We start from the raw sequence: 144179 nt of genomic DNA, 5'->3' as shown, positions 1-144179 counted from the left end.
GTAAGATGAACAATAATGTACACTTCATGTAATTGCCTTCTTCTGAACTACCATGAATAACAGGAGTACAAAGAAAAATACTGTACATTTTTGAAACTACATACTCTGCAATTACGATGTTATCTAATGAATGCCTTACAGGTACAGCTCAGTAAATGAACATCCTATTTGTTTTTCAGGGAGACAAATGATTTTGTTTATTCCAGGGGGTTTTTGAATTGGTCGTGAAACTTAAAGGTGATTAGATGCTATGACAGACAGATAACAGTCCAAGGGTTTGCTTTGAAATCGTAGGGTCATAACCAATTCATTTAATAACAAGTTCCTAAATCTAGATGGAGTAAAATTATATAACTGTGAGCACTGGGAAGGTAATGGGTTATCTAACTCACTGCCTAAACTACAGTTGTTTTTAATATTTCAGATGAACCTCCTAAATTCTTTTTTTTGTTTTCCTGGTTATCACTGAGAAATATTTCTGAAATATTTATTTTTTAATCATTCCGCTTGCTGTTGTCTCAGGGGTTTTCAGAAAAATGTTGACAGTTTTCATTCATATTTGTGCTTCATATGAATATGGAATCATAGAATTGCCAAGGTCAGAAAAGCCCTCCAAGATCATCTAGTCAAGTTGTCCACCTTCCACCACTATTTTCCTACTAGACCATGTCCCTTAGTACAACATCAAAATGTTTTTTGAACACCTCCAGGGACGGTGACTTAGTTTCTATCTGATTTAGTTGGGAAAAATAGACAAATTTCCCAATGTGTAAGTGCTGCAGGACAATACTGGGTCAAAAAAGTTTGTTCCTTTTCTGCAAACTTTGCTTGTCCTCAAATTGTCATGAGTATAACAGCACTAGTACTGCAAATTTAACTTGAACATGTTAAAATAGGGGCAGCAGATGTGCTTCTGTCTTTTTAAAGTAAACACCTTGACAACAAGCTACTTGACAGTAATCAGCTCTTTTGTTATCTTATTACTTTCAAATTGGAAAAGATTTCATATTATTCACTAAGATGATGCAATGACATAAGCACTTTTAAATCTTTTGTGAGAAAGTCCTAATGATGTAGTTTGTTTTTCTTTAGTTGTCACAGGCAGGTTGGGTAAAGCTTTGACCTAAGCTTCTCTTCAATCTTCTGAAATTTAGAATTCGTGGATGTATAATTGTGATATTTCTAAATCAGTTATTTATGTTATTCTTAATAATAAATGTATCAAAGCATAGTTGAGGAAACTGCTAATTGTCTCCTACTCTTTAGAAAATATGGCTGTGAAGTGTATTCTTCATTCAGGAACTACCACCTGTGCTTTCAAAGCTTACCCTTTTGAAGGAGGGTGAGTTTGTTATGTGGAGGGACTGGCTAACATCTGAATGATAAGGAGATACCCAATTGACAGCTATTCCTTGTGGGGCCTGGTGCCCCATAGCGAACTACAGATCCTATCAGAGCCTTCCATGTTTTCCGCTCGTCTCTAAACAGACTGAGGGGTGTTGAGAAGCCACGTGGAGTCCTCCTCTCTGGGGTGAACACAGCAGCTCCACAGAGCAGGGGCTGAATAACAGATTTCTTGTGCAAGCTAAAACAACTTTTCTAGAGAAATGACTCATTGTTTTTACTCATTAGGGGGTGGAAAGCTGATTCACTACAGCAAGCCTTGTACAGTTGGCAGGGTAAGCAAAAACACAGGGGATGAAAAATATGGAAAAAATAGTGGAGCAGAAAGAATTAGTATCAAAAGGAGAGGAAAGAAGGAGCAGAACAATAAGAACTGTTGTAATAAAGCATCTAATTCATAAGCCTTCCAAAAAGTCCCTGAACAACTAGTAAAGCAGCAAGTAATAAACAGAATGGCCAGTAAGAGGACAAGTTTTCACACTGGTGCATTTAAAGGGCTCTTAATAAATAGTGGCCACCAACAACTGATGCATTGTTTCTCATCCCCAGGCTTCTAGTAAGAAACCCAAGAAATGTTCATTATGTGCTCTCTCTCTGCTCTAAATGTGGCTTTGTATCTGCTGAGGAGAAAGGTGATCCTCTCATGACAACAAAAAAGGGGCAAGCATCTTCGTGTTGGAAGTGTGTGTGTGTGTATATATATATAAAAAAAACTAAAAAAAAAACAATTAAAAAAAATTAAAAAAACCTTTCCAGGTATGTTAAGGGATTAAAAAAAAAAAAAACACAACCGCAAATACACAAAACAAATGTCATACTTCTGCAGGACAGCAACAAGGAATGGGAAGCTGTGACTGCAGAGGAACTGCTTCTTTTTAAATGTTTCTATTTCTGCTCTGTTGTGTTCTCCATGGGAGTTCATGAGCATCGGTTTCCCATATGCTTTTTACATGTTTGTGTTGCTTCTGCTAACTCTGCATCTCCAAATGAGGACAGTGGACAGTAGCAAGTCTGATCTAGAGTGCCCTGTGAGATTTCTTTTAATTAGTGCCTTTAATAACAGCTCACGGCGACAGTGTTGAGTATCAGACAAAGCTAAGAAATGTTGTACGAGTTCTGTTTGTAAGTGATCTTGTTCTAAATGCATGCTATCATTCTCTTATCATAGAATAGAACATCACGAGTCAGAAGGGATCCACAAGGACCACTGACTCTAACCCCTGGCTCCATACAGGATGATCCAAAATTCAAACCATATGTCTGAGAGCAGTGTCCAAATGCTCCTTCAACTCTGGCACTTGGTGCCATGCCCACTGCCCTTGGAAGCCTGTTCCAGGGCCCCAACACCCACTGGTAAAGAATCTTTTTTAACTCCCAACCTGAATTTAGAATCATACGTGTTACTTTTTATGGCAAATTAAATTGTCTTTCTCAGTTGTTTAGTGATTTCTCCTTGAGCTTGTGAAGCAGAGCAGCTCTCTCAGGTACGCCAGATCTCCTTATCTTACATAATTACTGCTCTATTTTGAGAATTTGGCAGTGAAGGCAAAATAGCATTTGAGTACCTCATAAATTCTAGTAGAACCTTTCAAAAGGGCAACTCAGTACTATCAGCTGATATTTAGTCATGCACTTCATTTCTTTCTGATAGTCATTCAATAACTAAGTTGCAGAGAACAGATTTAAATCTCGTTTTTAAGGCTGACAGATTATACAACAAAATAAACAGGACATTCCACTATAAGTTTATAGCTGACTTCCATAGTTTGTTAGCTGAGTGTTCAGCAACTTTTGCTATATTTTTCAGTAGCAAAATTGTGTTTACAACATGCATTTCAGAACTATTGATCCCAGGTCTTATAAAATGAAAACTAGCTGTTATCAGATCATTTCTAGAACTTCAATTTCCCTAACAAAAACTCATTACAATTATCACTTTTCTCATCCTTTACTTTGTAAGGCTAATTACCTTGAGGGTTATTACTTCATTTAAGATTTCTCAAAGAAAGTGAAAATCAAGGGGTAAGAATATTGGATAAGAACAATGCAGGGAATACCTTCCATTATTTCAGATAGTTGTCCTAATGTATTTGCAGTGACCAAGAACGAGAGAACCTATCATAGGTTATGAAGTTCTATGTGTTTTGGAGGCATCGGTCACTTTGAAATAACTTTGAGATAGTGGAGCTAAACTGATGCAACTATTTGGTGCCATCTATGGTGTAAGCAGGAAGTGTGCAGAGCTTTAATGGTGGTAATTTTATAATGACCTTAAGATGTTATTTTGAGTATCCATGTTAATATGCAATAACAGTTAAGTATCATTTGGGATCAAAAATCATAACAAATCACTATTATGGGCTGTTACAGAAGAAATCAGCCAGATCTGCTATATTTTGAGAAGAATATATATAGATGCTTTTATGTCCCTCACCATTGCAGTGAGCTTTTTTTATGTTACTGTTTAACACATGATTCAGGAACCCTCCTTCTTAGCTTGTCTTAAACAACAGATGTGATTTTTCCATTTTTTTCACAATTCTAATCTTACAAATACTTTGAAGTTATGCATAATTTCCTGTAATTCCTCCACTTTTGTCTTCTCCTGAATTAGCATACAATAATATTCTTATAATGATGGTCCAGAGATCCCAAAGAGGCAAGATCTGGAAAGACACATCAGAGTACATCCCTCTACCTCTTGCAGCAGGTCCATTAAATATGCATGGTACCATAGGCAGTATGGTCAGACTGGGAGTTCAAAATATGAGCTTTATTTCCATATATTTGTTTGAGGTGATACTGCAGAAAATAATAGCCCACTTTGTGTTTGCTTTAAAAAAAAAATAAACATTTCTCTCTAGAAACGTATTTTTATTTACTACTTGAAACATAAGAGCCCAGATATACATGGGGATGTATGAAACGGATGCTTTGAATGCTTTGGGTTTCAGGGTGTTTTTTTTTCTTTTTGTTTTTATTTTATTTTGTTGTTGTTGCTTTTTTTATTCAACTTTTTTTGTATATGTGTCTTCATTATAGATCTATAAGAATTGTTTGTGGTTTTTAGAAATCATCATTACTTCATTGCAACTCACTGATGCTTTACAAGAAAGTTTGAGCATGATTCCTTTTGGTTTATGTTTTGGTTGGGGTTTCTTTTGTTTGTTTGGGGAGGGGAGTGGCTTTTTTTTTTCTTTACATTTAGCCAGAGAGAGTGTCAGAGATGTCTGTAAATCCTACTACTGAATTTTTAGAAGGAATGCCTTAGAAATCTTCATCCTACAGGGTACTTGAATGGTGTAAATAGAACAGGTAGCTGAAGAAAAGTGTAGAGGGGAAAAAAAAAAAGGTTATGAACAAGAAATCCTAAAGAAAAACTGACAGTCAATTGTGTTCCCTATAGAACACTCTGTACTTCTAATTTCCCACATTTTTGTGCAGAATTCAGCAACAAGCCCTGAGTAGTACAAAGCACAGCAATGGGTGCTGAACTTCTGGTCCCAAAGCAGACTCAGCAAATGGGGGAAGGAAGTACAGTCTGCAAAGCTAGACTCAGCTCTCCTTGTTTTGAGGTTGCCACAAATAGGACATGAATGTTCTTTTGTTTGGCATTCAGAAATATTTCCAAAATATTTTTTCTTTAATCTATTTTAGGTAACGGTCCAACTTCAGTAATGCTATATGTTGCACTAGTGCGACCATAGGAGAAGAGCCTTTCTCCTTATCCCAGCTAAATTTCTTCTCCCTATTCTGAGATCCCGACAGTTTTTCTCTTCTTTGGGGTAAGCAAGAGATTTGGCAGGAAACACGACAAGACCATTTGTGAAGATGCTTCTTATGTTCTCCTTTTGTAGACAGTAGGAGAGAAACATGACACCTATTGTCCTCTATGGTATGAGTCTTCCAAAGGCTTAGACCAAAAATTCTGAGAAGGGGAAAAAAACAAAACCTAATACAGCAGCATTAGTAAGGCAGAGAAGTATGATGACCTTCATCTGTCCCAGCATCTTAAGCTCAGTTCTCCTTGCTTTTAGCCATGACTCCTGTCCTGCAGGAAGGTGACTCTTGTTCTTGGTTTCTGCCAGGTGGCCAGGCCTTGGGCCTACACCTACACCTCACTAAGTACACCCACCTTGTGAATTTTCATCCTGCATGTCTACAGTGTTTAGTTATAAATCTTTCTAGCAAAGTACAAGGAGTTCTGTCAGATTCAAGTATTGTGAAAATGCTCAAGATGAAGCTTGTTTGCAAGAATCTAACAAGCTTACTCCAAAGAAAATTTACAAATTTTTCACAAAGCATGCAGAAGGCATCCAGGACACTTCAGTTTTATAGCTCTGGGATGGTTGTGTGTTCTTTGTTCACAATGCACTTAATATTTGCCATACAAAAGAATTTATAATTTGTGGCCTAAAATAAACCTATTAACATGCAAAATATTTGTCTTCCAAAATGACGGTCATTGGAAGACTGTGCAGGCATTATTGCATTTTGACCCACTGATGAGAATGTTCTGTCAAGCTGAGGAGGGAGAGGCAAACCACATGCCTTTTCTTTCTTTTCTAATCTCAGGTGAACAGATTTGCATTATTGTTACACCCTTAGATGTTTTAATTTTCAAACCACTGCACCTGAAAGCTTAAATGACCTTTTTGTGATGGTGAGAAATTGACTTAGATGGCAGAATGATATAATTTAAGCAAAGTTCAAACCACATTGGCAGGCAAGTATACTTAAATTTAATCATCTGTGACAAAAAGAAAACAACAAAACAACTTGGCAGTCATGGCAACTTAAGGCAGCAAACTTGGTACTGTATACAATCAGGTACTTCTTTTTTTCCTGAACGTCTCCAAAGTGTATTTTAAAAGTCATAATACAGGATTGTAAGTCATTTATGCAGCTCTTTTTTTTATGGTTCCTTAATCGTTTAACATGTCGTTTACACAGAATTGCTTCTAAAGTAAATCTTTCCATGCCTGATTAGTGCACAAATTCCCATTCATGTTGGAACCTGATCCAGCTCTCTCAAATATTGGCAGAGGGACTCCTATCAAGTGTACAAGCTGAAGCTATCAATTATTCAGCAACTAAGCTGTAAACACAGTGTCTTTATGGAAGGATTGATCATTATCTCAGTCTGTAACATTGGTGCTAACACAAATGGATGCTGAGTCTTGTTGTAGGGCTCTGGTAAAGCACCAGCTCAGTAAAATACAGGAATTCCAAAATCCACATGACCCATGTCTTGGGTATGCTGGGCATTCAGACTGTGCCAGATAGGTCTGGCAAACAGAGTAAGTTACCTGTGAGTCCCAGCAGGTAGATGTTGGTGGCACAACTTCTGTTAGGGTAAGAATTTCAAGCAAGTACTTAGGCAGTCTTAGTTCCAGTCCTCTTAAGCTCTTGGTATTGAAGAATTACATCTTTTGTCACGCTGTTCCCTGCTTGATGCTTCTTGCATGACAACATTTAGTTGTTATTTCAATTTGGTCCATCTTTCAGTGATTTTATCAGATTTAAGCTCACTGCTGTTTAGTTTTCTCATCCTGTATCCTTCGTGGCTGTGGAATTCAAAAGCAGATTTTTTTCAGAAGTGCTTAACCTTAACCATATTTCTGTCCTCTCCAGTTTTAATAGTGTTTGGCATCATCATGCTCTTGAAAATCTTTCCAAGCTTGTTGTTTAAAATCTGCTTATTCATTGCAGGCTGAGATGCAGATTGGACCTGTCATGTATGCAGCGGAATGTCATCAATGACTCACACCTAGTTTGAAACAAGTGTGATTTTTAGAAAAGTCTTTGTAGTAATTGCTTTATAAACTCAGCAAAATACCAAGTCTGAGGAAAGGACTGAGGCTCTACTGCATATCTTGGGTGCTAACCTCAACTTTCCTTAAAATTGTAATCAAAAACAGCTGCAACTGCTCAGACTTCTGAAATCATGGATAAAACTCATGGCTTTCCTATTTTTGTCTTAGGTTTTTTCCCTGGCTGCCTTATCCTGCCACAAGTAATTCTTGCTCTATGCCTTTATTTTCATATCATGCTGGGGCTGACTGAGAGGTCTCCTAAGGAGTGTGCATTTTCTTTAGATAGCTATGTTAAGATGTTTGGGTTCAGACAATTATTTTCTTCCCTGCACTAATATCATTTCTCCCACTTCTTTTTCTAATTGTGGTAACTGCTCATTTGTGATAAACTGTTCAACGATAATAAAGTAGCTGTTCCCACTAGGCAAATTTCCCAATCTAATCTATAAGCAATTTTTTCAATCACTACAGGTGTTTGAGCAAATTCATTAACTCTCTACCTATTTGAATTTTGTAAACACTTACGCTGAAATAGATACATGCAGTCAGCTGCTGAGCCCAGTAGTAGAATGACAAGAACTTGAAAGATATGCTTGGTAGGGGGAGAGATGTCAACACGTGGGAGATATCTTGCACAATGCCGAGCATGAGGTATAAGGAGATGTTAATGAGTGCTGGTTTGAGGAAAGGAAATGTTGATGAGTTGTGATACTAGCATAGGGAAATCTTTAGCTTCTGTCCTGAGGAGCTGCTTTTTGTTTCTTGAAGTCTCAGGGTGTCTGTCTGTTAAGCAGCATCAAGAAAAGAGTCACTGCATGTTTGCTGTTACAAATTGGAAAGTGCTTTCGATCAGAAAGGGTTGCAGGAATATGAGCTTCTGTTTCTCCAATAAAAAGTGTGTGTTATCTGGTACCTTTTAAATGACCTCTGAAAGCCACTTGTCAATATTCAGTGTTCAAACCAGAGAGCCTGCAGGGCACAGTGCTGCTGCCATGCAATTGTGACAGATGCTGCTTTGTGATCCTTTAGCAGCACCATCCAATGCCACCCATACTTCAGGTGCTAGGTAAATGCTGAAGTCATTTCTGAGGATCCAAACCACTTCATTCCTTCTTTGGAAAAAAAAAAACGTCTGTGCTGCTGTTCTAAACATGTTTTAGTGACAGTGTTCCCTTTCTCCATCACTTTCCATGTCTTATCTCTAGAATAACATTCATTCATTTGCATGTCCCTTCTTTATTTGATCACTTTTAAATATTAAGCCCGTTATCTTGGCTCATAGTCATATTTAATGCACTTTTCTGTGATTTGTTCTGTTTTTGAACATATGTTTATTCTTGCTCATTTTTCCTGTGAAATCAGAATCTCTTCACATTCCACAATGTGCTCCCACATTCTTATGTTCATTACAACTTCAGAAAGTGATCCTAGAATGAAACAAAGTCTAGCAGACTCCACATAATACCTCTCTTATCAGTTGTGTTTGTTGGCTCCTTTTTGTTCTCTCTACTAATGCATGCTATTTTAAATGCTTTTTATTTGTCTGGGGGAGGTGTCTGTAATGCAAAGAAAGATCATCTGGATAGATTTTTGATAGCACGGCCTTTAATTCATAACTTGTCTCTAAAACTTTTCTAGTTGTGGAAATGGAACAAAAATTCATGTAGTTACACCTTTTTGTGCTGGGGAATTTCATGCTCTTGAAATTAGGAAGGAAAGAAGTCATTTGTCTTGCTCTTCTGCTGTGAATCAGTTGTTGATTTATAACCTCTCTCTTCTGCAAACTGTGCAGCTGGGGCCACTGCTGTTGTTTGGGATGAGTAGAATTAGAACATTCATAATTTGACACTCCTAGGCCCCAGAGATCCTAGGGAAACCTGCACTGCTTCTCAGCTCCCATCAGTCTTCTCTCTCCAGATGTCGGCTGTCTTCCTCAGATAGCCTCCTGCATGGAAAAGTATCTTCTGGATTGCTATTACATCTCTTTTTTCTTCATTCACCATGCTCCTAACAGACAAATATGAAAATGGATTATTTATGCTGTAAATCTGCAATTTACATTTCTTGTCTCTTCATCCACTCTTGTTTATTTCAGGATTGGCTCCTTATCAGCTACCTTCCTTCACTGCCTGCTGATTTGGGATTCAAGTCTCCACTTCAGTCTGTGTTTGTCAAGAAAACTCCTTTATACAGAACAGCAGAAGGCAAAATGTAGTACATGCAGGACCAAGACGCACACAACTGAGTCTGCCCTTCAAGGAGTCTGACTCCAAATTCCCTACTCGCTGATTTAAATGTTTTCTTTTTAGCCATCGTCTTTCCAGCCCTTAAATTGGTGAATTGCAACCTGGGAACATTAGGCATGTTTTCAAGTTCCAGTTATTATTAGTGTCATTTCTTGTTTGGTTTATACTCTATACAGCTTCTTTATTTCCTTTCTTTTTCCTTTTGTTTTGACATTTTGGGTTCTGTGTGTTTGCCAATGCTCTGTGGCTGTTTGGGCTCTGGTAATACTCCTGACTAAAAGTCTCATCATTTGTCTGTTGTACCTGTCATACTGTTGAATGCTCCATTCCTTCAGGTGCAATATTTAGTTTTACTGGCTCTTGAATCACATAGCACTGTCTCTGCTCATTGCAAAAATCTTTCAGGTGACGTGAAAGATTAATGCTATCTGTACTGCTTTTCTCCTATCCTGCAGCGTTGCCACAGTCTTTTGTACTTTTGTTTGTAAGTTATTGACGAAGAAGTTTTTTCTTTCGGCATCTGTCAGTTATTTCTCCTCTGTTATCATGATCCAAATGTGTAGGAAGTACTTGGCTGATCTGCTGTTGTCTTAAAGGTTTCTGCAACAGCCAGAATTTCTTTTAGTACCAAAAGGCGCATATCTGTGAGTAGCATTCTTCAAAATAGTGCATTTGATTTGCACTTACTGCCAGTGGATTAAGACAGTCTGCTGAAACTACGGCTGTGTTTATATTTTTTTAACAAGATGTTGGTTTTTTTCACATTTATCAACTTCTCGTGTAGTTTTTTGTCATACAGAATAAAAAAGGCACTAATGGTTTACAAAATCCCTGTTTGCTTCGTGATTTTAGAACACACACAGTGTCTGCAGCAAGTTCCTTCCGAAATAAAGGCTACACGTACAAACCTGGCTTTTGTGCTAGCCAAAGAGTAAGTAAACATAGAAATGACACCATTACAACTTAAGTGAGTTGCCAAACCAGGCTGCTGCTTCAAATGGGACAAGTTGATAGCCCCTCACTTCCTTAGGGTGGCTTAAGGTATCTGACAATATGTGATCTTGAGTAAGACTGCAATGGTAGATCAGATGGATGTATCAAAATGTAATAAAACAAACAAAAAATATTTCAGAGTCTGCATAGATCCTTAGTTGCTCCAGTTTGTTACAATGGCTAATTATACCCCTTCTCATCCTTTCTTCTTGGTTCAGTAGGTGGAGCTGTAACATCTGTTTAATTTATCCCTTGTTCAAAATGTACCAACGCGGGTGCACTGAGTAGTTAAACTTGGGTTTCCCAACACTGCATGTATTTATGCAGTTTATGTAAGTTGGCATTTTGCATCAGTTTGAAATTGCACATGATAAGGAACCTTGAGATCTGTGCTCAATCTGCTAGTTTGGAAAAGCAGTTGGTAGCTCTGTTTCTAATAGGAAATCTTTAGTTCTTGGATGGCTGTTTTCTACTGCTCAAATATGTTTAGGCTTGATTTTTTTGAATTTGTGACTTTGGGGAAAATATAGAATCTCTGCTATATTTTTTTCATATTTTACCAGTTTCCATTTTGAAACAGACTCTTGAGAGCAATCAGAAATTCATAAAATCATCTCATTAATCATTTCCAGTTTTGGAATTGCTGCAAATCCACTGACAATTGCTAGTTTTCTTGTTCACGGGTAGCTTGTACTTCATATGCCAATGTAAGCTTTCTAAGTAAATGAACACTATTACATAAATGGACATTTCTGATAACATTTGTGAAATGGCCCTTAAAATTCAGCACTAGTAGAAACCAAAAAGAAAGAAAAAGCATGATAATGAGACGAATTCACTCTTCAAAAGTTACAGCATCATTTGAGTATTGTCCCATCATCTTAAATCATTCTTAATTCTAAGAACCCTTTCCCATTTCAATTTTCTCTGAAAAGCTCTCTGTGTAAGCAATGAGAGTATCCAAATTAACTTTAAAGATCACAAAACTGCTACTCCTTTTTAGAGGAAGAGCTGTCTTGTAGTGATCTCTTGTATGCAAAATTATCTTAATGGTGTCTTCTTTCATCTAAGTATTCTCCCTTGAGCAGTTTGAGTGCTTTCTGATTCTCTCTGGTTGCAGCTAAACATTAAAAGCTGGTGTCAGAAACATCACAAATTTAGGCTTTGTCTCCTTTCAGCTCCAAGAGCTTCTTTGATAGGGAGCCACTGATATCATTTCACAACACAGGACGTAAACCAGCAGTTCCCAGCCTTTTTCTTTACTTTTCATTTTTTCCAGAGGAGTATTTGATGGCCATGACTTTCTCCTTTTCCGTTGCTGCCCATGGATGTCCTGTAATGCAACAGTTGAGCTGTTGCAATGAGCATCTCTAACCTCTGTTCCTCCATTGCTGCCTGCTCCTTTGGCATATGGTATTTCCCAGAGACGGGAATGTTTAACAGAGCAGGTCAGAGGAATGGAAAGAAAAGGGTTCCAGCATTCATGCCTCCCTTGGTTAACCTCTGTTGTCAACTCAACTTTAATATGCCCAGCTCTACTTTAATATAGTGTGTGTTCTGCTCAGCACTTTACATTGGCTGCGTCTCTTGGCTAACTTGTGTATTAGCTATGAAAAACCTATATAAACAAGGATGTGAAAAGAGACAGTCATTTATAAAATACATGCTTTTTCTTATTAGTTGTTGTACAAGTTTTTCCCTGACCTCTAACAACCTGCAGTCACATATTCATTTTTAGCATGAAATATAGCTGTCTCGTTCAGAAAATGTTATTACCAACACTAGTGTTATCCAAGAAATTTTATTTGTCTAATCAGCTGTGATGTCAGGTTGAGTTAAGAAACCCATTTGTATGAATCAAAGAGCAGCCTGTGGTGGTGGTGCATTTGTTCACAATGCTTGTTAGGTACGCACACTGGGTAGCTTGGATCCAGGCTATGCAGATTATGATTCCCTTCCCTCATGAAATTCAAAAAGCCATGAACGGTACTTTTGAAAATGGTATCTCAATGTTGAGAAGAAACTTTTGGTTTCTATATTGGCTTCAGATGGCAGATCATGTTTTCATAACTGTGTTTAGCAATGTTGCTAGCTAGTGCTCAGGTGGTGCTCTGTCAGAAAGTAAATGAATGAAAACTGTAGCAATACATTGTATGACCCTTAATGTATTAAGAAATGCTATCTGGTTTTAACTGTTTCAAGGGATGTGTAAAATTCACCCTTCATCTTGATCATCATTATAAAAGGCAAAAAAAAATAACCACCCCCTCTCCCAAATACAAATGTACTACTGGCTATATACTATAAAATTATAGCTAAGAAGCTAAATTTCTAAGTTTTCTAGAGCAGAGAATTGTGAAACTCTCATTCTGAGACTAAATAAATTACATTTTACTAATTACCTGGCCATCAACCATCTCGTCATCTGTGTAACTCCAAGTCTGCCATCCCATTCCATGCACTTCCCATTTGGTTTTGTCAAAAAGTTTCAGCAGTCAGCACATCGCTGTGAAGTTTGGGTTTGTTTAACAAGTATTTTTTGACTGTTGTAGGTTGCATTATTCTTTATTCTTCCTATGTGTCTATATCTGCAATCAAATTTTATTTTCTCATTAAAAGGGACTTATCATGAGCCATCTTGTAGTGCGAGTGGGGGGGTATACTGCTCAGCCCAATAAATCTCTGAACAATTTTTGCATGAACGATGCAACTCTGAGCATGAGCACTCTCAGTGCTGACGCTTCAAGCTCCTCCAGCCCTGAGATGCCCGGAGGTGGAAAAGCACTCAGTATCTCACAGATACCAAACTAATGATTTTTAAATCTAATGTTGCTGAGTTTCATGGCAATTATCAAATGAATATTTGTATTTCTTGTAAGGCTGTGTTTTATAATGCTCTAAGCTACGCTTTGTGCAGGCTGTCTAGGCAAACAAGCTGTAAAAGAAGCTAAGTGCCAATTAAAGTGCTGGCAAGAACGCTACTTGCATGAACTCCATGAGGCACTGTAGCGTGCATAATCTTGCTTAAAAAAAAATCTGAAATGTTGCCTTTCACTTCCAATATGATATAGCAACACCTGGTTTATAGGACCCAGGATATTCTATGGAAGATGAACAATGACATACTTTTGGATAAGTACCCAGTTTCTTTTCCATGTAATTGTTCCAAACCACGTTAAAAACAAACTGCATGAAAGGTTTTTGAAATGCATCCTGCTGGTAGTATTAGACAATAGAGAAAATCAACTGAACAGTTTGCTCTTAATTACATATTTGCTTTTAGGAAGTACTTAGCAGCTTCGGTATTGAATTCTATTAGTCCTCCAAGATCAGGCTGTAAGCAGAGTATATGACTATATTTCCCTAAGTTTACATATACTGCATTTTTTTGTATTTCCTTATGTTTAAATCTGTTGTACTGTAGAAAGAACAAATAAATGTTTTTTCTTCTTTACTTCTCCGCACAGTCTTTCTCTCTCCATGAACACAGGCACAAATTCTCTCCAGTTTCTCCAGGGGGTGATAACAGCAAGGCTCCTTCCCACTGGAAACATATACAATTTTGCTGGAGTAATAAAAACACCGAAGAGGAGAACCAGCAGCAGACACAGGTAAGTAAATTGCTAGCCATTGAACCTAAATTACTTTCTAAATTATTATTTTGACAGCGTGCACATTTTGTAGTGTTGGAAGGAACGTGTAGTCTTTAACTATGTTCCACTGTTTGCATTATTTCTACTTGTCAAATCCAGTGATTTTGTTTCTTTGTTTTTTTTTCCCATCTCACAGGAATGACTTTGATTTTATTTTCTTACCTCTGTGGAAAGCGAAGCAGTAAAATCTTTCAAGAGCCCTGTGTCTGGGTATCCTGCTGCTGCCTTCAGCCCCATCTCCTGAGCAGTAGGAGTGGTGGCTTCGCAGCCTTTTCAAGTTGTTCAGAATCGGTTTTCAGTGTGCAAATGTTATTTAGAAGCACAAAGACAGCTCTGAGAAAAGAAACAGTTTCTCATCAACATGGGACACAGCTCATATTCTCTTTTACATGAGGATGTAACTAGCTCTGTTTTACCTGATGTAAATGTAAATTGATTTTCCTCCTCGTTCCCGGGATGAAGTATCTTCCTCAAGCTGTGCTACTGAATGGTCAGAAAACACAGAAAGAATGTGTTAGGAGCTTGAAGAAGAAGGAAAAGAAAGTTGCAAAATATGAAAAGAATGGTTCCCCTATGGACAGAAAAAAAAAAGTGCCGTAGGATGGATGGATGCAATGCATACCTGTAATCAATTTCTAAAACACAGAGTGTCTTTACTGGAAATGTTAGAGGAAAATAACCCATTCCTGGGAAATCAAACCAAACTGATGTCAAAGCAGATGTTCTGAAGCATGTAGTTGAGCAAACTTAAGACAGCAAGGGTGTTGCACAGGAGGCTGCCATCAATCTGTAAGTGGTGTGTTTCTCTAGGGGAATATTCCACTGTTCCAACCCAGTTAGTATTTTCCTGTGCTGGTTTCTGCATGTAGCATTCTGTTGTTTCACTGCAGTTTTCTGTTAAAAACATTTGGGCTCATAACCCTTCCTCATGAGGATGTTGTTATCCACTTGGTGTATTCCTTTGGAAAGAGGGAAAGAAATGCAGAATTTGGATTGTTATCATTGGCCAGATTGCCTTCAGATCTAATTTGGGATATCACTGGGAATACTTCCAGAGAAAACCAGTATTCTGCTGTATTCGATAGGTGCTCTCTATAATTTTATCTCCTCAGCACAGTGTGGCTTTGTGATCTTTGGAACAATACTGGAAATGAAAGCTACCTTGGTTATCTATTTTAAAAAGTCTTCTCTTCAAGCAAAGTGGCTTGTCCATCATCATGATTGCAGTAGGAAGTACTTCTGCAGCTCACATACACCACATCAGCTGCCAGTGTTCAACAGTCCCTGACTTTTTGATGTCAGAAAGGAGGAGTTTATAAATGGATTGTGCTATTATTTTGTCTTTCACTTTTACAGCAATGACAATAACTGAACTCTAACCAAACAGAGTCTGACAATCACTATGAGACTGGAAGTATGATAAGTATAAAAAATATAAAGAAAAGTAACAGTATGTTCATTTTTCAACCAATAAACAAATAAATATAGCCAAAGAAACTCTCTCTGAAATAGGAAGAACAGAAATCAGGATGGATTTTTTATTTATAGCAATGGCCACGTGAACAGAACATGTGGAAAAACAAGAACCAAAGAAGGAGAAAAGGAGCCATGATGGTAAAAGGTATTTTTTTTTTTCATCACCTTAAACACAGAGTTGGTACTCTTGTTTGTGTTATTCCACATTGCAGCTTTTGCCCCTGCTAGCTCAGGGCTGGGCTCTGAAGGTTTTTCCTTTTTCTTGCCAGTGGTGTGTTTCAGGTTCTTGCCTTGCTCGTTGCTTTGAGTTCCATCTGGTTTTGCTTTGGTTTCTCTGGCACAGTGGGTGTGATGGGTGTGCCTTTAGAAGTAATGAGGCCAGCTCGTGAGAAGCAGGCTTGCATCCACACAATGTAGTCTGGTCCAGCGTTGCAATAATACAGCAATATGCAAGCCTTTACTACTTGGCATAGCTGAACAGGGCTTGTTTAGTGCTTGTTTTTTATGATTTGTTTTCTTTTCTCCTCTCTGGATGTCATTGCTAATCCATCAGCAAAGTAGAAGATGAGCACAGGGAGAGGACACAGGTCATAAACAGCACCAGGGGCAATTTCTGGAGACTTTTTGCATGCTGAGAATAAACAGTAACCGGATAGTTGGGGCTCTTGCTGTGCAGCTGTCCCTTTGTCTGGGAATGGATGTGGGAACAAAGATCAGTAAATGCCCCGACACTGCTTAAGAAGCATATTTTGTGTAGATGGATATTAGCAATTCAAAAGCTAAATTGAGATCTAAACAAGGTCATTTGCTTGTCAGAATGTTTTTGACATAGGCAGTGTTTAATTCAAGAAGCAGAAGGGCTGGGATAAACAAATGCAGTCCTAAATGGGCAGCTGGCTGCAGAGTGGTTTTGAAGCAGATTCATCCCAAAGGGCAGCCTGCTTGTACCCTCACCCACAACAGAAAGGCAAAGGCCAGCCCTTTCCAGGATGTTTTAGTAGTGGGGAATTCAAGCTGTTTCTGTTCCACTAGCAAGGAAAGAAAAAAGGAAAAGCAAATACAAGAGATGTTAATTTAAAATACAACATGCATATATGTGTATGCAGATTAGATGAGACCCTTGGTGTGTCCAAGTCAAAGCAATGTTTTAAAAACTGTAATCTACCTTTTTTGTAGAATTCCTTAATTCCAGTGTGTATTACAAAATATATGCAGTGTGAATAAAACCTGAGCTTCCCAATAATTCAGCAGTGAGAGTAATAAACAATCTTAGTATGAGTTTCTTATAAATAAAACATGATAGTCTGTTTTGTTTAGGGTCTTTAAGTCCTCAGTTCTGTGCTGGTGGCTGGAATAATTAGGTTTTGAAAGTAGAGACTTTTTTCAGTATGAACATGAATTTGTCACTTTGAAAGAGGAACTGTCCGCCATTTTGGAGATTTTTTTTCATAGTTTGAGCCTCTGACATGATCCAATACTGCTTCTTTCCCACTAGTTTCCTCAATGTACACTAACCCTCAACAGTGTGCTTTTGGGGAGAGGTTTTTGACTGCCTCAGGAGAGCTGCCATTTTTTTTTTAATTTATTTTGGGTTTGCTTGATAGCTTTCCCTTTTCTACCTTGGGCAGGGGTGGTGTTTCAAACTTTAAAGAAAATACTTCAAAGAGCATCAAATAGATCGGGTCTGAACTGATTCCCCCCCCTCTCTCTATAAAACTCCCCTATCTCTCTGTAAAAAGCTTTGTGACCAATTCCCTCCTGAAATATCATGGAAGCAGTGTTTGACAGATTTGTGTAGCTATAAAAGCTCTCAATTGCTGTTATTACACAGATCTCTGGAAATATATTGATAGGCTTAAGTCTCCATATTTCTGATTCCACCTGCTAAATACAGTCTCAGTCTATCTCTGTCTAACTACCTTTCTCTTTGTTGCCTGATTCATTCGTTAATTTGACTCTGGAAGGTAAAATAAATAAATAAAAATTAATATTGCTTTTTCCTCAGCACTAGCTGGCAAGGAAGAGTACAAGGAATAAAATACTTCCAGTGTCCAGTGTACGAATACTACTCATAAAAGCTCAAGTGGGGTATGTGCTCTCTTCTTTATTCATTTTTTCAAAATGGGAAGTCATCCAAGCATGAGCTGAAGCAGACAGTCTCCTGGATAACAAACCATAGGTTTGATTTTGAATAGTATTTGACACAACTTTCTTTCTCTCTTTCTCTGTGTTTCTTATTGCTAAAGTATTTAACTTAGAAGCGATTAGACATGAATGGACCTCTTGCTCAAGTTTGGGATCTTTGGGACTTTGAACTTTGCCTTTGTGGACAAGAATGAATCCAACATTCAAGGAGTTCTCTGGTGACTTCTTCACAGCTCTGAACATTGTTTAAGAGATGAGATGTCTGGGCCAAGCACATGTTGTAATGTCAGCAGCAGTTACGTGAGGTGGAGGAGAACAATGGGCTGCTCACCCTCTTAGTTTACCAGTGCTTGTAGGTGTGATGATACTGTTATTTTGTTTGGTGCTTAGTCATTCAGAAAACTAGTGATAGCTGCTGACTCACCTGGATGGTGTAAAAGGTAATTTGGCTCTGGTAAAGCATGAAGTTAAGAAGACCATGACTGTATATATTCTTGGAGGCACGCAGCTCTCCTGGTCAGATGTGAGGCTGCACATGAGGATGTTTCAAGAGAAGAAAGACTGGATCAGGGCATGGATCTATTCGTTCTTCTGCTGTCATGAGAGTGATGATGCCGAGGAGAGAATCCTTGCATTCCCACAAGTGTATGGACCCCTTAGGGCCCTAACACTGAAGGTTTTGGGAATGAGAGGGAATCATACAGATTGAATTTTTAGTCAGAAGGAATGTAATATTCTTGATTTCTCTTTTCTCAGCTTAGGAGTCTCTTGAAGTAATACTTATACGTTTGCTAACATGCTTTACACCTTGATTGCTCTTTATTCATTGTACATCTAAATTTCCTTTACACAGTGAATTCTGTGGAAGCTGGATGCTTTCTTTTTGTACCTTTAAATGTGGCTTTTCTCAGCTGAGTCTGCATTTTTTCAACTGACCAGGGACAAGCTGTTATAGTGCTGGGGCCTCCAGGCTGTGCTCCATCTCATTGTCCCACACGTGCACTTCTCCAGACCACATCCTGTGTCTGTATTTTTTAAGGCCCCTTGTACCATACCATACCTTTTATGGAGAAGCTCTCCATAAAACTGTGCATATATCATACCAACATGGGGGAGGGGGAGGGAAGAAAGAAAGAAAAAAAAAAAAAACTATTAGGCATAACCAACAGTTATAAGAAAAATTGTTAATATACCTAAGTTGGGAATTTGCCGGCATGTCAAGAGAACTGAGACAGAGCTTGACAGGCTGTGTTCCTGAATCCCTGGAAACTCAGCAGGAGGCCTGTGGCCTGTTCTAGCAATGTCAGGACAGTGTTTATTGGGCTGCAGCACTATGCTGTACCAGCTATGAAGTGGTATATGTTGTCTTCCTTTGTGAAGCGATTCCAGTTAGCAGCATCACTCTTGGAAACATTTTGGAACTGCTTCATACGGTTTTTCATATGTCATTTCTATGGCATCATATTTTCTTTCCTAGTAGGATTTGTGGTCCCAGTTCCTGACTTTTTAATGAGAGGGCTGCCAGCAGGATTCAGTCATCCCTGCTGCGGATGGGCAATCATCTCTTACACTTCATGTCACGGCCCTTCGTCTGTCCTGACTGTTATCTATTCTGGGATCAGGCAGTACCTTGGGGAATATGATAAAAAGCAAGCTCGTTTGTGATGGGCTATGCTGAAGGTTAGCTTAGGTTTTCAAAGGCAGCCATTTGCCTGAAGCCCTCTTACTATGTTAAATTAATACATATCGAGGAAAAATGCAGTTAGGCACAGAATGCAGAAGAAACAAAGAAATGTGGCACAAAGTTAAACATCAGGTCCCATGCCTACCATAATGTAATCACTTTGGTTTGCCTTCTCTGGGTTCACTCCTTGCTCTGTGATTTACATGGAGAGTTCAAACATATTCCTCCAGTGTAAAAACTAAGGAGCCTAGGGAAATTTGGCCTTGTGCAAAAAATCCCTGTGCCTGGGAAACCAGTAACCTTCCAATTAATCATTTGAATCTTTTTGATGTAGCAAAAGATTTAGCACTGAGTTAACACCTTCAGTGCTGCTACAGTAATCAATCACACTGAGTAAAAGGACATATAGAAAACAAAGGTTGAATGACTTCTGTGTGTGTTTGTGAGTTGTTCTATTATTGTGCAGTTCTATAATTATATATGTATGGGTGTAGCTGTAGAGAGTAAAATACGTAGCATCTTTTTGTGAACCACAGCTGGCAGCTACTTAGTATCTTTCATTATTTCGGTCTTGCGGCAGTAGATGTTTCTGCTCACCTCTAGCAAGCTTACAACAAACATTGATAGTATACTTCTACTGGTCCCAGTCTAATAGTGAAAATAGCTTTTGAGTAACCATGCTTTTCCAAACAAGTTCATGGTTTTAATTTCAGCCAAATTCTTCAGATAGCAAGTGTATGTGTGACTGAGAGCCTGACAGCAAGTGGTTCTCGACAAAATACTGATTCTGCGTGGGAAACATTGGAGAAATCCATGGATGGACATTTGGATGCAAAACTGTGTTGGGGGACCATATGCCGGTACCATTCTACTCCAAAAAGTAACTTTGTGAAAGAAATTTCAAAACAGCACCTTGTTTCTAATTGGTCTACATACCTGACAGGGAAAAGCTGTTGTCTCCAGGTAGACAGCTGTGCTCAGGCAGACTTGTCGCGTTAGTGCTTTGTTGTGGCTGTATGAATTTAGCACAGTCTTTATGAAAGTGTTCTTTAACCTGCCCTTAGTGCAATTAATAACTGGCCTTTTTTGTGGATCTGGTAAGCATTGTTAGCATACATCCAGGGCCTTTCTCTGAGAGCTGCATGCTTCCTAAAGTTATCATCTAAAGTTAGTAATACCTATTTTGTCATTCAGTGTTAACAGAAATGATACAGAGTACATTCAGAGAAGGAACTATTGTATAAGATAAAGCCTCTCTTATAGTCACTCTGGAGAATAACCCCATATGAGAACAGTTCCTTATTTTAAATTGTTAAAGATAGCTTCTTGCTAGGGAATGCAAGATGGTAATAGCACATTATATTCCTCTCTTGCTGCTTCTTTCTCTTGTATTGATTAGTCCTATGCTGTAGGTGTGATAGACCACGGGGCTCATCTTATATTCCTCTGGGTGCTTTGAAGAAATTACTACATTTGTCAAATAACAAAAAAGAATCACCTTAGACAATCGAGACACATCAAAAGCAACTTGAAAACCTGCAGTCCCAGGTCAGCTGTTACTTGAAGACTATCCAGCTGCCTTTTGAGTCATTTCTCATTTGTCTTTATACAAAGTTCTGTTGAGATCAGTCTGCGTTTGAGAACTACTCATAGGGATTTCTGTTGTTTTTCTGGGGGGCGGTGCTCCTTTCTTTCTTATCTCCTGGGAAAGGAAAAAAAAAAATAATAAAATGATTAAAGGGATTGGGTACTTGTTCCATGGCAGCTAAGGGACTTTCCTTGACTAGTTACAGATTCTTTGCTTGAAATTCCTTTATAAGTAATCAAAAAATCAAAACAACTAAAGTCTCAGAATTGGTCTGTTATTGAAATAAAATATTCTATTTGACTGTCAAAGCATTAAAAGTATGTGTTTAAAATATGAGAGTTTGTGAGCTTGTCTCAACTCAGTGTTTTCCAGGTAGGTATTAGGATTCTGGAATCAACTTCTGTACCTGCATATCCAAACATAAGGTAAGAGATAATAATGTTAAAATATATATAGTTTTGCTAAGCATTGACTTCTCTAAGAATGAAATAGTGATCTGTTTGAAAAATGTAGACCTTCCAACTCCTATACCTGGAATATAGAAACCACTATTTGCTACGAAGTTGTAAAGAGTTTTGGAGTTGTAGATTGTTAAGAAAAGGGTATATCAACTCGTAACAGGCAAGTTGTTTGGTAAATGCTCTTAAAAACTGTATCCCGTCATCCACTGAAATAGTGATCAGGTGTGCAAGGGTAAGACAGTCTTTCAGGATCTTGAGTCTAAACCCAAAATATGGTTTCCAAGGAGAAATCCTGCAACAGTAATTATTGTATTAGATCGAGGGGCAGGGGCTAAAGAAATATCTGCTGGTAAGAAAAATTTGCATTACAAAACTGTAATTCTGCACTTCTTTGGATGACAAAATGTTTTTTTTTTTTGTCAGAATTGAGCTTCTAATAGTGCGAACAAGGACATCTGCTTGTTTCTGCCGTATTTTTGGAACAGAAAATTACTATTTGGTCAAGTTATCACTTAATGATATATAATATTCTTTTCATCCTGATTTCCAATTCTGTCTTGTCCTGAATGAAAAAGAAATCATAAGACCTTCCATAAATAAATTTAATGGCTAATTTCCATCCTAACAATTGTAATTTTCCTTATTAAGTAGCTTTGCAGTAGTAGTAGTTCTAAAAATTACTTGGCATGTTCATTTTAGGTCATCTAATCCCATCTTTCTTCCACATCATGCTCTTCTTCAAATTATTCTACTGTTTTCCAAGAAAGGGCTTGATAGAGTTGTTATTAATGATCAGAAATTAAAACGGAATGCCTCACAAGTTGTAATTTCTATCCTTTGCTCTGTAGTCATAAAAGACAGGCAATGTTTCCATGATTTATTTGTTCTTATATCATCACAGATATGTTAAAATATTTTTTGTAATTCTCATAGAACCAATTTTCTACATCACATTTTGCCTAAAATGCAGTGGACATGATTTGCAGTTTACTCTGAGTGCGCAGTATGGCAGCCCACATACCCTGCTACCTCATCCCCAGCCCAGGCTGCCACCCCAATGAAACACTGGGGCACAAGAGCACTGTCTACAGTAATCTCCTTCTGAAAGCTAGACCCCTTCTACCTGAGAGTACCCAGACTGGCAAGGGCATCCTTTTCAATAGCCATATTTCAATGCTCAGGTGTTTTCCTGCTTTATCACTTTGGGCATCTGTAGTACTTGAAAACAATGACATTTTTATGGGATTTCTAAAATATCCGCTTTCTTTCCAGCTCTGTGATGAAGTGGGAATTAAGCAGCATGCCACTATTCCCTCACCATTGACAGGAGTTTCACATGGTAGGGCTTGATGTGTTCTCATAGTCATTTTCTGTCCCTTCTCTATTTCCTCTGTTAAACGTTGCTTCAGAAGATAAGCCTTCTCTTCTAAATCATAGTGTCCTCTCTGTTTTACTGTTAAATGCAGCTTAGGCTGGTCCTGTTTCTCCCTTTTTGTCTGTCTGCAGCTTCACAGTCAGTGTGTTTTATAGTTCTATAATAGCAGCTGTTTATCTGTTGCTTCGTTGGATTTTTTATTTCAATCACTACATTTTGGGGAATCTTGTTTTGTCTGGGATTTCACCAGTGTGTTCTGGGCAGTATCTTTTTAGTTTACTAAGGATTTCTGCCACAGTTTCTTCAGGAATCAGATGCTTGGACATATCAAATCTTGCAAAAGCCACCAGCCTGCAGAAGAATGGTCAGCAGTTATGTAGATTTTTTTTTTCCAAAACTGTTTTTAAAAGCAAAACTGAAATAACTTTAACTGAAAAAAAGGAAATCACACACATCTCTTGTAATGTCCTTTGTAAGTTTTGTAATCATCTTCCCCCTTCATCTTATCCAGTAATTTTGATCCCTTTTTGTTTCTTCTCTAGATGTTTACAAACAAGTTCCTTAACGTGAAACATCGAAGGTTTATATTTCTCTCTTTTCTAGAATAATTTTTCTCCCTATACAACTGAAAATTGACCAGAAATAACCAGCAAATTAACTTACAAATTAAGTTATTTGTGATTCACCACTTCTCATTTAATGTGACATACATAATTTCTCTTCTTAATATGATTTCCTTAGTGTTTCTTTTAGGAATGTTGTTTTTCAGCAACTTAAAGTAGGATTGCTTATGTCTTCATCTAGTTCTCTTTGGTTATTCCAAAGCTTTATTTATGCTTGTTTATCTTCTTTACATCTTCTTAGTCTTGGTAATTAATTGCCTGAAAACAGAACTTATTTTGCCCAATATTTGCAGTTCTTACTTAAGCCTGCTCTATTTATCCTAAGCTGTTATTTTTCCCAAGAGGAATACAAGACAAAGAATTGCAAAAATCTAGAGTTTAAAACATAGAAAATATATGAATTAGCTTACTGTTCATAAATGCACAAAAAAAAAATCATTAGTAACCATGCATGCATAGCTATCACAGAAATGCTGAAATTTTACTTTGAAATTGAATTGAATTGAATACCTGTGTGTGGCTGAATGACTAGCTTTCTCTTCTTGTAAAATCTTTCATTTGTCTAAACTATTGACTTTTCATCTGTAGGTGATCTCCATGAAGCTCCAAAACTGCCCCTGTAGAAAGACCACAGGCATTAGGAGTCATTTCTGCCCAACTGAAAAGCTTCCAGCCATAAGGCTTTTCCTTTTGTTCTTCAGACACTTTTTCTTATCCTCTATTCTACTGTACCTTCTGTTTCTTTGATTGAAATCCCTTGCCAAATGCTTTTGAACATCTAAATATACCTATATCTTCTGAATTTTCCTTTTATCTTGGTAGCATACATTCAAAGGACACTTGCAGGTAAGATGAATGACCAAACAAGTATGCAATAACACTTCAGTGGAATTTAGAAAAATGTACATGTTATTGTGGCAGCTTTACAGTGTCTATTTATACTACTTATAGTGCTGACTTTTCAAATGAAGTGTAGAGTTGTAGAATGGCTTAGGTTGGAAGGCACATTAAAGCTCTTCCAGCTCCAATCCCCTGCCATGGGCAGGGCTGCCCCTCACCAGCTGCCCAAGGCCACATCCGACCTCACCTTGAGTGCCTCCAGGGATGGAGCACCACAGCTTCTCTGGGCAGCCTGTGCCAGGGCCTCACCACTCTCTGAGTAAATAATTTCTTCTGAATATCTAACCTAAATTCCCCTCTTTTAATTTAAAACCATTCTTCCTTGTCCTATCACTGCCAAACAGTGTAAAAAGTTGGTTTCCTTCCTGCTTATAAGCTCCTTTGAAGTCTTGGAAGGCCACAAAGATGTTTTCCTGGAGGATTCTCTTTCTACAGGCTGATCATTATTCTCACTGGAGTTAGTTTGTTCAAAATTTTCTCTCAAACTCTATAGAATCTTTCAAGGATTTTGGATAACTTTTGCACATAAGTTGCCTAGCAAAAAATAATAAATGAATTCCTAACATTTTGTGATAGCACAATGCAGTAAAAGGATGCATAATATGTATTCAAAGTGAAGAACAAACCAGAGAAAGAATAGCACATTACTGAATTGATGCTAACTTTTTGCAGGTTGAGGAAGAATAAGTGTTTTCATATTTTTGAGAATTTGCATTTGTTTTCATGCACAAGCTTATCTATTTATAGGGCTTATTAAAATTTCATACAGAAAAAATTCAGCTGCCAGTAGCTGAAAACTGTTACGGAATTATTACATATGGCTTGTCCTATTCCTTTTCTCCCCTCAGCACTTCCTTACTTCTGAGCACAGAATACAAGTCAAGATAGGCGCTTTGGCTAAACCTCTTCATGAGTTTAGCTGCAGTGATTCAGTTTCATTTATGAATTCAATACAGCTGTTTATTCCATCAGGAAGGTCCCAACACAATTCTATGCTGAGTGACCACCTTTATAAAACTTATAATTCCTTGCATAAAGAATATTATGCATTATAATTTGTTCACAAAACATACTTCATACGTGTTGGAAATGTATGGTAAGTACCTTTTAAAGAAATACAAGGTGAGCTGTAATTTGAATCATGAAATAGTGTTTTCTATAATAATTTGTTATGCAGACTGCTCATTAAAATTGGCTGGATTGTTATTCCCCTATTTCAAATATTTTAATTTTTTTATAAAGAAATATAAATTTACATTCTGCTCATCCATCCGGTCTTCGGAAGAGACTGGTTAATACCAAACCTCAGGATTTTTGAAAATTAAAAAATTGTCTCTTCACACTCCCTGAGTTTCTTAAAACCAGAAAATATAGATTTTTCAGGTGTTAAGTCATGTCCATTAATACTTTCCTGAATTATCAACGAATGGTAAAAATGACGTGTATGCAGCCCCTATGTAGATGCTGGGGGATCTCTTATGATGTGACGTGAATGTGCCCAGGATCCATTATCTTAGAAATGGAATAAATGTCCATAGGTGAGGTGATCTTTTTCTCTACAGACGCATAAGGGTAGTCAGAAGTCATTTAGAAAAGAGCTTTGCAACTTATTTCCATTGTTTCTTTGTGTCCCTGCATCAGGGGGCATACTGAATCTGAACATTAACTTAAAATGTCAGGTGCTAGCCTTTTGAACAGTCATCCAGTGAGCCTTTACCATTTAATGACAGCCTAAATTTCAAGCATTTTTTTCAGAGACCTTGTTTGTTAGGACCACAGGAGGCAGGAGAGCCCATGGAACAAATGTGAGTATTATATTATTCACTTTCCTGCTTTCTGACAAACACAGACAAGACTGTGATAGAATAACAAATAGTCTGTGCACACAGTCGACTTTTGGCTTTTCGTCATACAAAATAGAAGTTTGCCCCAGAAAAAAAAGTCACGTTTATTTTATGGAGGAAATCTACATGCTTGGAAGCCCATCTACAGTTAGTGAGGAACTAGGAAAGGTCAAACTTTACACTTCTTGAGTTACACTATAAAGAATCAAACACAGGTGATTCTTGAATGGACTAACCAAAGCAGGAGAAGTGCCAGTGGCAGTAGCACTGGAAGCTTCCTTTCCTTAAGGAAAAAGAGAATGAACACAAAAGAGTGCAAACTGCTTTTGATTCATGACTTCTGCCATTTCTATGCCTAGATATCTGTAGGAAAACTAAAAGAGCTGAATTCAAGAAGCAGGCTTTAAAAGGATGTATTTCAGCAGAGACCTCCATCCCAGAAGAAAAGTGGATCAAATAAATTACAAACATGTTCTCTCATCTTTTTGGACCCCATGGAGCATTCCAATTTCCCTCCCTGTCATTTCCCTCTGTACATTAACTCTGTGTTTGTGTTTATTTCATACAGCAACACTTGCTCAAGAAAAGGTTTGTTACCTAGCAAAAGCTGATGAGAGGGGATACCATGGACTGAATCCTAGGATCATTGAATCATTAAGGTTGGAAAAGACCTCCAAGATCATACAGTCTAATTGTTCAACAACCAATGTTGTCCACATCTTGATTCCTTTAGACACACTACCATATAGGTTTCTCAAGGCAGGTATTGTTATCAGTATTTTTAAAAGGGTCCTTGTTCTACAAAACTTAGCCAAAATGCAGTTAAGGTGTATGTATTAAATTATTTTGTGTTTTCCTTTCTGACTGATAATTAATAACATGGAAAACTTTCAGGTTCTGAAACAGTTTTTAAATAAGTAAGGAATCAAAGACTTTTTGCCGAGAGATCTGCATTTGTGTGCAAGCTGAAACACAAGCTTTCCTTTTGTCATTTGTCAGCCAGAGGCATAGAATAGGTAACGTGGTGAAAAAATCTGTTCTGCTAAATACTATACAGGCAAGGCTCAAAAATGAGAATAAGAGCAGGCTAACGCGTGGCGCGACAGATACAAAAATGTGTGTGCACCATAAATGGCATTTGATTGTACAGGAAGGATCAGCACATTTAATGTTAAGCTGATTTGGCTAGGTTATAATGAATAAACAACAGTATTGCCTAGCAATCGGTGCCAACTTCCCTGGAATGATCTTCAAGTCTATCAGCAGGAAGTATATATGCTTTCCACTGTTGTTGCACGCCTGTTTTCATGCAGCTCTCTCTTTGATTCACATTTACTAGACGCCAAAATGCAAATGTATGTTTTGTGGTGGCTTTAACAATATCTAATATCTTTCTCTCAGACATGCAGAAGTTACCGTGTCTATTAAAAGTCATACTCATACGACCTTTACGCTGCTTTTTTGCTTTTTTTTTTTTAATTGTTAATATTCTGAACAAATTTTACTGCATCTCACTTAACAGTGAGATACAGTTCCTTTTGGATATGGATGCTAACTATATATTAAAATATTTTCACTTTGAAAATGGTGCAGCAGTTCAGAGAAAGATGATGCTCTATTTGACTGCCTTTGATGCTGACTGTGTGAAATACCAGGTTCAGGAGCATTTGTTTGGTACATATACTGCAGTTAGCAAGCTCTTTGGAAAGGACATTTAGAAGATGAACCATGAGTATTTCCAGTCATCTTATAGCTTGTGAATAATAATGAAGCTCACCTTCCCTGTTGGTAATTTCATTACAGTGATCAGATCAACTCAGAATTGATGCTTCTTAGATTTGGCAATTGCATCTTACGCTGGGATACTGCAGGTCATTCATGTGACAAGAGGACTAATCACATTGCTCCTGTGAAGGTTTGTTCATATCTATGTGTTTTGTTTTGTTTTTTTTTATTAGAATAGCTCCTAAGCTATTTTTTAGTTAGCTCACAGTACTTTGCTACAGGTTATTTTTCTAAACAAAAAAAGCAGCTTCTCTTGAATTACATTGTTCCCTCATTCCCTCAAGCATCAAAAAGACAGAACCATTTTTATTTCAGATGGTTGAAAATTCCACCCCTACATATATCAAACATTAAAGAAAATATAGAACTAAATAAATGGTTTTGCTCTGGACAGAGATCAGGCCTCTAGCACTTCAGATTTTATTTCTAAAAGAAAAAGATCAGAATGATAATGTACATACAATTGTGAAAATAACAGTGGTGTTATAGCTCGCATAATTCAACCTGCCCAGTGTTTCTGTGTTGTGCTAGAAGAAATAGAATGTCAGAAAGCAGTAAATAAAACCTCATGCTAATAGAAGTCTAAATTGTAAGAAACGATGTGAGTAATACATGCAGTTAATCTGACAGGGATAAAAACTTATTGGTACTGTCAGTCTTTGTGCTCCAGGATGTACATTGATCATTCAGAAAGGTCAGAAAAAAATCATCCCCTCACAGCCCATTCTTTCTCCTTTCACTTCAAGTTTGTTGAATATGAGCATATTGATTGTTTGCATCCTGGTTTATTTGCTTTTTCTCATTGTTGAATCCTGCTAGACATTAAATGAAATATTGGCTTAACTTGATAAAATAATTCCTGGCCATATTTGCAGCAAGCAGTAGTGAGTAATTTTGTGGTTACCTGTGAGCTGATTAGCATTGTATTTGTTTTCTGAATTCCAGAAAAAGAGGTATGTTAGATCTCAGTCTTTGGAAAATTAATCTGTCTTTAAGCTAAGTGCTATCATCAGGATAAAGGGTTCTCAGCCAATAAACTGATAACTGAAAACCTATTTTTTCCATGGTTTTTTTTTTTTGTTTTTTTTTTTTTACAAAACTACGAGCAGAATGTTGCAAAAGCAAATGGTGCCTTGAAGATAGAGACCACTTTCTGAAAGTAAGAATTAAAACCAAAGTGCTGGAACATTGAGCTATGTTCCCCAGAAATGCCAGCTGACAATGTACCTTGTTATTGCTATATGACAGCAGTAATTCATAGGACAATTGAATGGCATCTTTGTGATGTTGAATGGGCAGCAATTCCTCCCCATAATCCTACAAATCCATGGCACAAGCACAGTCCAGAAGGGTACAGAGAACATCTCTTCCAAGCTCCCGATGCATACTCTATGATGTACACTCGCATCTGAAACATCATAAAAAACTCAGGACCTTTTAGAAAAAGAACATAGTCTGCAGCATGACATAGAAAAGAACATCCAAGGAAATGATTACAGACTAGGAAGGGATTCAACATACATGTTGTTGAGCTAAACATGTCTCCAACCTATCTGTTCTCTATAGAATTTTGCAGGTATCTCTTTCCAGTCCAGAGGAAAATACTGCTCCATATTGTACATAACAACATATGGTAACAACCATACATGTTGTTACAATTGAAGTGAAAGACAGCAGCCCATAAATTCTGTGTGAGGAATTTCTATAAATTATCAAAACCTATATGAAAAGAAATCATTTCAAAACCAATCACAGAGGTAATCCTAAATCTTCTGTACTTAAACACCACTTTTAAAGCTGATAGTTTGCAATACTGTGCTACCATTGAGGAGTGAAAGCAGCTGTGTATAAATAGCACGAAAGGACAAGAGGGAATGGCTTCAAGTAGAGCCAGGGGAGATTCAGGTTGGATATTCAGAAAAAAAAAGTTGTCAGGTGCTGGAACAGGCTGCCCAGGGAGGTGGTAGAGTCACTGGAGGTGTTCAGGAAATGTCTAGGTATGGCACTTAAGGTCATGGTTTAGTAGGCAGTATTGGTGGTGGGTGGACAGTTGAGCTGCATGATCTTAGAGGTCTTTTCTGACCTTTATGATTTTATGATTCTAAATATGAACTTAAGTTTCTTTTAAATTATGATACAAGACCTTGATATAGTAGGATAAGTACTATGAATGGTCTTTAGCATGGATGGGCTTTAAGCGTCTTGAAGACAGTAAGATGCTTAACAGGGTGACTGAGCATTCTAAATCTCTGGCTTAGGATATCATTTGCCTTAATTACTTGTGGATCAGCTGTTTTAAAGCCCTGGATTGTTCTTGAAAACATCATGTTGGTGATGCAGTGAAAGTCAACCTATAAACCTGCTAGATAACTTCAATTAATACTTCCTTTCAGTCAATTATATTAACACAATCAACTTACAATTATATTAAAATATCTAAATAGCAGCTTTATCTTTCCTTCTCTCTTTTTCTTTCCATCTTTGGAAGGAAATTAAAAAAAAAAAAAATAAGAAGAAAAGAAAGTCCCACTCAAAGTATATAGGAGGTGAAGACATCTATTATGTATTTGCTTTTAGAAATAAAAATTTGATAGCCAAAGGCTGATTTTCAGAATTATAAAGAAATACAGGAAAAGTCACTTCCTGAAAACAGTGTAAATTGAACACTTTAGAATCAAGAAGATTAAATCATAAAAGGAAGATAAATTAAGAAAAAAAAGGCTTAGGAGGTATTAGATATTTAATATGACTTTGCTGTAGTGTTTCACTGCAGCAAATAATGAGCCTTTTAGAATACAGAGCATATACACATATTAAAAAAGTCTTAATGCTATACGTAATTGAAGAAAAGAAATCTCTACCAATCTATGAGATATCTGGTGGAGAAAGAGAAGAAGTTTCATATTAAGGAGCAGTTTCTATAATTGCAGTATGGATAGATAGCAGGCTTGCATTAAGAATTAGCAGCCAATTTAAGAGGAGAATTTTTATGAAGAATGGATTGAAAGTAAAATAATTTCTTTCCATTAAACTAAGTGTCTGTATAGTTTTGAGTGTTTATAACTCACAACTGTTTCTCATAAGGAACAGAAATCTGATGCTGAGCAAGTCCCTAAAGTGTGTGTCATTAATCAGAGCTTGAAACTAATCCATTTTGGGGTCTTCTTACAGGAAGCTATTTAGGCAGCAGTTCTTATCAAGATGAACTATAACTACGTTGCTTTTAGTTACATTGTATTCCATGTCCTGCAAATAAGGTCCTTACTATATGCAAATACTGTCATTTTTGGGAGGTAGAACGTGTGGCAGAACCATTATATAAGTTCATATTATCTAGCCTGAGATTACAGATCTTGCCAAGACATGTTGCAAATGAAGTTGACTTATTACTGTCTTTTCTCTGTAACACAGGGTCTGTGTTGCTGAAGTGTTTACAAAAGCTGAGTCTATACACACTACTTCTCGCTGCTTTCATTTTGTGAGAACATATTCTCATTTTACATTGAAATATTTATTTTACTGACTAAGAATTAACCATAATACAAGTTCTCCTCTTCCATATCATTTGATCCTAATCTGTCTTTGATTAATGCCTACGTAACATTCTGACTTTCCTATGAATGGTTATAAACTCCCTACAAGTGATAATGCTTTTTTGTTTTTTTTCTCAAGTTACTATGATACTCATTTTGAAACATTGCCTTTTCAAAATTACTGCATAATTATCTCCAGATATACTACTCACTATAATGGTTATTTTATTCTGATTCCTTGTACTTTTTTTTTGTTGTTGTTTGCCTTCACTGACAAAATTTGAGTTCAAATGCCTTATCAGTCCAGGGCTAACCAAAAGTTGAAGAATATTACTGAGGACATAGTCTAAATGCCTCTAGAACATTGGCATGCAAGGTGGGGACATCAGTTATCTCATTAGGAAGCCTGAAAGGTAACAGCTTTTTTTAGTGCCACCATCCTCAGTGTCACCTTTTGTTCTTTTGTAGGCACTGTGGTAGCATCAGGTATTCCTTCCTTGCACGCTGGAGGAGAGGGCAAAGCAGCATCTTGAGGAGTCTAGCAGCTTGTCTGGAGCTGTGTCTCACTGTCTGCAAGAGTAAAGAATCCTTTTAGTGACCTTTGCTGTTCTAAAACATCAGTGGTTCCACACTGTTACCTCTGGCTTTCCTCTGCCACAGTCAAGAATGACAAGAATGCAGCACTCCCATGGAGCCAGCTGTATTTTCAACCATCATACGCTCCCCCTGGCAGAAATGCCCTTGGGGCTTCCTCAGGCTGTGCTAAAGGAAGCAAATCCCTCCTCAGCAGTCTTGGCTGAGTGACAGGCTGGTCATTGCAGTAATTCAAGGAACATTCTTCTTGGAAAGCATACAGCTTTTCCTCTAGAACAGCATGGAGGTTTTTTTTAGCCATAGCTGTAGAAACTTACTGTGCAGATTGATATGGATGTGTGGATACATGCGGAGGTACCAGGCACCTACAGATATGATAAAGCATATGTAGTTTAAATGCTAACCCTTTTTGGCAGTGCTAGGGAACGGAGAGAGTTTTATAAGCTGCAAGAGACTGGGCAAGTACATATTCTCCTGAAGTCTCCCATCCCAAGCACCCCGTTCCTTCTCACATGAAGTCTGGAGCCAGACAGCAGAGGAAAGCAACTGCAGTGCTGTGCATGCTCCTTGCTCAGTAGCTGTAGTTGTTATGAGGCAGACTTTAAAAAGCTGATGGTTGATGGTCTGCAACATAAAAAGTCCAAGTCCTCAACCTCTGAAGTTCTTAACGGAACTACCTCTGCCAGAGAAAGAGTAGAGTTTGATTTGCTGTTTGAAATATTTGACTTGGAGATCAAAGCAAGTTTGGAGAGGAAGGGTAGAACTGACATTGCAATTAACCTGACTTTCTTTCAGCTCTCCATGTTTCCAACATGAATGTGCTAATCAAGTTCTAAATACCTGTATATCTCAAATATTTGAGGTTTGTCTTTCAGTGTTTTTCATTGGATCCTTCTGAAAAGTCTGTAAGTACATAGGCAGTTCGATATAAGGAGTGCCTGAGCCACAGCGCCATTCTTGTAAGCATACTTATACATATTTAAAGGAAATTCGGGCCTGGTTTAAAGGCTGTTCTGATCAACATTGGTGTGCAGGAAATTACAGTAAATGTTTTCATGGTTAAGCTGAAGCAACAATGTTCTTGCAAATCATTTAAAATGTGCTTACAGCTTCAATAAGGACATCTAGTCTGTTGCCCTATTGCTCATTGCATTGAACTGTTCCTGTTTAAGGACCCAGTCCAAACCGTACTGAAGTGCAAAGGGATCCTGTGTTTGGGTTTGCCTGGGTTTTGTAGAAACAAGATTCTTTGGACCCTGTTGTAACATTTCCCTATGGAACAGAATTTTTCAGAGGCTGAAGCTGTGGGTAAGTTATCACATGGAAGAAGATGTCAGGCTATTCTCCCTTCCCTCCCATATGATGAGCTGGAGTGAGGCCATTTTCAGTGTGTCCACGAGGATCTGGATCTCAAAGGAGCGGAGCAACTCACATCAGAGAAAGTGATCTCTAAGGTCAGAATAAATGCATACAGCAGTTCAGGTCTAAAGCTTATACTGTGCCTGAGCACAAGGGTTTGGATTTTGGGTGGTTCTATGTGAAGCTGGGAGTTGGATTTGATGATACTCGTGGGGCCTTTCCAACTCAAGATGTTTTATGATTCTCTATGTTTTAAACATACATATTTCTCACTCTTATAACTTGCTCAAAGAACAACTAGATGATCACAGCTAACAGAATACTTCCAGATTGTCAGTAAAAAATTAGATCAGCTGATCACTACTGCTTCATGTACATTTAATTACTTTTTAATTACGCTGTTCCGTGCTATAAAATGAACATAAGATTTAAATGCTTTGTATTCCTTAGCAGCTTATGTTGCCCCAAAGGAAAAGGAAGTCTGCAACTTGCCTTTGTTCATCTTTAACCCCACCTTCTTAGCTTAACTGTCTGCACAGTCTTTCTCTTACTTTTATGTTTCAAGACATAGACACTGGCATTCTGACAGAATAGAAGAAGGCAGTAATTTTCATTACTACTCTTCTCAATCTTTTTGTATATAAAAACTAGCCTGGTTCCTCTAAAGTTGCTGGATATCTGGCAATTCTACATATACTGAAATTCAGCTATTTACTTTGTCAAATGGAATAATGTAGGATAGGCTTGATGGATGGTTCATAGAATAGGCATTATTCCTGTTTCAGGTCTAGCTGTAATGTCTGATAACTGTGCTTTCCACCATGCTCACTTTTATGTGTTCAGACAGATAGTTCATTATTTTTAACACTTCTCGTTATGTCTGAATGGTGACAACAATTGCTACAGTATTGTTTTCTCTTTGTAGGATTGTGATGCTAAGAACTGGAGTAGGTTACATCTGTCTTGATCAATACTTTCCTTGGGATGCGTGATGTCACTTCGTTTTCTCATCTCTTCAGTCACCTGTGGGCATTGTCATTAGCTCTGTCAACATACTTCAGGGAAAAGGCATTGCTAAGGTTCATCTAAGCAGTCATGAGAACTTATTATAGCCACAAGTCAAACAAGAGTACTTAATGCTTGCTGTTCCTTCTGCTGTTCCATTTTTTCCTCAAATGCCAAGGACACCAACATGAATCTGGACTTCAGGGACTCACTGTTTAGTTCTCTTCTATATTTTTGGTTGTTTTGGTGCCTGCTTTAACTTAGAAGCTTGTCTGTCTCCTTCTGTGTGCTAATCTTTCCTGACTTTCCATGCCTTGCTTCTGTATTTCTAAACCTGAGATTAACTTTTTGTGGCTGGTCTGATTTGATCATAAGTGACAATTAGCCTGCCTTTATTGCAAAGTACATTGCAGTAATGCATACAGACCCATCATAGAAACTTTCCCAACATAGATCTTTCAAGGGTATCCTGGAAAGTGTCACTGATAAGTGACAGTGCACATGAATGGAAGAAAATCAATCCCAATCAGTCTGTGAAAAAGCCTCTACTATTTTCAAATGGCAGTTCCTACCTCCTCAGTAATAAAAAGACCTGTGACTGGCTCTGTTACAAATCCCACTTCTGAAATTTATGACAGTTCTCAAAGCATACTCTAAGATTAAACTCAGTATGATAAACCTAATGTCCAAGAGCTAGTGTGAAATTACCCACTCACTTTTCAGTAGGCAATAAAACAGGGCAGTTGAAGCAGTTATGGGCCATACATAAATGACAGGAAATTGTAGGATAGTGTAAACCTATTCCTCTAGTACAGGAACATTCAGTTTCTGTCTTCAATCTAGAGACTGCATCTGTCTGTTTTCTCTGCAAGACCAGTCTTGCTCCTGCTTCTTCCTGTTGGTCTTTCCATGTAGAAGGGCAGAGAGGTTGGCCAGCTGCTGCTGTGGGTTGTCAGATGGGAGGTTAGGATCTTTTTGTTCTTTCCGCTCTACCAGCCATTCTTAAGAGGATTCTTCTGCTCAAGCACTTCTTTTAAGCACCTACATATACGCATACAAAGTTATTTAGTCATTCTCGGGAAATAAACATATTCAAGATAATTACGATAAACACCTCACAGTAAGTTTACTCTCTTTCACCAATGTTGGTTAAATGCCTTATGTCTGTGCTTATATCTGTTTTCTATATTGTGGTGGGTTAAACTTAGATAAGAACTGAGTATCTACTAGCCAATCCCTCACACCCCCACACTCACTTCCCATGAGATGGAAAAGAGAATTGGAAGAGCTAAAGAGAAAAATGTGTGGGTCAAGATAAAAACTGTTTTGTAATCTGTTTCATAATAATGATGAGCTAGTGCCTGAAATTGTTTTGGACTGAAGTGGCAAACAACTAGCAAGGTAACATTTATAGCTTAGCAGTGCCCCCTGGGCCCATTAACATCTGTGGAATTTTTTCTGGTGAAAACAGAAGGAAAGACGAAGTAGGAACCAAATTGAACTTGATGAACAAACATCATTTAACTTTGCTTAGTTATATCCATGTCAACATGAGATGTGAAATAGTTTAACACACAGAAAAATTTATTCTAAGTGGCATTTTATAAATTTCAGATCGAATGCTTTAAGTTAAGACTGAAGACTTCGGTGTGAGAAGAGTTAAGAGACGGCTTTTCTTGACAACAGGGAGAAAAAAGCTTCAATTTGCATTCATGAGATCTTATTGCTTTTGAGTGAGTTTTTTGACAAAACTATTTACATAGCAGGACTCAAATCTTATTTTGCTAGTATTTCATGTGGAACAGCAATGAACCAATCTGAATTTCATCTGCCTATTAGAAGTTTTTTCAGCCGAAAGAAATATCTTGCTGAAGAACCTTTTGTTCTGCTTGCACTTTATGGAGAGCAAAATGACACTCCTCTGTAGTTGCTAATTATATTTTTTTAATTGTGACTACTGTTACTGGAGGCAGGCATGTTTAAAAGTTATTTTTACATAACAATTTCAAATAATTTAGCTGATGTTCTTGGTCAAGTCTTACAGCCTCATGATTATGATGCAGAAACACGTATTTGCTTGATGGGTGTGATGCTGCAGATGAAACAGGAAGCAACTTGCCAGACATCTTGGTACTTGGAATACCTGCAGCTATTGGCACAAAACAGTACCTGTTTTGCATAGTGTGGACTGTGCTCTATAAAAGAGAGAGACAGAACTGGGGATAATGATACCCTCAGGTTTCAGTGATGACATTTCACTGGAGAATAATATCTGATGTCTTGGATTTATGCTCTATTTTCGGTGACTTCGTAACTACTAAATGTATTTAATTGATCTCATATACAGACTAGATTGAAGGAAAAAAAAAAAAAAAACTGATTTCCAGAGCTGTTTAAGACTAGAGACTTATTTCTATCACCAGGCATGCTGGTAAATTGGGAGCATCTTCAACATATTTAATTTACAAAACATAAAATTAGATATTAGTATTATCTGAGGACTTCATGATCAGAAATATCTTGCTGAGAAATAATTTCCCACCTCCTCATCCCACAATCATCTATGTCATTCATTTCTGTTTGTAAGTTGATCAAGATCCGTTTTTTAGTGCAGCAGCCTCTCCTTTCGTCAAGAGAAATAGAATGCTTGCTAGCAACCTTTTCCTCAATTTGACTGTGAACTTAACTAAGTCTTATTTATTAAACTTTGCTTTCTATACCCACTGAAACTATTCTTTTAAATATTTAAATCATAATTCTACTTGATTCTTGTTGTGGTTTAACCTGGCCAGTGGCTCAATTTGCTCACTCCTCCCCTTCCCTGTGGGATGGGGGAGAGAATCGGAAAAAAAAAAATAGAATTCATAGGTTGACATAAAAGTATTTACTAAGATAGAGAAAAGAAAAAGGATCATAGTAATGACTGTATGTATGTATCTATGTATGTATGTATATGTGTGTGTGTGTGTGTGTATATATATTTATATATATATATATATATATAAATGTATATAACAAGTGATGCACAAGCAATTTCTGACCAGCTGCCAACTGATGCCCAGCTAGTGCCCCCCAGGAAGTGGAAGAGAGCGAGATGAACTCCTCCTCTTTAAAATTCCTTCCTCATGACGTCCTATGGTATGGAATATCCATTCGGTCAGTTTAAGTTGGCTGTCCTAATCCTGTTCCTTCCCAACTCCTTGGGCCCTTCACTGGTTCTGTACAACACTGCTTAGCAGCAACTATAAACATCAGTGTGTTATATACAATGGTTTTTCTCAAAGCACAGCATCATACAAAACACTCTGAAGAAAACAATTCCAAAAACTGCTGGTAAATGCTTTTACATGCATGGTTTTTTGTTTTTTGTTTTTTTGGTTTTTGGTGTTGTTGTTTTTGTTCTGGAAATGAGCAGCTTATTTACATTTCTCTTTATTTCCTGTTATTTCATTCATAAATATATGGATAATACAATAAATCTGACATTCTTGTTGAAAACAGAGTTTCAATTATTTTGAGAAATAAAACTTTAAAACCAGTGATTAATTACTTATTCCCTGAACAGCTATGATTTTTTCTTTCAAGACCCTCTGCTGCAAACAGTTCTCCCAATATAATAAAAGGAAAGGACTTCCTCAAGATTTCAGATCCCTTAAACATGTTAACTTAGCTTCAATTGTACATTTTAGCATTTAGTTAGACCAATATAATTCCTACTTTATGTTACTGTAGGAAAATATATTAAGTACTGTAGCTGTTTAACTCCAGCATGCCAAACACAACATGTAGTCTTGCAAAGCACGGAGCCACATCTGCTCTTATAAATTTATTGTCGTAAGACTCTCTAGGCTGGAGCTGTTGGATGCCTAACCCTGGGCTTGTCAGGATGGTTGCATGCACTGTAAAATTCAGCCAACTGTCTTGGCTTTGTTGGATGAATGAGTTTAAAATTTTGTGGATGCCTGCCACACAGAGGTAAGATAAATGAAAAAAAACACATCAGTAAGATTAATGTGGGTAGCAAAATATTGCTGTCTCACAATAAGGTGGTACGTGGACAAATATATTTTCTGCAGTAGTTCAATCATTTATCTTTATATAGTATGTTGGGCTGTTGCTGAGTGGTGTATTAATTTCTGCAGTTTACAGTATATGTTGAAAATGTGGGAATTGTTGCTTTTGCCATGTTCTCCTCATAAAAACTCAGTGAAAGGAAGCCCAGTGAATAAAACTTTATTTTTAGTAGAATTCTCAAAGTCATTTAATTTTTGTGGAGGAGGTGAGTCAAAAAAAAGCCTTTTCAGTACCCAAATTTTAGATATCTTACTGTAAAATATCCAACACTTTAAAAAATTGCAAAAACATCATACAGGCTCGTTCTTAAATGATTTAATCTGCTTCTTTTCTTCCTTATTTCTTTGCAAAGGTACCTATTCATCTATTACTTTTTTGATTCTGGGCTTGTAAAGTTAATTTAAGTTCTAGGGTTTCAATCCACCAAACAATTCTTATTTGCTCCTAAATAAAATTTAGAACGCTCATTCATTTGTCTTCCTAGTATAAAATTACCTATCTCCTGTTGGATGCAGGAATGTTTTCTGTTCAGCCCTGTCTGATATTATTGAACTCCAACTGACAAACAGCTAATTTAATCAATATTTTTCTGGCTTACACTATGCATATCACTCTGACCTACACAGCCAACCTGTCAGGGAGACTGTGCTTTCCCAAGCAACCTACATTCCTGATCCCAAATCAAAAGATTGTAAGTACCCAAGGTGCTTTCCCCTCAATCCTTTCAATTTCTTCCAGTCCTTTTGGAGGATGTACAACACCTCTTCCCATGAGGCATTAGTACTGTCATAGTTTGACAGGGCCAAGTTACAATTTGCATGCAAAAATAAGGCCAGTATGATCTCCCTAGTTTCAAGTTTTATTTGATGTTTATAGTGACAACTTTAAGATGTTAACTGAATGAAGGCAATGGGAAGTTATATCCAACTTTCTCTAAGTTGATTTTGTGCTCTGTTTATTTGTAGCACTTATTTGAGCCCACTTTTAGATGGGATGTAGTGACAGCACTCATGAGATCTTACCTGTGGATGTGGAGGAGGATGCTGGAAACAACAATCTCTCATTTAAGGTAAGCTTTTCTATGGTGAACATCTGAGTAACCGTGTTGTACTTATCTTGTGTGCTAGTGAATTTGGATCTTGATTTCCTTGAGACATGCTCTGATTTCAGTCACTGGTTCAAATCTTCCATAGAAATACAAACAAAGCTTAAGCACTGTGCAGAATATTCAGAACATAAGAAATATCTGATGAAGTTTTAACCTGTGTAGGATATGCCCTACACTTTCATTCTTATGCAGAGCTTCTCAGACAATGTGTAGTTAACCTAGAGTGTGCTCTTCTAAGGCTAGGCTTGAGCAAGTGTTGCAGCTTTGAGGACTTGGTTCCTCTCTGTTCTCACTAGGGAAATGCTATTCAGCTAATCAGCAGTCATTTTAATAAGGAGGGGAATTGAGAGATTTCTTCCTTCACAAGTTCAGTTCCCATTTTATGATATTATATAACTAATCCTGGTTTCAGCACTTCAGCAGGATGAAACTGGCAGGTATCTGTCTCCTTTCTTGTCACAGCACTGTAGTGTAATGCTGGTTTTAGCAGGGTGAAGCAAGGATTTTCATCTCTCACGACCACTTCCATCTCTCTCTGAAGCCACCCGTAGCTGCACCCTGCAGTTGTTCAGGACTGTTTGTCAAAAGAACGCTCCTTCTTCTGGACGCTGAATTGAATTAAGAACAAAGCTGCACGTACCTTGGATGAGAGAGGAAATCTTAGGTCTAGCAGTGAACTTGGCAGTCAGGGAACTGCATAAACTGAGTACCTTAAGGTTTTTGGCAGATGCTGATGTGAAAAAGGCATGAGAATTTGAAAGCATCTCTGCACCTTTACACTTTGAATTAAAACTAGACGCACTGTAGCTGTAGTTCTATGTAAACTCTCTTGGCAAGTGCTTTTTCACCTTTTACTGCATTTTAAATTTGGTTCATCATACGCTGTCTTCTACAGAGAGTGTAAAACTGAGTTACTTTACTACAGCTTCTGAGGCTGTAGTAAAAGGCATAGTTGTATGCCAAATTCTGAAGTTATTTTTCAGACCAATTGTCTCCTGAAGGAAAAAAAAAAAAAAAAAAAAAAAAAGAAATGTACTAAGCAATTGAGAGAATTAGGGCTATATTTCCATACTCCTGTTACTTCAGTTATTGAAACTGAGACGCATTTGGTCAGACTTAAAGTGGACATACTCCCAAAGTAATTTTCTGCTCTTCAGGGACAGCTAGATGATAAAGCATAGGATTAGACAGGCAAAACTTAATCAGGTTTCTTATTCAAGAAGAATCAACGTATGAAGATGTAGAGCCATGGAGAAGCTATCTTAGCAGAAAGGTGATATTTCTTTTTGAGTGAATAGAGGCGCTGTCAATTTCTGAGAGAAGAATAATTCCAAAATTAAAGAAATTTTGAAATCACTTAAAAAGCTTTTAATAACTTGAACAGAGGAAAAACTGTTACTCTGTGCTTCTTTGTTATTATTTGGTTCAGCAGATACAGTTTGGAAAAGTTTATGAACGTGCTATAACTGAACTGCCAGGTTTTAGTTCATGCATTAAACAGTTTCTTCAAACGTGTTATAAAAATGACACCACAGCTTTAACGTTATCATGTTTCTGAAACTGGGTAATTGTCCAATAAAATTGCCAGCAGTACCAGTAGTTTCTTAAGGTGACTCTTTTGCCATCATGGAGAAACACATTAAACTTAGCCTTTCAACGCTTTATGTGGGAAAGCATATCTGTCTTGATATCAGAACAGGCATCTGAAATGCCACCAGTGTCAGCCTTTACAGTCAGAATTTCTGCAAATTAAATTAAGTTTGTAAGAAGCTAACTTCCCTTATTCTGTGAGTTAAGTTGCACAATAACTGAATATGCAAGCACATAAGCTTGTAGTACAGTTGCCAGATGTTATAAGCATCTGTCTGTGATCTGGGTGCACTTCATTTATTGAATAGTATCCATAACTCGACTTGCATTTATCCTAGGGTATCTAATAATACAAGGACAGTTATTAAGCAATGTAGGCTAGGCAGTATGGATATTCTCTCTGAAAGATCCACTTCTTCCTTTCTTTACTGTCTCTTTCTTCAAATCTTTACCCCTTTGCTCCTCCGCTCTACATAGTGAGCTCCCAGCCATGCATGCAGCTAGTTATATGAGTATATATGCTGTACATTGCCTAGGGGAAGATCTTTCTTCTACACCTCTTCCAAAGACAGAATGAACAGACTGGGAGGGAACTGAGATATTAAGTGACTAAATCAGGTATCTGGATGCACTGTTTCTGATCCCAGCATATTTTTACTGCAGCTCTTCAGCTTCTTAATTGACATACAAGGAAGGATTTTTCTAAAATATGGCCTCTTTCTACCAGGGATATAAATTTAATTTAAAAAAAAAAAAAGTTTTCTGTCTTGTTGTCACTGTGTGGAAGACATGTTGATGGCACTAGATAGCACAGACACAAGGTGAAGTCACACCGAATAGCACTGAAAGAGTTGGCCTTTGGTCCAGCTTTTTAATTTTAAACACAGAAAATTATACACAATTGCTGCCAGATGGTTTAGTGTCATCTTATACAGCTGGCTGAAAAACAGAAATAATTCTCAAAAAATTGAGACATTTTCTACTACTTAACACTGTACTAAATTGGAAACTGCCCACTAAGTAAATTTTCTTTTAGCTTTTGGAATGGAATGACATGCACTGAAGTCTTTCAAGTGCAGTTTGTATGCAGGATTTCAGTCTCCCTCCATATGTTTTTTTTTTTTTTTTTTTTTTTCTTACTGAGCTAAAATAAGTTAAAGTTTTCCCCCTCCACAGGACATGGCTAGGTCATGCAGACCTCATGGTCAGCCTGAGGAAGGGAGTGCAGGCACCAAGTAACAACGAGGACAGAAGTGTGAGAAACTGTCCTGTGAACATGAATGTCAAAGAAGTTGGAGTGAAAAGAGATGCCCCAGGGGACAGATAAGTTCCACTGCAGCCTATGAGGGACACCATAGTATAGCAGGGGTTTCCCTGCAGCCTGCGGAGACATGCAGATATCCTCTCCTTTTCTACTTTATGGCTCATGGTAGAGAAGGTGGGCATGCCCTAAAGGAGAAGTAGCCCATGGAGAACCCATGCTGGTGCAGGTTTGTCTTGAGAGACTGCAGCCCACCGAGAGGACCTACAGCGAGGCAGGGGAAAGTGTGAAGAGGAAGCAGCTGCAAAGAGGAGTCATTGTGGTGTCAGCCTCTTCTCCCAAGTGACTAGCAATAGAATGAGAGGGAATGGCCTTAAGTTGTGCTGAGGAGGTTCAGGTTGGATATTAGGAAAACTTTCCTCTCAGAAAGAGGCATTGGCATGGGCTGCCCTGGGAGGCGGTGGAATCACCATCCCTGGAGGCGTTCAAGAGCTGTGTGGATGTGACACTGACGGACATGGTTAGTGGGCATGGTGGCAATGGGTTGGTGGTTGGACCGGGTGATCATAGAGGTCTTTTCCAACCTTAATGATTCTACGATTCTTTGCCTGCAGCCTTCCTCTCGTGCTTTGTGGAGCAGGACGAGGAGGAGTGGGGAATCAATGAAAGACTGAAGTTGAACCTGGGAAAATGAGTGATAGGGGAAGACATTTTTCTTTAGTTCTGTCTTTGTTCTCACCATCCTATTCCATTCTAATTGGCAGTAAATTATTTTAATTTTCTACAAATGAGTTTTATTTTGCTCGTGACAATAACTGGTAAGTGATTTCCCTGTCTTTGTCTAGACTCATGAGCTGTTTCATCTTATTTTCTCCCCATCCTGTTGAGGACAGGCAGTGAGAGAGCAGCTGGCTGTGAGTCAATCAACCCCTCCACCAGTAAATATATCACAGAATCACAGAATCACAGAATTGTAGGGGTTGGAAGGGACCTCTAGAGATCATCGAGACCAACCCCCCTGCCAAAGCAGGTTCCCTACACCAGGTCGCACAGGTAGGCGTCCAGGCGAGACTTGAATATCTCCAGAGAAGGAGACTCCACAACCTCCCTGGGCAGCCTGTTCCAGTGCTCTGTCACCCTCACCGTGAAGAAGTTCTTACGCACATTCGTGCGAAACTTCCTATGCTGCAGCTGATGTCCGTTTCCCCTCGTCCTGTCTCCACGTACCACTGAAAAGAGACTGGCCTCACCACTATGGCTGCCACACCTCAGATATTTATAAACCTGGATCAGATCCCCTCTCAGTCTTCTTTTCTCAAGGCTAAACAGACCCAGTTTACTTAGCCTTTCTTCATAGGGGAGATGCTCCAGGCCCTTCACCATCTTTGTGGCCCTCCGCTGGACTCTTTCCAAGAGATCCCTGTCTTTTTTGTACTGGGGAGCCCAGAACTGGACACAGTATTCCAGATGAGGCCTTACCAGGGCAGAGTAGAGGGGGAGGATCACCTCCCTCGACCTGCTGGACACGCTCTTCTTAATGCACCCCAGAATGCCATTGGCCTTTTTGGCCACGAGGGCACACTGCTGGCTCATGGCCAACCTGTCGTCCACCAGGACGCCCAGGTCCCTCTCTGCAGAGCTCCTCTCCAGCAGCTCATCCCCCAGCCTGTATTGGTGCATGCAATTATTCCTCCCTAGGTGTAAGACCCTACACTTGCTTGTGTTGAACCTCATCTGGTTTCTTACTGCCCAGCTCTCCAGCCTGTCCAGGTCTCGCTGAATGGCAGCACAGCCTTCAGGCGTGTCAGCCAATCCTCCCAACTTTGTATCATCAGCAAACTTGCTGAGGGTGGCCACTATCCCCTCATCAAGGTCATTGATGAAGATGTTGAACAAGACCGGACCCAGCACAGACCCCTGGGGGACACCACTGGTTACAGGTCTCCAGCCAGACTCTGCACCACCAACGACGACCCTCTGCGCTCTGCCAGTCAGCCAGTTCTCAACCCACCTCACTGTCCACTCGTCTATCCCACACTTCCTCAGCTTTGTTATAAGGATGTTGTGGGAGACAGTATCAAAGGCCTTTCTAAAATCAAGGTAGATTACATCTACCGCTCTTCCCCCATCCACCCAGCATGTGACAGCATCATAGAAGGCCACCAAGTTGGTCGAGCACGACCTCCCCTTGGTGAACCCATGCTGACTACTCCTGATAACCTCCTTTTCTCCCAGTTGTCTGGAGATGGTATCCAGCACAAGCTGTTCCATCACCTTTCCAGGGACGGAGGTGAGGCTGACAGGCCTATAATTACCCGGATCTTCCTTCTTGCCCTTTTTGAAGACCGGAGTGACGTTGGCTATCCTCCAGTCTTCAGGGACCTCCCCTGTTGTCCAAGACCTCTCAAAAATGATGGAGAGCGGTTCGGCAATGACCTCCGCCAGCTCCCTCAGCACACGTGGATGCACCCCATCAGGTCCCATGGACTTGTGGACCTTAGTACTGCCTAGGCGCTCACGCATGTCCTCTTTCCTGACTAAAGGGAAGTCTCCCATCCCCCAGACCCTCTCACTAACCTCCAGGGTGTGGGATTCCTGCAGGGGAGCCTTTTCACTGAAGACAGAAGTAAAGAAGGCATTCAGTATCTCTGCCTTCTCAGCATCCCCCGTTACGAGGACCCCCCCCTCACTTAGTAAGGGGCCCACATTCTCCCTAGTTTTCCTTTTGCTATTAACATACTTGAAGAAGCCTTTTTTATTATCCTTTATCACTTTAGCCAGATTCAATTCCAGACGGGCTTTAGCCTTCCTCGTTGCATCCCTGCAGGCCCTGACTACGTTCCTATATTCTTCCCAAGTGATCAGACCCTTTTTCCACATTTCATGGACCTTCTTCTTTCCTTTGAGCTTGCGCACGAGCTCCTTGCTCATCCACAAAGGTCTCCTGCCACCTTTTCCCGATTTCTTGTTCACAGGGACGCACCGATCCTGAGCTTGGAAGAAGAGCTGTTTAAATGCTGACCAGCTCTCAGAGGCCCCCTTACCTTCTAACACCCGAGCCCACGGGATAGCTCCAAGTAGGTCCCGGAAGAGATCGAAGTTGGCTCTCCTAAAGTCCAGGGTAGCAATCCTACTTATTGCTTTGCTTCTTCCGCTCAGGATCTTGAACTCCACCATCTCACGATCACTACAACCCAAACTGCCCCCTACCTTTACTTCCTTAACAAGTCCATCCCTGTTGGTGAAAATAAGGTCCAGTAACACCCCTCCCCGCGTCGGTTCCTCCACCACCTGCATCAGAAAGTTGTCTTCAACACACTGCAAGAACCGTCTGGACCGTGCGTGCCTGGCCATGTTGGTCATCCAGCAAATATCTGGATAATTGAAGTCCCCCATAAGCACCAGTGCCTGGGAACGTGACGCTACATCCAGTTGCTTTTGGAAGGCCTCATCAGCCTCCTCATCCTGATCAGGGGGCCTGTAGTACACCCCCACAACAGTGTCACCCTTACCAGCCTGCCCCTTGATTCTCACCCATAAGCTCTCCACTGCTACATCACTCTCCCCCAAGTGAATTTCAATACATTCTAGCTGCTCTCTCACATAAAGAGCAACTCCACCACCCCTATATGACTTTAGAGTATCTCCTGGTAATTCTAGTTTGGTAGATATGTATTCAGCTTGATTAGTTTTACTAGTTCAGATTACGTGTGTTTTGTGCCCAGTTGGTGTTTTACTGTGGACAAATATTTACCCACCTTCTAAAACTTCACAGATCTGTGATGAACTCAGAAGACACCACTGCAGGACCATTCAGGGAAGCTGCAGTTCAGTCTGCCCATTTGTAAGCTGCTTTTCTCTGGCTTCTAAATATTGCTAATTCAATTTAGAGAGGGAACAGCTTCCAAGTAGCTTTAAGGTGAAAGTTAATGATCAGATATTTTCATGCAAAGTTCGAATTGCTTGCCTATCAAGGCACAGAGATTTGTTTTGTGGGACCTTTTTATGTTTTGTACTATACTGTCTTGCAGCACCAGGAAAGTTTATACTACTATCTGAGGGCAGGTTTATGAGTTCTCCTGGCATTTTTTTCTCCAGTACTACAGAATAATTATTTTTAAATACTTCAATATCCCCTTTAAGGCATAGGAGGATAACTCAGCTGTGAAAATGCAGTTATTCTCCAGCTGATTGTAAAGAATTAGATTGCTCTTGTAGGCTTCTATATCCTCCTGAATTAATTGGTGTTTGATAATACTGCTTTCTCCTTTTCTATCTTTCCTCTCTCTGTTTCCTGTTCAGCTGTTGTTTCTTTTACAAATTTCTCTTGACTCTTTTCATGCACATACATTATTTATCTCCTGAATGTAATCCTTTTTCCTTATTTATATGAATAACCATTATTTATTTATTATTTCTCCCGAACCATTAAATAAGTTAGAATTATGCTATATACAGGTAAAATAAAAATATTATATGCAACTAACTTATATTCCAAGATGATGTGGTATTGTATAGGTATAATTATTCTTTGTGGATGCTTCTTGAAAAGGAATAGAGCGTTCTTTGATTTATATTCCTGAATTTAATAACATAAGTACATATAATACTTCAGAGTATTCTTAAATTGTGTGGAGGAGACAAAGGGTTATGCCTAATCAGAAAACCTGAGCTCAGCTTTAATTTTTGGCTATTGCCATAAAATACTGTGGCTATCTTTGAGTAAAACTTAAGCTTCAGGAGCTGTACCTTCTGTCTTAGATGAACTAGGTCAGCGTGGTGCTTTTTATGAACTTCCAGAGAATAAAGATTATTCCATTAAAATGTTGTTTTCCAGGCTCATGCAAGCAGTACTTTCTGACATAAATAGTCTACATGTTTCATTGTGATATGTTTTACAAGGATGAGATGCGATTTAATAAGTAAATGAACTTAGAAGACACAGAAATTTCTCCCCCTTTCTATCTTGTATTTGTGTGAAAAATAGTTTGGTAACATTTTCATACTTGCTGTTATGTCTTGAACATATGATTTGTAACGCAGGAGAATTTTTTACTGACATCCTGTATCTTCCTGTAAGTTTGTAGCATTTCTGTAGATATCGGTAGTCTCTAAGAAAATGGAAGTTCAGAATTAGTAAGGGAATTTCTAAAAATGACATCTTTTGGGTTGAAAATCATCTGAGATCTTTATTTCCACCTATACACCATGGCTCAGAGGAACCTACTTGATTTCACAAACTGAAAATGTGACCTTCACTTAAGTACTTTTCATGAAATTAAATCCATGTTTCCCTTCTTTCTTTTCAAATTTGTACTGCAAGCCTGAATCCAGTTTTTCAGAGATCAGAGTGCCAGTGGTTTTCTCTTAACAGTCAACACTAATATGCTGACATATTACATGATGATGAATATAGTTTAAAAAATGAAAAGAAGAAATCTGTAATGCATCAGCAATTTTGTCTGGAAACATTAATCTTTACTTTCTGAACGCTACCAGATTTCCTGTGTCTTTATTTTAATTGCATGCATTTATTGTGCACTTACATTCCTTTTCTAAAAGCACCAAACTTGTGCTTTCCCACTCACAGTGTGCAATTTCTTAGTTAAATGTAGATTTTCTGGTATGTATTTCTATCAGTTTTTCAGAGTGAAACGCAGAGAGTTCTCTTTGTCAGTACTCAGTGGAAAAAAAAACAACCCACTTGAATAAATGTTGTACTTACTGATACTTTTTCATATCTTAAAATTTGTTGAGGATTGCAACGGTTGGGAACTAACTTTAAGATTGTAATGATGTGAGACAACTTTGCAGCACATTTAGTGCTGCATAGCACAGTGGTGATGAAATTCCTCTAGAGAAATATAAAATATAAAATGCCAAAATATTTTCTCATGTCTTTCCTTTAAATTAAATTTCATGCTGTTTTTACTTTCCTGAATTGACTCTCAGGGTGTAATGCCAAATGCTGATCATAAGATAAAATTGTATCAATTTCTTCTTTATTTTCTTTGTCCTATCTTGTTAAGAGATCTTATTTTCAACTATCTGCGATCCTTCAGACAAAAAATCAGGGATAAGAAAACAAAACTTCACTTCCCAGCCTTTTCAGTCTGACACAATAACGAAAAAGCTGACATTTGACTGACACAAATTCTGAGAAAATTTTTTAGATAGAAATTTTTTAGATAAAGTTAGTTCTTGTAATCACCTGAGTCCATTCTGCTGTTGACAATACATGAAATACGGATGTATGTTACTAGATGTTCCTTCCTTGTCCTCTGCTATGGGTTATTAGCCATGATGGGTTGCTAGTTAGCAATTCTCCGCATTTGAATGTGTCTTTTAAGTAGTTCTCAGCAGGAATTTAATTTAGAATAGAACAGTGTAGTTCAGTTGAAAAGAATCTACAAAGATCATTGAGTCCAACTGCCTGAACTCTTCAAGGATCACCAAAAGGTAAAGCACATTAATGAGGGCATCATCCAAATGCATCTTGAATACTGACAAACGCGGGACATCAACCACCTCTCTAGGGCATCCAGTGCCTATCTGACCTCCCCTGGCTAAGCTCTGTGCCATTCCCACCCTGCCATCAGTTCCCAGAAGCAGAGCCAAGCACCGCATAGGGCCTGCATCCCCTCCTCAGTTTTTTTCATAGGGCAGCAAGGTCACCTCTCAGCCTCTTCTTCTCCAGATGGAGCAACCTGAGTGCCTGCAGCCTCTCCTTACAAGACATGCCTTCCAGCCCTAGTACAAGCTTTGTTGCACTCCTCTGGACAAATTTAAGGATCTTGATGCCTTTTTTTTTTTTGTGTACTATGGAGTCCAGAACTGAACACAATATTCAATGCACCAACACCAAATACAGTCGGAGAATTGCCTCTTTTTTTGACTTTTGACTTTCATTCAGTTAAAAAAAAAAAAGTGAAAATAACGTTGTCCTTAACTTGCAGCATCCACAAAGTAGAGTACGTTCATAAACCACAGCAAAACTGTAAATTGCAAACATAGTTGTTTCAGAAATATTTAGTAGCCTGAGGGAAAAGATGGCAGAGTTACTCAACTGCCTTCACAGAGTAAATGGCATTCAATTTCAAATATTTCTAGTTAGTAAGCAAAGGAAAAAGAAAAGTGGTGTGTCCTGGGCTTCTAAAGTTGGTTGAATGTCTGTGTACAAGTAGACATGGATCATTTGTAGCCTGGGGGACCTTGTCCTGGTATCCTGCTCCAGTTTCCCACTGAGTCTCTCAGTGCCCAGAAAGGCTCAGAGTGCTCAGAAGGAACACAATGTTTTGTGTGCTGTGAATCCCTTCTCACAGAGCACTAATCTCGATGTTTAGATAATCCCAGACTCTGCCCCTGCAAAGAGTGACACATTAAATGCATTTAGTGCTTTCAAATCAAGTAATGATTTATTTATTAGATGCAAGATTTCTTCTCAAGGATAGTGGTACTGAGCATATTACGTATGTTCAGTTTTCATTCATACAATCATTTTTTAAGCATTAATTAAACAATATTTATTGTGCTTTTAAAAGAGTGATAACTTTTATTGTTTGTTCTGCCTCTTTTTTTTCCCCATGAAGTGATGGGAATGGGATGAGTTTAGTTGTTTTCTGCATTGTTGTGTTTTGTTATGTTGTTTTTGGGGGGGGGGGGGGTTTGGAAAGATAAAGTGGTGTCAGTGTTGTATAAGAGTTTCAGAAGGACAATGATGTCACCTCAGTTCTTTATGTAAAGGGCTTAGGAGAATTAGAATATTAGTCGAGTAATCTCACAAACAATTTAGAGATAGTTTACAAAATTAATTTCAAGAGGTATCTATTAATGTTTACACTGATAACTAATAAAATAATTACATATAAGTAAAATAATTATAGATTAATTGCCATCTAGTCTTCTTTTTGGACTGTACTGTCACAACTCTTCTGATTTTGTTCTCTTTCTAGCTGGTATCAGTGACACTCAGTTTTGTCTCTGTACGCATGTCTTTGATAGCAGTCAAAGTCCCCCATGTGTTTTGTTTTGGCCATTTAGAGAACAGACATATTAACACAGTAATAAGTCAGAAATTTACATTTGTATTACTGTAAATTCAGAATTGCGTAATTTCACATAGGAGCATACTGAGAAGCTTGTGTGAAAAAAAAATGATGGGAAGATAAAAATGAAAACTATAAGGAAAAAATAACTGATATCAATGCTTTTATAATAAACATACAAATAAGAAATAAGAAATAAGCTGGGATTGCCTATCTTGCAGTCAGACATCCATCTAGGATAGAACCTTCTTCAGAAACATGTTATTTTTTTCCAAAATCATTTCTCTTCATTCCTTCAGCCTGAACACCAGCTGGATAAAGATAAGGCAATTAAATGTTCTCCGGTCCATGTCTGGAATATAAAAATAGCTGTACTTGCTAGTCAGCTCAGAAGTACTTCTGGCAATGACCAGAAGGATATTCCTGATGAACAGATTCTCCTCAGTCACCCTGTTTCTTGAAGCCTATGGCTGCTTAGTCCTATAACAAAGTCAATAAATGGGTTTCATGGACTTTTCTTTCACGTAGTTGTCTAATTGCCATTTGAACCCATAGCATTTTGTGGCAAGTGAAATTGTTATACTTTGTTCCACAGTAGAATTGTGCAAGCATTTGGGCTTTTAAGAGTAATCCTTTGCCAATTATTTTTTTTTTAAGAATTTTTCAAATAATTCTAGATAGGCTGCATTAAGGTCAAAGGAAAATAAGATATTTCAGTTCAGTGACCTGCAGGTTTTTTGATTACAGGTAAGTTTGTTGTCGCTGTAGCAATGGTATCTGATAAAAAATTCTAAATTATTCTGTTTTCCTACATCCATCAAGTGCAAGTTTCTTGTTCTTGTGAATTGCAGAAATTGGGGATGCGTATATATAACTCTTTGAGAGATTTACTGAAAATTTTCTGAGGTTTATGATGGGGTTAGAGCTTACTTTCTTGAAGCTTCACCATAAGAGATCTCATGATGTCTGTCATGATGTCATGTGTTTCATTGTCTGCAATTTTAGTTTTCAAATGCTTCATTGTATTTTCTCCTATATTTCATTGCGTCATGCATAAAAACCTCAAGATTAACAAGACACTTTATCAGAGATGCAACAGCATTTATTTTATAAACGGTATTAGTAATCTTGAATCTCTCCAATACATCGTGAAGGTCTAAGTGCATGGTGTACTCTGGCACAGTGCTGAGAGGTTATAGTTGACCTGTTTTTGGTTTTTTTTCTCCAGCTGTGTTCATGGAAAGCTACGCATATGGGACATATTTGATACAAGTGCTACTCCAGGAATAGCTTTCAGTGTGCAACTGTTGATGTTAAGGTCTTTCAAATGAGGAGATCTTAGGAATTAAATTCTGATTTTCAACCTGATGTGTATAAGCTCAACTTCTTCTTTCTAGGCTGTGTAGTTCTTTTATGGCACCCAATTCATTTTTTTCCATCCTTTCTTGTAAGGTTATACATTCTCTAAGTTCTGTCAGTGTCTTTGCTCTGTGTTTTCTTTCTTCTTCTGATTGCTTTTCTCTCTATTACATATACCTATATATCTACAGGGACCTACCTCAGAATTCCGCATCATTTTACTTCTGGACTTTGCTTGTTGGGTTGTACATATGAGGAAGTACAATAACCTGGATGTGCACAAGTAGAATGAGTTTGAGAAAATTGTGCTTTAACTAGAGAAGTCTGTTTTCCTCAGAGTGGAAACAAGGATATATTAAATTGCTAAAAAACATTGCCAACATAAACCTTCTATTCTGTATGCATAATCACTATAAATCACCAGCAAAGCTATTCCAACACAATGTGGCCTACAAGAACTCCTTTGAAAGCATCTTCTCCTATTTGCATTCAATTCTTATTGTATGCTTTTTTTTTCTTTTTTTTTTTTTAATTCTGGACTATTGTACTGCTGCTTCTAGTTTTTCGGCCATTTTGTTTTATTCCTTTTTTTTTAATTATGTCCTTTGCTAATAAGCATGCCTTGTTTGTTCATATGCTTATTTTGTTAAATATTAAAGTTCAATATTTAATTCTTTTTCTTATTCCTCAAATGCCTTATTTAGCAGAGCTTGATGATTGTTTTGAAGAGTTACTTAAAATGTGAATTTCTTTCATTTTAACTTTTGTTCTGTTAGAACAAACACAACAGATTTAGGAGATTCTTCCATGCCATATGTTTTCAAGACTGAGTTGGTTTAGTTTGATACTTACATTTATGCTGTCAGTTTTTAGAATTGTGTTTGAAAATGAAAATGTATAAGAATGACTGTAGAATTTTTTATTCAAGCCTTATATTGGGGGGGAAAAAAATCATGTATCACTTCTGGAAAAACTTTGCTGTTTTTTTTTACTTTGAATGTGCCTGTTATTTTTGCAGAAATGGAAGTCTGAGTTATATTTGAGTTTTAAAATGCTTTTTATTTTTGCTGTATAAGAAATTTATTAAGTATGCACTTGAAAAATTCTGTGTTGGCATTTTCAGTTTATAGAAATCTTAGATTTGATAACAGAGAAAAGAGTGAAGGCTGCTACTTCAAGCTACCTTTTCTTTGCCATTTTATCTTACATTAGTGTATCTCAAATCTTTGTTTCCATAAAGAATTATACAGATCTCAGTATACCAGATGACCAAGTGAGTGTGTATGAAGGCATGCAGACTACTTTTATGTTTTCCTTGAAACATACAGAGGCAGCTTGGCCCAGGTTCAATCATGCCACCCAACCAGTATCCCACATCTTGTCCCTTTTGTTGCCTGAAAACTGAGTTTGGTGGCTAACAGTAGCATTTAATTTCTTAGCAATTTTGAAATCAAATTTGTAAAAGATTTGCCTCTAGCAGCTGTTGTGTTGGCTATTCACAACTACACTAGCCTGACTCTTTTCCCAATGAAAATTGAGCTAATGCAGCCACATGCAGCTTCATGGATAGCTGGACTGTGTTCTCCTGCAAGGATTTCATATCCCTATGCAAAAAAAGCAGCCTTACACTCCCTCTACTGCAGGTCACCCTTCTCCGTCTCTACTCCATCAGTCTGTTTTCTGATGCAAACCAGTGTTTATGAGACCAGGCAATGTAAAGTTTAAATAATGTTATCTCCATTAATTTTATTAGTATTCAATTTTATGGCAAGCTTTTGTCTGGAGCAGTGGCAGTGGTGGAGAGGTTTTTAAGACAGCAGCGGCTTAAGCAAGATTCAGAGCTTGTAGAACTGCTTCCTGAAGAAGATGACATGATTTTTGTGCTTAGCGTACAAGAACTTTCAGTTTCTTCAGGTTATCCAAGTCAAATTATCTTGCAGTTTTGGCCTTTAAGGTAATAACTTATATTTGGATTGAGGTATATACAGTAGTATTAAAAATGAAAAGTCGGTTGCTATAAGGCAGCTGTCCAAGAAGTACCCAAAATATTATCCAAATATTGTAATAAGGATAGAAGAACTATCTGGGGAAGCTTTACTTAAGGGTAGTATTTGAAAATCACCAAAGCATAATTTATATGCTTTTTACTATGTAAAGACCTTTCAGCTCTTACAGATGCATGATCAGATCTCACAGCAAGACTTGGTCAACACTGTTGTCCTCTAATATAGTCAGTATATGGTCCTTTGTGCTCTTATTCCAGGAAAGAAAGGATGAGAAGAGAAACTGAGTGCAACCCATACAATCTACAGGTTAATAAGATGCTGTAGTTCCTATCAAGACTGCACAAGTTACTGTAAAGAGTTCCTTATCTTTGTAAATATAATCCCCAGAAGACTGAAAGGACATCTGGGCTGAGTGCTTAGTTAAAACCTAGGAAATTATTAAAACAAATGTTGAGAAACTACTCTCAAAATCTCTTTGTGTTGCTTACTTGATATAGACTTGATATACTCACTTCACATAGCTTAAGCATTACAGTTTCCAACAGCATAATGTGTCCTCATGTCCTCCTGAGGCTCTGCAGACTGACTGTGCACAAAGACTGTGATCAGCTAATAAAACCATGGTGCACTGAAACTGGGCGCTGGTAATCTTGCTAGGGTGCTATATTTACTTAGTCTATATTGGTAGCACTCTGTAAGAGGTTTAAAGTAGCTCTCAGATTCAGAGCTGGTGTTTGAATGATTGTTGTTGGGAAGCAAGAGTGAACGTTTGGATGAATAAATACTGAAAAAGGTTACTTGGTATGTTTGACACTATGGGTGCTTCTGGATCAGCCGATGACATTAATGCCATGGAAATTCACCACTGGTATACAAAATTTATGAAGGAGTGCCCATCTGGGCAACTTTGTTTGCATGAATTCAAGCACGTCTTGGATCTGCACGGACTTACTCCAGAAGCTAACAGCTATGTTGAACAAGTATTTCATACCTTTGACATGAATAAGGTAAGAATTCATTTTTAACTTCATGATTTTCTTATGCTGTACCACTTGATGCATTCAGGAACGTGTCTCACAGTGCTGGTAGTGCTGGCTATTCAGAGGTAATGGAAATGAATCAGAAGATTCAACAGAAAACTACCGACAAATAAATGTGAATGTCTGGCAGACCATTTTGAATGCTTTGCTCCAAGTATATTTTGGAAATAGCATATATTCTAATATATGCTGAATAGTTTCTCACCATTGAAAAATGGATTTTTATTGTTTTACATGTATTTCTGTAATTTGAAATTTATTTACATTAGTTTACTTGAAAAATATTTTCAGAGCATTAAGTTTTAGACTGGGTCACTCAGTGTTATTGCTTTAAGAATGTGCAACAGAGATGCAGTGGGATTTCTTCCATCACCAGATAAAATGTTTCTGTACTCTTTTTGAGCACCTTATATGGATTAGACTGGTATCGGTCAATCTACCTTTCTAGACACATTTGTCTAGTTTTAATCCCTCTTCCCAATTTTAACATCCCAAGTGAATCCAAGGGCTTCCAGCAGCTGTTGGTTGTGCTGTCGTAATTTGTTCTTCCAACTCAAAGTTCATCAGATTCCTTCTAGCCATGAGTCCCATCGATAAAATTGTGCCTTGTTATTCCTTTTTGAGCCAAAGTATCACTTTATTAAATACTACAAAAGAAGTGGAGAGTCATCTGTAACACCTACAGAAGTGTTTGTCCTTGACTAAAATTACGTTTAGGCTGAATTGTCAATAGTAAAACAACAATCAAAGTCAGCTTCCAGCTGAAAGAAAGGATGGGCCCATTATGGTGTGAAAGCTGATTACTACATAAATAAGCAAAAGCATTACTGTATCATAAAATTGAGCCCTGACCTTCAGTTACTTTCCAGAAAACCAGAATGTGAAATAAACACTTCTTCAAATCAGGTTTCTGTGAAGAAGATAGCATACCAGTGCAGGACCAACGAGAGGCATCAGGAAACTGGGCTCTTGGTATGGAGTAACTGAGTGAGAGATGGTGAGAAAAAAGCACCTTTTGGAATAGTTTTGCTCCAACAGATATGCTCATAAGAACTTGTCACTACTGTTGACATTGGTCCTTATCTTTGAAAATACCTGTTCTACACAGTAAACGGTGAAACCAGTACAGGCAGCAAGTAAGTTAGGTCACAAAATTTCAAGGGTACAGTTGCTCTTTACCACCTCATCCCATTCAGTTTCTCTAATATTTGTAGCCCTTATAATACTAAATATGATTGAAGCTGTAACAGTTTTCTTCGCTTGTTTATAATACTCATAGCATTGAGAATGTAGTTATATAAGATGATTGTTGTTTTTTACATACTTCAAGTATTAAAATCCAACAAATTACAGTTATGGGGAATAACTTTCCATATCTAGGTTGTTTCCATAAGAAAAAAACTATTTTGCCAAAGCAGCTAGCCACTCAGTATAAGGACAAGTCCATTTCCAAAGGAAGGCCAGAAAAACATTCCAAGGGATGGAACACCTTCCCTTTGACAGCAGGCTGAAAGAGCTGGGCTGTTCAGCCTGGAGAAGAGAAGGCTTTGGAAAGACCTAGTAGCAGCCTTTCAGTATCCATAGAGGAGTTATAAGAAAGAAGGTGACAGACTCCAATCCATAAAGAGGGACAGCTTTTTAAAAATAGGGATGTCTTTTAATTGATTGGTTGTTTTTTACAACTATAGATCACAGAATTTCCTTTCCCATCCAAGTAGCTTAGCATCAAGGAGTAGGAGTAGCTTGCTCAAGTTAACTGATGAATGTTAAGTTCCTTAAACTTGCCACATTATACACACATCAAAGTTTTATTGTTACCTGGTCCCATCTAGCAGTCTCTAATCCCCTGTTCTTGTCAATCCATACCTTTTTAATCACTTGGCATATTTCAATGAAATTTCAAAGAGTAGAAATTTCAATTAATTCAATCCTAAAATTGTTTTAAAATTGGCAGCTGGGTAGCAGGGACAACCCACAGTAATTGCCCCACTCATACAGAATTCTGCTTTTATTCATCATTCAAGGCAGCAGCTGGCAGGAAAAATAATCAGGCAGTTATTTTATTTTGCCTGATGAAAATACAGAGTGGAGCTGATGCACCAGGGTGAAGAGATACAGCAGGGAGTAGACAGAGTCTACATAAATGTAGGCTTTTGTTTTGCTCTTCCCAGAAGAGCCTGTTTAATTAATGTTCCATGTTAGACAGAAAAAGATGTTTCAATATTTTATCTATTTGGAAGTCTTCCCCCCATTTTGATGAAATTAAACAACAATTTGGCCTTTAGAACTTCATAAAATCCACTATAAAACTGCATATGCTAAGCTCTTAACTTCATTATTTAATAATGAGCTCCAGCTAAAGATCTGATCTTCATTTCCAGTTCTGCAAGATATTTTAACAGTCTGCCATTAGCTACTGTAATCCGAGGCAAAGATTTTATTGTATATTTTCTTAATTGAGCTGTTGCAGCAGAAAGCCAAGGAAAGGTTTCTTAGAAGGCAGGGTTGTCAGCACATATTTAGGATAGCCATACACCTGAGATTGTGCCATCTTTATCTTTTTGCAGTGGGGAATGTTACTAAAAATGTGACATCTACTCCCAGATAAAAGGCTGTCAAATTTTTCTCCTTAAGCAATCCATTTAGGTAATGTAGTAGCTTAAGGAAATGCATTAACTGAACTCCAATGCTTTCCAACAGTATAGCTACAAAAGATTCAGATGCACACGGCATCTAGATGAGCTGCAGCTTAGTCTTATTTTTCTCTTACATAAATTCTTGTGAGCATCTCAATAGAACCCTTTAGCAAATAAAATCCCCCTGTAATCTAGGGTGCATCAGGCCCAGTGCTGCCAGCTGGGCAAAGGAAAGAGTTGTCCTGCTCTGTTCTGTGCTGTACTGCCTCAACTCCCAGCACTGGGTGCAGCTTTGGGTGCCACAATGTGAGAAAGACATTAAACTTTGATAGAAAGTCTAAAGGAGGGCTGCAAAAGTGGAGAAGGGTTTGGAGGGCAAGGTGTATGAGGAATAGCTGATGTCTCTGGGTGTGTTCAGAGCAGAGCAGAGGAGCTGAGGGGAGGCCTGATGGCGGCTGCAGCTCTTCACAGGGAGTGGAGGGGCAGCACTGAGGTCTGCTCTGTGTGACAGCGACAGGGCCCGAGGGAACGGCATGGAGCTGTGTCAGGGGAGGGGCAGCTGGGGATTAGGGACAGGTTCTGCACCAGAGGGCGGTGGGCATGGAACGGGCTGCACAGGGTGTGAGCATGGCCCCAAGTGATGGAGTTCAAGAGGCATTTCGACACTGCTTTCAGACAGGGTTTGGATTTTGGGTTGCGCTGAGCGGAGCCAGGAGTTGAACTGAGTAATCTTGGTGGGGGCCCTTCCAGCTTGGGTGATTCTATGAGGACCAGGACCTTTCAATCCATGTGCCAGCGTTTCATAAGCTTCTCCTCTGGAATTCACACTGGATCTGTTTCGTTTGATGTGATTCTGTTGTAATGAATGTTTCCTGTGAAGTCATTCTACAAACTTCAGCCAATTTATATGATACAGTGACCTGCTGGCATACCAGCCATGTGAGAGTAATTCATAGGGATTATTTATGGTTTGTAATGAGCTTTCTCAGAAGTGGTATCCTCATGCTGTTTTTGATCATTCGACCATATTGACGCTTCCCTAACAGGAGTATGACTTATGTGCTATACAGTCGAAATGCATTTGTCTTTTGGATTCTGGTCTTAATGCAAAAATCCAGCTAAAGACTCCTTTCCTTGCTGAGCCAAAGGATCTTATTATAAAATGACTCAGCTCTTTGCACCTTAGGAGAACCACATTTCTCTGCCCTCCACTTCAGTGGAAAATCAGCCTACCTGATTTGGTCAGCAGAAACTGTTTACTTCTTAATGGAATAAAGAAGTATATATTTTGTCAGTTTGTGAAAGAAATTTCATATAAATCAAAGTTCTTGTGTCTCTTGTTTTGGCATTTAGAAATGCCAAAAGTTATTCATTATTGTTCAGACCGTCTTGCCTACTGTGATGCAATTATACTCCAAAGTTGTAAACTGCAGGGATGGTTTGTTTGTTTATTCTAAAATCTACATGTTATTTTTCTTCTGCCAGAAGACCAGATTTTGTTTATTACCATGATGGCAAAAATTACTTGCCAGATCTTTGATGTTATTTAATGCAAAAACAAATTTGGAATCTAATATCTTGCAGTATGTGTTTGACATTTAAGAATTGAGATTCCAAGCAAATAATGGACATCTGTGTACTGCAAACTTCTCTCTGAACCTGAAATTGCTGGAGGTAGTTTTATCAACTTCCATTTTCTGATTTAAATACTCTAGTTTATATCACTGCATTGTCTGAGATTGTGTGAACAGAACATGAATGTTAAATGGATTATGCAAATGAAGTAATTTGATTACACTTTCGTTATTTCTGCTGCTTCAGGATTTTATATATATAAGGGCATATTCCTAGTTTTTTTTACCTCAAGATTATGTGAGAAGTATTTAACTCATTCTTGGATTAGATAGGATCTAAGTCAAATTCAAAGCATGTACTTTAATTGGAGAGTCATGAAGAGTCTGCTTTCAATTAAAATGTTCCTCTCCTAATTTTCACTAGCACTGATTTATGTACTTTCATTCTCATGTGTGAATTTCACGAGTTTCCTTACTTAAATAACCTGATATCTCCTGTAAGAGATTTTCAGAATATTTGTTTCCAATGCCATGCTATCTTCCAGTATGTTCTGTATGGTCTTCAGTTGGATGAACGTGTTCTAGCGTACACTAGAGTCCCAATATATATTATTAGTATTTTGCAGGATTTGTTTTTCTCCTTGTTTTCCAAAGGGCTGAAAGAAAAGCCATCCAAACAAAGCACACAGCAGCACCATTTAGCTGCTTGTGAAGCATTCAAAAGTTATCACAGCCAGAGCATTTTTAGTGCAAAGTATTGAAAGTTTTGCAAGAGTACTAAGGCTGAAAACCTGAAGCAGCCTTGTACACAACACAAGCAAAAATCTCATGTTCTGTCTTCAAAACAGCCCCTGCAGATGCAGGCTGAGCCCTGGGAACTCACTGAGGTGTCAAGGTAGCTCTGGCAAGGGAGAAGTATATGCTTATTGACAAACCTGTCTGGCTCAGACGGATCACAGAGGATGATCCTATGGAGTTTCTATTTTTATCTAATCTAGATCTGCAGGGATCTTTGAGAGGTTTACGGTAGTTTTGCAGCTCCTAGATTGTGGTTCAGTTCTAGCTGGCAGCAAGCCAGGGCACACAGGAGCACTGTGCAAATATTAACAGTGTGGTGTGGATGGAGAAGAAGAGTGGACGATGTTATAGATGCCAAAGAATCAGCTGATGATTTTGCAGCAACAGAAAACAGTCAGTGGTTCAAGAGCTTTATGAACAATTGTCCTTCTGAATAACTTACTCTCCATGAATTTAAGGCAACACATGGTTTCTGTGATACAAAGCTTCGGACAAGCTGAAATCTTGAGCAAGTATTTCACATTTTTTACATGAACCAGGTAAGAAACTTTCTTGGACTATTTTCATCATGAAATGCATATGTTAATATGCACAGTAGAAGACTTTGGCCTAGAGATAACAAGTAAGAAGGGATAGACAACCGGGTTTTTTTTTTCTCATTAATTTCCAGTAGCTCTGAAGCACTGCTTAAATGGAGAAAACTTGATTTGTTGGATTCTTTCTTATGTCACTGAAGTTATTTAAGAGAAGAGCTCTTCAAAAATCTACCAAATAATGTTTGATTCTGATTGCAGATAGGACTGGCCTAGAGTCTGGAAATGATCAAATTCCTCCCTTTCACTGTTGAAATGTTGTGTGAATATTTTTGTTTTCATTCTTCTTTTTAAAAATTATTTTCCCCGCTGTTTCCAAAGTGAAATCTCTTCAGGCTTACTGAGCTGCATGTTTGGATCATTATGGTGAATCTAACTTTTTTTCTTTATTACCTATTATTATCTGTTTTTATTCTCATTTGGAAAGTTTGTGGAACAATAGTATGGAATATTTTTTTTCTGAGGAAGAAAACAAAGAAACACAAACAAACAAACAAAAAAGAAGAAGGAATGTGCAAGTCTGATCAAGGGAGGAAGATAAACTTGAATAATTCCATAAATCAGAATTTCCACGATGATGTTATTTCTTCTAAAAGAGACACTGAAAGAATCAAGATGTGTGGTGAAATAAAGTAGAATAAAAAACAGGATTAGACAAGAATAAGACAAGTTGATACCAGTCTTCCAGGAGGGGAAATAAGAAAACAGTTAAATATATATATTATATATATATATATATGTATATCAAAGGAACAAAAACAAGGTACACATTTAGAGAGAAATAACTGTTTGAAGAGTGGAAAGAATAAATAATGTCTAATCTCTTCTTGGTATATTAATTCAAAACCTTTGTGAAACAGAAATGCAGGTTACAGAGAAGGAGTATTGAAAAGATAGGTAAAATCTTAGTGACAGACTCATTCTTCACTAGAAACACAGATGACACTGGGACCAAAAAAAAAAAAAAAAAAGTGGGAATAAATGTGGTAGATTCCTAAGCCGCAGTGAGAGGAAAAAGAAGAGACCACGAATGGCAGGTTGGGGTTTCATGCTACAGAGCCCACTTTTCCCCAGGCTGAGGAGAGCACTTGGACAGGAAGCGCTCATCGCCAATTTACAACTCCTTTTTAGCAGTCGCAACAAACTACTGCATTGCTAACTGCAGCCACTAGGAGATGCAAGCTGCTCGGTGACTGCTAGGCTTGGGTAAGGCTTGAGACACCAAGGAGAACATCTCTGATCCAAGCAACAGTACTAATTAGAGAAGGCAACCTCTCCTTTTAATTAAATGTTTGCTGATGTCTCTCTGTATTGGCTATATTTTCCCTCATCTGAAATGCTTAACTCAGTGGATTTTTTTTTTTTATTTTTTTTGCTGGTGGGGAAAAAAATTAAGGATGCTTTAATAGATGAAGTTCTTCCAAATAGCTGTGCTGCGTAGGCAGATAAAAAGAAGCAGCAATGATTTAGAGTTGTTTAAAGAGCTATATGTAACATTATTAACCAGAAAGAATCAATTTGTCTAAGCCAAAATCCTTTATGAAAACAGCCTGTGGCATCAAAATATAATTGGGGTTGGAGTTAATTCAGAGATATAACCCATAATACAAAGATTTTTGGAACTCTTGAAAGAAGAATTTATTAACCTAAATTGAAAATGATTTTTTTTTAATAAACTAATGGCAGTTACAGGCAATTGGAAACTGAGTATTTAATTTTTTTTCTTTTTTTTTTCAAAATCAAGTTTGATTTTTTTTCCTCAGATTATTACCATATGACTGTTGAGGGATTTGTGGGATCTGTTTCTTCCGTTTGGAATCAGGACAATTCACACTGCTTTTTTGTCTTCAATCAGAAGTTACTAGTCCTAATAGCAGTTCCTTGATGCCCTCGCAACAAAGTACAGCCCAAGCTCTTGCCATTTTCTTTCAAGAAAATCAGTGAATTTGCAGTAGACTCAAAAAGAAACTCTTCCTGAACCTGTATGCAGATCTGCCTTAGGAGTATACCTCTATGGGCAACTAGAAACTTTGATGAAAATAAACAGCTTCATAAGGGGCTTCTTATTGTGTTAAGTACAAATGGGAAGAGTAGAATCATAGAATACTCTGCCAGAGTAGAATCATAGAATATCCCGAGGTGGAAGGTGCCCATGAGAATAGTTGAGTCCAACTCTTGGCCCCACACAGGACCACTCAAAATTCTGTACCCAAGTCACTGATGAAAACTTTAAAGACCACTGCCCTAAAAAATGGAACACCTTGGGAATCCTGCTAGTGACTGTCCACTAGCCTGATGTAACCTCTTATCTTTCAAATGAAAACAACTGCATTGCAAATGGTTCTGCACTAAGTATAAGATGTTATATCATTATGCACGGTCTGCTGATTATTTATAGACCTTGATGTGCTGTAGTGTGTAGCTAACCAGATCAGCAGAATTGTATCTCTAAGTGCCTAATTTAATGACAAAAAAAGCCTAGGCTAGACTACACACAAAGTAAGCAAATTGCTTATCTCATCAGCAGCACATGTATCATTGTGCTATTCTTATAATCTCCATGTCAGGAATAACCATAGTTATTGTAATAGTAGTATACAAAGGGATCAAACATAAAAGGCTTCTGTAAATGTACTTTTAAATGGTCACTGACTTCTGTTTCTGTTTTAAATTTACACACAATCCCAAGGAATTCATTGCATGTAGGCATATAATAGAAGGCATAGAATGAACTTTGTTAACTGACAAAGTTGTACCACTGCTTGATTGGCGTTTTCACTGAAAGAATAACCAAGTGACTACATCTATCCTTACATGCTTTGATGCATATACCATGGTTTGAAACCATAGGAAACAGTGAAAACCCTTCTTTTCCTTCTTTTCTGCTCCTGATGCCAAAGTTAGCAGGAATTTAATGAATCCTCTCCTCCCTAGAAGAGAGATTGGAGGTTATGTCCTGCTAGAAACTTGCTTCACTAGCAGAAAAGCTTTCTTGTTTAAGAAGGAGGTGAGCAAGAGATGAGGAGTAGCTATATGCATGTGCAGAGATGGCAGTGATGGAGAAAGGAGACAGGATGGAGAAAGGGAAATATGCTCCTAACTCAGCTAGAGGGATATGAGAATTTTTGCAATGTAGCCTTCCGTGGTGCTTTGTAGATAGCTCCTCTTTGCAACTGAAACAAGCAGTGACAGATGCCTTGTGACGGTAAACAGCAGCTGCGGGTGTCTATAGGCTCTCAGCAACAGTACAACATCATCTGATAGAAGCAAAGCACAAGGAGGAAAAGGAATGCAAGAAGAAAAAGAGGGGCAAAGTCCAGCAGCAAAGCCAAATCATGCAGAGAGAGAAATGGTGCTTTTCAGAACAAATGGCAGGTAAGAATTGTTGAGGAAGGAAAAGCATTGGTAAGAGCCTGAACGATGATGAATGCATCAAAAATCAAGAAGAAAAGACAAAAAGTGAATAGGCAAAGGTGACACAACTTTTAGATAGCAATCTGATTTTTATTCAAGTGCATTTAATGCTTGGCATTTGCTACTTCAAGCACTAGCAGCTGTCATTTTTTGTCTTACGCTTCATATAGGTAGTATTCAGTTCAATATATCGCAGTCTAATGATGCGTGACCTTGTTTCACAATGCAGGGATTTAGTATCTGCTCCTTACAATTGCAGTCACCACCACTTTCACAATACTCAAGTGAGAAAGAATGTCTTCTTTATTGTTTTTCTGCCACTTTTCTTATCAATGTTGTTCCTGATCACCCTGTTGTGAAGAGAAAAAGAAAAAAGAGAAGCAACCACTATTTTTAACCTACATCAAAGGAGCTACTTTTTTTTTTTTTAATAATTTGTAAAGAAATTCAAATAGCATCATCTCTTTCAAAACTGATGAGATTTAATACCATTTTCAGAGCAGGATTCATGAATCTATTTTTGTTTTGTTCTATCATGTTTGCCTACAGAGGCAATTTTCCTCTTTACCTACAGACTGTATTTTCTGTGTGCCTTGTGTTCTTTCAGCTTTGCAGCAGTCTGTTCTGGAGCCAGTAATCTTTATTATAGGACTGTCATTTTCAGTGCAAATACATGGTCTCCCTCTTACTGGTATGTACTTCTTTCTTAAATAGCAAAACATTGTACAAGCTCCAGAAAGCTTCTTGCCATCTTCAGTGTAGATTTTAATAGATATTGAAATTTTATTTTTGTCATTTAGCATCAGTTCATTTTGACACAGATTGGTTATTTGAAATTGCTTCATTGGACTTCCTATATATATATATAATGGTCTCTGTACCCATTGTTTCAGTGCTTTTGAGATGGCTTTGCCAAAATAGTTTCTTCAGTTCAATTCCTCATTGTTATGACATTTTTCTTTTTCTTTTTTCTTTTCTTTTTCTTTTTTTGTTTATAAAAGTAGAAATGTTCCATTGCCATTGGCTTCAGGAATAGGCAATTTCCATAGAATTTCTACTATCTCAGCTCACGCTTTGTGAGTTTATTAAATGCTATCAAACTATGCAGCAGGCTATAAATTTTTGCCTTTTTGTGCTCCATAAAACTCACTTCCTTTTTTTTTTTTTTTGTCAGGTGTAATATTAGCTTTTATATATTGCTCGAGTCCCTCACTCAGGGTGAAAGATGCTGTGAGAGTGAACTATAAATCAGATCTCTTTTTCTTCAGGCATTTTTGCTGTCTTTTACAAATATTTTAGTTATTGTTATTAAATGAAAACAGGTAATCCCGAAAACAAGTGTTAAAGTAAACTTGGAATGATTTTAAAGTAACATTTCCTTACACGTTTTTTATGAGAAAGTACAAAATCTGACAAAAGTCTGACTTCTAAGGCCCCATCTTTAAGTCAATGCAGAAGTCTTTCTCACGTGCCTCAGACATCATGGATATGCTTTCCTTAGATTTGTTTTGGTGTGAAAGGGTAAGAAATATGGGAGGGAGTGGAGAGGGATCAACTGGTGTGGGCAGCTCCCAAGTTCTCTTTGCCTAAGTGGGATCCAGGTTTTGGAGAAGGTGAAGTGAAGAGATGCAAGAAAGCTGCCATTGAATGAGAGAAGAGATGTAAGGGGAAGGACAATCCTTAACCTCATTTCATGAAGTTAGCAGCCTAAATCAGATCCCTGGTTCTATCTTTCTGTGGTGTTTGACACAGTGGTTGTCCACTGTTTTAAGTACAGGTTATGATGACTGAGGAAGAAAAAATGAGATTTTTGTCACTGTGCATAACCAAAAGGTTTGTCTGCTTATTTCCCTTCACCTCTCTTGTCCTTGCTTCCTTCTTCTTCCCCACCACTGCCCCACCTTACACTCATCTGCAGAAAGGCAGTGGATATAATCTATGATGTAAGCTAGGATGCTCTTCCTTCTGCAGAGAAGACCATGGTATGGATGGGATGGTATTATGTCCCCCTCCTTTTTTGCCTCAACTCAGGGAGTCCAGCTCCAATAAATGGTCTAAATCCTGTATGGACTCTCCTGCTCTCCCTTAGAACTGTGCATTCAGCCTGGGGCCCTTCCCTGCACCCCCTGACCCCACAAACTCAGCAGACACAGGACATGCTTACCTGGATGTGTCCCCACTCTCCCTCTGTCATTGGCATTGTGAAGAAGCTCTAGGAATCAGAGGTGGTCTCTGGTGAAAGGACTGCATTACCACCACCTAGTTTGGTGTATACGCACTGCTACTGAACCAACTTTGGCTGAAGTCAGGACAATGTTTGTCTTCCTGCTCAATCTTCATAAGTTCATGAGGACTTTCGAGGATTGTGCAGCTTTCTTACCCATACACCTCGCTATATAGTATATGATATTGAACTTCACAGTGTTCATGTGGAGAGAGCTTTAGTAAAACCCACTAAGATCAAATGGAATCTCTTTAAAAATAGGCCCAGTCCCATATTTTTGATTAATATTGATTGCTCTCTGGTCTCTTTCAGTTGGAGGGGGGTTTCTGTTTTTCAGCACCTCACAGGACTCTTTAACTTCACCATGTGATTGCAAATGAAAAGGATGAGTGGGAGTGCCTTGTTCCTACGTCTCTAACATCCTATAGTTTTACACTACTATTTATAGCTCTAGTAATGCCCCTGAGCTGCTCATCTCCCTGTATAGAAGCTAATCAGCAGAGAAGTATTATTGATACCCAACCCCTTCCCTGATCTTACAGAGGAAGAAATAATTCAGTTCCTGAAAACTGTAAAACAAAAAGCAGGACTACAACAAGGGACCTTTTATTTAATCAGCAGATTGAGCTAATTCTTGTAGAAGAAATTCATGTAAAATATTCCTCTTTTGTTCAAAATCTGTCACTATGCTGATGAACTGAAAGTTGTATTTTACTTGGGAATCATGCTTTGATGGAGCAAATATGGTGCAATTGCACACAGGTGCAAGAGATCACTAGTATATCCATGGTAAGAAGTGCTTCAAGGAAGAGTCCAAAAGACTGTGTTTAGAAAGGCTTAATACTCCTACAGTGGAGATGTAACAGTGAGCTGCCCACTTGCAGTCTCAACTTTTTCATCCTTATTTATGACATAAATTATAACTATTTCTTACAGCCAGTCCAGGATTAGACTTTTATGTGTTGCTAATTGTTCTTAGTCAACTGCTTTGAGAATCTCCCAGTTTTTCTAATATGTATATTTGTAGTTAGTGGGAGTTTGGATTTTCACAAACCATTATTTGAGTCTGGGCATCTAAACTTCTACTTTAACCACATTATGAAATCCCATCTTGTTTAGGACCAGGCATTAAAGGTAATCTCACATGGGTTCAAAGAGTCACTAAATAAAAAGAGAAGCTTAGCTGTAAGAGGTTTACTGTGGCCCTTTAAATGCGGTACTTGCCTGAGTTCTGGTCATGTGCAGGACTCTGAACCTGGGAGACACAACTGTGAATAGAGTGAAAGAGACATCTGCATAATAATATGGGTGCCAATGAATCTTTACCAGGTGATGGCCCTATCCCAGAGATGCACCATTATTACAGCAAATTTATGAGAGAGTGCCCATCTGGGCAACTTAGCCTGCATGAATTCAAGAAACTCCTTGATCTGCAAGGGCTGGATCCACAGGGAGATCTATACATTAAACGAGTGTTTGATATCTTTGATCTGAACCAGGTAAATCTTCTTTTCTTCTTTAATCGTACACTATTGCTTGTAAGTTGTAGCCTTCAGGCTTTTCTTTGTGCTCTGTTCAAAAAACTGCTTTTGTGGACAGGGTTGCTGCTGTGGTGTACCAGAAGCCAAGAGGTGGGGCTGTCCTTTGAGGACTTTGAGTAGAATTCTTGCTAGTACTTTTCCAGGAATACTTTAAAAATGTCAAGAAGCAATTCTACAAATGAGATGTAATTTGCAGTTCACTGGTTATTCTTCTATCCTCTGCTTATCCAATGCTTGTATGTGAGTATATAAAAATATTCATACGATCAAATACAAAGTTAATGAACTCCTTTTTCACAACAATATTAGACAAAGGGGAAAATATGATCTCTACTTAACCAGTGAAGCGCATCACAGAAAAACAAATTTGCCCGAAGTACTGTATTGAGTGTATGGCAACGAGGAAAATGTAATTAAGATAAGGAGATAATACACAGTGTGCAAATTACAAGACTTGATAGACTGAATGAAGAGGTAAAGCAAATTCTCTATAATTCCAATTTACTCTTCCAGCTACTGCAATAAGTGCTTGTGATTGCAGTTTGCTCTCCCTAATGTAGATGCTTGTTAGGGAACAGGCAATGTCAAAACTCTGTCCATCTGATATTTGTGTGTAGCACCTTTCATGAGGTGTAGGTGACCTTAGACTATGTTATTGTGAAGGAAGAAGTTAAAAGATATCTTAAACTGCCCAACTGGCAGGCAAGTGTGGGGTATTTTTTGGTCTGTCTTGAGAACTGCTTTATGCTGGTAAGTTCTCACCACAATGCTGCAATGTATCTACTTGCGCATGATCTGCAGATTTTTGAGACCTTAAGATTCTGGATTGATGTAGAAGTGCAAACAGTGAAATAAATATGCATTTCAGAGGGAGAATTTGCTCACATTTAGTTACCAGGGCAATGGCTGGACACAAAATGGCAACACCCTGCTAATGGTCACTTCTCTGTATGGTGTTTCAGAGTTTTGTCACCCTGCTCTGCAGACACTCATCACTCATACATGAAGCAGTAAGGCTACCAGACAGTGAAGTAACTTTTCCCATAAGAATTAATGAGCAGATGCAACCAGGCACTTAATGAATGTGTTTTAAACATAAAGGGACAGTACATATCACATGGCAGAAGGAGACAGGAGGAGCCGTGCTGGGACTGTTAGCTGCAGGACATGCTGTCTTTTTAACGTACCTTTCTGGATCTCTGTCCTGAAAGATATCAACTGCTTCATCTGTGTGACTGAACTTGCCTCTTTTACTGGGAACATTCTTGTTACTTCTTTCTGAACTTTACCTATCATTGTCTTTATCCTCATCTTTATCCACTGAAACAAGATCAGTCATGGGGAAAGAATGGAAAAATAGGATATTGGCCAGGAATTCAATATCTTAGAAAAATTACTTTGCTACCCATCGTATTACTAACCTTTGCACTTTTCAGGAATATATTCTTGTGAGACAGCAGAGTATGGCCATGTAGCCAATACAAGAGAGTATTTTCTGCTACTTTTTTTTTTTTTTCCCCTGTGTCTCTGTTCTGTAATGCTAGGAGTTAGAGTTGTAAGAATTATAACCTGAGCCCATGCCAACAGATTTGTTGTATTTTTATCTCTGTGCAGTATAATGATTGCCTTTCTGTTACAGCCTGAATTTCTGATTTTTTTTCTAATATTATAACAGTACTCTGTTTTTTTCAAGACTGATAACCACTATTTTTAAGGCATAGTTTTAGACATAGCAAATATCAATCAAATATTTTTCAAGTATGGGTCTACGATGGTTTTTATGTGGTGAGGCTGGAAATAAAGCAGCCTCTCAGAGCAGGAGAAAGGAGTGCTGTTATTGATAAAGTAAAATAAGTGGATCTCCTCATTCCACATATTCACTTTTTGTCCTTCACCTGTTATACAGCTTTTTTCGTCCACAGAGTATTCTGGTGGAAAAATAAGCTTTCATCCTGAAAAGTGCTTTTAGTTAAGAACAGATATGTGAAAAGTGAGTGGTAAATGGAAAGCTTACTGGCAGTATCGCACTGGGGTCTCTTGAATAGCAACTACAGTTCTACAAATAAGGGGTCATTATCTTTCTACAACATTATGTAGAACATTTAGACACTGCACAGTATTAAACAGATGACAATTTTTCATCTGCAAACCACCAAAGTTAATGCATGTGAGCAGTTGCATGAACAACACACATGGATTCAGAAATAATTTGATCATTTGGGCTTTTGCCCACATTCAGTTTCACTCAGAACTACAGAAATTTCTCAAGTTTGTAGGTCAAAATTTGATTTCCTGTGCTTTTCACTCTTGTCTGGTTGTTACTTTCTAATAAAGGGGTTGTTATCACAGTGAGCACTGGAGTATATAAAGTTTCTTGATATAAATGTTTTCCCTTTTCTTTCCTTTTATATAGCAGAGCTGTTTAGCTAGACAGCTAGCAAACTTGAACGTTCTCTCATATTTCGCCTAACTGACATTTATAGATACATGACCTGTTTTTTTCCCTTGTCTAACTTTTTGTGGCCAGACAATATCATGGTTTGCAAGTGGAGCTTTTATGATTTAAAACAGTCATGACTTCTATTGCTGAAGTTATTATATCATCTGTGGCCTGCTTTAAAGAAACTCATTTTGGAAAACTTAAGTCATTTAATCGAGTCCTACATTGTCAGAACAAAATATTTATTTCTCACTTCTATTTCAGGCTTCTGTTTTCATACAAATAGGAATCTCCTCAGAAAGCTGTGTTAAAGTGTTAGGCCTGAGGTTAATCTACAATTCCAATTATAGCAGCCTAATGCTTCTTGAGATAAGTTGGGGTCATCCATGCTTAGGGGTATTCCATTGTGAATATGATGGTCAAACACTCTTAAAAAGTCCATAGGCATTCTCATCTATTTCCTATATGCCCAGCTTAAAACTTCTAGCAAGCAAAGTGTGAAATATTAGTCTCATAGGAAGCCAGTGAGATTTGTGTGGAAATAAATAAAGTTTGTATTTTTGCATTGCATTTCACCTCCTTGCTAGCTTTAGTCCTTCAAGTTTTGGTCCATTACAGATATCTTTCTCCTTTTTAGGATTTTCATTTAAACAAAGAGTTGCCAGTAAATAAGGAAAAATATATTGCGGTACCACAGTAGTTTTGTTTTTTCACAACTCATATGTTAATACTTGTAAGCATTATTTATATCACAGCATTGGCAGTATAATAAATGGTGAGTTTATCTTTTGTCACAGCTAATCAATGGAAGTCTTCGAAAATAATGTTTTCGTTAAAATGTAAGTGCAAAAAAAGTTCATTTTTAAATGACATAGTTAATTATGCCATTTATGGGAAAAATGATCACAGTCTTCATTCTTAAGCTATTTGTAATAAAAATTGAAAAATCTACAACCAAAGACAAGTAGCAAATAAAAATAAGCTAAAATGCTCATTTTACTCTCTCTGCATCTCAGTTCAGGCATAACTGTCATGCAGCCCTGGTTTATGTAGCCTAGTGATGAATTTTAGAGAGGAAACAGTTATGCTTATTTAAAGTACTTAAGTAGTTGGCAAATATATTGATGTATGCTTGGTTTTCTGTGAGAATATATAACAGATTTCAGAGATTTCTGTATAATTCAAGATGATGTTACACCAGTGTTAAAGAAGAAAATATGCCTAGAAAAGAATTGTCTGCTATACTGATATTTCAGTGAAAGTGTTATTTTCTCTTAACCAGAATTATGGAGTAAAATCAGTAGTCATCACTGGTACTACTTAGCACTTATTCTAAAAAGCCTTCTCGCTTTAAATTAAAAAAACCCAGAGCATTGTCATCCACTTCTAATAATTTGAAGAAAGATGTGGAACTACTAAATTTAATGATCAAATATTGCAAGAATTGATTGATTGGGTTCTTGTGACCTGTGAAGGACATTTATATAGCCATTTATTGTATAAAACAGTATACAGAAAATGGGATGCTGCTATGTTAGTTCTCTTGTTGCTTATTTGGCATAAATTGTCCTGTTTCTTTGCAAAAAAAAAAAATCATAGAATCATTGAATATCCTGGGTAAAAAGGGACCCATAAGGATCATGGAGTCCAGCTCCTGGCTCCACACAGGACCGCCCAAAATTCAAACCTTCTATCTGAGAGCACTGTCCAACCACTTTCTGAATCCCAGCAGTCGTGGTGCCAAAATACAGTATAAAAAGTAAAGATTAATACGGTTTTGATTTGTAGCACCAGAGAAAAAGTATGCAAGTTCACCAATTTTCTGTTAACATTTTTTAAAGCGTTGAATGGTTCTCAACTGGGAATTGTAGCTGTATTTTTCCTAAACTTCTCATGCAGACATAAAGTTGGTAGATGCAGAAAGATGGACACTCCACATGAAAGAGTTTACAAAATCTTTAGCAAGATTTTTTGTTTCAGATATCAACAAATGATATCAATCTGGTTTGTGCTTTTTCATTTGAGATTTAAAGTAGACCTGTGATAAACTAGACCTTATCTGACATCATTATGCAGATTAGAACCAAGAAAAAAATAAAAGGAATCAATTTTAAATTCTAAAGAAGATTAAAGCAGATTATTTGATGTAGAACAGATAATAAGAAATGCAAAAATGTGTTACTTCAGTAGAATTTAGTTATGTGTCAAATAATGTATGTAGCAATGAAAACTAAATATAAAACCTTTTTTTCTTTCCCCCAAAGAACAAGAGTTTCTTTTCACCCCTCCTACTTTGCACAATGCTGACACATGTTGGGAGGCAGATTGCTATTTCTCATTTTCTCATCCAGCTCCTTCCCTACTGTACTTCTGTGCCTTTATTATTTTGATTTTCAGTGATTTTCAGGTAGACTTTTCATCATCTGATTTTGTGGTCTAATTATAAATAGATGTTATCTTCTCGGGCTGTGTTGGCATGAATTGGATTAGGCAAGTATCTATTCTTGGATATCATAGCAGAAGGAAATGCACATAATTTGAACATGAAATTCTGTGTGAAAGAAGAGGTGCAGCTCATATTTTTAAAAAAGCACACAAAGAAATATTTAATATTTTTCATACATGTTTTGGTGATTAATGTAACTAATTGACTTTGAGTTATTTTGTTTCTCCACTTTTCCCAAATTCTAATAACTATAAGAAACAGAAAAATATTTTCACTGATATGAAAATGTTGTCTGTTTGTTTGTTTTTACATGACCCAACCAACTATGCAAGAGTTACATATCATTACACAACAGCTGCCTTCCACGTTCATGTGAAAGCATAAAAATCTCTTGAGGAATTGCTGGTGAGCAATACTTCAAACATTACCTGAAACCTACATATTAACTGTTCCCATCTCCTATGAATTCAATTAGAATTACTCAGGGTATTTTTGCCAACTCTCCTTTGCTTGAAACTTTGTTTTCCAGTTGAACTTCATTTCCTGCACTGCCTTCGTCTAAGTGTCCCTAGGGTAAGTAAGGATTTGCCTACACTGTTGCATCCTCATCTCTGGAGATATTACCAAAGTTGATTCACGTTAGATATGATAGCTAATAGTTGGCAGTGGATCATAATCATAGGAATATTTTCTCAGACATTTTTTAATTCTAAGTCTTCAAATATTTACACAAATTTAAGTTCAGCTGCATGCATAATTTTAGGGATCTCTTCAGGCTGAAAAAATTCTCAGGGCAAGTAAATTTTTCCTATTTTACTCTAACCAAGCAGCTTAACCAAAGATGTAAGGCTGCAGCAGCAACAAATGTATTACACACTACAGTAAGTGATCAAGAGCCATATAGACTGGTACTGTTCTTGGCAAGACGCAGTACATTTCATGCTATTTATTTTTTCTACTTAAGATTCTTGTGTTGCCCTTGCACACATGGACAGTGCTATCACTTTGCTCAGAGAAATGATTCTTGCTTTTTCTGATTTTGAATCCTTCTTCATTCTCACAATTGCCTCTAATTAAGTCTGCACAACAGGAAATATTTTAAAAAACACTTTTCATGACAATCATAGCTGTCACATTGTAGAGTCTCCAATAAAACCTGTGTGTCAATCAGTTAATTAGCTTCTAAACAAAGGGCTAGATTAAAATAAGAACAGAGATGTATCTTAGCCAGAAATAGTCTTTCTGTCAGAAGTAACACATCTACAGCACTTACTTCAAAGTCTGCAGCTCTTACTTCTTGAAATATTTTAGCTTTTTGTAGTTGACATGTACATGTAGAAATCCATTTCACATTAGTTTTGGACACAATGCAATGAAAGCAACAAAACCAATAAAGCCAGACAGTTTGCTACGCCTTAATCTTGGAGTAATGTTGCATAAGTTTATTTCAAACATAAAGTAACTAGTCTGATTACTGTAAATAAGTATGAGATTATAGTTCACTGTGTTCAAAGTAGTGCAGTTATATTATTTTTATCACTGTGCTTAAGTGCCATTTAAAGATACTGTACCCTTATTTAAAAAAATTCATAGAATAGAAACAATGTTCTATAACTATTTAGTCTGGTTCCACTAAACACTACTCATTTATAGTCTGTCTTAAAGAATGTCTTTGTTCTACTTCTTAACTACCTCTAGAATTTTTTTTTAAATCTAGTTTTATATTGGTTCTGAAAAAGCAGTAGTATTCTTTTACTTTCTAAGAACTTTCAGACAATCATTGGTACAATTTCGCAACCCTAATTTTATTTTCTAGTGGTTTGTCACAGGACTTATTGCTGTAATAGTACTAACTTATGCTGTGATAGCGTGACATTACCAGCTTAAAGACTATTTTATCACTATTAGTAGAACCATCCCTTGCTTAATGTCATTATTTTTGAATTCTTAAATGAAGATTTGTTGGTATGAGTTCTGGTCAAGAAGTTTTAGGTCAGAGTAATTCCCCAGCAATGGCACTGCACCATCAACCATGGAAAAGCTGGTTCTTTAAGTGGAATCTTAAAGTGAGGTCTGTATCCAGTTCCTATTGGAGCACCTGGGATTCATGGGTTAAGTCAGCCCAGCCAGTAGGTCCTTTACAAAAGGAAATTATAGGGAAAGATTTAGAGCTGTCTTCTCTGCAGCTACTCAGCGACCAATATTATGCACAAAACTGAAGCAATTACGCTTCTGTAACAATGTATGTAGGGCTTCTCTGAAATTTTCATTTAAGTATAAACAAATTAGAATGTACTCTGCAGTCATTACTGGGTATATTACTACCATTACCACCAGCTAACACCGTAATTTTGTCACATTATATGAGCAGGCAATGAAGATTAACTTTGCACGGTTAATCATAATTACTTTTAAACACTGTTTGTTAAATTATTATATAGATAAAGAGAACAGTAATTTTAATGGGAAAGAGTTCATTAATCTGTATGTTTAAAAAAAAAAAATTAAGTTTTTTTCAAAAGGGCAGCCATCATTTATTTCTATTTATTGCCTTATTATTTATGAGTAGAGAATATGAAGGCTACTCCTAGTTTACATTTTGTTCTTTTTCCCCTTTATCATTTAAGCACTGCTTAAGCCCAAAAGTATGTGCAGTTGTGATTAACATATTCGTTGGTGAAAACAATGTCAGTGATCTGAGCTTTGGGAATAAGAATTGCAGAAAAAGTGCAACAGAAATCAGATGATCTGTTTTAACCAACCTGGTTACAAACTCAATTAGTGACACTAAATGTACATCTTTCTTGTGATAAAACATTATATATAATTTCTCATTTTTTATAGAAATAAGAAAAGCCTACGAGGTAAAGAAAGTAGAGCATTAACTTTTTCCTTCTTTGAGGTCCTTTATGTGATAATACAGAGCAGTTTAGAGAATAATAGGAAATGTGTTTAACTATTGGGAACCCTCTTGCATACAACCTTTGAGACTTTAATTCCTAAAATGTGATGCAGGAACACCTATGATTATTTGCCAAAGAGTGCATCTTTGCCACTAAAAAAAAAAGTATCCTTGCCCCTAGAAGGCATCTGTGTCCTCAGAGTTCTTTTTCTATAGATCTGTCTTGCTAGGGTTTGTCAAAAATCAAAAGTTTTCTTGAACTGTCAGCAAGAAATTTGCTGAAAAATAGAAGGCTTTGTGGTTATGGTTGTGTTTTTTAGTTTACTCTGTCTTAACTACAGCTTTGTTATATATTGAGGAAGATGCTCCTAAAAGCATGAGCAAAGGCTCAACATTAGGGGTGGAGAAAGCTGAATCATCTAAGAGGTGATGGCAGAGGGCTACGTCACTTGAGCACAAGATTTTTTTCTGCACAGCTCTCCTGGACACTGTCCTGCCACACTGTAAGCCTCAGCCCCATGCCTTGGTGACATCCCTGTCTCCCTCCTTGTTCAATAACCTTGAAAGAAAATAGTAAGTGATGGCAAGGGGTTGGGCAGATGGAGAGGAAGGAGAGATTTAAAAAATATATAATTGTTGGTCACCTTAGTGTTTTGGATTTCCACAAGTTTTGCCAGCAAACCTGAAAGCCTGGTATTTTCTAAGCCAGCAAGCAAAGAAGGCCTTCTTCATCTGAACAAGGCAGAACTTTGCATAACAGTTTGGTCAATATAGCCTGGCCTCTTTAAGTAACAGAGAGTATGCACCTATCACAAAATTGTGTAATGATTTGCCACTCCTAATTTCCTGCTTCTTCCTTCATCCTTATCTAACAGTCTTTGCATGTCATTTCCCCTCTGTCACTGTGACATATGTCAGCTTTGTTTACTTAGGAATCTGGTGATTCCAGCCACAGCCTGGCAGAGGTCTAGAGTCCTCTCCAAGCCCCAAACTCCAACATCAGACTCAGGGACATGTTCAAATTGGGGAAAATTAAATGGAGCAAAATGAATCCAACTTTACTTTTCTGAGAATGGAGAAATCAGTACTATGAAATGGAGGAGCGCACAGGATTAGCTATAAATTTCACACAAGTTATTCTGAGCTGTTGTAATCTGTTCTTTGACCTGTGCCAATATATACATAAGTGCTTCTCTCTGCATTATCAGGCTTAAGTAATAGTCTAAGAGGGGAGGGAAGGTAATAGTCTAAGGGGTGGGGAGGGTAGGTGGCTTAACATTCTAAGCCCTGGGCTTGAAATACCTGAACAGTCTATATTTGCATTCTTGCTAATCCAGATGAAGTCTGTTGAGCTATTTTCCTGCTGTCAGGTTGAGTTCTGTGCAGTTTAGAGATTTTTCAGTGGCAAAATTGAAGAAAGACCTCAATTTGTTTTTTATGTTATTATATAAGTCCTCAGTACTCTTAAGATGATGAATTTACAATTAGTAGAGTTTTACAGGAATAGAAACCACCCTTTTCTGTATGTGTAACTATTGTGTGCCACAGGAGATGGCTGGCTAACCCAGCAGCAATCTCAGTAGGGCTGCATCAACACTACCAGAAATCGATGTTCAAGAGCTACACAGCCAAAATGCCCAGATCTGGCTATTCTAGCCCACCCTTGAGTGACTGCACTGTTTTGCGTTGGCTGTGTATTCACAGCTTCCAAGTCAATTCTTTTTAATCTGCATTCAAATAATTTGAAGCTGTGAGAGCTTTTTTTAAGGATCTGTGAAGATTAGCTACACTATTCTAGGAATCAAAGCATAATGGCCTTTTCAGACTTCCAGGATTTGAGTACTAATTCTTGTTGCATAAGGCTGCCATTCTTTTACTGTCCTGCTTTTCCTTTACAGGCTGTCCTGACTGAATAAAAGTCAGCAGCGTCAATTGTACGTAAGCCAACATTCTGAACAAAAAACATCTCATAAAAAGTTAGTATTAAATTACTGTGTTCTCAGGAGACCCTGTAACTAATGAACAACCCCATTTTTCTACACCATTTTGCCTTTGTCTAGCTGTAGGTAAATCTTAGTGTGTTTGGCACAAAGGAAGATGTCACCTGTCATTTGCTACTTTCTGGCTAGGTTTTCAAAACAGTTATTCTCAAGCATGTAGAGAATACATAATAAACAAAAAAAAAAACCAGTTTTTTGATGGTAAATCCTCAGACCTTGCTACCATTCCTTTGAATATGTGGGCTGTATCATTGTGATTAGACTGATCTTGACTAAAGCGAACTAATTTCTGCTTAAAACCAATTTAGTTGTAAGTTCTTCACCTGAATATTTTTCTCTAGACTTTCCCAGCTCCAGCTCACATCGCTTCTAACCTCACCAATATTGGGGAACTGAGCTTAGACTCTTAAGCCTTTACTTGGTTTCTTTTTGTCTTCTTTCTCTGATCCTAACATCTCTGAACAGCTTTTGGTTGATCCAGGAGTTTGGCAACGCCAGAAGCTTCTGCTAGCAGAATCAAGGCACTCAGACTGTCATTTTTGCCTGCATGGATACTTGTTCTGAACTTAGCCTGATGCCTACATGCCTGCAGGTGTTCTAAAATGAAAGGGACAAATTCTGCTGTGTATAATCACTGAAATATGGTGGGATGATTCACATAACTGGCACAGCATCATTGAGGGCTATAAGCTTTTAGAAGGGATGGTGAGATTGGAGAGCTGGGGGAGTTGCCCTTTATGCTGAAGTGTGGATAGACTGTGAGGAGTTCCCACTGAGAAACAGTCAGGAGCAGGTAGAGAGTATGTGGGTTAAAATTAGGGATGAGACCAATAAAGCACATCTGGTGTTTGGGCTCTACTGCAGGCCACCTGATCAAGATGAACCTGTTGATGAGGCCTTTCTGCATCAGTTACAAAAAATTTCATGCTCACAGACTCTTATCCTGATGAGGGATTTCAACCACCCATAAATCCACTGGCAAGACAACGTGGCAAGCTGTAAGCAATCCAGGAGACTCAAGGAGTTCATTGATAACTTTCTAGTTCAAGTATTGGAAAGCCTGACCAGACATGTACTGTTGCTGGACTTGCTCACCAATGCAGAGAAGATTGTTAAAGATATTAAGATTGGAGGCAGCCTGGGTTGCAGCGACCATGCCCTTGTTGAGTTCATGATCTTGAGGAACCTGGGCCTGGCAAAGAGCAAACTTCCAGTTGTTTAAGGAATTGTTGGATGCAATCTCCCGGGAAGTTGTTCTTATAGACAAAGGAGTGGAACAAAGCTGACTACATTTTAAGGATGCCTTTCTGAGAGTACAAGAGCTCTCCGTCCCTCAGAATAAGAAAGCACGCAGGTGAGGCAGGAAACTGGCGTGGATAGGCAAGGATCTGCTGGTCAAACTGAGGGAAAAGAAGGGCAAGTACAGGCAATAGAAGCAAAGGCATGTCACCTGGGAAGAATACAGGAATGCTGACCAGATTTGCAGAGATAGGATTAGGAAAGCCAAAGGAGACATAGAAGTAGACTTGTTGAGGGATGTTTAAAACAACAGGAAGGGGTTTTATAGGTGCATAGCTTTTGGAGAGGGTCCAGAGGAGGTCATGAAGAGCAATCAACTCTCCCACACACCTCCATCAGTCCTCTGGTGTCCTAAAATGGCTTCACCAACACTAACTCTTTTAAATAAAAAATACTATGAATTAGCCCTTTGGAATAGCACAGTAAAAGATAAGAAGTATTTCTATCTTCCACTAGTAAACAGCTCTGTTTATTCTGTTATTTTAAACTTTTTATTATTATTTATTTTATTATTTTTATGATAGCCCTTTTCTACAGATTGAGTGACTTCCTAATAAGCAACAGATAATTAGCATGTCTACTGTGGACAGCATGAGGCTTTAGAGAACCCAAAGACACGTGAGGACATACCTCGTATATTGTGATTCGTTACAGAGCAGCAGATGGGTAAATCAGCACTGCAGTGTTCTTTTAATAACATCATAATACATTTATTGTACTATTTATTGTACTCATAGAGCTATAGGATGATCTTCATAGGTTACTGTTATGATTTTTCCATTATTTAATGCACTATTCTGAGGCTCCTGTATGCTACTATAAAAAGCATAATATTTCTTTTTATCTGAGAAAACTCTGCATGTCTAACAAGATTTCTACAGCTTTCAGATCACACAAGTATTTTCTTTTCTACCAACAATGTACGTTTATTGTGGATAAAAGAGAAACAGCACATTTCTTATCAGTGCCACTGTGCAGTGCTTCTAGTTCCATACTGTGCAGATAAACGTTGGGCTTCTTAGTGTTTCTATTCCTGGTGTTTTTGAGGTTAGCATGGTGTTGTTGCTAGTCTTTGTATGTCCACAACTCCATGTGACTGGGGCCTCTCTAAAAACCACATTGTCTCAGATATTTCAGAAGTATTTTGGTTTATTTGTTAGGTTTGGGTTGTTTTTGTTTTTTGTTTGTTTGTTTCTAACCTTTGTCTTTAGTCCCTTCCAGCTTGGGTCAGGATAAGTGACCCACTAGGCAAAAGTTTATCGCCCACCATATTAAGCTTACTGTTACATTTCCCACACTTCTGGTATTCTGTGGCTGGTCAGACCCACAGAATTGAAAGACATAAAAGAAAACAACAAAATACTGTTTTCCAAAACCCAAAATGAAATGTAAGGGAGAAAGAAAGTAAATGAGCCTGGCCATGAATATCTATCAAGCCTAAAATTAATCTGTAATTTAACTAAATAGTATGAAATTCTATAAAGGGACAGCAATGTGAAATACACCTAATCACATTCTTAGAAGAGCTATAAAATCCAGGGTTGGAAATATAATCAGTAAAGTAAAAGGAGACCTCAGTAAAGTATCTGATACAGTATTTCTTTGAAATAGTATTTCCAAAATTGGAATCCAATTTGGTGTTCCAGAAAGAACCAGAAAGTTTGTGGTACATACTGTGTCATTTTTTTGGTAAAGCATCTCTTTACCAAAAAGATGGGCCTAATCTTGCTTGAAAACTATATGCAGTTATTGTTAAATTTCATTTCAACCCATACTGTGGTTGAGAAATGCCTTTGTCTTTAGTGAATTTGCTGCAATTAAAATTAAAGTAAATACAGCAATAATGGCAGAACCTGCACAGAGAGTCTGTGAAGCAATGTTCAGCCTGCAAAAGTTATGCATGTGCAATATCTGTCTACATATACATTGACTCGGGTGTATTTGAAACTTGGGTACTACAGTGCCAAACCACCTTGCACAGAAATCAAAACAAGCAATACATGGCAATGGGTTGCAACACACCTTTCCAAAGCTTCTTTTCTTTTACTTTAATGCAGTTTGGAGGACAGACTAATGCCTGCTGATTGCAAAACCTCAGTATGCAAGATGTGTGTTGATGTAAGGCAATAAAAATAAGTAACATGTTAAACCTACTGCATATTCATCCAATCTTCTCAGCCACAAGCCATCTAAAGCTGATGACAGTCTTTCCAAGGTTTTCCAAGTGGTTGGATTCTGACCAATATAAAGATCACAAGATTAAATTTACCAGCTGCTAATTCTTTTTATATCCACATGGGAAACAGTTGGAGCTAGTAGTCTCCAAATTCAGCAACTGTTTCTTCCACTTTCACCAGATTTTTACAGAAACAGAGGAATCGTCACGGTAGCGTAGACCACTTGACCATGAAGTCCTGTCCTTGACAAGTTTCCTTCAGTACCATCAGAGAAGGAAGCGAAACATATGGAATTAAATCAATCTGAAATGCTTCTTCCCTTTGATTACCCCCCATGCTCACTATTCAGAAACTTGTTTATGACTTGAAGGCTTTATATCCCATGTGAAATTTATTGGTCAGAGAGACCTGATGCTTATTTGAATAAACTACAGTATCTATCACTCATGCTGGGTTATTGTTTGCCATATACAATATTTATTGCATGATTTCTCAGATTAATAACACCTGGAGAAGCTCTGTTGCTCTGGAAAACGTCCACATTTCTGCAGTACCCACATGAATATAAGCAGCTCCACAGTATACATCTCAACAGTATGAAGTTGGATATCCAAGACTCCCCTTTTTCTTATGTGAAAGTCTTTCACAAACCTGTTTTTTCGTCTTCTCAAACAATGTCAAAAACAACTGCTGTGATTTGCTTCCCCCACAGCTTTCCAGGGAGAACAAAACTGCCTGTGCTAATGCTCCTTCCTATAGTGCTTCCAGTTGAGCTCATCCTTTCTAAATGCCAGGGGAAATTTCTATGCTAAGGTGCTTTATAAATCAGCTTGCATTATAGTGAATTCGATGACCTGTTTCTGTGAATGCCAGAATGAGCAAAAAGCCAATGTTGTTAAACAGGTTTGGTTTTTTTTCGTCTCTCTCTCTCCTAGGATGGATTTATAGACTTCTTGGAGTTCATAGCGGCAATAAATTTGGTTATAAGAGGAAAAATTGACCAAAAATTGAAATGGTATTTTAAGCTATATGATGCTGATGGAAACGGATGTATTGACAAAAAAGAACTATTGAGCATATTCGCGGTAAGCAAATTATGACCTATAGCAATTGCATCTGGCATAGCATGTTGTCTCTGAAATAGTGGTTCCACATGTGTTGTATTTTACTAGCTGTAAAGCCAAAGTTCTTCTAGCTAGTGACACTCTGGTTACCAGCTTCTTCCTTACTGAAGTAAACAGTAGTGTTTTACTTTAAACCAGAGTTCTACAGCTGTATGCTGCTTTAGTGAAAGGGAAAAACTGTAGAAACAGTAAGAACATTGTTCTGATAAACTGTATCATAAGACAGGGTAGAATTGAAGTAGCATAATGAATAAAACAGATGTTTACAAGGGTTTGTGCCCTTTGTTGTGGAAAAATGGCTTCTCCAACTGAACTTTGTGCAGGAAACAATATAGGAGTCATCAAAACATTCCAATGTTTTAATTTTTTTTGACAGGCTTTTGGATTTGTTTACTGTAACTGCCATTACTCTTTTTTTTAATTAAATTGGAAAAAAATAATTTTGTCATTAAATCGTGAACGATTTCAATACAAATATTGTAGAAATTTTTGCAAAAAAATGGGTCAATTTCAAACCTATGAAAACAAAGCAGGGTAATTTTTTTCTGTAAAATGTTTTCCATATTTTTCAACTTGCTCTAGTGAATGACTCTTTTGCGCTTCAGTAGCTGCTTTCATCTAAAGAGTATTATAGTGTTCCTTGCAAATATGAAGATCAAGGTTCTGCTGCAGGGAACATAAAATCTAAATAGTTATTTAAAGTGATAATAAACAAACTCACTTTTGCCAAATTTTGTCTTACTGCTGGTGCCTGGCTAGGCACTTTCAAGAGCTACTGACCCAAATAAAAGGAGCCAGAGCCAGATTAGCCATGTGACCAAACAAATGAAATTGATGCATCCCTTTATGAAGAACAGTGTTCTAAAGGCAGAAGGAGAGTCTGCACAGCCCAGATTTCTTCTCTTTTAAGACTAATGTCATCTTTCTATTGTAGATATTCTCAATCATTTTTCATTTAAAGGCATTGATGCAACTGCCTTTGTCTTGTGCTTTATCTGAAAAGGGTATTAAAATCATTTTCATGTAAAGATTCTTTTTTTTGCTTAACTTGTTTTAAAACCATTCAAGTTTCCAGGAGTTTGCTTCTCTTTTGGAGTAAAAGAACTGAAACCTGCACGAGTCATTTTACTTAGGCTAGATTAAAATAGGTGGGCACTAAACAAAAATAAAAATGCAGGCTCACAGCCGCTAAGAGCTCTGCTTATACTGAGTATGAGTAAACAAAGGCTTATACAAAAAGATACATCAGATTTGAGACTCTAATTTAGACCAAAGAAGTCTAGTGAAAACTTCATTGGTCCCTACAGCTATACGAACTTTGGACCAGCAGATTGTTATTAGCCATCAAAATTCTGCCCAGACCACCTTGCACCCTGTCAGCACTCTTTTAACTGCCTCGTTAATTTATTTTATTATTTAGAGGGGTTCTATGGTATTCAGTGATTCAACTACATCAGGAATGACTGCTTTGCTCTCAGTGCTACCACAAAATTAACTATGACAGAGGTACAGCCTTATGAAGACTGCACTGGGGTCAGACTTATACCATGGTGTATATCTGAAGTACGAATGAGTAATACAAACAAGATAATGTTCCTATTTTTTGTAAAATTCTTGCCATTTCTGGGGACTCTGTACAAAGTATGGTAGACAGTGATGGTCAGGAATTCCATATCAGTGCTGAACTCATTTAACATTTTAATTAAACATGATGATTTCTAGAATAATATCAGGAATACCAAAAGAAATGACTGGTGTATTTGTTCTATACAGTACAGTTCATCTCGAAATGATTCAATTTTAAAAAATGTCTATAGTATGTCTGTTATAGAACATATATGTCTGTTTACATATATATTTTTATCTATTTTCCCAGTTATTTAATAAATAATTATTATATTGATTTTGAGTTCAGCTCTGTCAGTATGTGCTTGTTGCATCTGGACTGCCGTTTATTAACATATAGGCTTCTATTTTATTGACCAGAATAATCAACATTACGCAAAAGTGATTGACTCAGTGAATGGGACAGAATTTTGCAGTATTCATTTGTATCTTTATTCTTGGATACCTTTGCCATAGAAAAAGTAGAGGGGAGATTTCTTTTTTAAATTTCTTTGGAGGACAACTGAATTCTGCCAACTTCTAGGATTGCCACTCAAACTTTATTAGTGATTAGTAAGTTAAACATGTTTTAATAAAAGATAAACTTTGGCTTTCTCATCAAGTGCTTTCAGCTGTGAAAAATAATACTATATTTAAATCACACAGATCATAGGGCACTCCCTGAACACAGCAATCTCTCTAGGGTGAAAAAAAAAGTGCTGGTGTGGATTGAACAAGTGCATTGAACAACAGAAGCATCACATGCTTTCAGAAGACCTTCAGAGATATGTAAATGCAGTCTCTAATCTTCAGGCTGTGTGATGTTAATTAAATTTCCAATCCTCATTACTGAAGATTTACTTGAAATAGCAATTTATTTAGTGTTTTTGAACGGCTGTTGAACTAAAGAGCTGCATTCCAATTACTGCAGTTGCCAGTGTATTGTTTTCATGACTTGAAGGAAAAAAGTCTTTAAGAACTTTCTGCATTTCTGTCTCCAGGCTATCCAGGCTATTAATGGACAGACTAACATGACTGCCGAAGAATTCACTAACATGATATTTCAGAAGATAGATGTGAACAATGATGGTAAGAGTCTAGGTTTTCTTGGTATTGGCATTTACCACGCCATGAGGGAGTGCGGGATCAGAAAGGGAGCTGAGCATACAACTGAAGGACTGAAAACCTGTATCTATATTCTCTCAAATTTACAGTGAAATGTAAATCAACTGCCTCTATTAACTTAGCACAGGAATTGTGTCTAGTAGTAGCTAAAAAGTAGCTAAAGTGAAGGTCTTGCACTGTTCATCCAAAATGCCAGTCCTCTGGGTGCTCAGCAAAACCAACGTGATCAAAAATCTGCCTAACTGTGTGTCTTAACTTGCCTAAACTGAGTAAGAAAACCAAGATGCAAGGCTGCACATGCCATGTTCGAAAAGATTGGACAGAATACTCAGTGTCTCTTCAGAATCTGAATGTTAACATATGCTAAGACACATGCTATTGTTTCTTCTCAAGAGAGCTACATTAAGCCAATTGGACTTGTAGTTTGAAACTAAAGATTTAACTCACTGCTTTGGAGTTGTTTTTAACATAAGATGTGTCATGTGAATATGTTCCCTCCTATTTCTAACCAGGAAAATCATCCTTCAACTGGATCTACTAAAATCATTAACAAATTAGGAACACTAGGAAAGCATTGCTGAGCAAGATCAGATGCAGGCAGGATTTTAGGCTTTTATATTATTGTTCATTATTTGGGGGTCTTACTTTGTGTATTAAAGTTTCTTTTTAAGAAAGCTGTTTGCAATATATAATTAGAACATGAATAATGCTCTTGTGATGCATATGAATGATTGGTAGAGCATTTTTGCCTATCTACTGGAACCATTGTTTGGGTGAAGGCAAATAATAGACTTCAAACAACATAGTCAAATTCTAGAATCTAACCTCAATACTATGATTATTTTCACTTTGGCCTCTGTGTTGATATTTGTTCACTGCAAGTAATAGTTGTATCTGAGCTAGACAATTAGCTGAAAAAAGTAATTTGTATGTCTTACATTTTAGCAGTGAGATGTGAGAACATGAATTATTCAGAATCCTCTTCATAATGCCCCTATTTCAAGCTGCTTTCCATAGCTAGTTATTTTTAAATGGCTGCAAAGCAGCAGGATTAAACCAACCTGAGGAATAAGACAAAATTTTCCAAGTTTATCTTAAACTATGTTATCATCTTTTAGCTGCTTATTAAATATACATCTATATAAAATAAAAATAAAAATGTAAATTGACAAATAAGTTGTGATCGCCTTCATCACATTAAAATACAAGAAATAATCTCATGGCTGAGGGGAGCAATTCCTAAAACAAATCTCCTGATGGCTTTCCAATTTATTTTCATTATGTGAAGGAAATCTGAGCCTTATGACAGTCCCAGTGAGCCTGGGCATGCCAGTGTAACTTCTCACGCATAACTGCAGTGTTCTTTATACAACTGCATTCTGGTATTGTTATTTTGAAATACTAGACACTCCTCTTGCTGCAGCCTAGGTGCCAGGACTTGCATCAGAAGAGGTCCTTTCACTGTAATAGTGTGCATATGAACCTGCTTACAGTGCAGACAGCGCCACATAACTGAACAGCACTAAGTCATCCAGCTGTTTTCTCTTCTTCTGGCCTCTTGTAATTTATTATTTCAGTAAGAAATCATTCATTTTTATGATTTTAATAAAAACTTTATACATTCCCAGAGGAAAAAATCACTGTTCCTTTTAAACCAAGCTCGGTTTCCCCTCTCAAAGAAAAACAGCATCACTGGAATAACTTCTAAACGGAGAACTGTGTACACTCAAGTGTACCTTGCCAGCAGACACGTGTCTTGGACTGACCTTTGTGGTTTTGTTTGTCTTGAAACTTCCAAAGTATTACCTGATTCTAGCATGAACCCCAAAAAATCACTTTCTAAAAGAAAAATAAAAAAAACAAGACCATTTTAGTTGCTTAGGATAATTTCTCTAAGCAAACGACTTAATAGATTTTTTACTACATCTTATCCTGGCTCCAGATAATCCTAATAGTTAACACAGAGGCTATGCCTTGTAATCCTCAGCAAATCATGCCCTAGTCTCTGGTAAAGCCACCTATAAGATAAACTCCAGTTACCTTGGTAAGAATAGGTCTGTGCAGCTAAATTCAGTCTAAGCACTATGGTTGGCTTAGACTTTTGCAATAGCAGTCTTTGATCTGTTTTAGCAGAGAAAGGTGAGTCTGAATTCTGGAATTTGGTGCAAAACAGGAATGTATTAGAAAATATTCTTCCTGTATTTTCATATCAGCAGTGAAGAATAGAGAATATTTTTGAGGGATGCAACTCAGCTTGAATGGCCTTGTGTTGCATTGAGAATGATTGTTACAGTCCTTGGTTCCTAAAGAGCATCTGATTTTCTTTTAGGGGAACTGACTTTAGAAGAGTTTATCACTGGTGTGGAAAGAGACGAAGATCTAATGGAATTGATTACGAAAAGTTTTGACCTTTCCAATGTAATCAAAGTCATACAGAACGGCAGGCGGCACAGCATCTGAAGGATTCAGTGATGGATGTTGCATCTGTGTCATTGACTCAGGGAAGATAACATTTCCTACATTCAGAGAGCTTGATGTTGTCAAAACCAGCCCAGACAGTACTGACCCACCAGCTCTAAGAAAAATTCTCCCTTGGAATTTTCACTCTTGATTCCACATCTTTCCATTTCTTTATTCTGTCTCTCACTAATGACCTTGGCAGCTACAGAACACAAACTTTTGCCCATGTGTAATAGAAAAGATATTTGATGCAGTACAAATAATTTGTTTGGTTTCTGTGAACACCTCAGGGTAATCAATAAAACAATGATGATATTGTAAAATGCAGCCCTTCTAGAAGACACGGAATTAATATATTTACTATTTCAAGTGTAGGTTCATTAACCTACTATTTTAGTGTGGTGAGAGATAGGATTGGCTTCTATCTAGGTCCATTAAAAATAAAGCTAGTATGCATTAGCTTAACATTTGCTCTAATCAGCACTCAAAATAAGAGCAGATTCTTGGGGAAATACCTTAGTCAGCTCAGTATTCCAGAGATATGCATCCTCTTTAACAAGCCATCTACCACTCTTGATTTTATTACATCTGTAAATTAGAATAATGTGATGCTTTAATGCTTTTGGCAGGGTTCAGCTACTGTTCCTTCAAATTAACCTTTAGAGAAGCACTGGAATTAAATTTTGTTTACTTTGTAGAGTAAAATTAGAATTTCAAAGAATGGTTAAAACAAATGATTTTGTAGGCACTGGAACAAACATCATCTGGTTTCCAGAGATTTGTGTCCATTCACTTCTATATCCTTCTTTGCGAAACAATTCATTTTCACTGGGCTCTTTGCCATGGCTGCATGAGACAAAAGGTAAGAAGTATCATGACTAGTTCATACTGGTGGGACTGCTGGCTTCTGCCAAACAGACTGTTTAATAGCTGCATTCTTCCTGCCTTTCCTTGACAGGGAGTACAAATTATGGTACGTCTGTCCTGCCCAGATACTTGGGCGAAAGCTTTTAGCAATTTAGTCTCTTTGAGACTTCTACCTTCTTTCAAACTGGGTTGCAATCATCTCTGAATGTGGTAGTTCTTAGAAGTGTAGAGAAGAGATGTGTAGATGGCATGATCACAGATGCCTCATTTTCTTAGTAAACGGGGTTAAAAACAACTCAACCTTTCTTTTTAATAGACAAGAGTAATTCTGTGTTCTGAAATGTAATTGTATGGGTTGTCTAAAAAGTGAAAATTTCTAGTTCTGTCTGATTCTGGTGGGATAGATTCTTTCTCAAGTTTGCAACAAGATGTATCAAATCACTACAGTTATATCATAAGTACTCCTTGGCTGGCAGTGCCACAACACTAATACTACGTGCTCTCAGAATCATCAACTTAAGACAAAAATAATTAGTGCATGGATTGATGCAGGCTGAAATAAAACAGTTACTAAAACTTCCATATGAAAAAGCTTTTCATCTAAATTCACTACAAATCCATGTCCCTTTGCACAAGAAATATGCTCCATCATCTGCAATTATCTCAGGTTCTAGTTTGATCAATAAAATATACTAAAAGTATGCAACAAGCATCACTTGACATTATAAACAGTTCTGACATTATAATTCTGACATTTGAATCTTGTATATCTTTTTCAAAAAAAAAAATGATCTATGAGATTTCTGGTGGGGGTGAACTTTAAGTTCTTGTATTTATTCATTGTTGACATGTTAATATCTCACTGTCATTATCAGTTTTCTCACACCTAGGCTTCAAAAAATCACTTTTCTTAATATCCTTCTGTTACATTTAGATTCTGTGAGGGTGGTGTTCTTCAAAACAGGCTTTAAAATATTTTAAATACCGTTGTCCAGCTTAAGCAATTTGGGTGTGTGGTTAACAGCTCTGTTTTGGATTCTTCCTTTTAAACTAATGACTACTGATTTACTTAAACTAATTACTACTGTCTATGTATGTTGGATTTTTTTTTTTTTTTTTTAATAAATGGATTTTTAAAAGAATATTTGAATTTACCCTTTTTTTTCTGTGTAAATGTAACTACATGAAGTGAATTACCAATTCAAGAAGAGTGTTGTTTTGTATTAAAATTATCATTTGTAAGGAAATTCTTATTCTTTTGTTGTTGTTGTTAACCTAAATTTTAAAGGGGCATGTGACATTCTCACCTTCCATACTTCAATATAAAATAATTTAGAAGAAATCTGTGTAATTAAGGAAAAACGTATTTTGTTTAGTAAAGCATATCATATTTCAAAAAATATTCACATTCAGCAACTCCACATGTATTTGAGGGTCCTTGTAAGATTCCATCTAAACTTTTATTACTTAATTAACATGAAGTTCAACTGGCTGCTTTAGTATTATTTGATACACGGGTGCTGAAGATAAATCACACAATCACTGGGGGTGGAAGGAACCTCTAGAGACCATCTAGTTCAACAATCCATGTTAAAGCAGTTTCCTTTAGCAGGTCACACAGGAAAGCATCCAGGTTGGTTTTGAATATCTCCAGAGAAGCATGTTCCACAGCCTCCCTGGACATCCTGTGCCTGTGCTCTGTCACCCTAACAGTAAATAATTTTTTTCTTCACATACATATGGAACTTCTCAACTTCTGTTCCAGACCCTGGTTCTGTCACTGGGCAGTAGTGAAAAGATCTCGGTCCCATATTCTTGACTGTCATCTTTTAGATATTTCCAAGCATTGATAAGATACCTCTCAGTCTTCTTTTCTCCAAGCTGAACAGTCCCAGGTCTCTCAGCATTTACTCATCAGAGAGATGTTCCAGGCCCCTCATAAGCTTTGTTGCCTTCCGCTGGACTCTCTACAGTAGTTCCCTGACTTTTTTGAATTGATGAGCCCAGAACTGGACACAGATTTGGCCTCACAAGGGCAGAGTATAGAGGGGTAGGATCATCTCTCTCAACCTGCTGGCCATGCTCTTTTTAATGCATCCCAGAATACTGTTGGCCTTCTTGGCCACAAGGACATAAAACTCTTGGTCAATCTGTTATCCACCAAGACACCCAGGCCATTCTCCACAGAGCTCCTTTCCAGCAGGGCAGCCCCTAAGCAGTACTGATGCATGCATTAAACCTCCCCAGATGTAGGACTGTACACTTGCTTTTGTTGAGCCTCATCAAGTTCTTCTCTGCCTAATTGTGCATCCTGTCCAGGTCTCACTGAATTGCAGTTTTCTGGTGTGTCAGCCACTCCTCCCAGCTTTGTATCATCAGGAAGCTTGCAGAAGATGGTCTCTATCCCTTCATCCAAGTGGTTGATGAAGATATTGAACATTGCCAGACCCAGAACCCACCCCCAGGGAACACTGCTAGCTACAGAAACAAAGAAACAAACAAAAAAAACCATAGCATATGCTCTCCAGGAAGTGTCTTTGTCAACAAGACTGAGCAGATGCCAGCTGTGAGAGTCTGGAGAAGCTGGGCTGCCTCTATCATCATCACAGGGGGTTAGGTGTTAGTTAGGATAGATGTGCACTGAGAATGACTTTTTGTCACCATACTCATGTTCAAAAGAATTACAGGTTTCAAATTCACTCTGTGCAGCTGGGTGAGATTAGCCAATCAACAGAGTAATTGGTAGTTTCTCTTCTATTATGATCTCTTTTACTGTTAAGAAATCCTTTTGACTTTATGCTCTTTTAGTTGCATCCAAACAGTGAAAGGCAATTAGTGTGACAGTCCCCTCTTTCAAACAACTCATAATTGTCTTAACATTATCTCCTTTTCTCTTCTGGTAGCTCAATATGCTAGGAAAGAAAATAAGCACTTTTTCTTCTGAGAATCTGGGAATTCAAAGCCACGAGTACATTGCCTCATAGATATGAAATTGCTTAAGCATTAACAGGCATGATAAAACCTTAGGCCATAGCTGAGCATCCCTGACAAAGTGAAAGGAAAGCTTGCTGTGCTGTGGGAAAGATGTCATAGCTGCATTTACTTTTTTTGACCTTATATAAGATTAGCCATAACATACAGAGCATAACAGCTAAATATTCAGCAAAATGCTCAAACCTCGGGTTCCTTTGTCTTAGGACATACATCCACTTACTTGATGAAACTGGCTCAAGACCTACAGCATGGCTTGTAGGTCTTTTCCAACTTTGGTGATTCTATCAATCTATGAATCTGTGGAACGATTTCTAAAAGTCTCACAGTGTGACAGAAACCATTGAAGAAATTAAGGAGAAATTTTTAAATACGATTTTTAAAGCTTCAGCTAAAACAGTGAAACATGAAAAAAGATGTAGCCTTACACTTTACTTTTTTACATGCCTTTGTAAGAAAGCTATGGGAGAAAACACTTCAAGTGCATGATTTTAAACATGGCAAAATGTAGCTGACTTGAGTTTGACCGGAAGACAAACTTTTCTCCAATCCCTGCCCATGCTGTTTCCATCACTGGCATTCCTACAATAATAATGAGGCTTTGGTGAACACTTGCTTTGTTCTCCAGTGCTGACAACTTCTGTCTTAAGGATTAGGAAAAGAGATGCTATTCAGCTGGTACATGCAGCAAGCAAGAGCCCCTGTACTCCTACAGTCTGACTGGGACAGTCATTGAATGGCCTGGGTTGATAAGGACCTGAAATATCATCTAGTTTCAACCCCCCTGCCACAGGGAGGGAAACAAAGAACTTAAGGCTGCTATGTACAGAGTTGCTGCACTGTAATGAAATTCTAGCTTTTGAGTTGTTAAATCATGAAATTCTACTGCTTTTCATAAGGCCAGAAATCCTTCTCTAATTTAAAGCAGTACTACTCACAAAAACTGTACATGGAGCCACCACTGCATCCCACACAGACCAGTGGAGAGGCAGAGAGAGCAGAAGGGAGGGAGGCACAGAACATCCAAAAAGACCAGGGTGAAAAACAAGCAGAGGAGGAAAGCTGAAGAGGGAGAGAAGGTGGAGGACATGAAAGAGATGTCAGCTGTCATAACCTCTGTCCCATAAGGAACATGCCCTAGAGCAGGCATGTCCAATCTGTGGCCCATGGACAACATGCAGCATCACTAGTTCATAAACTTTTACCATTATGTGATTTTTAGTAATATTTTTCATGAGTCAATGATACACAGTCCTGGTGCAAACTACAGAGAGACAGAATGCTGTGGAGGAGAAGACAGCAAAATATTAACTCCAGCTCTGAGGCCTGCCCTATTCAATCTCATTGTAACCCATGAGTGAGACACATTTCAAATGCAGTGATTGCCAGTGATAACATTTCATTTTTCGAATCAAAAGGAAAATTTGTGCCAGAACTTGAAGATGAAAAATAGCTCACAGATTTAGCACTTTTGATGGATTTGACCATTCATTTAAATGAGTTAAACAGGCATCTTCAAGGTGAAAAATCAACTCGTCTGTGCTGTGTTTCAACTTATCTGTGCACTGGCTTCACAAAACAAGGCCAAATATCCCACCACTTTTATGTTTTTGTTGCCCTCTTTTTTTGGTGTTTTAATAAGAAATTTATTTTTAAAAAGAAGTTTTGTTACTTACATATATAAACTACTTTATATATTTTATATGCAAGCCAAGACAATTCCTCTTCACTCATACGGCCCAGGCAAGGCAAAAGGTTGGACACCCATGCTACAGAGAAAAAGCCAAATGTCAAAGTATGAAAAAGGATAAGAGAAAAAGGCTGTAAAACTATGCTCAGTGCAACTTTAAACAGAAGGTACATAGCATTTCGTCTGAGATTTGGCATTCCTTGCTGCTCTAATAGAATTTTTCCATCAATGCACCATTGAAAGAAGAGCCTAAAATAGGCTGTATATGCTGCCCCATACATACCAATCTCCTGCTGAAAGTGCAAACCAAAATTGCCTTCTGAGATAGCCTACTATTCAGAAAGAATCAAAATGGTAATGTCACAAATATGGAACTGAAACAGTTATGATATGCACGGTTTTTTCTACCCAAGCTATATTAATTAAGTATTATTTACACTTAATTTCTCAAATACCAGGGCAATTAACCACTCAAGATGTCTTCTGCTTCTTCAAAGAGGAGGTCCACAAGTCCAGCAAAACAAATTTACCTTTTTTTACTCCTCTCCAAATCATTTTAATTAGTTGTCCAAGTTATCAGTGTGCCAGCAGGTGTATTAGTTTAGGACAGAACAGAATTCTGCATTTTTTGAGAAACTGTTTATTTAGGAAACATTAATTCCTTTTCTCAGGTCACTGAACACCCTCTGAATGGCAACGATATGTAAACATTACTTTTCACAGCTGTGACTGTGCAACACATCTAAGGAGAAAATGTTTGGTATTCCATTCTTCTATCCCATGTGCTCTAGTTTTCTAGCTTTTTGAATATATGTAGTAATTACAGATCTCTTAAACTTTACCTTTCTTGGAAAACACTAAGCACACTTGAATGATAAATGAATGTGAACTTATGGACTCTTTGCAGTCCCATGCAAGTTGACAATCCCATTGACTGCAAATCTGAACAGAATTTCTTCACACTAACATCTAAAGAATATATTAAACTCTTGATTTATTCAGAATCTTATTGGCCTTTTATGCTACACAGTATTTCCTGCAAGGAAATAAATATTCTGAGAAGAATTTGAAAAAAGGAACGTATTAGCACCATGATCATCTTCCCGTTTAAAATAAAAACAATGAAATATTCATGAAAAGGACTGATATAGTTTTGAGTGCATCAAAAGAAACTAAACTGCCATTCAGCTTCAGGCATGACTTTTTGGTCTTAGCATTTGTCTACTTGTTCCTTCCATCTCTGTCTCCAAGTCAAATCAATAAAAATTATGTCTGGGGGCTTCTTTGTGTGCATGTGTGTGCATTGACAGTGTATCTCTGGCACACAGCTGTAATGGTTGCAGACTATATGGGAAGGATTGGTGAATTTCCTCTTTATTTAAATTACAAATTTCTGACAGTCTGTTTCTATTCTGCAGGATTTCAAAACCCCTCAAATTTAAAGCACATTCACTTTAAAGAGCTACTAATGTTTAGTGGAAAAGAAATCAAACGTTTATAATTAAATAAGTAGGTTTTTTTGTGTTGTTTTTTTTTAATATATATACATTTGTTTTTGCTTTGCTTCTTTACTATAATAAAGGTGCATATACCAAAAGAGGGTCTTGACCCAGTTTTTAATTAGGCCCACGTTCCCTCTGTCCTGTTCACCAGCTCAGCCTCTAATGGCAATGCCAGACAGTAATTAGCTTCTGGTAACAATCATAATAATTCAGTGATCTTCTAATTAATGAAGTAACTTCTGACAGTACATATCAAACAGCTCACAAAACACAAATCATAGTTTACAGCCAGAACCACCTACCTATTACTCTAAGTAGAGTTTTTCTTCGGTTTACCAAGGAAGTTTAGGCTTTTCTCTAGGACTACAAAGTGAACAGGGAAAACAAATCCCGTAAAAAAAACAACATTTTCAATGATCAGTCATTTTTTGTCAAAGTATCTAATCTGGTGAGAGTCCCAAGTTTTAAACTGACCTTCCCAAGACATCCAGTGGAAAGAAGTGTATCAGAATTACTGTCAAATGAAGTCGATAGGAATAAAAGGACAAAATAAGGGTGTAATGCTCCACCAAAAAAAAAAGAAAAAAAGCTAAAAAGTTATTTATTAATCTGCCAGAGTTAGTAAATGCCTCTGGAGAACACAATTGCAAACCTTAACTTGGTATTTTCTGGTGGTTTTTCACTGTTCTAGAAAACAGGTTTGTGTCCATTCATCTGCTCTGCCTCCTGTCCCAAAAAGTGCCAGACCCAAAGAGACAGGAGGAGGGGAACAGATAAAAATGACTTTCCAGCATCTGGGGATTAGCACTGTGCTAGAAGAAACTATTTCCTCATAGATCTGCTACTCCTGCTACTTATTTTGATTTCTGTTTTGCATTGACGTTCAAGGCACCCTAAGAAAATGAACTTGCCTGTTTACTGTCGAGGGATAATAAAGTATCTTTTCATACATATCTAAAACAGACACGTCTGAAAGTGTGAGCCGCAATGCAAGGAAGCCTTGTGACAGTATTTCTGCAGCAGGGCTCTGCTTATCCGATTGAAAGCAGTGCTTCACATGTTGGAATAATCTGCAGTAAAAATTCCCACAGATGGTCTTAGTCAGTATTTGCAGAGTTTATGAGATTAGTATTTGGCTACAGATTTATCTCCACATGTTTCTGTGATACTGAAAAGAGCACAAAGTTAGAGGAGATTGAGTGAACATGAACATTTCTTAAAGAACCCTGTTACAGTCAGAAAGATTAGTGCAGTGGAAAGGCAATACAGGAATGGAATAGCAAAAGGACAAACAGGAAAGGAATGCACGCCCATCTCTGAGGATCTAGGCTTGTGGGGAAAAACTCCCCAAGGGAGGAACCTCCAAACAGAGAGCCTTCTCCAGTGGCAGTCAGCCATTAAATGGGGTCTGAGAGGAGCAGCCAGGCTCCACCCCTTCCAATCACACAGCTGAATTGCCTTCACATGTACTCCCAGGGCTGAATGTCCTTTTCCAAAGTGATTAGACAGTGGTTCAGGCTGTAGTTTAATAGTTCCCATGCACTTCACTACTTCACCGTGTGAACCAAAGATCAAGCCAACTAGAGGGTGAGCCTTCCCTAATACAGGGGTCCAACACACCGTCACATCAGTAGAATGAGTACTTTTGTCTCTCTCGATGACTTGAGGTGTCCCATAGGCAGACGTAGCTTGGTAAGTGCCTTGATGGTGTATGCCTGGTTCATTCTCGGCTGCGTGTGAGGAAGGGGCTGGGCTGTACAGATCTTGCATGTTGTTTTGTGAGTCAACACAGGTTAATGATCCTTTAAGGAACTAAGAGATACCTCTAGAACATCCATTTTTGTCCACTTGTCAGATGTTAACTGGGAATACTACATAGCTAATAAAAATGGATCCAGGAAATTCCTAAAAGACCTTGATGATAACTTCCTGGTGCAGGTAGTAATGGAGCCAACCAGTAAAGACATCTTCCTAGATTTGGTACTTGTAAATAGAGAGGGTCAGACTGACCTTCTCTGTTAGGGGCTGGCTGACAGATCAGATAAAAAGTAAGTGGGTGGCCATCAAGATGGTAGCCTGTGACTAATGGGGTTCCCCAGGGCTCCATTTTAGGGCCAATTCTCTTTAATGTTTGCATCAATGGCTTGGATGCAGGACTTAAAGGTGTATTAAGTAAGTTTATGGATATAATTAATCTGGGAAGGGAGCAGCCCCACGGAAAGGGATTTGGGGGTTCCGGCTGATAGCAAGCTGAGTGAGTCAGCAGTGTGCCCTGGCAGCCAAAGGGGACAACAAACAAGTGGGTGCATCAGATCCAGCACTGCCAGCCAGGTGACAGAAGGTACCTAGCTTAGCCACTGCATCAAAACCCTTAACAACACAGCAGTATGCTCAAGGGCTCCAAGATCTGTAGAGGGAGTTTCAATGCCCTGTCCATCACTACCTTCCTTGCTAGTGTTACCGCTTCAGCTGTTGAAGCTGCTGAACTACTGCTGCCTCTGTTATGCTCATATCTCCCATTGTGCTCTTAAACCACATAATGCCTCTATATCCAGGCACTGCAATGGCACTTGCCATTCTGAAAACAACCTTACACTCTCTGCATACTGTAATTCTCTCAGGTAGCTGCAAATGTTCATGAACAATTTTTTAAGAAGGACACAGACACTTCCTTCTAGTGAAACTAATCTTTTCTAGCTGAGGAATAGCAATAATTTCATCTGATAAGTGATTAGGCACATATTGTTGAATCATGCAGACCAAATATTTATTTTTGACCAGTCCAAAAATACCTTGCTGGCTCACATTGGGTTGCCTAGCTCTTTGTTGAATGATTGCAAATGAGAAACAAATTCAAAAAACATCACAGCTTGTTTATGCATAATTTGTAAGCTCACAGTAGAAAACGCTATGTATCTCAGCTAAATCATTTGCAGTGAATAATTCTACTGTTTGGTACAAATGCAGAGCAATGAAACTTACAGAACATTATAGAAATACATCTTCCATCCTCGAGAGATGTGAGAATTTTAATTCCTGGCACTGAAGACAGGCTTGAATGAGAATATGATTAAACTTTTATAACTGCTTGGTGTTTTCTTGGCTCAATCAATATTCTTTTCAATAAGCCCTTGGCCTGTTTCTGAAGCACTGCCAATATTTGGTTTTCAGCAAATGTGGCTTTATTTTTCATTCCTGCTGATGTGATCAACACAGTGACATTGATGACAATGAGTACTGTGTTCAAACATTTTCAAACAATTCAATCTGCTCATGCAGGACAGAGAGTAGGTAGCCAAGCTGGTTGTATTTTACTGATCTTTCCCACAGATGAGTATGTTCTGATATCACCTTCAATGCATCTGAGTGTGATCATTCATCTCTGAAAGCCAGTTCCAATTGGGTCATGCAAAATTGTCATTTCCTTTCCTTCAAAGGAAGATTCAAAGGGATGCAACAGATAGTCATGCATTCTTCAGGAGGGCTGGCATAGTGGAGACAAACCCAAAGACTTCTATGCTGTTAGGTGTGAAAGAACTCAAGAGAACTATCTACACAAGTATTTAGATGCTAGACTAGAACAGAGTGTGCCTGCAGCCTACTGACTGATCTGCCAGCGCCACATGCATAACCATGGGCAAATAACTTAGCTCTTTGACTCAGGTTTTTTGTCTATTAAGCAAGGATAATAATTCTTACTATATGTTGTGAAATAACTTGAAATCTATGCAGTAGATGTGTAATGTGACTGTTGAATGGTGGCATTAATTCAGAACATTGGTGACACTCAGATCTTTGCCAACTCAGGCAGGAGCTACTTCTATAAGATGCTGGATAGTGAAGAGTTTGGAGAAATTGAGTAAAGTAGTGAAAGGGGCAAGAAGCACTCATCTCTCTTAAAGGACATTCCCATTTTTGGATTTTATTGTACTATCTTATTAGGTCTGATTCCTGAGCTTTGTGCCCTGATTTTTCAGTGATAAAAAGTGACTTTTGTTCTCATTTCTCCATTTCCACATTTGATGAAAAGAAGACTGACCATTTCAAGGTAATCGTTATCCTCGTAAGTGCTTGTTGCTCTACTCTTAGACAGTGGTTGAACTTCAGACCTATCTTTATAAATGAGTTTACGGACACAAGTATTTCAGCCATCAGAAGGCTTTAGAAGTAAGCAGGTAGTGTGAGTTGAGTCCTGCCAGCAGCCAAGCACCTTCAGGGCCACTTGTTCATTTCGGAGAAACGGGAGAATATAGGAAAGGAAAATGCAAGAAACATGGAGTCAAGATAAAGACAGTTGAGCAGGTGAAGGAAAGGGTTGGGGTTGGGGGTGGGCACCAGCAAAACAAGAGATTCAAAGTGATGCAAAGACAATAACTCTCTTCCTCCCACAAGCAAAGAGATACCCCACTAATCTCAAAAAAATGGCTACTCTGGATAAGCCCTCACCTTCTTCCTCTACCCCAGTTTTTACTGCTCAACATCATGTTATATGACATAGAATATCCATTCGGACAATTTGGATCACCTGTCCCTCTGTGTTCCCTCCCAGATTCTTGCCTGCCCCCAGTCTACTCTCATTTTTTAGAGGGGCAGAGTGGAGAAAAAAGAGAAAGCCTTGACACGATGCAAGTACTGTCAAACCATAGCCAAACTATTAATGTCTTGCCAACACTGTTTTAGTCACAAATCCAGAATCTAGCACTGTGGAGGCTTCTATGAGGAAGGTGAACTCTATCCCAGACAGACCCAGCACATCAGGAAAGAGATGAAAATAGTCAGAAGCTGCTAGAGCCAGAACAGCCAGAGTGATTAGGCTGAAGCAAAATAAATTACTCCCCCACAGAAATAAACATATTCTCAAACGACAGAAGGCAGTACACAGCCTTCAGAGAATGAGCAAAACAGCGAGGGCAGGCATAGATCCTCAATTCTCATCCAGCAGGCCTGTGTGCATTTTGGAGGAGCCTCCACCCAGTACTGTGGGAAGCAAAGTGGTTTTTGTTTCAATGGACAAAATTTTTGATGGCTTTCTGACAGTCAATTGCCATGGTTTATTTTGGATAGAGTTGTGAGTAAGGGGGATTAAAATACTGTGTTTGTCTTACCTCTGAGAGAGCATGGCTCCTCACAGGGCACTGCACCTGCCCTCTGCAGACAGAGGTACGCTGTGATTTCCTAGGATGCTCATGGTGCCTCTCGTGCTGGCAAACAGCTCTTTTCCATGCCTACAGCTATTCCTGGCTCCACCACTCTGTGGTTTTCCATAGCCTCTGAATGCCTGATTATATTCGCTGACTTCACACAAGCTGAGCTCTGCAAGGCTTTTTGGAAAAGAACAGTTATTTTATGTCTTCATATTTCCCTGTACAAAGAGAGCAGCACATTATCCTAAAGAAATATAGTAGAGAGAGAAGAGTTTACCCTTTAAATAGTCAATGTGCTGTTTTGGCTGTATCTAAAGATCAATGCTTACAGAGAATAGATGTGTAAATAGCTTTTACTATAGTTCTTCAGAGGTTGCTTTCAGAAAATGATATACTACTCCAGATGCCTAAATAGTAAAAGATATTGACTGACTGGAGAGAGTTCAGAGCAGAACAGTAAAAATGATCACTTAGCACAAATGTTTTGATTTATTAAAATAAAAGAGAGAGAAAAAGATTAAAAGGATAAAATACAGCTTGAAGCTGAGCTAACTGATGAGCTAGTGAGAACACAGCCCTTCAGAAATATATATCACTGATGTAAACACCATGAATAAAACAATTACATATGGCAGCGCACCACAGGGTAAGCAATGACACATTTGAAACAGTCCTACAAATTATTCTTCTATAATTCAAACAAATTAAAGGGGAGTTGAGGTTAAATCATCTGTCAACCATTTCTGTGCAGACCTACTCAACAGAATTGCAGAAGAGGTTGAGTTTGGACACAAAACAGGATGAGCTTCTAGCACTTCACAGAGACCAAATATATTTTTTCATGAAATGCTTGGCTTTCTGCAACATATTAAACAGCAATATTCTCTTTTACAGCAAGAAAAATAAAAAGAACAGCAATGTTTATTTAATCACAAGATTAAATGGATGCTGGCAGTCTTTACACTGTAGGAAATTTCCTGCTGATACCAGCATGCCTTTTACCTGTAGCAGAGCAAGAGTGAGAACCTATTTATAACAGCAAAGCCTCAGAAGTCTGGGTGCATACTGCGACTGCAGGACAGGACATTTTCACGTCTGTGCCAGTACTGTTCAAGATCCATGCCTCCTCATGGCACATAGCACAATTAAAACTTTACGGTCCAGACTCCCCCACTCAAATGTATACTGCAAGCCATTTCCCAATATTCATGATTTTATAACGATGTGTTCAGCATCCTTACTGGAATAGAACTTAAGACAAGGACGTTGTTATGCTAAGTGCTGTGTAAATGAAAGACAAATAGGTAGTCCCTATTAATTGATAATCTCAGTAATTAAGCAAGGCATAACAAGCAGAAGACATAAGAAAATACAGAGGAGCATTAAGAAAACATTTTCCATTTCCTGGACATTTGCTCTATCTCTTATAGAAGTCTTAACACACAAAGTTTTAGCATTATTGCTTTTCTTTTGCTTGTTTGCGGTTTAATACACTATCTTGCTTTGCAGTCTGTATAAACACCTCCTTCGGGCAAAAGCATTACCTAATATTTGTCAGCTTCGATTCTTAAGGTCATTTTTTTGCTACCATCTTATCAAATAAATCAGTTACAACATTTTGCATTCAACTGCTGAATGCCCGTTCACATTTTCTGACCTGAATGGTAAAAAAAAAGTTCTTTGCCATTGAGTATTTTTGTCTTTCTTGTAGTGTCACACGGATTCAAAGAAATCAACCTCTGGATAGACTGGCTGAATGACTAATCTTCTATCAGCAACTGAAATAAAAAGAACTTTCTCTTATTTTCTTAGGTTACCTCGATAAATTGGGGCTATTTTTATTATTTTTTAGTATAAAATTATGTATTAATGAATTACAAGACATGAGAACTCTAAAATCAGTGGCTCCCGAGAAAATTTCAGAAGAAACTAATTAATCTCATCCTTTGTATGTACTGTATTTCAACCTTTAATTATCAAAGCATGGCAATGGCAGCACAAAACCTCACAATGAATGCCATGACAACCCTAGACTCTAAAGTGAAGAACCAATGACTTTAAGATATGCTTTATTTTTCCACATGGATAATAATGAACTCAATCAAACTGGGAGGAACTGTCAATCTGTCTGAGAGTAGGAAGGCCCTACAGTGGAATTTGGACAGGCTGGATCACTGGACTGAGACAAATGGGATGAATTTCAATAAGAACAAGTGCCAAGTCCTGCACTTTGGGGGCAGCATGGGAAGACTTTGCAAAGGAAAGGGACTTGGGATTGTTGGCTGAACATAAGCTCAAGTGGCTAAGGGAGACTTGAGGTCTTATTTACTATATGACAAGTCATATAAAGCTTGTCCTGAGTACACACATATATATGGAGAGAGGGAGACTTATCTTTCTATTTATAAACTTCCTAGTAATATTCTGACTTAACCAAATATATGACTATGCTGGAAATATTATAGAATTTACTTTTCCAGTATCCAGGACAGTAAAAGTAATAATATTACTCCTCTTTTACCCAGGGGGAAGGAAAGATTAGAATGACTTGAGACAAATTATTGAGTGTCCTGTGGTTTTGGCAACTTAATTTGAGATGCATAGATTTGGGTTTATTCCTAGTAGATGCTTTAAAAAAAAAATCTAACAAAGTTTATATAAGCTTTTACACAGTCAAATCGTACTTTCAGTCAAAGGAAATAGCAACAAATCCACCCCTAGGGGGGTATCTGGCAAATAAATATAGTTAGGTGATCTCCAGAATGATTCTGAGTAGTAGTGATAAGTGTTGGGGAGCAATCTTGCTTGTTAGCTTCAAATCACCATACTTGTCCTTTCTCTTCTTGCTGCCCCCAGTCAGTGTTTCACCACTCTTCTGACTGGATTACTCACCACACAGATGGTTTAACCACTGAGCACAGAGGTTCGTGCAGTGATGACAGAAAAATTGCATCTTGCTGACTCCAGAAAAAGGGCAAAGCTTTACTGCAGAACTTGTGAGCTGTGGAAACTTCTCCACCATGAAACAGTAATAATGCAGAAAATTGATGTTTCTGTCGTTCTGGCATTTCAAAAATAAATTTATTGCAACGGAGCTCACAAATAGTAAGTAGATAAATATAAATCAACTGTAGATTATAAGCCATTATGAAAGATGCATCTATGTCTTGGCGTTGGCAAAATGGCAAACATTTTTTTAAAGGACAGTTCCAGGGCACTTGATGTGCTGAGAGTACATTTTTATTTTTAATCTTTATTTATAGGAAATAAATGGCTGCTTGAAGAGTACTGGACAGGAATGGGATGGCATCCAACAACTCCATAATGGTAGGAAGTTTACACTTTCAGTGATGCCAGTGACAACCCCTCCTCTGTGACCAAAGGGCCACGACCCTATGGACTGGCTGGAGAAAGGCTGGCAACGACAGGATTTGCAGTGGGCTTTTAGCAACCAGTTCTCCAGTATTCAGTTCTCTGGCTGTTGCTGCTGAATCAAGCAGAAAGGTGAATATTCTGTGTGGCTTTCTCTACAACCCCTTCCTGCCCTGTTCCCTTAGAGGCACTGCTGCCCTGGGGAGCCCTGAAAAAAGCTGGCTGAACAAAAAAATCTTCTTTTACAAGAAATGGCACTTAACATGTTTAAATATGAGGAACACCTGAGGTCCCTGGGTTAGTTCAGACCAGAGCAGAGGAGCTGAGGGGACATCTCATGGTGGCTTGTAGCCCCTCAGGAGGGGAGTGGAGGGGCAGCGCTGAGCTCTGCTCAGTGTGACAGCAACAGGGCCCAAGGGAATGGCATGGAGCTGCGTCAGGGGAGGGGCAGCTGGGAGTTAGGGACAGGTTCTGCATCAGAGGATGGTCCGGCCCTGGAACAGGCTCCCAGGGCAATGGTAACGGGCATTCACCAAACTAAGTGGTTGTTAAAGGAAGGGGAATGTCATCCAAAGGGAATTGGACAAGCTACCAATGTGGGCCCATTTGAACCTAAGGAGGTTCAACAGATCAAAGTATGCAGGGTGCTGCACCTCCCTTAGGGCAGTGTAGAAGAGAATTGGAGAGGAACTCATGGAGAGCAGCCCCTCGGAGAAAGACTTGGTTCTGGTTAACAAAAAAGCTGGACATGGGCCAGCAGCATGTGCTTGTGGCCCAGAGGTCCAACTGCATCGAAAGAGGGGTGGCCAGCAGAGTGAGGGAGGAGATTGTCCCCCTCTGCTCAGCCCTTGTGAGGCCCCATCTGGAGTACTGCGTCCAGATCTGGTACCCACAGGACAAGAAAGATGTAGAGCTATTTAAGTGGATCCAGAGGAGGGCCACAAAGATGATCAGAGGGCTGGAGCACTTCTACTGTGAAAACAGGCGGAGGGGGCTGGGCTTGTTCAGCCTGGAAAATAGAAGATTCAGGAGAGACCTCTTTGTAGCCTTCCAGCACTTCAAGGGAGCTTATAAGCAAGGTGGAAACTGACTTTTTACATTATCTGATAATGATAGAGCAAAGGGGGATGGTTTTTAACTAAAAGAGGGAAGACTTAGGTTGGATATTAGAGGGCAGTTTTTTACTATGAGAGTTGTGAGGGTGCTGGAACAGGCTGCCCAGAGAGGTTGTGGATGCCCTATCCCTTTAGGTGTTTGAGGCCAGGTTGGATGGGGCCCTGGGCAACCTGGTCTAGTATTAAATGCGGAGGTTTGTGGCCCTGCCTGTAGCGGGGGGGGGGGGTTGGAGATTCATGATCCTTGAGGTCCCTTCCAACCCAAGCCATTCTATGATTCTGTGTGATTCTGTGATAGGAATACATATCAACAAGCTTATGGAGGTCACTCTTGCTCCTGTTCACCTGAACACCATAATTGCATCTCCACCGTTAGGGGTACAAGATTTGACTATGGACACAAGAAGATAGCGAATTCAATCCGTCCACAAACAAGCGGCGTACGGAACGACACGGAAACTGCCGCCCCCATGGCCAACGGGAGCTCGCGCTATGGGACAGCCGCTATGAAAAACGCTGTTTTCTCGCAGCTCTCAGCCGCCGGCCCGGCGCCAGCCCCGTGTCCAATGGGAGGGTTTTGAGACGGACTGACTGCCTGAGTAACCAATCAGAGAGAAAAGAGCTGTGCACAGCGCACTGTGAATGGCTGCGACGTCTGGACTGACGTGAGCGGCATGCAATGGAAGGTTGGAAGCGGGGAGGGACGCGCGCAGTTTGAATCGGTGTGGGAGGGGCGGAGGCCGGCGGCCGTGGCAGCGGCAGCGGGGCGCGAGGGGCTGCGCTGCTCCGCGTCATGGCATTTGATCTGGACGAATGTTTGCGACGGAGCAAAACCCGCTTCCAGTCGTCCATCCTCAGCATCTTGGAACGGGTGAGAACCGCGCTGAGCGGTATGTGCGTCCCGACTGGCGACCGGCCTGCCTGCCAGGCCGCGTTCCAGTGGCAGTGGTGAGGCCCCACAGGCCGCGCTGCTGGCGGGTGGCAGCGGCTGGTTTCTCGTGGACGTCGCTGCGCTGTCACGAGCTCTGGCAGCTTCCCTCAGGGGGCTTCACCTCACAGCCATTTTGTGATAAAGATGCGGGGACTGCGCGCTTGGGTGCAGGCATGCGTGTGTTTACGCCGAGCGGCCAGCAGTCACGCAGCTGCTGTGGGTCACGTTCTGGGGACAGTGCTGGGTGCTGGCCTTAAAGTTGAGGCGGCTTGTGCCCTGCTGTCTTCATCTGGCCTCAGGCTGGGTGTTGTCATTCGTCGTGAGCTGCACATCTGTGCTTGCTGGCTAATTCCAGGCGACTCCTTGTAGCGTTTACCGCTTTAAGAACTCTTTGAATCCCTGCTTTTCCCGTTTCAGGTTTATATTTTGAAATTAAATGGCTCATGTACATGCTTAAAATACATGTGTTTTTTTTCCTTGGAATAGTGTTTCCAGATGCTGGCTTCTAACTTCCACCAGTAAAACAACACGCTGAGAGTTTCAGTCGAAGCAAAATTACGTAAATTATGTAAAATTATATAAACTATGTATAAAATTCCAACTAAATTTGTTTTTAATCATTTATCTATATTTAGGGGAGAAGAAATCATTGAGAGCAGCCCTGCAGAGAATGACTTGGGGGTCTCGATAGGTGAAAAGCTGGACATGAGCCAGCACTGTGCTCTTGTAGTCCAGAAGGCCAACAGTATCCTGGGCTGCATCAGAAGAGCGGTGGCCAGCAAGGAGAGGGAGGGGATTGTCGTCGTCCCCCGCTTTGCCCTTGTGAGGCCCCATCTGGAGTACTGTGTCCAGGCCTGGGGCCCCCAGCACAAAAAAGATTTGGAAGTGATGGAGACAGTCCAGAGCACTAAGCTGATCAGAGGGCTGAAGCACCTCTCCTATGAAGAAATGCTGAGTTGTTTAGCTTAAAGAAGAGAAGGCTCTGGGGAAATCTCATCAAGGCCTTCCAGTATTTAGAGGGAGATTATAAACAGGAGGGAAGTCAACTTTTTTACATGAGTAGATTATGATAGGACAAAGGAAAATGGTTTTAACCTAAAGGAAGGGAGATTTAGGTTAGATGTTAGGGGGAAATGTTCCACTCTCAGAGTGGTGAGGTGCTGGAACAGATTCCTCAGAGAGGCTGAGGATGCCCTATCCCTTTAGGTGTTCGAGGTCAATTTGGATGGGGCCCTGGGCAGCCTGGTCTGGTGATTGATCTAATGGTCCCTGCCTGTGGCAGTGGGATTGGAGTTAGATGATCTTTGATGTCCCTTCCAACCCAAGTCACTTTATGATTCTGTGTTTTATTCTAATATTTAATTATGTTTTTATTTAGTATAATTATCCTTTTGAGGATGACTTCGTTATTTCCATGGAAACCCTCACTTACGACACACCTGATGGTAAGAATTTCTTCCAGCTTCAATATTTTTATTTACATGCTGTGCATTTACACATAATGAAGTATGCAGCTGTTGGCAGTTACATAATGGAAGAGATTTCAACAAATTCTGGTTTTTGTCTATTCAGGAACTGCATTTCGCCTGTGAACGTTGCTATGAGTGTAGTAGTATCGGGAGGAGTGGCTTACATGCACTTTTTCAATTCCTTGCATACTCTGTTTTGGACAACAGGAAAACAGCAGTTAATATTTGAATGACTTGTCATGCCAGAATCAAAATGCTGAAGGCTAAAATAAAGTAGTAGAGGCAGTAGCAGGAAGTTGATAAGCATGATTGGGTTCTGTAGTTTCAGCTTTGCTTAGTATTCTTAAGGCTGCTCTAAGTTACACGTTTCTAGCGTGTCAGTTGTCAGGGTAGAACAGATAAGTAGTGTCATTTTCACTGAATGTTTGTGTACTTAGCATAAATCTATATCATGTTATGCCATGTCATATGTTGCATTGTTTCATTATAACTGTTAATCTGTTATAGAATGGCTAATACTTACAGAGAGGGGAAAGACCTGTAATTTAGTAGCATGGTTACTGAGGGGTGAAGCACTGCAGGATTTTATCCGTACTAAATTGTGGATTATAACGTGTAATTGACATGTCAGTTCTTGTAGAGAACAACGTAGGCATGAAGTGCTATCACGGCTTCAAGCTCACTGTAATGGATGCACTGAGTGCTCGCCAAAGCTGGGGGCAGAGTGAAGACTGCGTATACATACAGCACTGTAATATTCAGTCTTCAATTTGGTTATAGTTTTAATTCAGTAGCTTCTATGCACATGGTCTGTGATTATGGATTTCAGTACATAAAGCCTTTAGTATGGCTCTAAAAATCCTCAAATACCATGTAGTCTGCATGAACTAAATAAAACTTATTTACTGAAACAAACTAATGTGCTTTTTCATTGCATGCTTCATAGTAGATGGTTTGTTAATGCTCGTTGCTTTTAGCTTAGTGTTGTTAGACTAGTGGGATGGGGCTTTTTGGTTTTTTTTTAAAACCAACTTCTCAATTTTAACTTGAAATTACGTTGTTCACTTGTTTTGTTTTCCTATAAAATTTTGTTTCAACCATTGTGTTGAAGATTGTTCAGATTTGATCATTTTGTTACTACCACTCAATACAGATAAATAGTTTTATAAGAAATGCTGTGTTTGTATTAATGTTTCTTGTGATTTCTAGGACCAAAACAATGGGGAGATCTATCAAGCAAGGAGCTTAGAAAACTATTTAAGGTACCTAATAATATAGTCAATATTTCTGTCTCTCTTTCCTATGTATCTATAGGAATAGATTCTAATTTTGTTGTGCCACTTAATACATACAAGAGGCATCAATCAGTGACATCAATAACTACTTTAAAATAGATTTTTAGGATGGATTGGTTAAGAATATCACACGAGATGGATGGAAGTAGGTGACTATATATATTAGTAAAGCTGGAAAAGTGTTTTCTATTTATAGTGTTGTGGGCATGTTTTCTGTTTTATTCTAAGTAGAATTCTATTTTTATTCTAAGTAGAGATGTTATGCATACAGTCACTTCTTATTCTGTTTCCTGAACTGCTCCATAAGAGCATAAAAGAGCTTTGTCAAAAACTCAGCGTTTCTCACTAAATATAAAGAGCTGCCTTGCTGCCATGTTTTCTATGTTGCCTGTTTAAAAAAAAAAAAAAAGAAAAGAAAAAAAAGAAAAGCAAAGCAAAGCTGTGTAGTGTGCCTTACTACCTGACACAGAAGCTGTTCTGAGCCCCATAGTGCAAGGAGATGAGGGTGAAATTCAGTCTTGGAGTTTAAGAGTAGATTTAATGGAAAAAGAAATGTGGCTGTATTTCTCTTTTATGTGTATCACCTACTAAACATTGCAACAAGACAGTGTCTGCACAACTTTTCAGACTTAATCCATTAAGAGCTGTAAGAAGAATTCTATTTTGGCTCCTCATGTGTGCCAAGGTAACTGTGGTATATGTTCTTATAGTGATTTTAACAGTAAAAGTATGAAAGATCAGACATTTTTTACTGTGTATTTGTGGCTTTGCTGGAAAGGCCTTGCAGAAGCTGAAGGAAACTGAATGGTTATTTAGGAAGTGCCTACTTGAAAGAAAATGAGGACTTCAGTTGAAGCTACTTCAGTATTCTAAGATTCTTCTGACATTTCTTTTTCCTGTTTCTAATTGCAGCGTCATGTAAGAAGTCAAAGGACTGCAGGTAAAGTGCTTAAAATACAAACCCTGTTAAATTCTACAAAGTCAAGACTCTTTTGGATAAGTTGGCCTGTTGACCAAAAACCCATACTAATGCTTATGTTCATAAGGATTCTGAAACCCAGATGAAACATTTAAAATGAGTAAATAAATTCTGATTGACATTGCTATCATCACAACTTGATTAAAATAATGTCCTCTTATCAGTTATATAGACAGGCTTTTGTTGTATTGTTTAGCCTTGTCAGATGTTCACTGAATCTACAAATCCTACCCTGAGTTTGGTGTCCGTGTGGAGGAATTTGGAGTTTGCTAACTTTTTGAAAGGAACGATACAAGTAGACGTAGTCAAAAATACGTTAAAAGAAACTCACCAAGTTGCATGATGAGTAATCCAAAATTTAGCAGATTATTCTTTGAATGAATTAGGCTGCCTGCTGAAAATGTAGATATTTCTTTATGGATCAATCACAGAATCATAGAATCACCAAGGTTGGAAAAGATCCACAAGATCACCCAGTCCAACCATCCACTCATCACCAGTAGTTCTCACTAACCCACGTCTCACCTCATCACAACATCAAAACAATTAAGTACCACAAAGGAATTTAAATAAGATTGCACATGTTCTGTTGCTACTTAGTCTTCTGGTGTTCTACTTCTCCCTTCACATTTGTTCTTAAAAGGAGCTGTATGTTCCAATAAAGTAAAAGTTTTTTTTTACAGGGGTAAATGACAGGGGGATGTTATGGTGTATATAGTACAGAAACTTCTATGCTGGATATGTGAAGAGAAAACAAAACCCAATGTCTCTCTTTCTCTCCTCATAATTCTACGAAAAATGTGTCTGTACAAAGTTCAGGTTCATGTACCTTGAATCATTCTACAAAATTAAAATGTTGATCTGGGAAGCAAGGTTAATTATGGTATAATTTGAATACTTCAGAGTATTTACAGGAGTCAGTAGTGTCTGTGTGCTTCAGTTAGATGTGAGATGTAATAAAATAGAAATCCCTCATGATATTTGACATCAGTTTATCTGGAAACAAATACAGAAAAAGCAAGAGCAGTAAATTCTGCACCAAGCAGAAGCTTCTTTAATCTCCGTCTTGAGTAGGGTAAGCATGTTTGCTAAGTGCATATGTCATTTTCAGTCTTTAAGTCTGAGTGAGTCTGTCTCATCCACCCAGTCGTGAGAAGTCCTGCTATAGTCTTAGTATCAGCATTGTCTTTATTTGAAGATAAAGATCCTCTCTTTTAGGAAAGATCACGTTTCTGTTACTTGTGCAGTAAGAACATTAGGCAATAATTTTTATATATACGATATACAAACTTCATTGTAGCTTGTGGATACTTTTTCAAATCTAATGAGATGACAAGAGATTTAATGTGTGGGTTGTTTTTTTTTTTTACAGCTGTGTCAAGCAGTTTTCAGTAATTTTATTAACGACAGTATCTGGCTTAGAGGCTAATTATGAAATAAGCTTATGGAGAAGTAAGATTTGTGTGAAGATAACTGCTCCCCTAAGTGTGGATTTTATTTAAATTGGTCAGTTCAGTGCTAGTGTTCTAGTAGTTAATATAGAATAATACAGAAATTGAAATGTGAAAAGAGGAAATCCTGCTTCATGAGTTTTACTGAAATATGGAGTATCTTATACTCTATATTTTTTTCTACTACTTAAGAAAAAAATGGGGGAAAATAATAAAATAAAAGATTGCTAATGGACCTATCTGTAAATGAAGGCAGGCATGGCAGTTCTGGAAGGTTTCCTTGCAAGAAAAACAAAACAACAAAAAAAAAGAAACATTATGAACACACTGTAGAGTTTTCATGGAATTGCAGAATATCCCCAGCTGAAAAGGAACCTTAAGGATCACTGTCTCCAACTCCCAGCTCCACGCAGGACCATCCAAAATTGAAGCCCAGTGTCTGTGAGCACTGTCCGTACAGTTCTTGAACTCTGGCAGCTTGGGAGGTACTGCTAGTACTATTAAAGCATTAAACATATGCACAAGCAGAGGTGACCGACTGTCACCATCACAGAAATGTACCACCCAGCACCTCAGTGTGCTCACATACACTGTTTGGTCTTCAGCAAACATCAGTGAATGTCACAAATAGCTGACATTTGTTCTGCATGATGGAATTCAGTTCCACACCTTTGCTTCATACGCATTCCCATGTCAGATGCCATTGTGTCAGACTGCCCCACTGCTGCCATCTGTCACATGGCAACAACATGTAGCAGAAGGCTCAATCTTCTGCCATACCACCACCTGCCTCTGAAGTTGTGGGCTAATGTAATAACAAAGGAGGCATTACTTTTGGAGAAGCCATACTACTTTAATTTTGCATTACACAAGATCTTTTTGATTCTTTTTGATATAAAACTTACAGTTTTGCATGAATTAAACTGACTGTTTAATACGCAGCATTTAACGATTGAAACAGTAGTTGCATCAATATCATTAATGTTTTTTTAAATACATTGGTGTACATTAGTTTTTTCATATAAAAACAACACTGAAATTTGCCCTCCTATTACTTGAGCAGAATATAAGTTATATATTGAATGGTAAAACAGACTTTGTCTGCAAATTTGGAAAATGTGATTTTTTTCTCAACTTATGCAATGAAATATAGGAAAGAAGTTTCGGAGGATTTTGTAGCCTTGATTCTCTGAAATTTCCTTTGTCTTTTGCACTCATGGGATAAATGAGTGATGTAGTTAAGACTCTGGTATCTTCATAGAATGTGATTATCTACTCTTTCTCCTATGGGTGTACTGGAAAAAGACTGGAAAGGCTTATAGCAACCTCAATGAGTCCCTAGTGCAACTAGAAATCAGCTTCTTAGAAGTGGGGGATTTGGATTCCTTGGTTAAAAGTTGAATTTGTTTTGTTGTTTTTTGTGTGGTTGTTTTTTAATATCTAGAAGATCAGCAATGGGTCAGGATGACTGTTAAGGAAAAAGGGCATCTTTAGTTGCTTTAGCTAAACCTTTTTTTGGTTGGTTTTTCTTTTTGTCCATCTGTAGTATTCATACAGGATGCTTCACCCTTCTCAGTCAAGGCAGTTGTTTCTTCCAGTTATTAGACACTATTTTTGTTCTAAAAGTATATGAAGGATGGTATAGAAAAACAATTCTCACCTGCGCTTACAAGTATTGTTCTATAGTTAATAGGGAAAATAATTAGGACCTACCTTCTTTGGTTTCTTATGGCAAATGAATTTTCATTGTTCTTTACCTATTCGAGGAACAAAAGTGTTAATTTTATTTCCATGTTGGCTCTTAAAAACATCTTCTGAAGAAGATGGATGCTTTGTTTTCTTCCATTCTGTGCCATGCCACACTTCTATACTAATAATTAATTTTCCAGGGATTTGCAGTCTTGTTTCAAGAAACTTTGATAATCTGGCTGGTATACATTTCAATTCTAATAAAATAGTTGTACTCAAGTTGGATAGATTGCAGAAGCCAACCCTCTGATTGATCACAAGAGGATGCAAAATTTTGTGGTCTCCTCTAAAAAAAAAAGTGCTTCTGGTCATATTATTCTTTATCCTAACTCTATGATAGCAGCAGCCCACAGAGCTTTAGGTGACGACTGCAATAACAGGGAACAAAAAAGGAATGTGGTGTTATCTGGGAAAAGTTTTCATTCTGATTTAGTGATTTAAGAATAGTATGAAAAATGTCAGGGGGAAGTTCTTCACAGAGAGAGCAGTGAGGTGCTGGAACCTCGCTGGAGGCTGCCCAAAGAGGCTGTGGATGTTCCATCCCTGGAGGTGTTTAAGACCAGGCTGGATGAAGGCCCTGGGCAGCCTGGTCTAATATCAGATCTGGAGGTTGGCGGCCCTGCCTGTTGAAGGGGGGTTGGAACTTGATTCTATGATTCTGTTAAAGCACTATGGTTTGGTCAGTTTCATAACCAAGAATTTTTTCACTCACTTTCCCTTTCAGGGATTTTCTCCTCTGCCAGGATTAAAGGTGATAATGGAACAAATATATAACAGTCAAAGAAGCCAATAAATTGGGGCTTACAATGCAGTCAAGTGTTTTATTTATCATGAAAGACTGAGGCTTTAGCTAGTGATGATTTGAACTATCTGGCTACCTCTAGCAAAACCATTTGGAGAATTACTTGTAGAGTATCCAAAAATTGAGTTGGAAAATTTGCATTTGTTTTTTAATATTCTCAAGTCTCACTTGGCAATTCTAAAACTTGTCTTAATAGTAAGAAGAGAGAAAAGCATGCCACAAGAAAGCGACAATATTTGTTTCCTTACTGTGTTTGCTGGGATAACTAGAAATGTAGCAGGAAGGAAGTGGGAATGGTGTATGAATATGCTATCAGAGCAATGCTTTGAAAATATTCTACCTTCTGAAATTTTTAGCGTATGTCTTGAAGAACTGGCGGCAGACAAGTTATATTCACTCTTCTCTGTTTTCCTCAAAAGTTATTTATAAGCCTATAAATCACGTTTTTCAATTGGACTTGAAATGGAAATGTAATACACGTGGAAAGCTTTATTGTAGGAAACAATTTTCTGCAATGAAACATCTTTAGTCAGTGTTATTACACACAAAATATTTCCATGAAACTTGATTTTTGTTTCTGAGCAAAACTAAGTTTCATTTACTGTTTAAGATAAAACTGCAAGTGAAGAAAGTGATGCTGAGATAGTGTCAGTGAGAAGAAGATTTGAAGACATTCACTTCCAGGTAAAAATTTCTGCTAACATAATAAAATAATTTTGTGTTTAGTAGAAATTGAATTACTTCTATAGCTTGTATTTGCCTGAAGAGTTAATGCACTGTCAACAGAAGACTCTCTGCATTGTGCATCTTAATGCTTGTTTATAGTCAGTAGAGCAAATTAGAAGTTTGTATTGTTCTCCATGACATTATTTATTGAAATAATTATGATGTTTGAGTATTAGTACACCAGAGAAAACAATATGCTGCACAGAACAGGCAAATCTGATAAAAGCTGTTGTAGGTATGCAAAAGGAATAACCAGACGAATCACAAAGTAAAAACGCCTTTTAAATATGATTGTTCTTTTCAGACAGTCTAATATAAAGTGGGAACAGGATTTTAAAAAAGTAAACCTGAAATAATGACTAGTGTAACAAATGCAGAATAGAATCTAAGGTTGTTTTTTGCCAAAGCTATGCTACGAGTATCAGGTCTACCCAAACTAGTTATGAAGTAAAGTACAATACTAAAAAGTATTGTACTAAAGTACAATAAAGTGCAGTACTTCTTGTGTGTGAAGCCATTCGAATCCTGTGTTCTGCTTGCTCAGAAACAATTGCCAGAAAATTATTTACTTTTCTATTTTGTTTAGCAAAAGTTCTAGACATTGACTTGTATTTTCACTATTTAAAAAACACCTGTCATTTATCACCAAATCGCTCTGTAACTTATCACTGGAATTGTTCTGCTGGTTTTTATGGAGCTTTTAGGAAATTGGTTGGTTGGTTTGGTTTTTGTTGTTTTTTGTTTTGTTGTTGGGTGGGGGTTGAGTTGTTTTTTTTTTCAGTCAGTGGGTTCCTTGGATCAAAAAACTAGCTACTTATCTCTGTTTTGACATACAGTTCCTTCTTGAAACTTTTTTTTAATAAGTAAAACATACATTAAAACATACATTAAAAAAATAACTTTCATGATCATTAGAAATCCTCATCCGAATTGGAGTTGGAAATAAAACTAAGCAATAAATTTGTGCTTTCCTGTGTCAGTGACTTCTTTGTATTTAAATCCTTATTCTTTTTTTTTTCCCCTAAGAATCTGAATGTAGATGATGTGAAAACACAAGAGAAAGTACTGGTTCAAGTAGATGTGATAGTACAAGATGATGCAAGAAGAATTCCCAAATGGATTATGGTAACGTATTTCTCCTGCTCTGTTAAAAGCTATTTGCTATTAGAAAAATACAGTGATTCCGTAGCTATCTGTAGCACAGTGAATCTTAATATAACTTCTCTGCGGCTTGCTGCCTGTGTAAACCACAGTATCTCAAATCTTTGATGGCAATGATTATAAGAAACTTAGCAGACAATATCCAAATACTTCTTTGAATTCTATTCCTGCTTCTTTTTACTCTGATGTATGAATTGGTTTTCACTTCAGTAGATCTTATGAAACGCCTCAGTTTGAGGTTTTTAGGGGAAAAAGAACTAAGATTTTGAATTTAATTTATTTACAGTACATGCTCTAGCATCCATTTCTTACCATACATGCCAGAGATACATAGATTATCCATATAAATGTATATAACTTCAGAATTTATATGGGGACGTGTGTGTGTGTTAACATATGGATATATATATATCCACATATAAATTTTCGAATCTGGGAAAAAAGATTGAAATATACTGTGTGATGTAGAAGCTGCAAAGATTATAATAACTTCCCGAACTCTTAAGAAATCTTTCTGAAGTCTTAAACTAGACTTTTTCCTCGTTTTATAATTTCAGTGTATAGGACCTAGAATACTGAGGGGAGAGCAGAAGGAGTCATAAATAAAATGTTGGTGTTACTTTTAACATGCAAAAAATCCAGGATAAATTTAGGATTCATGTGTCTTTTTTACTTTGTTCATTTTTCAGCTAGAGCCTTCATCAAGTCATTTCACTTCACCATTAAGAGAACTGAAAGGTACAACTATATCATCTAGGTGTGGGTCAAATATGTTGGTTATTAAATATTACGAACTTCAACAGTAGTATGTTCAATTTAATGAAAGCGTGACTATTTTGTTACTGCATATATTTGATTCAAGGATTGGCTTTGGATGTGCTGGAAGTCACAGCAGTATTTTTCACTAGTACCATGTCCAGACTTGATCCTGGAAACTTTACATAGAATTTTGATATAAATGTTTCAAGCCTGAAGACTACAAAAAGCACGATTCTTATCGTGCTTTACCTCAAGGGCAGCTGCACTGGTACTGGTTAAACACAAAGATTTCAAGAAATACAGAAACATGTTAAAATCTGTAGGATGAGGCTGTGCCTCCTGGTCAGAAATTAGAGAGTGAAGCAGTCTGCCTCTACAACAAATGTATTTACTATCTATATATTAAGCTACTTTAAAGTTGTTTGGTGAGTTTTTTTTCTTTTCCCAATGCATTTCATTTCTGTCTTCTATAATCTGTTAAGTCAATGTCATTAAGCAAAATCTTTTAATTTCTCCTAACCAATGGTATGTTAATAATTCATTTAACTTGGCAAAGAAGCTCAATGATATAAGATAATATCTGTACCACATGCAATATTTTAAGTCATGTTACTGAAATGTCTTAATTGTTTTTTTTTCCTATTTTGAATAGGCAACCAAAGCAGTGTTTGCAGAAAGAAAGTAGAGTTGGCAAATGAATGTTCTTCTTCCAGCCCCTACCAGTTACAATTTTCTGGTGTTCCTATGTTACCAGATACAATAACTGTACCCAGGCATCAATATTTTCAAGAAATGAATGAAACTTGCTATAATAGTACATTGGAAGAATGTCAGTCTGCAGATGAAAGTTGTTCCTGGAGTAATGTAACACTTGCAGACTTGTATCCTAAAATGGTAGAGGTGCTGACAAAGCGTATTACAAGGGAAACTCAGAAAAAAGCATTTAAATACATGTTTGGACACTATAAGAACAAAAGAGGGCATGCTAGAAGACCAAAGCTCAGTATCACTGTAGAAAAAATAAGAAAATTCAGACCACTCAAATTGAAGAAAGCACTACTCAGCATATGCAGCAGTAGTACAGACATCCAGAATCAAACTTTTGGAAATAATATAAATGAGAATACCGGACCTTGTGATGATCAGTGTTTTATTAATAACTCATCTGGTCTGGTACCACTTTCATACAGTGACACAAATGAAATGGAAATGGACTGCTCTGATTCAAGTTTAGATTATCATTTGGTATTTAGAAAGGACCAAAAACTTTCTGAACAGAATGCTAATGCTTTGGCTAGAATGGGAGAGACTTTTCTAGCAGAAGATCAATTACAGACTACTAGCTCATTGAAAAGTTCAAAATATAAGAAAAGTGGGAACTTGACTTACAAACATTCTTTGGAACCACCTTTTAGAACATCTTCTACCAGTACAGGATCGGTGGCACTTCATCTGGCCAAAAAAACTCAAAAAAATGACTTTCCTTCTGACGATACATCAGGTTTTTGCTCATCTACGTGTAGTATTGTTAACAATAGTAATACTTCTACACCTATCAAAGACTATTATCGTGCATCAGGTACATCGCTTATAAATCCTGAACTAAAAATTTCTGAGAGGCAGAATTCTTTCCAACGCAGACACTCATTTTCCTCATTGTCTATGAAGCAGAGTCCTTCAGAGACACCCCAAAAATACGAAGATGCCTTTGAGAAACTCTACTACAAACTGCTTTCCAGAGGAAGCCAAAAGCCTTTGACATTGACAAAACCACTTTCAAACTCACAGAAGCTTGAAGAGAAAGGAGGAATAATGAAGAATACATTCGGTGATTCTGTGAGATCCAATACACAGTATGACATTGCATTTGAGAAGATTTATCAGCAGTTGTCTAGTGAGGTGGTTCCTAAAATTCCTGGTTTCCAAAGGGCTTCAAATTTAAGGAAATATGAAGGAATACAGATGTCAGAAACTGTAAATGCTCTTGTTAACTCACCTGTTCGATCTTTATATACAATTCCCAGAGTTAAGAGACTAGGAAATTTTCAAAATGATCTTCTTTCTTCACCAGTAAAGCGACTGAAAAATATACCTGAACATTTTTTTTCAACAAAATGTCAGCAGATTTCTCACAAGAGATATGGTGATCTTCAGACAGTTGACATGGATTCTGCTAGCCTACACAATGGCAGTAACACCAGATTTTTTAACAGTCACAGCTGTCATCATCAGGTATTTAAAGATCTTGTGAAAATGATTGTTTTGCCTATACTTGAAGAAACACTTAAAAAATTGACCAGTGTTGAAAGGACTTCAGGCTATTGACAGCATACTTCCAGCACTATTTGTTTGGTAATTTTGTGAACTTGAGGAGATTTGTTTGCTAAACAAATATTAGTAAGTTGTGTTAAGCCTCCTGTGGGGAACCTCACTGCTTAGTAACTTTGAAAGTTGTTTTAAAATCCTCACTAAAAGATTTTCTCATGTTTTTAGTACACCATGTCACTGGTTAAGATCATTTCAGACTGACCTTGCTGATTAACATATTGTCCTTCTGAAATGATTGTATTTTATTTACTACATACATGGATAAAATGAAATTAAGTTTTTTTGAGCTCTGCTGGAATTACCAAACTTGTTTTAAATCAAGACCTTATTGGCAAGCTCCTTGTTGCCTCTCTAAGGCAAATAGTGAAAAAATAACTTCAGTTTTTTTCCACTGACATAGTAGGTTGATGCTTTCTTTTCAGGACTCTGGGTTTCACGCTTCTTCAGATAAAACTTTTCTTGTTATTCCTGATGCTTCAGTGAAAGGTTAGTTTCAGAGGCTATATGAATTACTGATTTAGCAATTGCTTCTTTAAAGAGTATATCTATGGATTTCCTCTGTAAACACATATTTCTAGGTGACAGCTCTTCTTCCTCAGTAATAATTAGATATGCTTAAGTTTTACTTCAGTAAGTAAGGAATCTAAGTAGAAATCAGGGTTTTCTGAATTGCATGTTAATAGCAGTTTAAGAAGCTTTTTTGTAGGGGTTTTTCTACTGAAGTATTGCTTATTATTTAGTGGTTTTCTCTTTTTCTATACTGGTGGTGGTTTTTACTTCCTATGTGTAAATGTTCAGCAGAAAATTGATAGTTTATTAATAAGCACTTGAATAACCAAATGCTTTTGATTGGATTCTTCAGCTGTGCAAAAAATCTGCACTTGCATTGTTGCACGGCTGTTGTTACTTGTGTAGGTGAATTTAATTACTGATCTGAAGAAGGCAACTGTTGGTGATTCAGAACAATAGAATTTTATTCAAACTCTAGTCTGAAAAGCTGTATTAGTTTAAGATTCTAGATACTAATTTTATAGTTTTCTTCTAATAATCTGATTTTGGTTAAAACATGTTTATAACATAACCTGAACTTTTTTTCCTAGCTTAGTAAAAATCACCAGTATTTATTTTCTGTACTTTGTTTTTATTGATCTCTGGTCATCAAATAACTAATCAAAGTGTAAGGGAAAATGTTGTGGAAGATTTCATGAAATATTGTCAACTACAAAACAAAGAGAAAATGGTAAAAGAAATGAATTTGTTTGCATCAGTTTTGGGGTTGTTTTTTTTTGTTTTTGTTTGCATTGTTTTGTTTGGTTTTGTTTGCATTTTCATTACTGATTCATAAGCTTTACAAAGATTTTGAATATTCCCATCTGTCTTATTTTACTTTCCTCAAATTTTAACTCACTCTTTATCCATTCATTCCTCCTTCCCCCCTCCCCCCCGCCGGAATCATCTCTTTCTTCTGCTTTTATTTCTAATGGTCTTGATAAGCTAGTTTTTCAGAATGCTTATTCTTGAGTGTATTTGAGACTTACAAGTATCAGGTATAGCATGTTTTTGCAACTGGAATTTGCCACAACCTTTTTCATTAGAATATTTCCATATGGAAATTTGCTTATTGAAGTATATATATATTACTACCAGACCAGTATTTTAACCATATACTACAGTGTTTGTGTTACTCTGCATAGTTCTTATCCTTTTCATAATATTATTTTCATCACCAGAATTGGAGAATGCAGATGTCCACTCAAGTTGGCCTAGGACAGTGCCAAATTACAGTAGACCTGGAAATGCACTGAAACGCCGCCAAAAGTAAGTTCCTTTGGAGAAAAGAAATGTCAGAAATTCTTGCTGTTCTACTTTTATGTTAACGGTATGGAGGTTGTTGTTGCTTAAATTAGTACTTCGAAAATGAAAATGGCCATGGATTCTTGAGAGAGCTCAAACTAATCGAACCTGTAGATTTGAACATGAGGAGACAAGTGTCTGTGGACAAAACTAGCCAGAAGCCAACACAGAGAGTTAATGAAAACAAGATTGCCTGATTGAACAGCTACTCTAGTAGCTCATTTTGTGTTCATTATAGGGGGTACTTCTTATTTCAGCCATGATTAACTATAGAATATTTTTGACTCAGGCTATGTACTTGAGCTGACAAGTCTTCTCAGATCCTTAACTTCTGGAAAGTTCAGTGTATTATCATTCAAATAGACTGTCACTATTAGCGATAACAGTTTTCTCTGGAACAAGAAAACTTCTTTCAGAGCCCTGGTTACTGGCTTATGACATCTATTTTTCATAGAAAATATGAAGGCTCCTCAAGTTTCTGATCTCCTGGGTTTTTAATTATAGGCCAATTTAATAGGCACAGAATTAAAAAGCATTAGAAGTTCTCTAATAGTTTTGCTTCATTTTATAAAATAATTTTTAAATCTTTTGCCAGAAGGTCCCATTTGGCACCACAAAATTTGCTACCTTTCTGGTCTCAAAGCCAGTAAATACTTTCACTGTGCTTGAGATGATCCAATCGCTGATATAACATTTTTCTGACAATATGCAAATTCAAATTTCAAAGGAAGCCTGAATGTACTATTAAGCTCTTTGTATGGAAAACATAATCAGAAAGACAGTTCATTATTTAGCAATTAGTAATTGTTCAGAAGGAAAAGGTTTTTCTTTTCTTATTGCACACAAATAGAGAAGTTTCAGAAAGCATAGGAAATGAGAATGTCAGAGTGCTTTCTTGCAGAGCCATCTGCATTAGAATCTATTTTTTCATTCATTAATTGTGCAACTGCACATTTGCTGATTTGTAGCTAAACGAACTGTAAAGTAGCAAGATTCCCTAGGCCTGTGGTGTGAGACTCTTAGCCTTCTGTACTGGTAACAAACATCCCAGGAGTGAAACTCTTTAATGGCTTTGTAGCCAGTTGTGGAAGGGAAAGGACTGCCTTTATCTAGAAACTGATTATGAAAAAGACATTTCTGAAAAGAAAATGTGAATGTTTTCCTATAACTACATTGCTACACATCAGTGTAAACCAAATTCATTTAAAATAGATATTAAAAAGTTACTTCTTCAGCTGAACACACATATGAAGGCTGCAAGGAGTCGCACTGCTGTTCACAGTCAAGGTGTTCAGATATCTCGCTTTAGTGATTTGTTTGTTTCATTTTGTTCATTAAGTAGTCAGCAAATACAGTATTTTTATGTAACTTTCTTTGTTCTAAACAATTATTTTATATAGGGTATCCAGAAAACTAAGCTACACCGATGGAAAGGACCGAAATCCTGGCAATCCTTTAGACAACGTCCTGATCAAAAGTCACCAAGGAGCCTTTATGGCATACAGAGAAAACAACATTGTTTTATAGTTTTTATTTGTGGTTCGTTTGTTTTCTCAAAAATCACAGATGTATTAATACCACTTAAGTATTTTAAGGAAGAAATCCTTAATAGATAGGAACGTTACTGTTATATACAATTAATGTTGATTTATTCTTCCCTGTAACATAAATCTTCAGGAACTAACTCCAGCCACCTTCTTACAGTGCTCTTCATAATTCTTGGGCTTCGTCAGGTGTTGCAAGGAACCAGGTTTCCTTTCTACAAATTTATTTGAATTATATATTTAGCAGTATTTTAATATTAGAACGTGATTTGTATTATCTTTTTATCTGCTGATAAACTTTTATGATTCAATTTTGATTTTAATCTTGATTCTTAATTTACTAGTACTAAGACCTTAACAAACTCAGCGTCTGCTGAATTCTGCTCTATTTCTGTTGTGCAGACATGTCAATACAAAATAAACTAGGTTGTTATGTTCCTCTATGTCCTATCAAAATTCTACCTGACATACTGTATATTCTCAATAAATACATGTCCTGAAGAAATACCTGCTTGTACTGGAAATGCTGAGTCGTGGCTTAAAACAGTGATGGAGCACCTGGAAGGAAAGCATGGCAAAGCCAGGGAAGCTCAGGTGCATGTAGTGTACCCATGCAGCCAGAAGGGGTGGCTCCTGGCTCCACCCCTTCCCAGACCTCTTTTAGGGATTGGCAGTGGAGGAAAGGTTGTCTTATCCAGAGATCCTTGTGTCCCTGAGGCGTTCTGAAGGTAAGCAGTTTTTTTGTTTTTTTTTGTTTGTTTTGTTGTTGTTGTTGTTGTTGTTGTTTATTTCTGTGCCCACAGCTGTTGCATTTGTGCAAGTCCTTCCTTGCTGCAGCCTGGGACCTTGCTGTTCTGCTTTCTATTGCATTACACTGCTTTAAAAATTTTATTTCTGGAATAAATTCTCAGGAAAGGTATATCTATCTACAACAAATACATAAGAAAGATTTGGCAGGATCTCAAGGGTTTTTCTTATTGTGTTCTTTCTTAGCAAGGAGACAGTTCTAGTGGTATCAAATCAAGTATGCTGTGTTTTAACTGCGTTGCCCCATGTCAACTTTCTAAACTTCAGAAAAGGAGATAATTTATTTGACTGAACTTAATGTTGGGGTACATGCTCTTTGGTTTGGTTTTGATGTTGGTTTTTTGGTTTGTTTCTGCTTTTACACTGTTGCAGCACTTATAATTAAGATTTTGGTGACTTTGAGTGCTGTTGAATGGAATAAGGAAACAGCTTCAGTAAGGCCTACACTAGCATAAGATGACAGTCTTCAGTGAGTGATTTCCGCAATATGCACGCACACACAGTGTGTCTTACATCATTCCAGTGTTATGTTTTCTTCAACAATTTAAGATTGTCTTTTAGAAATGCTTTAGTAGCTCACTTTTGTTCTGGCTCCAGGTATAGATGAACAATAGGAAACATACTTTATGAACTACACTCTTCTTGGATTTGTTAAGGTAATTATTTCCTTTTATTTCTTGAGAAAGTAATTAGTATGAAATTCCATGTTATCTATTCTAAATGTAAATTGTAATTAGCTTTTTGGATGTATCTGGATATGTCTTTTGAACAGCAAGAGAATACAAGCTTATCCAGGTATGAAAGCAAATTTATTTAAAAAACAGAAATAGTTCATTCATCTATGGAAATTATTTGGAATCATAATGTAGTTCTTGAAAAACCTTAGGTGTTGGAAGATAAGCTTATCCCAGTTCCATTACTTTTTGTGTGTGTCAGTAGTGGTAAATAAGAGAGAGTTATGTAATTATTTTTGGAGTTTGATCCACCAACATCCAATTTATCTGTATTCTAGAAAGTATGATATCACCAAGAGTCTGTCATGATTGCTGGAGGATATCTGGTATAGGCCTATGAAAATTCAATGGTGCTACTTAATACTCTGCTATTATCTCTGTTCTTCCGTTCAAAGTCTTCTGCTACTGTATAATATGCTTCTCCAACATACTTTTAAGTGCTAAGCTTTCTGCTAGAAAGAGTTTTAACTGCTTCCTTCTGCTTCAAAATTATATATAATGCTATAAAAAGCAGGTTTTGTTACTGAGACTACACCTAATGTCTCCTTTCCTTATTTTGTTATAATTATGAGGGTAGCTCTGAAAGTAGTACTTCCTATTTTATCATGTGAGAGGCAGATGGTGGTGGTAGGGCAATACAGGTATCCTGCCAATATTCTCTTATATTTTGTTGTCATGCTACAGGTGGCGGCAGAGGGGCCATCTGACAAAATGGCATGTGACATGGAAGTCCATATGAAGTAAAGGCGTGTAATTCAGTTCCTCTATGTGAAAGACATTGCTCCTGTTGACTTTCATCAACTCTTACTGAATGCTCCTGGAACCAAACAGCGGATGTGAACACAGTGAGGCTGTGAGTGGTGTGTTTCAGCAGCGATGACAGCAGCAGTTGATCAGCTCTACTGGTGCAGATTTTTATGAGGGCAACATGCAGGCTCTTGTTTGTTGCTGGTGAAAATATATGGCTGATGGTGGTTGTTATACCAGAAAACTTTTGTAGCTGAGAATTTGCTCTATCAAACAGCATTATTGTGCTCTTTGTGTCTGTTGTAATTTCCATGGAAATAAGTAGGAGGCATTATTTTGGATTGACCTATGCGTATTGATTTGATTTCAGCTCAAGACAGCTAATAGTACTACTGAGCAGTGTGGTCTGCAGCGATTTGCTTTTTCCTTTTGATCTAGAAGAGGAGTTAAGACATAGCTTGTTTAAAGAGGTTTGTTAACTAAAATAAACATGGACCAGACTTATTTAACTTTTTTTTTTTTTTCCCCTTCATAGATACGTTACATCTAGGGACTGGCTCTTTGTACTATAGGTGGTTTGGTTTTTGTAACTGATTTAGAGCTACTGTCTCCTTAGAACCTTAGACACTGGCACTCTGAATGCCCTCTAGCATTTCAAGCTCCTTGGCACCATGCTGTGCATGGGTGTATTTACATGCTGTTGGGGTTTTTTTTTGTTTTGCTTTCTTTTTTTAAAGACAGAACTGTCCAAAACCTAGAGAGTAGGCATAGCACATCAACATGTGTAACTGTTTTTCTTCTGCTACTTACTGACTCCCAGAATGTACCACATAAAAGTAAATCCCTACTCTATAAGAGCTTACCGTCTGATGAGTTGAAAGTCTAAAGATGAATGTGTACATAGAATGTAAATTACATGGGGAAATAAGTAGTTCTTTCTACTTTTGTGAAGAAGTTTATTGACAAAGGCACTAGGAATTTAAATATAAAATAGAATATTAGAAAAATTCTCTGGCAAAGGCTGATGGTTAGAAATTATTTGCCAGTATCGTTACTTATTCTTGAGTACAAAAAAAGTCGTGTTATACAAAAAAGTGTTACATTAGTAGAGGAGTGAAGATTCGAGATGTATGCCAATATTGCTCACAAAAGGAAAGTGAGGATATCTAACAGGCTGCGTGAAGCCCAAGACAGCTAGTAGTTAGCCTCACTCCCCACCCCATCACATCATGGCAGTGGCTCTTCCCAACCAAGCAGTCCAAGCTGGTCCTTAGCACACCCCATCATTCAGCAGCAACGAAAACATTGGCCCAAGACAGTTTCTTATACTTAGTGCAGCCCAGGCCAGCTGAAAGGTTGGACACCCATGCTGTACACTATTCACCATAGGAAAATACACAATCTTGAATGCAGACCTATTTTTAATTGGGAAACCATCTGAACCCTTAAGCGTGCATGTGTGAAACACCATTTCTTTTCAAAAGTACTGTTAAAACCTATGTAGAAGAGTAGTCATACTCTGTGAGAGTTCTCTGGGCAACTTAGTGGATCTTCTAGGACTGTATGAAGGCTGATGGTTATTTTTAAACAAAGGATTAATTTTTACTTTACCAGGTAGAAGCTGGTATCTCTGTTCACAGCTCCCTTTCAAAATGTATTCAGAAGGAAAGTCTCTTTAAAAGGGCAGTATGAGCCTACAGCTATTTTTTGCTTAATCCATAGATGTGTTTTGAAGATGGTTTGGAATATTTTACTTAGCTGCTTCACACCATTGTTTGTAATTTAAGTTTGGTAGGGTATTGTCTCTAATCATTCACTGTTCCTCCAGAATGAATAAAGCAGATCTTGCTTTGATTTCGTACTTGGTTCATGAAGCCACTTCAGATGTTCTCTCCATTTGTCCTATGAATCAAACCCATTAATCTTATGGGATCGTCATGAATGGCTTCTACGTTTGCTGTATTTTCAGCAGCCAGTTGCTCACTGTTAAGGTAAATGCAAGCTTTGGAAGCTGTAATGGTAGATTTAGATAATCTTTCTTCTTCATCCTCTAATGGAGGGTCTTTCTTCCTCCTTGGTTTTCTGCGTTTTCCCTTGGTGCTGTGATCAAGTGAGGCGTAACACATCTGATCAACTGATTCCACCTGGAAGGAAGTTTACTTTATAATTAACATTCAGTAGTTATGTTTGCTTTAAAATTATATCTAACACGTCTACATGGTAATCATAGTAGGGGCTGAGGTTTACTTGAACTAGCTGTAAATTACGTTATTAAAAGCACAAATGATTAAGTTACAGCAGCACAGAAAACAGACTAACGTAACTTAATGATAATTAAGTTATGTTATATCCTTACAATTGTAAAGATATATTTGTATATATTGTAAGGCTCATATCCTTATAATTGTGGTAGAGAGGAAGCCCTCTTCCAGGTATCATTTCAAAGATTCTCTGTGGGAAATAAGAGCAGTTTATGTAATCGTTCCAAGGTCTTTGAGGTGCAGGGCATTGTTTGATCTGTTTTTCTTCACTCAAATTGATTTATTGGAATCCCATTATTAGTAACAACACTTTCCACAGACTTTGTGCAGAAAGAAGTAGTAACGGGTGACTCTTTTGAGCACTGTTGACACTGGAATTTTCATAGATGATTCTGTTTCTGTGAAGTTTATGAAAACAAATCTTTAAATAAAAAGGGAGAGACTGGGAATAATTCCTTATGAAATACCTAGAAAGCAACTCCAAAATTGATTTTGGGAATGCTTCAATTATAGACAGATTTCAGTTGAAACTTGTATGCTTTTAGATTTTCAAGTAACAACAAAATACAAATCAATAGAAAATCGGTTGTCTTTAACAAGTTAAGGAATATAGATTTTTATACTGGGCAGGAGAGAATCATTCAAATTTGTGATTATCATGTGATGCATGTCTAATTGAGCCTGATTTGCATGCTTGTGACTGAGCATTATTATGCCACATGGATGGAAATGATCTGTTTGTAATCTTTCTCCTCCCTTACTAATGACCCAGATTGAAAAAAATTCAAATATGCTTAAATTCCCTGATAATCTGAGACACTGAAGTATGGTAATTTTTGTGATGTGCAGCAGGAATATTTTTGATACTTACTGTCATGGAATAAATGCAAGAACTCTGTGACAGACCACATCACACTGATTCAGAAATCCAAAATTAAAAGTAAAGATACCTGTAGTTCGTTAACTGGCCTTTGAGGCTGGGACTTCATCTGCTCGTAACAACATTCCTCTGTAATTTACCAAAGCAGAAAAGTATTTCCATTACTAAGACACGCTACTCAGAATTAAAAGATCCAATTAACAAATCCCCTGTTACAGAAGTACCCCCTCACCCGCACCAGTTTACTACATTAGAAGTTTAACTTGTTTGGTAGTGACAGGTACTTCTTCTGTCTTCCTCTGCTTATAGAGAGGCAATTAGCTAAGAAATTCTGACACAACACTGAAGCAAAAAATGTTCTGTCCATGTGGGTGGATGGGAAGTTTCTCATTCCCTAACTGGAAGTTATTTGGAGCTGTTAGAACATCTTCGATTAAGAGTAACTTGACATACCTATGTATTTGTCAGTACAAACAACTTTTCAGCTTCAGAGCTATGCAGAGACTAGTAGGCTTTGAGTGACGTACCATCGACCTGTCTATATCCAGCTGCTGTTATATGATTTTACTGTCTCTAATATGGTATGGATTGCTGCTGCAGAAGATTCTTCGCTTTGGCCCAGTGAAGCACTCTGCCCACTCTCCAGCCACAGTGGGCTGTGCTTCAGCATTTCTGTTAACATGTTTCATTTGTGAATGGACAGCACTGAGAGCAGGAACGTGCTACTTTTTGCTAGCTTGTCTGGGGTCACTGACTTTGGGCAGAAGGCAGTTTGTGTCTTAGATTGCTTGGAAGTGTGTGTGCTAAGTGTGTTATTTTAAATGGGTGCAGCTTTACATATAGAAAAGCTGTTGGTTTTGATGTATTTGACTGAACAGTACTGTTTGGGTTGTTTAAAAAAAAGTCAAATTCTATACATGACCTCATCTTACAAATAGTGCAGTATGGTAATTCGATGTGGGCCCTAAGTAGGTATGAGTAAAGCATTTTTAAAAAGGGAAAGATTCTCAAGGCTGCTGAGAAACACAGAATATGTTGGCCAGTCTGCTTTTAATTCTGAATTTCTTATAGACACTGAATAGACAAGTGTTCTTAAAATGAAACTTACCTAAAATATCTTGACTGAGATTGCCATAAACTGGGTCATCTCCTGTGTAACAGTCATTATAGCTAGAATAGGGATAGAAAGATAATTTTAAATCGTTTCATAAACTTTATTTAGGACCCCACTATTCTACTCTTACCATTTCACATACACATAGCAGAAGACTGTATGTGACCTAAAAAACAAGGAGATGGTAACATCAGCTTCAAAGAAAGAAGAAAGGACACTTCCCATATTCTGAACTAAAACTGAACTAAAATTCTTATGTCGATGCACCTAGACAAGATCAAAGCAAAGTTTGACTTTGAGTATTTAATGGCATTCTGTGTTTTGCTACCTGGTGTTGTTTGAAGATGTTTTCTAACATGTTTGTAAAAATGAGGATTGTTAGAGAGCTTCACTGTCTGATCCTGCTGCATCCCTGTCCTGTGCCTTGTCGAGGATAAAGTAATGAAATATGCTACTTTATTTCAGTGGTATTTCTCAGCTGAGCAGGCAATAACAAACAAAGCAGAGGGACTTCCCAGTTTCCAGGGAGTATGTTAATGAGGATTGATTTTTGGAGGAGAGGCAGCAGCAGCACATTCAAGGGCTTAATATATTTGAGTTGAGATGAAATTCCTTCCGTCTCTGTTTTCCTCTTTAATATGGAGTAAATTCAACAAAATTGGTGACAGATGGGGAGCTGTCCAGCAGCTGGAATCAACGCAAACAAACTGCTTTATTGCTTTGGAATGTAATGTGTAAAAGAAATATAAATACAAATTATTGTTCCACAAGAATGAAATAACAGATCATAATTCCTCGTTGTTTTCTCAGTGTTCTCTTTACTATAGATTAATTGATTCCAAGCAGTAAATACTGCCTTAACACAGTATATCATGCTTCCTTCAGTCTTTAAGGTTACCATATTGGCATGCAGTTTTTTATTCTTGATGAAATGTCTGGAGGGCATCTCTTACATGAAAATTTTTCCCCTACCTTCTCTCTCTCTTTTTTTTTCTTTTCTTTTTTTTTTTTTTTTTTTTTTAAACAATCATTCTGCTCTCCAGTATCTCTAGGCAGGCCACATAAGATATTGGAGGGGTGGCACAGAGGAAAATTCAAAGATATCTATCATCATTTATTGCTTATTTTACTCTTCTCAGAAAAGGATTACTTATACAGCTTACCTTTGAGTGTTGTCTTCATTGTCTTTATACATTTTAGCTGGGAAAAAAAAAAAATTAAAAAGTGAAAAGATAATGAAATGTGCTCCTTAAGAACAATTCAGATAATTGTCTTAATTGATATGCTTTTGACTTCACTGTAGAGAGTGAAATTGAAAGCTGTGGCATCTAAGTACTTTCAGTTGTCCCCTGTTTCACTCAATTACTTTTGAATAATAATTTTAAAAGCTTGTGTTATGTTTCTGTGCTGTGCTACAGACTCTGTGTTACTTTACAGGAAGGTCTTCAATCTCTATTTTGTTAAGCATCATCAAATACAGTCCCTTCTCCCAGAAGTGTACTGTAACACATGGGATTAATTTCTTGTTCCCTCCTCCTTCTGCTTCTAACTCTTTGGTTGTTTTTGTTGTTTTTTTTTTTTCCTCTGCCTAGGGAGGCACATCATGTGTTTATATTAGAAGATGAAAGGTTCATTTGTTTTACTGGCAGTTCAGAGTTGCTCCTGTCTCTGAAAGAGAGAGATCTGCAGAGGAAGAAACCGAGGAAGAAAGATTTATTGCTAGAGCTTGATTAATAACTTAGGAATGCATGACTTTCTATCTTGTTCTCCAGAACTCCAGAATTTGCCATGGTAAAACTCTGATACCATGAATACTGTAGCATCAGCCAATCTGACTGCAACCTTGCTCAAGGTTAGTTTTGTAAACGGCTGTGATTTTTCATCAGATAAATATCTGCCTAGTAACACTAAAAGACAAAAAACGAAAAGGCAACACCCTCCTCCCTCTCCCAGAACACTCTGGGCTCTCTTTTAATAGCTTGTCAGCTATTCATCGTGAATTCTGCTTATAGGTTTAAGCCTCCTGCTTACCTAGATTATCTATGCATGTAAATATGTTTCAAGTGGTTCAGTCTACCTGTGTTTGCCTGCCCATCTATATGCATGCAGCACAAGGAGCAGATTTCCCAGTGTAAAGTCACTTTTCCTGAATGGGAATGGTGAGAATTGTACAGCTGATTGGTAGTACTGTCTTAGGCAGTTATGTGGAAAATCTTAGTTAATTTTTAACAAAAACAGAGCATGACTGTAGTCATCCTCTAACATAAATAAAACAAATTAGTTCCACGAACTAAACAAATTACTATTGTTATTGACATGTTGGATTAAGTGCTAGAATCCCATGATGAAAAGCAACTCAATTTTTTTTTTTTCCCAAATAAAGTGAGCACAAAATTTTTATATCTGAAATTCAAATAAGCTTGTAGGAATTTGAAGAGGATACAATTTTCTTAAATGTATTTTGTATCACTACAGCTACTCAATATCATTTTAAAATTAAAGTACATATGTTAAATCAGTTGCATCAAAAAATATTCTACAAAAGGGGAGTTATTCATCTTAAAAATACACTTTTAAAAATAAAACATTAGCCAGAAATAAGTTCTTCACCATATACACATGCTGTTGGTTTATCTTCAGGGGATGAATTTGGGTAGCTGCTTTTAGTAGTAAGTTAGGCAGCTAGTGATCATCCTGTAATGTTATCTGACTCTCCTAAATAATTGAACAGTTTCATCCTCACAACTAGAATCATTCTAGTCAAAAGATAACTGTAAGATTCAGAAAAGTAGTTTTGTTGGTTTGACATCTGTCAAAATCAATAGCATTCTCTGCAGATATTTTTAAGCTCTTAAATTCCATCCCTTACAGAGACAATCTTGCTTACCTTCTTGTTTCTTTTTCATATAGTGTGAAATATTCAGTATCAATGAAAAAATGAGAGCCAAACTTAGAAAGGCCAAAACTCCCCAGACAGAATAATGGCAGTCCATTCCTGTAACTGAAAGAAAATTGTTTTACAATACATGTCATCTAAAAATCACACTGTATTTTTTGTGGCTTGTTGATTTTTTAATTTTTTTTTCTTTTAACTCAAGCTTCTATATGTTTTTTGTTTTTTTTTTCACACTACAAGAACTATAGCTGTAAGAACTAAACAATTAATACCCAAACCAGCTGCTAAATAATAATAATAAAAAAAAAAATCTGTAAATTTTAACAGAGATGCTGTTTGACAGCAAATGAAAGATTGAGATACTGGTTTACTTGTAAAATGCAGTAAAAATCAGAAATTGACATAGAAAAAAACTCCTCATTTTAATGAATAGCTTTGAAATTTTTCTAATTTTCAGTAAGTTTTTGCTAAATGTTAGAGTTTATGAATGAAATTCAGAAAATGAATTCAGATAGAACTTCACTGGGAATTTCTCTCTGCAACAGATTTCAAAGATTGGTTGTGTGTTTTCTTGCATCTCCTATTAAAGCCACTTATCTTTACTTATATTCTTGCTCTCCTTCCTGAGAAAGCAAATGATGTAGCTAAGGATAAGCAGAAACTGGGAGCTGGACACCCCATGGACAACTGCAGAGAAAACCTTGAACAGCTCCTGAAGTACCTATAGCAGATGGTTCTGTTTCATTGAACAGAGGTTCTCCTTACGCTAAAACTGCCTCTTGCTGAAGTCCTGTTACAAACACAAAAAGGAACCCATACTCAGTAAATCTTATCTAGCTAATTCATCAATTAACGTAGCTCATATGAATTTTCCATCACAAAGCTTTTTGATGACAATAGACTAATTGTCATGGTCTGATGGCCAAAATGATCAGCATTGCTGCAAATGGCCTGTGAAACCTTTCTCTGACAGCGGACATACTAGCCAAGCAAAATGGTGAAACGAGCATGTATCTAAATACTTCACATTTCCTAGAGGCATGTTTCACGTTGTTCTAGATTTGGAATACTTGAAATAAATTCTGGACTTGATAAATAATAAATTCCACTAATAGTGCATGAAAAAGTGTAGCAGAAGCAGAGCAGTCAATGGGAGAGGTTAGATGATACCGTCAGAGTGATATTCAAGTATGTCCGTAACATTCCCGTTTGTTTTTGATGTAGCTGGATTCCATTAGGGTCTTAAGTTTTCATTTACTTCTTAAAGGAAAGCTGATGTAAAGGAGTGTGCATTCCCATGTTGTAGGCGAGAGCAATGTATTGGTCCTGCTGAAAATAGAAGGGATTGCTCTTTGGCTCACTGGCTCCAGCTCACCTTAGGCAGTGTTCTGGTTTTTGTTCCCTAATTATGCTGGTGTTGCAGAAGATATTTTAGTTTTCTTTTATTCCAATCCACAGATGTTCTTACAGCAATGAAGTAAGATAAATAATCCCATGTGGTGAAAAATCACGAGTCGTGTTGGCTAAGGTACAGCTTTTCTTCCTGCTCAGAACTCTTCTTAAAAGAACAAAACAGAACAAATAAGCTGTACCTTTCTGACAGATTGGTAGCTTTTCTTCATATGATCCTTCCAGTGGCCATTTGCCCTTCCTTTTAAACTAAATATTCAATTTTCCCTTGTTTCTTTTCTCCTACTGTAGTTCTCTCAAAGAAACTTGAGGGCTCTCCATGACTGCAGTAACACTTTTCCTGTTGAGAAACACTTTCTTGCAATGAGATACGGACATTTAAGACAAGACAACGCTGCACTGAAACAGCTACATATTCCCGTTTTCCAGAGGAAGAATTAAAAGGGATGTCTCACCTTGAGAAGATGTTATTACCTCAAAAACATCCAGTGCTTCAAACCTATTTACAATAGGTCTACAAAATTTGCATTCTATGCAACCTCTCCAAAACTACCGGTAGTCTATGTCAACGCCATGATCCTTATGGCTAGTGCAGTGCCTAAATATTTCCTCCTTCTCCTTCCCGTCTATCTTTTGTGACATGACTGTCTTTCAATTTTCTTATGCTCATTTCTTATTGCTTTTCCTAATAATCATTGTTCAACGAGCAAAAGCAATACTGTGGTCTGAGAGATTCCCTTCTCAGGTATGTATGATAGAAACTACTACCCTGTGATTCATTAGAATAAAAAGAGGAAGTAGATCCCTAACATAGAGCTTGGACCTGAGTTCTCAACTTCTTGATGATGGGTTGATGGTTGAACTAGATTACTTTAGTGATCTTTTCTAATGTTTATAGATTCTATGATACTTGGTATTGAAGGCTATACTTTATTTCTCTGTTTCAGGAATTCTGATTTTTCCTGGTGTTTCCAGAGTAGGAGAATTCTTAATTGAATTGAACGAGGGAATCAAATTTTAGAGGACAAGCAGGGTGTTTTTGACAGTTTAGCTTCTGAGTTAAATTGGAATTACTGACTGGAAAAAAAATAAAGGTTGGCAAAGTGTTATTTTTCTAGGACTTCAAAGTATTAAAGCAAAATAAAAGGCCTGAAATCTGAATTTCTAATAAAACGTACCAATTTTTTTAAATTTATGAACTATCGCTTTCTAATACATAGTTTAGAAAAATCCATGGGTTTGGGGAGAGACAGAAACAAAAATATAATTTATTCCTAGCTGAACATCAGATTATTTTAAAATTAATTTCCCAAAATTCTTATTCTGCTTGTATTTCAGTATAATGGACACAAACACATAAGTGACTTAAGTGTCTTCTCTTTGAATCTTTTTCTATTTTGGAATATGATCTATTTGTTTGCCAGACAACACTACTTCAAAAACAAAATCAGTTCTCAGTTACCCATGAAAGCATACTAAAGGCCTTGCTCTCACCCAAGAATGCCCCTCTGTGTGGTCTGAGCTTTTCCAGTGTCAGTTTGAAGTTAATTCTACTTTCCAAATAATAAATACAAGAGATTTTTCTTTTATATCTTAGCTTTATGCATATACAACCCTCAGCTCTTGTCCAACCGCTCTTTTACTACCTTTATATTTGTTGTTAGTATACTGGCTATTTACAATTGCATTATTTAAATATTTTGACAACAGCAGCAATAGAAGGAAAATTTGTGTGAAGAATAGTTTGTGTCCTTAGATAACTGTGCTGCTGTCTCTATATGTTATAATGGATACAGTCTGTGGCAGCAATTCATGCTGAAGGCAAAAAGACAACCCAAGTGTGGAAGGAGAACTTGAAATAAAAAGAAGTTTAACTGTAGCTTAGAGTATTCTGAAATAGTTTTATTCCATTATCTAATTTTAATTTGAATTAATCTATTGTCAAATACAGTAAAACCAGATGTATTGTTTTTAAATTGCATGTGTATTCTAAAGAACTCTTAGAATAGTGTTCAAGAATTTTTCACTCAAACTGAATTGTACGAAAGAAATTTTTTTGTATCTTTGAGGGGAAAAAAATCCTAAGAATTGAACTTACGGAATAGTACACTGATTTTAGGAGGGATGTGTTCAATTTCTATGGGAGTTTCATATGGTAGGCTTTCCTATCTCAGACAGACTAAGAATAGTAGGGTTTTTTTGTTTTTGTTTTTTTCCAGAAGAAATTGTACTGAATCTGTTCCTAGAGGAATATTCTCCACCAAGGAAGTTAAGAGTGCATTGGATAGGCAAAGATTTCATGAAAACAAATCTGATTTTAATTCAGAAAAGGCTGGGAGGTGTGTGTGGGCGGGACGGGGGGGGTATACTACATTTAATCTTCACAAAGACATCAATAATTTGAATACCTAAGACAAGAATCTCTACATTCTGGAAACATTCTTTTTCTGCTGTTCTTTCATTTCTAATACAGAAATAGAGTCAAACTTGGAGGTGTATCAGGTAGACCTTCTGCGTTAGATAATTCACTCTCTTTTAAGGAAATTTTTCTTTTTGGGGTTTTTAATATGGGGTTACTCGTACTGTCAGTATATCTTCTGCTGCTTTAAGCAAGTGATACTGTATTCAGTTAATAAAACACAGGCACAGAAAAGCCTTTCTAAGTATGTTGTTAATTGTAGTTTATTTAATTTTTAGATCTCTTGGCTGCTTTTTCTACCAACAGATACAAGATGTGGAAATAAATAAGCATTTGTTGGCTTGTGGTTTTTTTGTTGTTTTTTGTTTGTTTACAGAGTCTATTCTGCTGTAATTAGAGTGTGGATTAAAGGCAAAAAAGAAAAATTTTACCCTCGAATTATCTGATGATACCATTATGTGTTGTGCAGTTGACCCAAGAGAAGGAAAAGGTGTTATCTAGAGGGACCTGGACAGGCTTGAAAAGTGGGCCCGTGAGAATCTAATGATATTCAACATGGCCAAAGGTGTTGCACCTGAGTTCAGGCAATCCCAGGCATACTAGGAGAAGAACTTGGGGGTCCTGGTGCATGAAAAGCTGGACTTGAGCCAGCAGTGAGCACTTTAAGCCTGGAAGGACAACTATATCCTGAGCTGCATCAAAAGAGGGGTGGCCAGCAGAGTGAGGGAGGTAACTGTGCCCCTCTATTCTGCCCTCGTGAGGCCTCAGCTAGAGTACTGTGTCCAGGTCTGGGTCTCCCAGTACAGGAAGAATGTGAAGCTGTTGCAGCAGATCCAGAGTAGGACCATGAAGATGATCAGAGGGCTTGAGCACCTCTCTTATGAAGAAAGGCTGAGGGAGCTGGGCTTGTTTGGCTTGGTGAAGAGAAGGCTCCAGGGGAATCTTGTTGCATCCTTCTGGTCCTTAGAAAGAGTGCTTGTAAATAAGGTGAAGATTGAGTTTTTGTCTGGGCAGACACTGATAGGGCAAATGGGAATGATTTTAAACTAGAAGGAGGTTTAGATTAGATATTAGGAGGAAATTTTTCACTCACAGTGTAGTGAGGCACTGACAGGCTGTGCAGAGAAACTATGAATGCCCCATCCCTGTGGAGGCATTCAAGGCCAGGTTTGATGGGTCCTGGACAGTCTGAGCTGGTGGGTGGCAACCCTGCCTATGGCTGGGAGTTGGAACTGGATGAGCTTTAAGGTCCTTTCCAAGCCAAGCCGTTCTATGGTTCTATGACAAAAACCAAAAACAAAACACTCTAATCTTTCTAGGATTAATCTCTGCAATTCTGCAATTATTGCAACTTGAAGGAATGAGCATGGATCATTCTTTACTAATCATGTACTTACATTTTGGTGAAAGGAACTAGATTCTACAATTTGGGGCTAGAAATAAGTATTTATTTTTCTATATGTGTATGAATATGGAGCAGAAAATACTATGCTCTGTTCTGTCATTTTCTAATCTACTTTATTTAGGGAATTCATCAGAAAGGAACATACAATTTTTCTACTACACCTTCCTACTGAAGAGAAACTAGATAGGGAATATAGATAATTGTTGAGCAGGAGTTGCTTAACAACATGCCATCTATAGTGTCAATTCATAAACCTCCTTGTGTGAATGACTACTTGATCACTACGAAGTTTTAGAAGATAAGCTGGAGCATAAAATGGTTTGTTTCTCCTTTTCTGTAAAGTTTTCAACAATGAGACAAAATTAATTTTTCCTCTCTCCAATTAAATGATGAACTAAATAATATTCTGTACTAATGACCTCTAATAAAAAGAAACCTATTAAGAGTCTGATGAATATTAAATTAACATTAATAATGCTCCCATCTGTGTGAGCTTTTAAGACAGGATTAATTCACCGGAAAGGATTCCTTAAGCTGCAATTAATTAGTGCACAACTAATTGCTTTATAAGATATCAACTTCGTACTTCAGAAGGAAAGAAGCACACCATAAAATAAGAAATCCTCAGTTTAGTAAAGTTTTAGGCACAAAAATGATGCCAATGCTTAGTCCTCATCAACAAGCTTTTGTGCTTTTGTCCACTTTGCTGAAGATTAATGAAGGTTTAAGCAATTGATTGTGACTTGTCCTCAGCATTATATTATTATTAATAATTTGACTTCGGAATACTGGACTGTAGTCAACCAAAGTACATTTCTATCATTCTGTTGTTTTCAAATGTAGAGTACTAAAAGTACAAGACTTACCCTGGTTACGTTCTTGTAGGAATGCCCCGCACCTCTTTATCCAACAGGAAATCAACTTATGTTATGCTGGTAGACCTTGGATGCTGTTTTATATCAGACTTACGAGCACAAATCTATCTCTGGAGTTGCCGTCAGTCTCAAAGGGCTCTAGTCTTCTCTTCACCAGCTTTCTTACGAACAGGAAATGTAGCTCAGGCTTTTACAACTTCACTAGCAAACTGACAGTCTCCTTGATCATACGATTCTGAGAGGGAATAAAAAATTTATATGTGCGCTTGCATGGATTATCCACCCATCTTGCCACAGAAGAGTATGTATAGGACTATTTGTTCAATTCATATGATACAAGCCTACTTTTGTAGAACCCATACTGTCAGGAGTCTTGTTTTGCTTTTATGTTGGATTTCACAAAAGTATTTGGGTGCCTTGTTAAACTAAATTACAGAAATATTTTCCATAGGAATGCTATTTGACTCCTTCTACCTTAAGGTTTCGAAACCAAGTCTGGAAAGTCTTTTGCTGAGAGAGCCTACAGTTTTGCAAAAAATAAAAAGATGCAGTGGCATGATGTAGAAATTATACCATTGACAGCTTTTCTCCCACCGTTCTTTCAAGTCTGTGAATCAAAGGCAAGTTGTGGAGAGAGTAAATAAGCATGTAGCTTAGCATGAATGTTTGTTTTTAAACTTAATGAAACGTGCCTGTGTTTGGCTAGGGAAGCCATTTTATTCTCAGAATTGCAGTTGCTTCTTCCAGAGGAAGCCAGCTTGTACAGATGTTGAAGAGACTTTCTTTTAAATTCTAAGAGTTGGTGTGGTTTTGGTTTTTGCCTTTTTTTTTTTTTTTTTTTTTTTTTAAGAGCAGTTGATTTTATTTCCAATTATACATAATGTAGAAGTGGGAAGTGTTGCTTAAGAAGAAAGGTGAATCACCTGTCTATGTTTATCTTTTTAGAGTACATTTATTTAAACTGTTCTTAGCATAATCTAAGGAACAATGCAAGGCCATCCTCTTTGGGAAAGGCTCTTATAGGAGGAAATGTCCTTGGCAGTATATGTTTCTTTGGGATACTATTACTTTTAGTTATTATTTTTATATTAACTGCCTTAGATTAATGCTTAAGAAATAATTAACTGGTTGAGCATTCTTTGCAGGTGCGGATTACTCTTAATATGGTATACTATTTCATTTGAGTCTAAAGGCAAGAACAGCTCTTAACTACTCAGAGCTTTATCAGAATGAAGCACATTAATAATGAGAAATTATTCTAGAAATAATGAGCATTATTTTTGCGGTTGTAATTATCTTGATGAAAAATTGCATGAAAAATAACATTTTAAGCTGGTCATAGCTTTGGTGTTTACTAGCTACTAAATTCAGACATCCTACTCAAATATGGGTAGCATCAAAATTAAATATAGATACTATCTCAGTATTAAATGAAAAAGCATACGTACATCACATTTCATTGAAAAATGGGATTTAGGATGAGAGCTCCTCTCAATAAGTGATGCATGCTATGATCTGTAGTCTAAACTGAAGTTTTCAACATAGAAAAGATACAGTTCTGTGAAATGCTAATTGCAGCTGATATGTTTCAAAGTAAAAGGTATGTCATGAGCTTAGGGAAGGAGAAGGACTCAACTAGTTATAACAGCTAGATTTAATAATTCCATGTTGTAGGCTCAGTTGAACAGAAGAGTCCCGAAGCCACATGATGAGTATGAACCTCAAAATGAGGTCTCTAATGAAGGAAAAGAAGGATCTTGAATTGAGCGAGAAGATGGAGAATAGATAGTGGGGAAATACATATTGTGTTAATTGAGACAGCTACTTAGTTTCTCAGCCAGGAGTGTGAGAAGTAAATCTGAGATCTGCAGAGGATTCATAATGAATTGCTTATTAGCCTGAACAAGAAGATTATAAGGAATAAATTCCTTTGGAGATGATTATGGACATAATGGATAGGTGAATAGTGAAAATGCAACAGAGGATTTCTGTACGCCTGTGGTAGCACATTAAAAAAAATCTGTTCTCCAAGAGCAAATCATTGCTTCTGCAGCCAAAGATGCTGCTGAACAATAAAGTCTGTTGGATTAGGCATGAGTTTGATAAGCTCTTCTGGGCAGCCTGCAACACACTGCAAGTCCTCTTCAATAGCAAGAAACGTTCCACTGCAGGCTCTGAAATCTATAGTGAATATTTCTTCTTAATTCTCTTTCCTGTCTGTTATAGTTGTGCTAAGTTAAAAATCAGCAACCTCCTTAAAATGCAGTTATTCAGGACAGTAAAGGCAAGGACAAATTGTGCCTAATTTTAGAAAGGCATAACAAAGCAGTGCTGCTCTATCGCATGTACTGTGTACAAAGCTGTTTCCTCTGGTTTTGAAGTCCCTGAGCTAAGCTGCTGGGTGCATGTTCTGAAGAGGTATATTTTACTGCTGAACTACTTATGTGGTCATTTGCAAACATATGCTGCTGGTGTCTCCAAGATAAGAATAGTGTCAAATGGACTTTTGATTCGGTTGGGAATGGTTCTTGTTATATAAGTTCTCCAAAAGGGTAAACAGTACTATTAAATATCTATGTGCATAGGCATGTATGAAGGAGTAAGTCTGCGCTCAGCTGGAGTCAGATTAACAGTACAGTTTGGCAGAGGACTTGGATGGTCATGTGAAGCTGGCTGAGAGATCACTTGACAAAATAAAAAAAAAGCTTATGAAGTAGTATTTTCTTGGCAGTTTTAGGGAAAGGAGGCAGAAGAATCCTAAGGCAACTTAGTATTTAGAAGAGAGAAGATGAGTCTTAAATTGATTCTTATCTGAGTCTTTCTAAGCTTGATATTAGCAATATTGATATTGATGTTAGGAATAAAACAAATAAAAAAATAGAGTAAGTAGTATGTTACAGATCTGTATTTTTTTGCCCCTGAAAATCTGCTGTGCTATCTACATAATGGAATAGTTATTGGTTCTGGTAGTTCTTCTCTGTTAAGTACTCGTGTTCTAGGTAATGGTAGCTTGCACTTACCATGAAGTTCTTTAAACTTGTATGATCTGCATCCATGACACGTATGGAATTGAAAGGTTTCCGCACGTTTTTGAGGAGGACAATAAGTGGCAGCAGCTAACCATGTGGTAGACATCTATGATGGCTGCTCTGAAAGCATAGGCTCCTTTGTTATTATCTGGGCCCACAAAATCAGATGCAGATGTTGGTGGTGTGGCAGTCGATGTTAAACTTTCCCACGAATATTCCCTTAAATGTTGTTGCTGTGTGACAGATTACAGCAGAAGGGCAGTCTGACAGAATGGCATCTGACTTGGGAGTGCGTATGAAGCAAAGATGTGTCACTGAATTCTTCCATGTAGTAAAAACGGCACCCACTGACATTCATCAGTGCTTGCTGAATGTTTCTGGAGACCAAACAATGGATGTGATAACAGTGAGGTGGTGGGTGGTGTGTTTCAGCAGAGATGACAGCGATATGAAAGACAAGACATGTTCTAGACAGCCATGCACAACTGTCACACCACAAAATGAAGCGTATCACACAAATCAGCTCATCCACACAAATCAGCCAATGGTGACTGTTGAAAAATATGTTTTCGTAGCTGACAATTTGCTCTATCAAATAGTGTTATTGTGCTCTTTGTACCCCTTGTAATTTCCATGGAAATAAATAGAAAGTATTACTTTCAGAGTGACCTTCATATATCCACTTTCTAAGATGAGCTATCTGGCCACTGCTACAGGACATGGAGCTGAGACAGTGGCTGATTAAGGAAAAATTGCTAAGACCCAGAGGAGGTCAGCTGTCTTGCAGAAGCAAGGATCTTAAATATTTAAAGTGTTTTTCTGGTACTGGATGTCCTCTAGCAGGATGGAACTTTTACTGTGGCTGCAATCCATAACAGCTTCCAGCACTCTCTGACAAGATTGTGACATGCTGGGTGAATGGGGGAAGAGCGGCAGATGTAGTCTACCTTGATTTTAGAAAGGCCTTTGATACTGTCTCCCATGACATCCTTATAACAAAGCTGAGGAAGTGTGGGATAGACGAGTGGACAGTGAGGTGAGTTGAGAACTGGCTGACTGGCAGAGCGCAGAGGGTCGTCGTTGGTGGTGCAGAGTCTGGCTGGAGACCTGTAACCAGTGGTGTCCCCCAGGGGTCTGTGCTGGGTCCGGTCTTGTTCAACATCTTCATCAATGACCTTGATGAGGGGATAGTGGCCACCCTCAGCAAGTTTGCTGATGATACGAAGTTGGGAGGATTGGCTGACACGCCTGAAGGCTGTGCTGCCATTCAGCGAGACCTGGACAGGCTGGAGAGCTGGGCAGTAAGAAACCGGATGAGGTTCAACAAAAGCAAGTGTAGGGTCTTACACCTAGGGAGGAATAACTGCATGCACCAATACAGGCTGGGGGATGAGCTGCTGGAGAGGAGCTCTGCAGAGAGGGACCTGGGGGTCCTGGTGGACAACAGGTTGGCCATGAGCCAGCAGTGTGCCCTCGTGGCCAAAAAGGCCAATGGCATTCTGGGGTGCATTAAAAAGAGCGTGTCCAGCAGGTCGAGGGAGGTGATCCTCCCCCTCTACTCTGCCCTGGTAAGGCCTCATCTGGAGTACTGTGTCCAGTTCTGGGCTCCCCAGTACAAAAAAGACAGGGATCTCTTGGAAAGAGTCCAGCGGAGGGCCACAAAGATGGTGAAGGGCCTGGAGCATCTCCCCTATGAAGAAAGGCTAAGTGAACTGGGTCTGTTTAGCCTTGAGAAAAGACGACTGAGAGGGGACCTGATCCAGGTTTATAAATATCTGAGGAGTGGCGGCCATAGCGGTGAGGCCAGTCTCTTTTCAGTGGTACGTGGAGACAGGACGAGGGGAAACGGACATAAGCTGCAGCACAGGAAGTTTCGCACGAATGTGCACAAGAACTTCTTTACGGTGAGGGTGACAGAGCACTGGAACAGGCTGCCCAGGGGGGTTGTGGAGTCTCCTTCTCTGGAGATACTCAAGTCTCGCTTGGACGCCTACCTGTGCGACCTGGTGTAGGGAACCTGCTTTGGCAGGGGGGTTGGTCTCGATGATCTCTAGAGGTCCCTTCCAACCCCTACAATTCTGTGATTCTGTGACTGGAATTTTCTGTGTGTGACTGAAAATCTCTAGGGAAAAGTGTTTTCAGCCTCTGAAAAACCTGAAAGTCCTGTAAGAGTTTGCACGTCCCTTTTCCTTTTTTGTCAAGAAATCAAAAAGCCTTCCTTATTTTCAAGTGAGAAAGTCTTTGCTATCCCCAATTCTACGGACTGCCCTATCTGTTTCATAGAAAATGAGTACTAAAACAGAATATAAATTTTTCAAATGTAGTTGGAGAGGCAGTTGGCACAGGGTTCCAGTACATTTGACTTCATATATTTACATCTCTTATTTACTTATGAACTCGTTTAGTTCAGTACATTTTTGTGATATATTCATGCTGTCAGCAAGTGGTACTTTTTGAAGGCCTCAGAATGCACATTTATTCTAACTTGCTGAAAGTGAAATAAATTGCACAACTGACAATAGAATCAGGCCTCACACACTTACTTTCTCTATTACTACTCAAATTACAGGCTTTCTTTTAAAAACGTGTTGTGGTTTAACCCAGCAGGTAGCTCAGCACCACACAGTCGTTAGCTCACCCCCTCCCAGTGGCATGAACTCATGGGTTGAGATAAAAACTGTTTAATAAGACAGAAAAGAAAGAGGAAAAAAATATAATAGTGATAATGCATACATATATTTGTATATACCATACATGTATATATACCCAACATGTATATATACAAAACAGGTGGTGTGCTAGTGATTGCTCACCATCAACTGACTGATGCCCAGCCATTCCCAAATAGCAGCTATTTACCTCTTCAGCTCCCTGCTGTTTTTCAAGTTTCTCCACATGATGCCACATCGTAAGAAATATCCCTTTGGCCAGTTTAGGTCTTCTCTCCTAGTTCTATCCCCTCCCAGCTCCCTGTGCCCTCCAGACCCCTTGCAGGCAGGACAGTATGAAGAACAGAGGAACTGGAAAGTCCTTGGCTCTGCTCAACAGCAACTAAAACATCAGTGTGTTATCAACAGTGTTTTTTTCCTATAGCCAAAACGTAGCATCATACCAGACACTGTGAAGGGAAAAAACAAAAACTCTGTCCTGAGATAAAGTTGGAACAAAATGATGTCATTTTTTGGTGCTAAGTGGTGTTGTGGAAAACCCCTCTGCAAAGAGTGAAAGATACTGGTTGTAGTAAAAGTCTTGAAAAATGTAGGTAAAGGTCATTTACATCTTGTAGGCTTCTGTTTGAAGTTGGGCTACCATGAATCATCTCTGATTTTCTAGGGAAAGCAAATAACTATAGCAGAAATGCTTTGAGGGGAGCTCATGCTAAAGTGTCATCTACACTGTCTCTAATCTCATGAACACATCAAGGAAGTAGAACCGTTCTTTAAACCTTACTGTGTAGCTCTTTGCTTAGATTGCAGGTGCAGACCTGGTGCACCATCAGTTGTAACCAGAAATGAGCAGAAACGCTGGCATAAAGCTGCTGCTAGAAGAGAGAGAAGTCTTTCAAGCCAACCTCAAATGCTGCAAAGAGTGATTCTGACTAATGCAGTGGATCTTTGCACTTAGGATAAAATTAATTGGTGTCTTTTTTGCGTTGTAGACAACGTTGTGAATTTTGTGTTTTATCTTAAACCACTGCTAAGCACAGTGCTATCTCATTAATTGCCCTGAAATTATGGCTCTTATTACAAGCAGTATCGTGGATTTCCTGTGGGGAAACCACAGGTTATTTTTGCCTGAATGCTACAAAACCTTATTATCAAAGACACTAAAGAGGGATAGCAAGAGAAAACTTCCCTTATCTCGGTAATTCTGCGCTGTCAAAATTTCCATTGAAAGCTAACACTGCACACTTGTGCAGCTTTGGGTGGGGTTTTTTGTGTTGCATAATGTGAAATTGCTGAGCAGTTTCTGCACAGGACAAATCGAACAGACTGTTCAGGTCCCTTCATCCCAAACCTGCAGAAGCGCATCTTTTTCACTGAACTCAGTGGATTTTATTTTCTGCTCAGAAAGCTGCTTATTCTGAGAGAGATGTAATCTCTGACAGTGTTTCTTTCAAAAGCCATGAGAAAAAATGAATTTCCTAGTAAAGTTGATATAATCCACTTACTTGGATTTTTGTAATTCCCTTTTAACACACAACCTGTGTTAGGCCCTGTGATGCTCTGTGGCCATGCTCAGAGTTTGTGTTGACTGTTACCTGGGCTTTGGCCTAATCCCTCTTCTGGACACAGGAAAACTTCTGAGCTCTTCAAAAGCTGCCAGAGACCCATGGCAGGATGTCCTGTTGGGGTATTGTTAGCAGTCAGACATCCCTGGCTATATGTCTGCTCCCACCTCCCTTTGTCATAGAATCACTAAGGTAGTCACTAAGGTGAGTAGGTAGACAGTTCTTGAAAAGTGGTCACTGATGCATTACAGTGGTGAATTTGACCTGAATCATTCAACTACTAAACCTTTTGGATTAATAGTGTTGTGGTTCCATCC

At 37.9% G+C, this 144179-nt stretch overlaps 4 protein-coding genes across 7 annotated transcripts; 2 read left to right on the top strand and 2 right to left on the bottom strand.

Annotated features, from left to right (window-relative positions):
* Positions 1-43511: 43511 nt before the first annotated feature.
* LOC146545492 (uncharacterized) lies at positions 43512-51583 on the bottom strand. The gene is made up of 2 exons (XM_085221052.1): positions 51493-51583; positions 43512-46173 (listed from the first exon to the last, which is right to left on the bottom strand). The coding sequence occupies exons 1-2, from the start codon at positions 51581-51583 to the stop codon at positions 43553-43555; spliced, it is 2712 nt and encodes a 903-aa protein (XP_085077178.1). The 3' UTR covers positions 43512-43552.
* Positions 51584-54730: 3147 nt separating this feature from the next.
* Positions 54731-87982, top strand: GUCA1C (guanylate cyclase activator 1C). The gene is made up of 4 exons (XM_085216843.1): positions 54731-54934; positions 81947-82096; positions 84742-84829; positions 87195-87982. The coding sequence occupies exons 1-4, from the start codon at positions 54731-54733 to the stop codon at positions 87323-87325; spliced, it is 573 nt and encodes a 190-aa protein (XP_085072969.1). The 3' UTR covers positions 87326-87982.
* Positions 87983-104717: 16735 nt separating this feature from the next.
* Positions 104718-124969, top strand: HJURP (Holliday junction recognition protein). 4 transcript variants are annotated; one of them, XM_085239519.1, is made up of 13 exons: positions 104718-104877; positions 106316-106382; positions 107616-107668; positions 108614-108641; positions 113293-113366; positions 114435-114533; positions 115259-115307; positions 115981-117560; positions 118079-118142; positions 119387-119474; positions 120911-121782; positions 122459-122517; positions 123280-124969. In XM_085239519.1, exons 1-11 carry the CDS (start codon positions 104800-104802, stop codon positions 121035-121037), a joined length of 2307 nt encoding a protein of 768 aa, XP_085095645.1. In that variant the 5' UTR covers positions 104718-104799; the 3' UTR covers positions 121038-121782; positions 122459-122517; positions 123280-124969. The 4 variants fall into 4 exon arrangements, with proteins under 4 accessions (XP_085095645.1, XP_010719428.3, XP_019475274.2 ...); XM_010721126.4 differs by having other exon boundaries at positions 120911-122517; XM_019619729.3 differs by having other exon boundaries at positions 104758-104896; positions 120911-122517.
* Positions 124970-125207: 238 nt separating this feature from the next.
* TRAT1 (T cell receptor associated transmembrane adaptor 1) lies at positions 125208-136790 on the bottom strand. Its single transcript, XM_019619743.3, is given in 7 exon segments — positions 125208-125236; positions 125238-125486; positions 126554-126612; positions 127592-127653; positions 128761-128797; positions 130485-130598; positions 136594-136790. Coding segments are annotated over 6 exon segments (540 nt in total). The 5' UTR covers positions 130591-130598; positions 136594-136790; the 3' UTR covers positions 125208-125209.
* Between the last annotated feature and the right edge of the window lie 7389 nt (positions 136791-144179).

This window comes from Meleagris gallopavo, chromosome 1 (assembly GCF_905368555.1).
Source record: "Meleagris gallopavo chromosome 1, MGAL_WU_HG_1.1, whole genome shotgun sequence".
Taxonomy (NCBI): Eukaryota; Metazoa; Chordata; class Aves; order Galliformes; family Phasianidae; genus Meleagris; species Meleagris gallopavo.
This window is presented reverse-complemented; position numbering and strand designations above follow the sequence as displayed.

Excerpts from the sequence above, each read along its gene's own strand:
- LOC146545492 (XM_085221052.1), bottom strand. The coding sequence starts at position 51,583 with ATGAAGCATTTGAAAACTAAAATTGCAGACAATGAAACACATGACATC. Across the intron at positions 46,174-51,492 it reads TATGGTGAAGCTTCAAGAAA|AATTACCAGGAGATACTCTA; the intron begins GTAAGCTCTAAC and ends CTACCAAACTAG.
- GUCA1C (XM_085216843.1), top strand. The coding sequence starts at position 54,731 with ATGTTTGACACTATGGGTGCTTCTGGATCAGCCGATGACATTAATGCC. Across the intron at positions 54,935-81,946 it reads ATACCTTTGACATGAATAAG|GATGGATTTATAGACTTCTT; the intron begins GTAAGAATTCAT and ends TCTCTCTCCTAG. Across the intron at positions 82,097-84,741 it reads AACTATTGAGCATATTCGCG|GCTATCCAGGCTATTAATGG; the intron begins GTAAGCAAATTA and ends TTCTGTCTCCAG.
- HJURP (XM_085239519.1), top strand. The coding sequence starts at position 104,800 with ATGGCATTTGATCTGGACGAATGTTTGCGACGGAGCAAAACCCGCTTC. Across the intron at positions 106,383-107,615 it reads CACTTACGACACACCTGATG|GACCAAAACAATGGGGAGAT; the intron begins GTAAGAATTTCT and ends TGTGATTTCTAG. Across the intron at positions 115,308-115,980 it reads ACCATTAAGAGAACTGAAAG|GCAACCAAAGCAGTGTTTGC; the intron begins GTACAACTATAT and ends TATTTTGAATAG.